Below are 144,179 nucleotides of genomic sequence, written 5' to 3'. Positions count from 1 at the left end.
CCTTATTTATCCATTTTTATTCAGATGAGGTAGAACACTCCTGTTCAGGGGATTCCTGATCAAATCCATCTGCTGGTCAATTACACCTAAAATCTCACACACAAAAAACAGGACAGTCCTAATACTTCTGACTTTAACAATGGAACAATGCTAAGCAAAACGTTATGTTTTATAGAAAATATCATGAAGAAAGGCCCAGAAGGTTTTGAATTGAAACCTGTTACTAAGGAACATTCACAACATCTCAATGCATGAAAATGACAATTCCTAAAAGGCACGGGAAGTGACCTTCAAAATCCCCCTGAGACACAGCAGAAAAAAGGTTGAACAGTTTCGTTTTTTTTACATAGAGCAAGTGACTTAGATGTTGAATTTTTTTTTTTTTTAATATTTAAAGTTTGTAACATGTGCGCGATTTAGCATATATAGCTAATGACTGTTTCTGAACCTGCATTAATGTGAATGTGTGGATTATCAGTGTAGTGTATGCTGTGATGGTTTGGGTGGCAGTGTAGTATAATGGGTAAGGAACTGGTCTTGTAACCTAAAGGTCACAGGTTTGATTCCCAGGTAGGACACTGCCGTTGTACCCTTGCGTACTTCAGTATATATCTAGCTGTAGAAATGGATGCAATGTAAACGCTATCGAAAAAGTTGTGCAAGTCACCTATGACTACCGGTTTTCACAGGGATTTGCAGCATATGAAAAAAGAAGAGGAACAAAAACAACATTGTTCCTCTTGTTCCAACGAAGCTGTAAAAAACTGGATGAGTAAACTCCATTTAACGCGTCCCTCAGCATCTAAAATACATAAATATGTCAGGTGAAGGAGGCTTAATAGACCCTTTTAGACTGGTAATAGCAGCGGCATTGTTTCCTCCTGATTAGGCCATAAATACCCTCAGGAGTGCTCATCCCTCCTCCGGTTCATCTGCATTAGCTTCCTTTTGCCTCCTGTTTAATCTGCTTTCCTTCCAGGTATTTTGAATAAATCAATAGAAATACATGATTGTTTAATGATTTTCGGTGGAGCACTCTTCGACCGGCCCAGCGTGATTTAGAATGACTAATTACACTTTTTGCCATTGATCCTGAGCCGGAGGAGTCATGCATCCCTGCCAAAGGATGCCCGTATGGAGTATCTGTGTGTGTGTGTGTGTGTGTGTGTGTGTGTGTGTGTGCGTGTGTGTGCGCGCGTGCATGCATGTGTGTGTGAATTGGTATATATGTTTGGGTGTGCGTGTGTGGGGGAAGGTTGTGAAAGGGAAAATCATATAGTATACAACAAAATGAAACTCATCGAATAGTGGCAGATATGTTGCTAATTATTATTATTATTATTATTATTATTATTGTTGCTGTAATAATAATCATCATCACAACAGTCATAATCATAGCAATGATACCCATATGAGGCGTGTAGGGCATCAGGACACACCAATGTTAGTGAGTTGTAATCATAAGTACGAATTTATATCCTTAAAATGTACATTGCCTCTCTTCAAGAAACTACCCATGCTTGAAGGAATTGTCCTTTGCGAATAGTACATTCTCAGTGCTTTTTGATGGACACTTTTCTAGGCCAGCTCTTTAAGAAAGACACTTAATCTCAGTGTGGTCATAGCATAACTGCTAAAACTCTGTTGTTTTAAAGGGCGCTACCTATTTCAGTTCTTTGACTTTTGACTACTTCCTGTCTGAGTTTTCCTTTGGCATTTGACTACTTCCTGTCTGAGTTCTCATTTAGCAAAATGGACTGGTCTTGGCAAGTGCATTACTGCTTAAAGGGAAATTAAAGTGGGGTTAAGTGACCATGGCTCAGCCTGTCTGGCTGGCAGCCTGTTTTGTCATCTGCGTCTGCAGATGCCCAGGAGGTAGAAATAGAAAGTGGCCACAAACAAAGATCTCAAAAGCAGACTCACACTCCCATGGCCTGTTATTTGGGCAGAAAAAGGGATAGTAAAATAGGGTTAAGACAGTGATGACACACTGGCTGAACACAGAGAGGAACTCCACCAATCGCACAGTTCTCAAGCACTTCCAGGATCACACCAAACCTCGCCAGGGTCAAAGGTGTTGCTAGTATTGGACAATCATTCCTCACACCTGTCAACTGAAGGGATCAACCTCTGCTGCAGCCATGCCATGGTCCTTTTATCTTTTCCTCTCCGCTGTTCACACAAACTGCCCTTTGACAGGAGTGTCTTCAGACCATTAAAAGAAATGGTCAATGAAGACACATCCGGGAATAACAGTGATCATCTATGATATGTCAGGCATCGTCAGGATAGCTCTCCCACTGGCAGCAATAGCAATCCCATCCAATCTCCAGGCGGGATTCACATGCTCAGAGATTTGGCCCTTCAATAAGAAAATATTCAGTGAATACCATCGTGCCGTCCATAGACACTGACAGTCCCATTTCAACAAGGAATCCTCCAATCATCCAAATTACTTCTTCAGCTGTGCCACCTCTCTCTCTGTTCCACCAACCCCAAAACCACCTCACTCTGTTCCACTTACCCAAACACCACCTCTCTCTGTTCCACTTACCCAAACACCACCTCTCTCTGTTTCACCAACCCCAAACACCACCTCTCTCTGTTCCACCTACCCCAAAACCACCTCACTCTGTTCCACCAACCCCAAAACCACCTCACTCTGTTCCACCAACCCCAAAACCACCTCTCTCTGTTTCACCAACCTCAACACCACCTCTCTCTGTTTCACCAACCCCAAAACCACCTCTCTCTGTTTCACCAACCCCAAAACCACCTCTCTCTGTTTCACCAACCTCAAAACCACCTCTCTCTGTTTCACCAACCCCAAAACCACCTCTCTCTGTTTCACCAACCCCAAACACCACCTCTCTCTGTTCCACCTACCCCAACGCCACCTCACTCTGTTCCACCTACCCCAGAACCACCTCTCTATGTTCCACCAACCCCAGCATTACCACTATGCAGCATTCACCTCTGTGATGAATTCTGATGATGGCTTCTCACTAGTGTCTATCCAGCCACACCCAAAAGCATGACCCAGAAAAGGGTGTGCAATGGGGAGGAAAGGGGGGTCAGTTATCCTCACAGACACTCCTGTGAAAGTGTCCCGTAAATGAAGAAAGACTAAATTCATTGAAGAAAACAGAAAAGGGCAAAGTGAACCAAAAAGACCAAGGATGAGTCTTATGATGAAGAAGGGTACTGCATCATCTGCCCAGAAAGCTATACTAGATCCAGGCAGATCTGGTGGCAGTGCAGGATGTGCAAGTCCTTGGCACATAAGAATTGCGCTGAAGTAAAGGACATTTATACGTGGCACAACTCAAACTCTTAAAAAGGGTTCAACAGTCTGCAGTCTCCCTTAATCAATGACATAATGATGTCATTTATGAACCATGCACTGGTGGGCTGTTATGCTCTAGGACAATTTTTAGTAACCTTGTGTAAGGAGGGTTGTGTCATAATTCTGATGTGATTTCAGCTGAATATTTGCCAGAGCAGGGTTTTCGCCATTCTTTTAAAAAACGAAAATGAGATTTGTGAAGCGAACGAGAAAGTGGACGAGGACGTGGAGGCTTTCTTTCAGCACAAATCTGGCAGAAACTTTCTGCATGCGGGAACCGGTTGTGCAACCCAGAGTAGTGCAGAGGGACTACTCCCTCCATGCCATCGTTCATCTACAAACTCTCATAAACTTTCACAAGAGAATTTCCAGCACGCAGTTTAATTCCAGCAATACTTCATCTCCAGCTGCTTTAATGATGATAATATCACCATGAGCCTAAAATCACTAACCTGTTTGTTTAAACGCCTTTTTTTTTTTTTTTTAAAGAAAAACTGATTTCTTCTATCAGAGAAAGTTTATATCCCGTATGCCATATTTTAATGAATCAATGTTTTCTGACCTGCATCCTGGTGCATGCTGGAATGTTTATTTGACTGAAAAACGCAACATTATCAGCCATTAGCATGTTCATGTGTTTCAGGTGGGCATTTGTGGTGTTTTTACTATTTCAGTTCGTGCCTTGTTCCTTTGTACATGCTCCCGTTGGCACTGAGGGTGTAATCACAGAAAGAGGTACCGTACAAACAACCTCTCATAAACAATTTTACATGTTTATGAGAGATGTTTTTAGAGATGACTCTGACACTTTGTTGAAGCAACTTGAATTTTTGCTGTATGTCTGGGTGGTTGTTATAAAATGCCTCTTTTTATTATTCAAAGGTCTAGAGTGCAGATGTGGCGGTCGGAGCAAAAGCTGATTGAGTTGCAACCTGACAGCAGAAGACTTGACGGGGCTGTAACTCTTGAACTGAGCAAAGATCTATTGTACCACTCCGGCAACAGAGGTGATTCTGTCCTATTTAAACAGCTGTGTGTCAACAGATCCTTGCCTGGCCAAATGAGCAGCATTATCAGTTCTGTTTGAGCAAACACCCCCCAAATCTACCCCCCCCCCCCCCCTCCCCACCTCCTGCACCCCCACTCCATGCCCCCTCTCTACTGTCTTCCTCTCTTTTCCTTTCCCTGACACATTTTAAGAGCGTTCTTTACCTGTGGCTGCTGTGTAACTTTCTCACAATCTCAATATGAAACATGAAACATCTGAGGGATAAACTGCACAAGCAGATATTGCTGTCTATACAGAAGGCACCGTTAAATTTACGGTCTGAATATGTAACATTGAGGTTAACATAACCAGTCATGTGACTATAAAAGCTGAAATGGCTATTGATGAATTACAGAAGCACTTGCTTGCGCTCACACATATAAAACGGGTCTGTTTCAAATCAGTGAAGTGCATTTAATCGGCACCTCAATATTACCAGGTATATAAAAATAAATATAATGACCTCAACATTGTCACAGCCACAGTGGCCAACACTTTGCCCTCGGGCATTTCTTTTAAAATGGAAAAAAATAAAAACAGGTGAATCAATCGCTGAAGACAGACGGCATGAGGAACTCAAACCAGGGTCCTCACCCATTAACGGCAAAGGCTTTGTCTGAGCCGTGAAGTGATAGTTAAAGACCTTCCGTGAGATAACAGCAAACCTCTCAGAAGTTTCACCAGGGGAATCAAGTTCATCATTCCGGCCCAGATACAGTTATCCATTTCGAGCCTGTCACTTTCCACTTTCCTGTCCCGTCCTGTGTCACCGACAGGTCCCCCACCAAGCGTTACCCCCCGCCCTGGGCACGGTGAATACCACGAAAACAATAAAAAGTCAATTCAGCTTTGATGAAATGAAATGAAATGAAATAAAAAGCTCGATTCGACCACCACGAGAGCAGGTAGAAAAACCGCGTTTGATATCGCGCAGCCTCGTGGAGAGATCGACTCGGGGGGGGTTGAGGGGTTGCTGGGTGGGCGCCAGCGGAGAGGCGGCGCGCGGATCGATACTTCTTGCGCGCGAACGCGCAGAATAAAAGCTCTTTGGTGGGGCCGCGCGCGGCTCCTTCACGAACTCCATCTGCATGGAAGGCAGGACCGGACGTTCCGTCCGCTTCACTGTTTGAGTAATCAATGGGAGCGGTGGATTGCAATGTAATGATTTACTGGATCAGAAAGGTTCCTCGAGCATCCATTCAGCGTGTGCTCCAACCACTAAAGACGGATGTGCAATCCATATTCCTCCGCAATCATTTCTGAAACTCGGAATATGACTCCCAATGGGTTTATGCAAACACATATTCTTTCGAGTGTCATCTCAATTATTTATTAACATCTTTCATGAGTCACATTGATTGCTGCATATTTTATGATGGATATCATATGGACAGTGATGAGATGATATTATTTCTCTTGATATACACCGAGCATCGGCTGGGGGGTTGCTCACAGGCGACTGAATTGCGACCGCAGTGAATCTGCCGTCAGTAATTAAGTGCTAATTTATCTCCGATGAAAATCGTCATTCTGAAAAGAAATCCACTACTGCTGCAGCTGAGATCAGTTTTACGAGAGGACTCCAGTCTGCACTATGCCAACATCACCACTGCATCAGGGATGGGCAGTTTTTCAGCTACATGTATGGGAAATATCGACTATACAGTATTTCATGTATGTGTTTCATGTGTAACACAGGTGGATCACCTCGAGTTTTGCATGATACACCTTTGTGTCACCTGCAAATTTTGACTGTAGTTTACAGATTGTTACATGGGAAGTATTTTCTACTTTTAAGCATTTTTGTATTTTGTGACAGAGATATATTTATATATTTTCTTTCCCTTCCTGGTGTACAAATCCAGACCTGGGGGGGCATTGTGTGCTGTGTTTTATAAGCCAGCTTTGTAAACCAGTGTTGGATCGCTCCTCCGTACCACAGTAAAACATTTTCCCCAATCATACATGGGTTGTAGCTCCTGACTTTATCAAACAAGCCAGATCAAATAATGGACAAAATGGCTGGGCCAATTTAATGGCGAGGAGAAGTCGCTGTGAAATGCCAGAATGGACCGGTCCTTGTTGTGCAACCCTTAGATAAGACCAAAAGGTCAATCATCCCGAGAGAGTCACTGCCCCGAGCGGGGCACACCAGACGCTCTGTCAACCTTGCGAACGCGCCCTGGATCAGCCAGGTACCCAGAATGCCCTTCATCAGGCATTAGAAAAGTAAAGTGATGGCCATCGGGAGCAGAGCCTCATAGGCGGGTGAAGAGAGAGGAAGTCTGTTGACCCTTCTCAGATTGAATTTACCTCGAGGCTGGATAGCAGCAGTTGTGAACATGATGGATTGTTGTAATGAGCACCTCAATGGCCCTTTTGTCATCTTTAAATGGCAATAAATTTTACCCCGGAAAAGGGATGGCTTAACAACTTAGAGCTGAAGAAGGGAAGCAAGTGTTTGAGGTGTAAATAAAGTGCATCTCATTAACAGTGGCATTAACATTTCATATTTAATTCAGTCTCTCGGCCATAATCAGGCTCATTTGCACAAAACAAAAAAGAAATATGAACTCATTTCATATCTTATTATTCCTTTGTTGGTTATTTTTGAACAATATTTATCAAATTTCACAATGATATGAAAATATGATGATGATGGTTGTGGTGGTGGATGTGATTATTATTATTATTATTATTATTATTATTATTATTATTATTACACCTGCTACTGTTCCCCCCTCCTTGTGTACTAAACACATCTCTCTGAGCACAAATTCCCAATAGACAGGTTATAATTCACCCAGTCCCACCTCTCAACATTCACCCCTTTCATCCTGTACCTGGACAATCCTGCTAATCATAGAGAAGGGGGAAATAGGAAGGATAGGATGCCACAGCAGACAGTGGTCAGAATCCAATCAACTCTTGTCCTCAACTACCCAAATTATGATCACTGAACTACCTGAAGTTCAGTGATCACAATATTAAATGTTTCAAACTGTCTGTGAAGGGGGGGAAAATTTACACTTTAAAAAAATAGTTAAAGACAGTAAACCAGTTGTGAGGTAAGTGAAATTGACTCATATTCCAATTTTAACTCACCAAACTGTTTCTGAAGAAACAAAAATGAACAATTCAATTCAAAACAGGACTTTACATTTTAAATACACATTGTCAATACACGTGTAGTATACGTGTGTGCGTGATTTATAACTTAGAACATGTTTATATAATGGATCTAAAAATAGAGACAAAGCTAAATGATGCCTGCATGTAACAGGTTTTCCGACTACCAATGGGGGCTGGGTGTCTCTAGCAAATACATTTGACTGCCAAATGTTTCTGTGGGGTCAAGTGGTTACACATTACAAATTATTAAGCAGCTCATAAGGAAATGAAAGGATAGGCTGTTCATGTAGAATAGAAGGCCTAATAGCTCTGTGACTTCATAGTTTAGCTTACATACTTACGGCCTGTAAACTTACACACTTTAAGTAAATATACAGAACCAAAATGTAAATCAAAAATCAAGACAAAATGTGAACTGGAATACACAGAAAATTTGAAGTTATTTCAATGATCATATTCAACTATTTGCAGTTCATCAAACACACAGGCCTATTGGTTATTCTGGTTTACAATTTGGATTCAGTAAATACTTTGATGAACTTTGATTAACAAATAGTTTCCAGTCTAAAACATTTTCTTCACAAGTGAACAGATCCGCAAGTTAATTTAGATGAGCATTGAACTCCATTTTGCTTGCTTAATTGAACTATGAAATAAACCTAAGGGCAAAAGTAGATTCAATGCAGGCCTAAGCTACTCAACTTCAGCTTCTGGGCAATATTTTACAGCACAAATCTTAGCGATATAGGCCACCGATAATAGAGCCATACTTTAATTTGGTCATTATCAAAGAACAACCGAGTAGCCTAAATGCCATTGGGGAATCACATGTAGCCTACGTTTTCCAGGGACGCGCTAGTTGTTTTCCCTCCCCTCTCGTTCAAGAAGTTGCGGGTCAATCCATATCTGCGCGCGGACGAGAGCCCACAGTCCCCTTATCTACTGCCCGGCTCCCGCTTCACCGCGAGTGATTGAGTGTCTGGCATTAGACCTCCGCAGGCTTATATCACAGTCGCATTTTCCAGGCTCGTGTGAATGATGCTTTGTTCCCACATAACTCACCTGGAACTGAAAAATCTCATTTGTACATGAAGAGTGAGCGAAGGAGAACATTTAAGTGATAAGACAACCGAAAATAGATCAATACCCGCTGACTTGAAAACAGGTTTTTGCGCGCTAAACTGAAATCTTAGATTCTAGCAGGCCAGGGCTTTCTAAATGTGACAGGACAGAATGTCAACGCCTAGCCTACGTTTAACATTGTTTCCCCGGAAAATAAAATAAAGGAAACCCCTAAATATGTGTGTTTTTATTTTCTATTGCTTAGTTGTGTTCCATCATTTATTTATTTATTTATTTATTTATTTATTTATCTTAATCCACCTTTAATACAAAAAACAACTGAGAACTGAAAAAACTGACACAACACTGAGGAAAATAGGCCCACCGCTGCGCTGAGCAGTTTGTCTGCCGAAATGGGAAGAATTGGCGAGAGTAAAAGCGAATGAACGAGACAGGTTCATCTATTTGGTGATAGACAGCGATCCCAAGCCGGGGCAAACAGTCTATAACAGCATGTAAATGAAGTAGTCTGTGCCAACAATCCACTACTTTCTCCGTATCATGAATAAATATTAGTAGTTCTCACCATCAACTTGGGCAGCTTGTTCGCTCACAAAAGCCGTGTGTGGCGTCGCATTCCGCTATTGCGGGTTGCTACACTGAGCTTCTCTATTGAAACGGTCGAAGACTTGGAACGGGAGAGAAATTCCCTTATCAGAGACGGGGATAGACGGTAAACACAAAGTCATTAACCCGCGACCCGGCTCCATTACAGCCCTGAAAACTATTGTCTCCTCATCTGAGTGTTTGGAAAGGAGATTCCCCGGAGGTTTGGGTGCTGTCAAGAAAAGATGGTTTCATCAAACAGGTCCTATCTGTACACCGATACCGACAGTTGAAAACCTGTATAAATCTCCATTAATGTTGCCGATATGCCCCGGGGAGACCGCGGGCTGTTTAAATAGGATATGAAACGTATCCAGATGGACAGACTTAGGATTTGAAGAAATAAAAGCAAAAAAAAAAATGTTTAATGATTCACGGTGACAGGATCACCAAGCTCGCGGGAAGACAAAATGGGGAAAATAATGGAAAATGTAGTAATTTAGTGCCGAAGGCGGCCAGGGGAAAAATGAAACGGTGTTTAATGTAACTTAGTGACAAACATTAATGAAAATGCTAAGCCGGACCCCCAGAAGGCGTGATGCCCGCGGATTTGATCTGAGACAGCGTCTCTGGTGACAGAGTGCTGTCTTCTTCGGGGTTCGGTATAAATGGTTTCAGCGTCAGGGAGAACGGGTGGAATAAACTTCACTCTCCAGTCCCCTGGCCCATTTAAAGAGCAGATGAAAAGCCAGACAGACAGGCAATACATGTTACTCCCATTTTATTCAGCGCTGGCCGGCTGATAAACAAAACAGCGAATATCCAGTACATTTTTGACAGTCACTTTTGAGCTGTCACTCCACATAAAGAGGGAGGTCCTGATTTTCATGAGCCCCTTTCTCTATCACTGTCACTTGCAGAAGAGCCTGCTAAAAGAGTTCTTTTTTTCTTCCCAGCGACACGACTGTCATTCCTCTCACCCCCCACCACACACACACCCCACATACACACTTTTTCTCCATCACTCTGTCTTTTTATCTCACTGCCTGATTCTCTCTCCATCCCTCTTTCTCTCCCTCTCTCTCTTTCTCCCACCATGATGGCACCGTGACAGAAAATTAATTCAAGTCAGCTGCTGAAAATAATTATTGCATTATGGGAACAGTAATCATTATTTAGAACATGATTAAATATGTCTGCGTCTATTGACTTGGGGCCCCTGTGATTTATGTATTTGTTTAGTCAATAGTCTAATGTAAATGATGTAATTAATTATAGATGGTGGTGTCAGGTCGTCGGTGAGAACAATCAGCCAGGAACAAGGCCCCCCTCTGACTCGCCTGACAGATGTAAGAGAGGGGATCAGGATGGCCAGGGAATTCCTCAGTCCTCTACCCCTCCTCCCTCCCTCTTTCCCTCTCTCTCTCTCTCTTTTTGTCGCTCTCTCTCTCTATCACTCACTATCACCCTCTTCCTTTCTCCCCCCCTCTCTCTCTCTCTCTCTCGGTCCTTATAGTAATCTGTATTTTTGTGTTCCCTGGTCCGCTGTTGCGTGTTCAGCAGCCTGATTGAAAGGAATGCTAAAGTGTGGGGAATGGTGCGGAAGGGCCCCTGCTACACTACACAGGACAGGGAGGGGGATGGGGGGGTCTCATTTACAGCTGTGTAAAATTAATGTTTTTGAAATGAACCTGGAAAGGCTCAGAAATCATAAGGGGAGACGTCTGCTGCCAGAAACCTTTTTCAGATTGGTGTCCTCAATTCTACCGCTCAGCATTCAAATCAAAAGGAGAATATTTTAGAACAAAGACACACCAGATAGATAGATAGGTAGATAGATAGAAAGATAGATAGATAGATATTTACAAAATATGAATTAAAAATTAAAATAGTTTAAATTGAATGAATAGAATGAAAGTTCTCAGTCATTTCCGATAGGCAGTAATCCCTGGCTGTTGGATGATAAACCTTTGTGATAACCCACAGCAACACTCAAGCCAGCAAAAGCTACACAATACATGATTAAACAGACAGGGGCTGCTGCTTACTGCTTGAGTCAATCAAGGCATGGGGAGGTTTTGAATCCGACAGCGTGGATTCTACGTGCGTGTCGCCGTTCATTCTGCGGAAAGAACCAGGCCAGATCTCACTCCGAATCTATCTCTACCCCACCCCCTCCCCAAATCCGCGGAGGACGCCCCTTCCCTTTCCTGCTCGACGTGGAACCGTCCCCTGACAAACCCTCCCTTTCTGATGGATCATTCGGTCAGCCGCCAGGAGGTCAGAGGTCGGCACCAGCTCCTTGTCGAGCTTCGGTAGGAGTAATTTCCATTTTAATGTCACACTTCTAATCTATCAAAGATGCGATGTACAAGACACATAGGGTTTAAGTGGTCGCCATATATCACTGAGTTCCCCCACCACATGCTTTCACCTGGGTAATCGGCAGAATTGTGCCCCATATCTCACAGTGTGTTGCCCTGGGTGCAATAACAGTGCTACTGGGCCGTAACTGACAGCCTGTACAGCGGCTGAGATTTGTTGGGTGCCTTACCGTGCGACCGACTCACAATTAAGCCTCTGCAATAGTGAAATAAGCTCTCTCTCTCTCTCTCTCTCTGTCACACACACACATATGCGTGCATGTACACATGCACACACACATACACAAGCACAAACGCACAGACATAAGCATGCATGCACGCACACAAACACACGTACACACACATGCGCGTGCACACACACATGCACGCATGTACACATGCACACACACACACACACACACTCGTATGCATACATGTGCACACACACATTTACATGCACAAACGCGCACACACACGTACATACACACACATACAGCAGTACCATGCCTTTTCTCAGCCTTTCCTTCACACACAATGTGACACTCAGGTTAGGATTTATCTCTACCAGTAATTTTATGTCCTGTCATCTCTCTGAGTCACAATACAGCTCTCTGCATGTAGCACTGAGAGGGGAGTCACGTCCCATACCTGCCCAGGCCATTCCACCAACAAGGAAATCACGACAATTATGTTCATTATCATACGATCAATAATAACAGTTATAATATGAATATGAACACTTGAATACATATGAATACTTATTTTATGACAAACAATAAACATAATAATAATAATCATCATCATCATCATCATCATAGTAAAAATAATAGAATAACACTAGGATGATCATTATCCTTATAACAGTCATACTAATTATAATGTTCATAATAATAATGTGAAAGATTGCTTACAATTAAGTGGCAATGCTAATTCTGCATTGATATTTTGGTCATTGGCCGTTTTATAAATAGCTTTCCTTTTAAAACCATTATAATATCAACACAATAATAAATTGAAGTTGAAAGCAGACACTGGTTCTGGAAAAAGTATTAAATGCAACAGATGCATTTTCGTCGGTATGTATATGCGCATTCTTGATGTCAGCGTTATTGTAACTAAATATTGTGTATTTTTGGCAACACTATTAATAATGTGTTCTTCACGATAGCAACGGTGTTTCCAGTGGACCTACACTTGATAACTGTGAAATTATGAAATACAAAAAAAAGAATAAGAAGAAAAAAAGAAGTAAGCCCTGGAACTTAAACACGGTTTAATTGTCAAGGAGCCCAGCGGATGTGTAGTGTATGATTTCTACACAAAGTGAGATTTGTTGCTTAGTATCGAGCCCATCTGGCCGGTGGTCAGGACGTGCTGCTGTACAAACTGCGTTCGGGTGACTGGTCGTCTGGCGGTTTGGTGCGCCATCAGTTTTCCTGTCAGAGCGCATGCAGACCGAGGAAAGGAGAGAGAGAGGGTAAAAAAAAGAAAAACTCTCGGAGGAACCTTAGCGTGGAATGTTTATATTTCACAAACAAAATGATGTTTTCGCCATTCTGAGAGATGGAAGGTTCCAGTAGCTGAGTTTCCCCAATGCCCGGCGCAGATTATTAATGCGCTCCACTAACTGTTAATTTCAGTTTGGGTGGATGATTTATGGGCAGACAGAGAAGGGAGGCAGATTCTAATTGAGCTCAGAATGGCTGTTTCTCGCACAGTCACACCAGCGCCATCCAGATGGGGCACAATGATTAATGCATAATGAGCAAATAATCCCTTAAATTAATAAAAACAATTCTTCGACATTCCGCCTTTCTTAATAGATGAATGCGGAAGCTGGACGTAGGTGTCTCTCTGTATATTATCATATTGTTATAAGTATTGCATTTTTATAGTTGTAATAATCTAAGAAGTAGGCTTGGTACGAGTAATTTTGTGATCTTAAGAAGCAGCGTTGCTCACACAATCCAACAACAGCAGTGCAATCGACCACTTAAAGCATAAAAGATAATATGCTGAATTTATAATCAAAATTCGCCGAAAGTGAAGAAATGCTCCAACAAAAACATCGGCTGGTGTTTGCCTGTAGGGTTAATTATCTGCGCGATACAGTAAATTATTAATTTTCCCAGCATAATTTTAAAGCCGACATATACACAATAAAATATCCAGTGTTAATTCAACTCTAACACAGTTTATATGAATCCAGTAGGGACCACATGCACACTCCAAGAGTTCATTTAACACTGAACCTTTTACTGTGTCGCACCGTTGCATTTGGTTAAGACCCACTGTTCCAGAAAGCCAGAGAAATGAACGAAAGCGGCCACCCAAGGCTGAAAGGGACAGAAGCCAGCTCTTAGGCTGCGAGGGTTGATATTTGTGTCCTTGACTGTTTTAGACAAGCTGTCAGAAGACAGGCTTGAGGTGGAGGGAGGGGGGGGGGTGTCTGGAGATCTTCACAGAAAGTGTTTTTTATGAGACGCGGCGATCGATACGCTTTGAAGGAGGAAAGAAGGCGATGGACCACATGACCTCTTCTCCCTCGCACTACTCTCTCCCTCTATTCGCAGATCTCACCTCCCAAAACCTCTGATCCAGTCTGAACGCACGGGACTTTCACTTACGGGGCGAGTAGGAACAAAAATGTTAAACGAGGTAATCGGCCCGTTCCTTTAAATTGCCAGATTTAATCAAAACGGAGGCTTTTAGTCGGCCGTTTACATTAGAGTATCATAAGAATCAGAAATTAGCCATTTAGGTATACTTAAAAAAGATGTATGCGGCAGAAAGAGGTATCACGACAAAAGAAGTTATAACATTCATTGATTCGCAGTAGCAGACGGGTGATGCTCATCTGTCAGATTAGTCTATAACGCTCGATGCAGCCACCTTTCTGTCTCTTATGTCCCACATTGATTTTCCCATGAAGGTTTCATTTATTTTTCCTGGCGTAAAATACACCGTACGACATCGCACTTTTTGCATAGATATTTCATATGAGAATCGTTAAAGGCAGTCATTGGGCTCTTTAATTGGCGGTCCATCGTTTAGATGGGATGTTAGCGTCGTGTTGGGGGTTAAACATGTCTCTCTCCCGCTTGACGCCGAGTAGGCTATAATACATTTGGGCTGAGTGAAAAGTTCCTTTACGACACGGTTTATTTGCTTTATCCCCCCTCTCACAGCACCAAATACGCACACACAAACCATGCATGGTTAACATTACATTTTTTACAGGTGTTATCGTTCGTCCATGAATTTTTCATTATCTCCCAAATGGCTAGTTTCACCAGCCATGCATCCACACTTCCACCAGTTAGGATCCTATTGATTCACCTCAGTCTTGAATTTGATCGGTTAAAGAAAACGGACCTCTTTTTATGTAATCATTTTCAATATTGCACAATATGAGTAGGAGGCCTTTATTCTGCATGACATGCATTGGTATTTCTGACATAAGGTGCCTTAAGAGGGTAGGTAATCCAGCAAAACGTGAAAGGTCTAATTGAGAAAAATTAACAGCTTGTTAAAATTCTGGGATTACATCAGTGGCAGGAACGAAACCCAGCTATACAGGGGGTAATCCAGAACTGAGTTTGAGAATCACTGCTTTAGACCACAAACCCCCAAATACCGTATACCTACCACTGTACCTGCCATTTTAAAGCCTGCGGGTCTTCAGAAACGTGTGCTTCATTACCCGTAAGAACTGTTCCGACCAATCGAAAACATGCACTAAAATTGAGATAATAATAATTTAAAAAACCCCAGAAAGTGAGCTATGTCTTTAACTAATTGCTATTCACGAATCACTTTTGTACATCAGTGGTTTGAGGCAACTTGAGCTTCCACAAACAGGTTTCACTATAGGTTCAGATTGTTCTTTCAGTTTATTCTACGGTAAATGTTCTCAAATACAATTTGAATCAGAATACTCCAGTGTGCGGCACTTTATCTCAGATAAGAGGAACAAATGTCGCAAATAAACAAAAATAAGGAAACTGACTAAACACCAAATAATGACTAAATAGAAATAAACTAGGATTTTACCCCCCCCCCCCCCCAAAAAAAACCCCCAGGATATTGATAAAGATAGCTGCTCTTTACTTTTCTGCACAAACCCAAAGCTCTTATTTTAAACTTTTGATGCAGTGGAGAATCATTTCTGATGCAGGCCAGATTTGGCTGTGTTCAATTTATTTAAAGTAAGCAGGTCTGCACTTTCCAGTTCATGAACAGCAAAGGGCTGAATTGGACACACTTTAACTCATTGGCTGTAAATGAGGAAGACTCTGGGGTCACTAGACTTTATAGACACATTATAATCTGCCTCTCGGTGACCTCTTGAAGAAACTGCGACGGCCACGTAGAGCCCAGCTCTGCAGACGGGCCGAAAGGACTGCTGGCTTTAAATGCCCCCTGTCATTGTCCGCGGCAGAGAAACTGAATTATTTAAAGTCATTATCACATTAATTATCACATTCTGGGTCAAATGTATCGAACCGACCGAAATACCTCCTCCTCCTCCCCCTCTGCTCCCCATGGTAAATTGATGGATTGATTTATCTAGCTGAGTGGCTTTACACGGGCTGGTGCCCTGAGCTGCACTGCCGCTCACTGACGGAGGCTCTCAACGTGTCTGTGGTTCTAACACCGACAAAATGCCTTCCGGTTCTGTGAGTCAGCAGCCTCACGCACGGTCGCGTGGGTGTATATGGGCCATTTTTGAACATGGCGTAGGTTAGGGTGCATAGTACTTTTCCTGCTGTTGATTGGTAACTTAACATGTGACATAAAGTAACGTTGGAATCGTCGTTTTTTCCATTAGAATATCTTGTAGATTTTACATTGGGTACTTTTTAAAGGGTGGACAGAATATTTTATACATATATATATATATGCCATTATTCACTATACTGTATGTGCGCGCGTGGGTGTTAATGTGTGGATTTTTATTTGTGTGTATGTGTGTGCACGAGCAGGTGCGCATATGTATGTACTTCTTTGGGTGTGTGCATGTGTGTGAGTGTGTGCATGCACGTGTGTGTGCATACATACGTATGTGCGTGCATGCGTGTGCGCGTGTGCGCATGTGTGTGTGTGCCTGCTTGTTCCCTGAGATGCATGGAAGATTGATTGATCCACTGGGGACTAATTCTATTATGGTTTGCTTTAAGAACGTCTGGACCGCCCCTGCGTATCCTCTCTTTATTATAATTTGTTTATCATATTATAAATTCCTCATCGGTCCAGAAGTTAGTATGGTAATCCAATTACAAACCCTAAAAATACAGTCCTTGCCCCATCTACCAGCATTTCGTTCTTCCATCCCTGTGACTTACCCCTCATTTCTTTCTGAGTTCTGGAATTAAGTAGAAAGCCATAAAGTAGACCGCCATAAAAAGAGAATGAATATAAAATGATTCAGCAATTTGAAAGACTTTGCCGGTGGTTGTAAATAATGCACATAAATATTCTAGGACCCTGATTCGATTCTGCAGGGATCCAGTGGTTTATTCAGCGGGCCCTAATCCAATGTTGCATTCAGTGCTCTCCTGAATTCATGATTACGTCCATTATGCTGACCCAATATTGTCAGATGCACCAGCCAGCGTACCTTGTTTTTTTTTTTTTTTTAGAATTTTTTCGTAGCTTTCACACCCGTTCAGAGCCACAGACACACAGAAGCCTCTGTCCAATGCAACCTTCAAAGCACCGTCCTTCGTTTTTGTCCTTTGATAACTCAAGCGGGCGTTAGTAGGTTCTGGTTTCTTGTACGACAGTATGAGTTTGTAAAAGTGAAACACACGGGTCTCACACAAAGCAACCAAACAAAAGAAGCACTGCTTGCATTGCTTCAGAACTCAGTGATAGGAGTCAGAGGATAGTGGCTCATCAGACGCCAGAGGCGTTTTTTCTGTTGACCACCCTGTGAGCCAGTGACTAAGGAAGGGGAACCTCCCCCCCCCCCTCCCTCACCCCATCTTTAACACCCAGGACTGCTGTGAGACAAATTGCTACAAATGGGTATTATTCCACTTGTAACAGGACAAAAGGTTCCCCGCTGAGCTTCACCAGTGCACACAGACAACAGGGCCTGGAAAAGGCAGGCTGAGCTGCTGGTCTAGCGGGGCCTGGAAGGGACAGACTGAGTCTAACAGAGCCTGGGAGGGACAGACTGAGTCTAACAGGGCCTGGGAGGGGCAGACTGAGTCTAACAGGGCCTGGAAGAGACAGACTGAGTCTAACAGGGCCTGGAAGGGACAGACTGAGTCTAACAGGGCCTGGAAGAGACAGACTGAGTCTAACAGGGCCTGGAAGAGACAGACTGAGTCTAACAGGGCCTGGAAGGGACAGACTGAGTCTAACAGGGCCTGGAAGACAGACTGAGTCTAACAGGGCCTGGAAGGGACAGACTGAGTCTAACAGAGCCTGGTAGGGACAGACTGAGTCTAACAGGGCCTGGAAGGGACAGACTGAGTCTAACAGAGCCTGGGAGGGACAGACTGAGTCTAACAGAGCCTGGAAGACAGACTGAGTCTAACAGAGCCTGGGAGGGACAGACTGAGTCTAACAGAGCCTGGAAGACAGACTGAGTCTAACAGAGCCTGGAAGACAGACTGAGTCTAAAGCCGCGTTTCCACCAAAATTACCCGGAACTTTCAGTCCCAGGAACTACTTTAACAGGAACTAAAAGGTTCCTTCAGCCAATGGTTGTCTGCGTTTCCACCGGGGTCTAAAGTACCGCGAAGATTAGGCAAATTAGCCCACTAACGTTGTCGTCGGTCCATCTGTCATATGATTTCTTCTGTAACCCCATACTACCACCGAAGTAGCCTACATTATTTTCTAATAACCGGGACAGCCCGGAGGGGTTTTTTCCGCTTATATACAACGGGTTACCAACAATGACTATATATGGTTACTTTTGTATTTATTGATTTTCATATATCCTCTCAAACACATTCATTAACAGCAGAAAACATGCACACGTTGTAAACAATTTGCTGTTTTATTACTTTCTCGTCGTCAATTCCATATAGGCTAATCGCAGAATGACAAGAATAGAACGAAAACTCGGACTTGCGTGAAAATGTAAATTAGTAGTGGTACAGCCACCGTTTGCTTTCCTTCGAAGTTACTGCTAGCCGAGCAGCGAAGTGTGCCCTCCAGATGCGAACCATGCACCATAAATGAGTCCATAGTCTTCCTGGTCTTTTCGTGGAATTGAAAAATGGCAGTAAAATTGAGTAAAATTACGGCAGTCTGAAAAAGCTAAAGGGAAGATTACTTGAATTAACCTGTTATTTTACCCGGATAAAAAGTGCGGAAGGTGATTTCCAGTTTTCTTGTACTGTATCACCAATGTTAATTATGCAGAACTACCGCATACATCACATAACTGTATCAAACGTTTTGAGTCAATTACAACGGGCTAACAAAGAAAATCCGGAAGAAAATATTCAGCAACCGAATTAATCCGTTTGAATGTTTTGGTAGCCTACGTAATATGCTGTCCCAGCACGAATGCTTAGCATTTTATAAAACGAATACTAAAGCAAGAAAAGAACAGAAGAGCACACGTTATAATTCCAAGACGTTGACAGGCTATAACCAAAAGTTAGGCTACTGCGCCGCATAACATACAAGTTTGATTTGAAGTTATTATGAAAATAAATTGGTTTGCCGCTGCATATTTTCAAACATGGCGGGTAATGGCGGAAAATAAATACAACACAAATGCTACGATTACTCGACCAATCAGAAATGTTCAGCGCTGCAAGCTCCACCCAAAAGGTTCCTGTACTTTCGGAAAGTACTACCCCTCGAGCAGGAACGTTTTAGGGGGTAAAACAAAGCCCCCAGAACTAAATTTAGACCCTAGTTCCTGCGGTGGAAACGCACTGAGTTCCTCAAAAGGTTCCTAGTTCCGGGGTATAGTTCCTGCGGTGGAAACGCGGCTTAACAGAGCCTGGAAGACAGACTGAGGGCAGACTGAGCTGCTGGTCTAACAGCAGTAATCCACCTGGGAATGAAACCCACAACCTTTGAGTTGCAGGCACCCTAATCAATGTCAGTGTGGACATATATTTCTAACCATTATGCTTCCTTTAAATAGTGCAGCGTGATTCTATATTATACATCAGGGTCTGCATCCATAATATGTCTCAGAGTAAGAGTGCTGATCTCAGCACATTTTTGCCTTTTAAGCACCCCTAATCTGAGATGCTTTGTTTACAGACCCTGATCCAGGATCATTTTAGCCTTTTCGCTCCCGATGGATTAGTTTCTCTTATGGCGCGGGGGAAAAAACTGAAGCCTGATGCGCTCTCCAACTTTGATCATTTTTATGAATACAAGCCCTGATCAATCAGTCGATGTAGCTCGTAATAGATGAGGCTTATGAGGATATGGACGGGGGAAAACTGACCCCAGATCAGCCTGGACGCTTTGCCCAGTTTTCTACAATGGCTCGCCTCCTGAAGTGCACAATGTGTAAGGGGTGAAGGGAAGGCGGCAGGGCTGGGGGGGTGGGGTGGTTGGGAGGAGGGGGGGGGGGGGGGGGGTGATTTATGACCCCACTGGCAGGAGGAATGTGCTTTTTATGTACCTAACGCTGCCTGGGAAAGTTGGTATACATGATAGAAAGTTGTCAGGTCCATGCAGATGCGCCGGCGAGAGGCCGCCTGGAACAGGGCTCAAATTGTGCCTTGTTTTCCCGGCAAATTCGCTGGCAGGCCATAATGCTATTTTCCCATGCTTGTCAAGGCCTCAGAGTATGCTTAGCGATGTCACAACTGACCGTTAATGCCTCTTTAGTTATGTCAACCCCCCCAGAACGGCTAGAGAGGCGCACAAGGCGCCTCTGACGGCCCCGAGCAGGCACTCCGGTGCCATTTCGTATTTGGAATTTGGACCGGTGCTGTTTGCAGGTCACTGTGGGATGACCCACACATCCCAGAATTCCTTGGCAGCACTGTGTCTGTCTGTTTAACACAGTTGATGGGAAATTTAGGCCCACATTCTGACCACAAAGGTATTTGTGTCTAAGTTTTGAGAAACAAATTCAAGCAAGTTTCTTTTTTTTTCCAAGTCTTACAAAACTTGTATAATTCACAGATTTGCGTCAGAACTGCACTGAAGTTTGACTGTTACTTTAGTGCCTGTATCATCATGATGTCACACATCATAACAACATAATACCATAATAACAGCATAATAAAAAAACATACTGGCCTTACCACACTGGCTTAGAGTTTCTTCTACAATTGTTTTTAAAATTTTACTTACCATTTAAGACAAGCGTTGGTCTAGCCCCAGAACACACAGCCAATCTCTTAAAAGCAGACCTCCTAACTCCCAATTTTAAAGAGATTTTAGCAGGGCCGCTGACTTACCGTTTCTTTTAAAAACATTTTAAAAACAGTCAAAAACTTGATTTCAAACTTATGTGACTATTTCAAAATGTGTTGTTTAATAACTTGCACCACTATTTTACCTGTATTATTGTTTTATTTCATTTTATTGTCATTATTCTGTTATTCACATTATTCTATTTCTTTATGTAAAGATCATTTCTTTATTTACATATATTGCAGGACTTATTGAAGATGTTTGTGCACCATGGAAGACCATAAACAATGATTTGTTTATTATTATATACACATACATTTTTCTATACCTGTTTCTCATGGTATGATAACTTCCATCTGTTTATACAGTGTACTTATATTACAGATATAAGTCATGAGGGCCTTTAATGAAAAAGTATATACATATTTTGAGTAATTTTACACATACAAACAGTTAATGTGGACAGAAGCTACTCATAACTCATAAAATGTATTTCTAAAATCACATTTATATGTGATATGTGGGACTCCCTAAAACATAACTCCAAGTGAAGATTGAAACAGGGTTTTACAGTAGACGGCTGTGCTCTGGCTACAGCGGCTACATGAATTATTTTTCATTATTGTCTTGTCATTTTACCACAAGGGCAAAGTTGTAATGCATCCATCAGTGCAAACCGATGCTAACACCTACGCACTGCATCAGGTACTGTACAATACCAGCACCTACCAAGCTATAATGAGTGCATTTGTTCTCTGTCTTAACAAAGAAAGAGATTATAAATGTAAGACAGACCCCGGCATATTGCCATTTAAAACCTGCCGATAAGTGAGAAAGAAAAAAAAAGTGCAAAAAGTGTATCAATATCCATTATAACTGATCGCTCGCTGTGTCTGCACCAGCACGTGTTCTGATCCACTTCACAGTTACATAAGTGGGCTGGAGCTGGAGTTCTGATATTGTCCTGCTTGCTTGGTTTATTGACTGACCACAGACAGTGGCAGCACCTCCTTTGAGTTAAATGGCTTCTCATTTTTTATTGGCAGGCAGATGACTGAGGTGTTTTATTGGAGCTCTTTAGAGTTTAACAGTGCAGGGCATCAGTGTGTGCGTTGCTGTTGCTTGTAAAATAAAACAAAATGAAATAAAATGAATGGAGTAGGGAGGGTAAAGCACACAGTGAGGCTGGGGGGGAAGATGGTGGTGGAGTGGGGGGGGGATGGGGGGGGGCAGATAATCGGAGCACTCTCTGAGCAGCTGAGCAGCCCCTGGCCTGGGGAGGGTCACCTTCCCTCACCCCAGGAAATGCTTTTTTAATGAAGTCAAAAATGAACACCGCCATTTCTTAATTTCTTTGCATGTTTTGTGTCGTCTTTCCCCTAGCCATTCATGTCTGTGCATCTCCACAATGTTCCAGAGTTGCAGGTGACCTGAGCAAGTTCCTTAGGTGCACTTACCGGAGCAAGGTTTACCTGGGTGGGGCTAACTGAGGGGGTTTCTTTTGAGGGCGTTACCTGGACAGGGCTCATTGGGTCCTGTGCAGGTAGGAGTGGCCTGAAACAGTGCAGGGGGCCGGTTGGGGTCCCTTCAGTCCCAGGTTTGCTGGGACCTCCTGTATTTCTGCCAAAAAGGGTTTTTCTCTTACATCAACTGTTCCATATTCCCCAGTGTCCTGCAGATCCTACCTGATATGAGTTACTATAATACACACAGTGAGAATCAAAGCAGGTGACTGAGAAACCAAACCAAGCCTTTTCAGATCTGGTTTAGTACATTGTTACTCTGTGTCAAAAATGTGCTGAAGTCCCCATTTTAGGTGTGTGCTGTGTCCTACCTGACCTGGGCCTTTCTCATGAGGAGCTGCAGGGTCACTGCAGGTCTTACAGTAAAGGCAGACTGGGCTGGCAAGCATCAGTCTCCATGGTGACAGGACAAAGGCTCCATTTCACCTTTTGCGTGCTGATCGCCAGGGCGATGATCTCGGCTGCACTGTCCGACCCGAGCCGCCAGGATCTGGTCAGTAAAGAGCCATAAATAACTTGGCGAAAAAGGGGGAAGGAGGGAGGGAAAGAGGGAGTGAGGGGTGGTTCATAAGCTGCTAAACTTGAGCTCCCTCCCGCATCGATTACAAACATCCTCCCCGTCTACACAGTACTGCGTTATGGGCCTTAAGCATTGATTAAATACAAACAAAAACAAGTCTGACAGTAAAACCAGAGCTTTATTTGATCGCCCCCCTCACCACCACCAATGCCAATGTTAAACAGGGTTTTTTTTTCTACATTTGTGGATTTTGTTGTCCGGAGATTAAATTAACCCTTGCCATTGTTAATGCTGAGTGAACTCAGGCAGGCCGGCTGACCTTTGACCTTTGACACAGTCGAGCGTCTGGGGCAGTGGTCACGCTGGGAAGAGGCATTGGGGGGTTGGGGGGGTGAGGGGGGTCAAAGCAATGCACTTAAGCCTTCCTTTCTCTGTCCCCCTCCCAGATTTTGCATGACGGGGTGCCCCGTGATTTGGCGTTCAGATCGATACATTTTCAAAGATTGACATCATAAGTGGACTGTAAGAGCTATGGGGGGTATTAGCGACTGGACAAAGCCAGGCTCTCTCTGGAGTTCAAGTGCTGGCCTTCGGATGAAGCTCTCGCCAAACTGGCAAACCAGAGGAGAAAAACAAACCTGGACCCTCCCCTAAGGCAAGATCAAAACATCACCAACACACGAGACAGTTTTAGGACGTTTTCAGGAGGAACTTCAGCGTTCACTGCGAACGAACAAGTTTTAGGTTGTCTGCTAACTGCTGATGCAGAGACTTCAAACCTTCCATCCTGAGTTAATGAAGACACTAATCCAACTTAAAACTAATTCTTAAAGGAACAACCTTTTCATTTGTAAATGAGTGTTCTGATGTGGATTAAAATGTTTCTAACACGTCTGAACTTGGGAGAGGAGTCCGGTGGCAGGAGATCACACCTAGCTGTAGGATGAGGTTATTGAACCCCCATAATGTTGAAGCATTGTTTTACCCACTATCATCTATAATGTTTAAAGGCTTGACTGAATTAGTATAAATTAAAAGGTCCAGGACAAAATGTAGCAAAATATTGCTTTATTTGTTCATTTAATATACTGGATCAAGTTACTATTAAATCTGATGAAAAATCCATTGGTATGTTTCAATATTACGTTACCTATGAATTATTATTTCCATATTTTTTTAACCTGCCATTTATTCTCTATGACAATAAGGAGGGGAGTCCCACAGACCATTCACAGTAAAACAAGACCAGGTCAAAACCTAGTATATGGCTGGACCTAACACACTTCATCCGGCCGACCAGTGGTGTAACTTCATAACTCGGCCGACCAATGGTGTAACTTCATCGCTCTGTCACCCCGCTGTTGCAGTCCAGCCAAAAAGAGTTCAAGAGCACTAGAACATAGCCTACCTTGTAAGAGCAAAATAAACTTTATTAGAGTTGATTTAACACCTACATTTTTACTGTGTTTGCATCACCTGTTTTAGAGACCAGTTGACTCATATGGGGTTTTTTTTTTACCTGCTCAGTAGCCTTACACAGGTGAACCCCTCTCCCCTGCAGCAGACATGGCGACACTGAGAGCCAGGCCCGGCGCTTCCCCAGTGAGGCTTTCCCTCCTCCCGAAACGAGGCATTACTCACAGTCATCCAGCCTGCGCTGCGATAGCAATATTTGCGCGAGGGGGAACGTTCGGGAAGCTCGTCATTCTTCATCTGCCGGACCGTATTATTGCGGTGGCTCCGAAGGCGGCGGCAGTCACATCACAGTGCCGCCGCCGCCGCCGCTCGTGCCACAGCAGCCCTATTGAGTGAGCCGCCTTTCTAATGGAGTGACAGGGCCAAGCAGGCACCGCCCCCAAACACACACACACACACACACACCCCCAATGCACATATGGGTAATACGCAAAGGCAGAGCCCCCACCCTCAGTTTGTCATGTGACAGGTTCGGCAGCCCCCCCCCCCCCCCCCCAGTTTGTCATGTGACAGGTTCGGCAGGCGGGATGTACATAATTCACGGGTTACATTTGTCAAAAAAAAAAAAGGCGCGAGATGCGTACGGGGACTAATGATCCGCGTTAAATTAATGGCGCCATAAAAAAGAAAAATCCCTCATTCGCGGAGGCATGACAGGATCTGTCGACTTTGATAAACCGTAAAACGACAGATAATCAGGGGAGGCAATCAGGCCTGGAGTGGCTCTCTCCCAAAAAAAAAAAAAAAAAAAAAAAATCTTCCTAAACCTTTCATTCGGAAATTAGAGAAATGCGCATAAAAAATCACTTATTCTTTTTCTAAGACACTAAACTAATGTGGTTGTTAACAAATCATTCCACCCATGCCAGGACCCTTGGCATTTAAATGGCTTAATAACAGCATCACGGTTCCTGATCCTCCCCTTCTCCTGTGCTCTTAAAACCAGCTAGTGGGATTAAGTCCTAATTAATAAAATAACATGCATAGTACATTCTGCCTTCTATAGGTGAAGCCACCAGTTTACCGTCACATGGAGGAAGAGATTTTGCAGATCTTGATTAATTTCTCACAGTTAATTCTATTCAACTTGCGTGGCCCTTTTCTTCAGTTTGGTAAGCTATAGTCATTGTGAACTTGCCAAACTGGGTTTGAGAAGAAAATGTAATAATACTTCTTGCTTGTATTTGCTAGTCAAACTTAAACACAAATGTTGAATCCCAGAAATTGGATCACTGCCAGTTTCACAGAATTCACAGAATTTTCTGCGTGGGTGGGAGATTTTGACAACATGGCTATTTTTTTTTTTTTTAAATAAGGATAAATTATGTTTTAACGGGATCCCAAAAAATATTCTGGCACATTTATTCCATCCTATGCCCAGTTAAATGTCTCGTGAATGTAACGCCTCAATGTAGCTGAGCGTTTTCCGGAAAAGGACACAAACTGAGGCTGCAGGCAGGGCTCAAACCTGCCTTTTCATCACACTGCCTGCACGTAGGACCAAACGTAGATACACCAGGCATCCGAGAATATCTCCAGTCCTCGCAAAGAACCGCACAGCCCACATCACTGAGGGAGCATTCACTAGTGATGGGAAACAGAGGTTTCATGAACCTCAAAATGGGCTGGGCTACCATATGTTATCAATGACACACTGGTATGATACAATTGCAAGATGTGTCACAACAAGAAGCTTTTTATGAAATTGTATAACATGGCTACTGATTTGAACAAATCATTTTGTTATCCATGTTTTCTCATTGGCTAAAAAATGCAGTGGCAGGTAACTCCACCCATTTTAGAGTTTATAAAGTATCACAGTCTCATCACTGATTTGCCACCTCACTGCACAACAGCACCCCCTCTGGTGAGGTGGGAACCTGCGGTCTGCCAGCACCAGCTTTGCTTAAAGCACCTTCCTCCGACACAGTGGCGACATTTTACCCCCTTCCCTTTCATTTACAGGTGTCAGATTCAAGTTCTGGAAGGTTGTATTGCCTTCTAGGTTTTGGTGTCTTTCAGCATCAGTGATTCCAGTGAGGTGGTTTATTGGCTAATAAATCCACATGCCTTGTTCTGAAGGTGGAATTGGCTGTTGATTGAAAGGAAACCAAAAATTCTGGCAGACACTGTGGCCCTCCTGGACTGGAGTTTGACACCCATCACTAAATCTGTGATCCTTCTCAAAGGGCTCTCTGTCACCCGACCTAATCACAAGCCTAATTTCTCACACAGGTCTGCTCTCGTGCTTTTTAGGGGACTAACTGTAGGTGCGATTGGGCGAGATGCATGTCACTCAGCGTGAGACAGGACCCAGGCAAAAGCATAACACGGCTTTGATTCCAGCGGCAGGCCAGGGACTCCTCCAGCGAGGCAGAGAGAGATCTATTACTTCATCACCATTTTCCTAAGTGTTTGCACCCCCGCCATGACCCTGCCACTTTATCTGTTGGTTTTTATTTTCAGAGTGCATGCTGTCCATATGTTACTCTAATAGTTGCTATAATTCTTGGGCAATAGGGCTCATGTTTTACTGGTCTCCGGCAGGGAAAAAAAGAAGGAGAGAAGAATGCATTTTAATAAAACCCCTTAGCAATACACTAATGGGCTGACACTGACGTATTTGCATAGAGATGAATTATACTGGCCCGGCTTGACGTGACTTTTAAAATATGATTGAGGAGGTTATTATTGCTGCACTGTGATACGTGTTAACAGGTTATTTTAGTGCGGCTAGTGCTAATAAAATTCACAACAAAAGACTCGGGCAGGCGAGGGCTATTTTTTTCCCCCAAAGCCAGAGTCTACTGAAGGTGCTCATTTTGTCATTACCTCCCCCCCACTCCTCCAGCCCCCCCAGTCCTCCCCTTTCCCCTCCTCTCCTGAAGGAGGAGAAATGACACAAAGTCTTTAACAAACCGACGACCGCTCTCGGGAAGCCTTTTGCACAAGGCCATAACAAACTTTAGCCTCCCCATCAATCACCCCGCTTTTGTGTCCTCTGTTTTTTTAATAAGGAGCAACATTGATAACACCAGATGGGGCGGATAAAATAAAATAAAATTCTCTTATCTCTGGTGCCTCAAATTGAATAGATGAAAAACAAACTAAAGAACAAAACAACAAAAAAAAAAGAAAAACAGCTTGAGGTGTGACCCAGCCCTCTCATATCCACTGTTATTTTCTGTGGGGTGAATATTAAACTGATCGAGGGGTACCGTGAACACTGGCCCTTTGGCCGTATTGGATGTGACTCACAAGATTCTGCTTGCTGTTTGAGAGCTTCCGGTGGGCCTTTTTGAAAAACAGACAATGGGGAACCGTCATAAGAGGAGATTATCTGCGCATCAGTTAGCGGGGGCCCTAACACGCCGAAGGAGGAGGGGGGGGGGGGCGAAGATAATGTGTTTACGGCAAAGCCTGCCGATCTTATCAGGCCCCACAGACGCACTTAAGACGTGGGCATGGCCTCCCGGCCGATGAACCGCGCTCCGCCGCGCACGCACGTCAGCATCTGGCGAGCGCGTCCGGCGGCGCCCGGCCCGCACCTTAAGCACCGCCGCGGAAGCCGCTCGACGTTATTAATCGCCATTAACCTTATTCGCAATTTACACACTCTCTCTCTCTCTTCTGTGTGAACGGGGCAGGGCCGCCCCCATCGATTTTACTCTACATTACCCACAGCCAATTGATCACCGGTCCCGCCGTCCTCAGCGCCTGCTCCTCCTCGCCGCCGCCAGCAGAAGCCCCCGTCAGAGCGGCCGCTTCACCTCCGCAAACATTGTTGAGGCCCGTAAAGCAAACAGGCGCTGAGCAGGAACATGTGTACAGAGGCCGGTCAGGCGGACCGAAGCGCAGAGAGAGGGGAGAAACGCGCCAGCCTGACGACGGCCCGACGACCGGCCCCGCTCCCCGACGACCCGCCCCGCTCCCCGACGACCCGCCGCGGGGCTCCGCTGGCGACATTCCCATTCCCGCTCCTAATAGGAAATCCCAAGCCGCTCCTTATCAGGGGCCCGGCAAATGGGTGGGAAAAAGATAAGAGCGCAAACACATGTAGGGCCGGCGCTCTCTCAACAGGATCACAGTACCCCCCCCCCCCCCCCCCCCCCCCCGTGACACATGGCCTTGTATGTAATCTCTTGTAGTACACGGGGAGGCTGAGAGCGTGTCAATGGGGCCCTTTCTAAAGACAACAGAGCGCCGACGTGCCCGCCGCGGCCCCCCCGGGCCCCACCGCAAAGTGATTTGTCAGAGATGTGCAATCGGGCCGGAAAGGTGCCGTGCTAATGGGAGACCGGCCGCCGACCGGTTATGAAAACCTGCGCGGTGAAGATCAACGCATCTCCTCCGTCTCCCTCCTTATTGGGTCTCTCTTCTCAGCGGCCCGCACAGGAAATGCGACTTATCGGCCCTCTAACGCTCCCGGAGACCGCTGAGAAATGACGCTGTAATTCACACGCTGCCGTTTGTTCAGGGCCGCAATAAAAGCGCTGTCTTCCTCTGACAAAAAAATAACGTGAGGCGAGGAGGGATGTGTCTCATATGAAGCAGAAGCGGTGGCACTGAGGTAACGTACTATGAAATGATGGAAGCAATCATTTCCAAATTTCAATAGATGGTATTTAAGGCTAATTTTGATGCAGTGCGACAGAGAGGATAATTCAGCCTTGTTGGGCAAAACCAAGTGGCAGTGTTAATACAGTGTTCTGTGGATACGTGGATTAATATTGTTCTTCACTACCAGGGTGAGTCCTTTTCGAACTGCCTGCATATCAGGGTTTCATTGAAAGTGAGCACAAAGCAAATGTCAGCTCTACAGAAATCATTTGTCCAGAACATTACACATTGGTCCTTGTTCAGTGCTTTGGAAAACAAGGCCTTGGTCTCTGCAGATTCTATATTGCCCTTAGTCTTTCTGTGTCTTTAGGTTATATGCACTTCCTGAAAGACATTTCCCATTAAGCCTATGATCTGCAGTTTGGGCAAGTTCTAGAAGCAATAACAAACATACACAGCCAGTCTCCGAGAATACTCAGAGGATAGGAAAATATACTTTTTCTTTATCTGAATTTAGCACTGGTGCAAAGTGGAATTGATCTCTCAGTTGACATACCTGCTTATAATGAATAATGAAATAAAATGAATTTACATACTACTTTTGATAAGTAATGACCTCCATCCACCAATAATGACGACTCTGGATAGAAATGATACTCAAGGTGTAGTATAAGAATAGCCTACATCACGTGTGAATCAGATGCGAGTACAGTTGGGTAGTGGGCCTTTATTTTCGACTAATTAACCCCGCCCTCCAATGATTTTCTGATGGGAGCGGACCTGTGGCCTGGTGGCATCTGGACGCGGGTTTGCCAGCGCAGGTAGGGCCCGTGTGCTGCTGGTGGCATAGTCGGCGCAGCAGATGCTGCCGACGCTCCCCGAGGCTTGTAACCGATGTTCGCGACACCTGGATGGCACTGACGGCTCATATTTCCACCCAGATCAGGACGCCTTCATGTGAAGGTGGGGGGGTGGGTGCCGACCATGTGTTCACCACAGACAGTCTCTCTGCTCACGATTGATCTCTTTGCTCGCAATGACCAATTTATATATTCTGAGGAGGTGCATTTGTTTTCCGTTTAATTGCGACTCGTGAAGGAAACAGCCTAGCGGTCATACTTGGGAACGCATTTGATCTCACATTTTCTCAGCCCTGCGGTTAGGTCGTTTAACCAATCCGAGCCAGAAGAAACGCATCCTTAGGAGGGCTCCAAATCAGCTTGGGCACTACACCAACGTCGCATTTCCATTGGCTGCACGAATGAACAGATTCATTTTGCAGTTTTTAATGTATTGCTTTTGTACTGATACTTATTTCCTTGAGCACAAAAGTCGTGGGATGTATGTGCCATCACCTGAAATACAATTTAATATAATTTTTTGAAGAATAGTCGGGTAATATACACACTTAGGACCTCTGGAGGCATAATGTTTGCTGTACGAGCTGCTTTATGGTTATTTGAAATGTATTTTTTGTTGCTTCAAAAACCAATCTAAGTAAATCAAATATCCTTCACACATAAAAACTTTTTAAAAAATCAAAATCTTACACTAAACCTGAAATAATATATTTAAAAAAACATTAAAAAGTGAACAATCCCTTTCAGTATTTTGTAAAAGGTCATTACTTCACTCAGCCTGTTATTTAGTCAAATAAAGAAATGAAACATTCATTCAGCTGTCTGTGGATAGGTCACTTGGAGGTGACACCTGTCCCAAGTTTAATGTGACCAGCTGTGGTTTAGCTGTTTGGGGTTGGGTTGGTATGTTTGATGATATTTATTCACCTCTTTTAAATGTGTATTTCGGGCTATTTATGACATTAATTATATTCAGGGAGCATGACAACTGTGCAGCAACCTGAATTTACTGACGAAAGCTGCTAAAATAAAGAACAAAATGTGTCCCATATGAGAGAACTCATTCTGGCTGAATGTCCTGAGAAATATCTGACAATTGGCAATCTTTATGTTAGCATAAGGGAGTTGCATCTGCAAGACCTTTTCATTTCACAGAGCATTCAGAAATACAAATACTAGGCTTTATAGCAGTCTATAGCGCAACTGATTCTACATTTTTACATATGGCAAAAACTTTTGTCGATCGGTTTCCTTGCCAGATTAGTAAAATGAAGAAAAGGAAGGAGACAGAAAGAGAGAGAGAGAAAGCAAGAGAGCAAGAGAGAGAAAGAAGGAGGAAACACTACTCCAGAGAATTTAAACAGGGCCCAGGTGTCCACAGGCAGTTTTTTCTGGTGAAACGAATGCAACAATGGTGAGAAAATAAATACCTTTTCAGTTTTTCAGTTGCTGAAACTACACATCCCAGGTCCAGGTTCCTGCCTGTGCCACTTAAGTATACTGGGTCACAGCTGCGCATGGGTGCAAACACAGTCAGTTACAGCAGTGCATATGCAAACACAGTCAGTTACAGCAGTGCATATGCAAACACAGTCAGTTACAGCAGTGCATAGGCAAACAGTTGATTTTGGGCAAGTTTCTGTCCACCCACATGTGCACCTTTACAGGGTCCCCAAGTTCTGCTGAAAGTTGCTCAACTGTTAAATGAAGCTTATATGCATACTTTTTGTTGCCAGATACTCCAACTCTTGGCTGTCTGGAAAAGGAAGTTACAGGTGCCATTTTTGTCTAGCAATCTGATTGGATCTAGCAGGTTTTAGCGAGAATTCTGTTTATGATAACTAACAATTGGTTCATTCCAAGCTCATAGTACCAAGAGGTTAACCTAGTCAGGCTCATAGTACCATAAGGGTAACCTCATCACATTCATAGCCCCATAAGTTTAACCTGGTCGTGCTCATACTTCTGTAAGGTTAACCTAGTCAGACTCATAGTCCTGGTCAGGTTCACAAGGCTAACCAGGTCCGGTTGCAAGGTTGTGATCTTGACAACTAAGAATAGACAAGTTCTTATACCCATAAATTAATTAGTTTAAATATATAAAAATGTATATCTCTTAATTTCTCTCCAGAATACAGGTTAAGCACATAGGGAAAAATGGCCTCAACCTATCTCTAAAAGTCAGAAGTATGAATAATTATGACATTATGATATTTAAAAAAAAACTTTTTCTTTGAGCAATTATATTAGTCAAAAAGAATATACTCTTCCCATTTGAATTGAGCATACAGGGTAGCTCATTATCTTTATTGTTTAGTTCCTACAGTCTTATTTACTCATCTTTATGAAGAATGTCAATAATTTAGGAGGGGAGGTGTATAATTCTACTGAGTGACCATTGCTGATGTTCACATTATGCTTGTCTTTGCCCTCGCAGCTGTCAGATTTGACCTTGGCAGTTGTGATGCTTGTTGGTTTAATGCATTTGATGACAAAACATTGGTAGGCAGGGGTTTTTTTTTACACAGAACATTTCAAATGAATTTATTTATTATTCAGACATAGCACCAAGCAGACGTCAAACAAATGGAGAACTGAGTGCAATGCAAGCAACATTTATCTTAGTGATCTTCTGGGCTCTGAGCAGTGCCGGTGTATATCAGCTGAATTATTCTTTTCAATAATCAAATCTTTCCAGGACTACATACTTGATCATGTTTGTATTGCAGTGATCAGTTCATCATCATTCAGACAGAGAAACTTGCTGGCAGCCATTTTCTTCATGGCTGTCAGGAATCCAGACCCTGTCATTTTCAAAGCATTAACTGTATGGTCTACTCCATGGATCAGCTGGTTCAATGCTGGTAAAGAATAAATTATCATGATATATATTGATATTATCTCATATTACACCCATCCTGGATTAATTTGGAATCAATGTAAAAAAATTACTTTCATTTTACTTTTAAGGCAAGTTACTATTATTATTATTATTATTATTATTATTATAGCAGTGCTCTTCCTCTATCTGTCCCTGGGGGAAGGTAAAAAATGTCCATATAGGCCACATTTTACAGAAACTATTTGTAAAGCAGGGTATGTATAAGATGTATTGTATGTATGTCAACGACATTCCCTTTTAAAAATTATACATTTGAGCTATTAGGCTGTTTATCATTCCATCAGTAGTGTGAGGTAAAGTTGTACAGGCACAGACCTGGGTGCACTGTGCAGACACAGACCTGGATGCACTGCACAGGCACAGACCTGGGTGCACTGTGCAGACACAGACCTGGATGCACTGCACAGGCACAGACCTGGGTGCACTGTGCAGACACAGACCTGGATGCACTGTGCAGACACAGACCTGGATGCACAGTGCAGACACAGACCTGGATGCACTCTGCAGATACAGACCTGTGTGCACTTAGCAGACACAGACCTGGATGCACTGTGCAGACACAGACTTGGATGCACTGTGCAGACACAGACCTGGATGCACTGTGCAGACACAGACCTGGGTGCACTGTGCAGACACAGACCTGGATGCACTCTGCAGATACAGACCTGTGTGCACTTAGCAGACACAGACCTGGTTGCACTGTGCAGACAGAAACCTGGACACACATCTGGAGATGCAGATCTGGACATACACAAATTACATACACTTAAATAATACTTTTTCTTTTCCTCTCAAAGATCAACCTGGGCCCCCAGTTGAAAAACCCTGCTGTGAGTTTTCATCCATCAATCCAGATAAACTGGCACATGGCAGGAGTGCAGCTGCCCTGTTCACACTCATTTGGTAACCAGGACATCTACACCAGTTAGAAAGGTAAGCACTTTGTAAGAAAGCTGGGTTGTATATGTATATGTATTTACCAGCAATCCAGCTTGGAATGCTTTACAAGGAAACATTGAACATTCTTCTTCCTTGCTGAAGCCACAAGTGTGCATAAAAATTCAATTAAAGGGCATGAGCAAAGATAACTAGAAAAGCATGGCCAAATATCTGTGCAATAAATGAAATATCCTTCCATATGCAGATACCCATAATAATAAATATAACCCCAAATAATAGTTTTATAACCTGACCATACCTCATTTGCAGTATTGTCAAACATGGTGTAGGCATCACTTGTACACAGCACCTCTCTCTGTTTTTGAACTAAATTACCATCAAAACCAGATCCATAGTGACTGAACAGCGACAGCATCTTCATGGGTTTTTTTTTAAACTTGCCTTTTACCGAAGTGATTCGGAATTTCCCCTTGTTATTTTCCACTCCTTTCTCGGGAGAGTCCGTTTTTAATTTCTCACTCAGAATCCATTTGGCGGGGCGGACAGGAGACGAAGCCGGCGCCCGCGTTTGGTGTTAGACGGCATTATAGCCGAGGCTTGGAAAAGCCACGGCTGGCGGAATTACAAGCGGCGCGCGGCCTTGACCCCGGCGGCAGCCTGATGCCAGTTCCATTGAGGAGATATCACTTCTGCGCCGCTAACATGACATCGCCTCATATCGCTCCCATCTGAAATACTTACATCCAGTGTGTCTACAGCCGCACTCAATTTGATAATAATGGAGTGGCGAGTCATCTTAACCGTTTTATTCACGACACTTGCCGGTCCCCAGTTTCTCAATGTGCACCACACCGCTGTATTACAGGCAGACGGGTTTCATTAACAAATTAATTTAATTAAATGCGAATTAATTGCATTTAGCATGCTGGCTAAATGTGTGTATCAAATCAGCCTGGCATGAAAAAAAAACAAAATTTAAATATAATCGTCATTTCCATTACAGGTTTTTACTGTATTTATTATTAACCAGCCTAATATTTATTTATTTATTTATTTATTAACCAGACAAGTTGCTGTAGACATACTAACCCACTGATAATGTAAAATGAGCCAATACATATCTGTAAATGTGATTTATATAATTGTATATAATATCAATTCTAAAAATAAGTAAATAAATGTCATTAGAAACGAATCTGTAAGTAAATGTATCAAATTAGCCTACCTAATTGAACATTAATCCTTCAACCATAAGCAGAATTCTTACAAAATACTGCCACTTAAAAAATAACACTTTTTTCACCTGTATTCAAATCAACTTTGACTCGTTTGATAGTACATATTGGTTAAGTGCAGAATTTTGATGAACATTCTCATGAATGTGAAACATTTTGTTATTTTACCAGCATCTAAAGAGTCAAGGTATTTCAAATACATATTTTGACCAAGGTCTGTCTGAAATGTAATAAGGTATTTTACAACTTTATTATTGTTCATTAATTGCTTTTTTAAGCGTTCAAATAATATAATTACTCATGAGTGACTAAACGATACACTGACACACATTTTAATACATTTTCATGTTGCATGACATGTCCATTATTGTGGATAAAATTGTTGAATCCATTGAGACAGAGTCCAGAATCCGTTGATGTATGTCAATTTCCAACCAGGTTGAAAGCATTGATAATATAAGTGACTGTGCTCAAAGACTTTTATGGAAACATTACTAATTGATAATTTGGCGTTATAATCATGCCGTGACATCCTCATAGGTTGCACAGGTATATATCTGTTATTGGAGTTATTAGAATATTACATTACATTACATTACAGGCATTTGGCAGACGCTCTTATCCAGAGCGACATACAACAAAGTGTATAACCATAACCAGGAACAAGTAAGACGAAAACCCTAGAGAGAAGTACCAGTCCAAGTGCAGGGAACAACCGCATAGTTCAACTTGGACCCTGAAGGTTAAACTGATTAGCACTAACAAGAATATGATTTGGGACAGATATTTTCAGATAACCCCATATTCACTAACCTTTACCCATTGCACCAGTTTTCTCTACAGGTAAAAATGTCCAAGTACCTTCTCTCCTCCTGGTCAGTTGCTTCCAGCATTCCTCCCCCAGACTGTTGATAACCTCAAGGCCAGGACCAGTCCCATTCCTGGACTCCAAGCCCAAGATCAAACATGTATAAAAACATTCCAAATGAAATGTCTTCATAAAAGCCTGTTCAAATGCTCACCTGTTGTGCAGAAATGAATTCAATAGAATGCTTACATAGAATATTTATTGTAGCTGTTTACATTAAGTATATGCAGTTTCCATTCCCTCTGTGACTGCTTCTCTTGCGGGTTGTTTCTTTAGACAGCAGCTACTTTTACAGTTCTCTTATTTTATTACTGTCTGGATAAAGGGTGAATGTGTACAACTGTCTTGCATTTGTTCATATTTGCTGATATTTTAGTTCATTTCACTACTACTGCTGCTACAATGCAAGTACTACTGCTATTACTGATATTATTATTAATAATAATAATAATAATAATAATAATAATAATAATAATGTTTCTGTTTTTTATAAGACAAGGTTTCCCATTGAAGAATAAACAAAGCATCTTATAAGAAAACGCAAAGTTGTCAACGTCAAAATTACATAAATAATATTTTATATCGTTTTTGTCATGCACAAACCTCTTATCTTCAAAACTATATATATTGTCAGTAACAGCAAAACTATTACTTAGATTTACCAATGAGCATTACGGTTTAATCATTTGGATTTCTGAACCAACTTCATTAGTTCTTGAGCTCTGAAATTATGCCAACACACAGAACTGGATGAGAACTTCTGATGTGCGCTACAACATGAAAAACGGAGAAAAGGTTTTGGCACGACGCTGCCGACATGTGACCTGCACACCCATTGAAGAGAGTACACCTGTTCTGTATTGGAGCATTGGCTGAGGCTATATGTGCCCAAAGATCCGAGGCACAACACAACACATCCAAAAATGTCTTACTTATTTATGCATGCAATGACCATACCCACTGTGAATAAGATAAACCAGTGTTGGTGTGTCAAAGGTGAGCAACAGGAGTGAATGTGTTTAGAGGTTATTTTTACATGTAAAACATGTTTGGCTGGAATATTGGTGCTTGCCTCACTTGTCAGACTCAGAACCACACAGTACTCAACTTATATGAGCCTAACCAGACTGCTCATAATCGTATGGTACTGTGAGCCTGATCAGGCTGCTCATAACCCCATGGTTATGAGCCTGAACTGGCTGCTCATAACCTCATAACATCATAAGAGTACATGATGTGAAATATGCTGCCCAACTTCTGGGGATGTGATTCGGCTTATAAACCAATGGCCATATACTTCTGATTAATTCAGATCTCTAGTAGGTGGTGTTCCAGCCTGAGGTAGTGATTCAAGCCAACGTAAACACGGACCTACAACATATGAGTGGCTAAATGTTCCTACAACCAAGCAGATTGCCAACCTACACTGATGGCAACCATAACCTACAGTAGGAAAACAAAACATTTAAGCATAATCATAAAAACTAAAAAAACAAATATAGTTATTATAGTAAAACCCTAATGGAGGTCATTTATACTACTGGTTTTCTTTTCCGCCTCAAAGTTTGGCTAATGTATAATAATTGCTTGATTAATGTCAGTGATTGGTCCGAGATCTCACTCACCTGGTGTCCCAGCCAGGTCTAAACCAGTCCCTGCTTAGAGGGGAGGAATGAAAACCAGTGGCACTGCTGGCCTCCATGGCCAGATTTCAGGGTCCCTGAGGGGAAATAATATAGGGGTATGTGTAGATGAACAGAAAGAAGATTTAAAAAATCAAAAGATTAGGACGCATAAAACAGAACTTTCGCTCAATCTGGCTTGGAGCTGTAATTACTGAATCAAAATATCATGTTTTCATTCATAAGTCTCAAAGAATACTGACTTTTTGAATCTATTTTCATTTTAGGTTTATTCTATATTCAAATCTATAATCCAGAATATATTCAAGCTATAATTGACAATAGCCTAACCTTAAACCTACTCATAAACACAGTAAGTAAATCTGTGTATACCAGGTATGGGGTAAATTTTATTTCAATTCTATCAGTTCAGAAAATGAACGAATTGATTGATTTTTAAACATTCATAAAACAATAGTGAAAAATTTTCAATTAATTAATTGAATTCCAGTCCAGTTCCTGAATTGATTGTTTTGAAATTGAATTTGCCTAAACTATGGTGTTGACTTGACACCATGCAAACAAGCATTTGATCAAACCGGTAAGTTCCTCTTCTTAAGGTGTCATTTGAATTTGAGCAGTCAAAATGTATAACGGATTGGTGCACAATGCAACTTGCACTGAAAAATTAAAATTAATAAAATGTTATTACTTGCTTAGGTTGGTGACGGTAGCAGGGCAGCTTTGAACCAATGGTTGTTGAGGGCCCAGAAGACACGCCCACACAGGAAATCCACTTAGCTGCGTGACTTTTGATTTCAGCATTCATGCAGCACTGACCTCAGTTAATCACCGGGGAAGAGTACATTTGCATCTGCGAAACTGAAGTTCCTTCAATTGCAATTACTTCTTAATGATGTTAATATGCATGCTCATCTAAGTATTACAACTTATAGCAATCAGAGCAATAATAATTGCATTTACCTGATAATTAACCTTTGCCTCAGGGGTAATTTGATGTATTAATTAATACACAAGCCAGGGCCATTATCCTAGTCAGAATATGATATACCTAGCAGCCTATATGAAGACATATTTATAAAGATGTGACATGGTACACAACTTTGGGATTTTAATATTCCTGTCTCTCTGATATCAGAGGAAGAAGAACTACTGATAATGGCAAATCTATGATTAATTTTCTGGACATTGGATATAATGAAAATATGTAAAATGTAATTTTTTTGGATACTTGCTTATAGTTTCAATGTGGGTTTGTAATATATGCAAAATGAGGTTATTTGAATGTTTATTATTTCTCCTCTTTATATGTGAAGCTATCACTGACTTTTCTGACGTTTTGCATTTTGTTATCCTGATAATTTCAATAATTTTTATTCATATTATTTTAATGCTTAAAAAAGTACCCATTGATTTAATATTTTCTGTGATATTATTATGATTGTATTTTTAACTCTTTCTTTTTAGCTGTATTCTGTGTATCTGATTAGAACATTTATGATAGGACATTAATTTACAATAATATTAACTATTTGTGTTGGAACAATGGTGTACAAGACCACAAGTTACATATCATGTATTATTTTTTATAGTGCGCTCCATGTTGTTGGTTTCAATGCCCGGATAAAAAAAAAAAAAAAAAATTTCAGACAGAATTTACTGTCACGTGAGGTCATAGTGACGGCATCCGCCAAAGTAATTTGGTAACAGTTAATTATCTTGTGTGCCTGAGACTTCGGTCCGTGCTTATGGTGAAGGTCCAGTTTTCTGTTTCAAAAAATACATGTATGCATGTGTTGCGCCCAGTCCGCCACGTCTATAATTTTACATAATTATATACAGGAGCTGAGAGCATACATAGGCCTATTCATTGTTATCTGTAACAAGAAAATCAACTTTGTTCGATAAAATTAATGAGACCCATTGATCGTTGAGAGATCAAGAGCACAATACAAATTTGAAGAGTGCATACATTTTAATGCAAGTCTGCCTGTTAATTTAAGGCTTTGGTATATCGACAGTAGTTTAATGTGGGAATGAATGCGATAGCCTATAGATTGCATCATACTTATCGATTTATTTTGAATAACCGTAGATTTACGATATGCTATACAAGTTTTCTAAGAACCATGGGTGAATTGACAAATGTAGCCTAGATGCAATCATACAAATAGGCTATCGTAAAACTGATAAATCAATATATCAATCTGTGTCCAGTCAACACGATTCTTTTACGGCTTCGTTCAGGCAATAATACACAGATGTGGGCACGCAAAACCATTTTGGTAGTTGAAATCCGTATTAACACAAGTGCCGGTAGCTCGCATGTTATTGTGCATAACTGATCGAGATTCACGCGATGCCTCACTCTGTTGTTGAGTTTGGAACAACTAATCATTTCCGCACGTGCGCCAGTTCATTATAGTGTATACACTAATCTTATTCTTTTGGAATCCTTTTTTAGATGTTACACAGATTGTTTAATACGTATTAGCTACTAGTGGTAACTTTAACAACTATTATTAGTGTTCATTGATTGTACTAAAGGTTTAATTAAAAATGTACTTCCATGACTGGGCTAAAGCCTATGAACGGTATTGATGATCAACAGGATACATATTATGTACCCAAAAACTGTAAAGAAAAAACAAAAAGTCTTATCTGTCTCCTCGTCACTAAGGGGAAAAAATATATAGCCTATTCATGCTTTCATTATGCAAAAAGTCATTACCAAAGACGTTACAATGAAAGGTTATTGTCCTTCGTTAAACGCATGCGTCTAAATGATGAATGCAGGCTTCAGACCCAATCAACAAACAGAAAATCCTTCCGATGAAATCTGGGCAGTAGGCTATTGCTTTCGTATCGGACATTGCACACTGCCAACATTTGGATTCTTCAGTCACTTACACAGGTGGAATAGGACGCAGCTAATGCAGACTGTATGCGTTATTGATCATAAGGACCTTTGGCCAATTGCACGGATCCCGTCAATAGTTCAGTTTATAATTATTGTAATTTGTTTTTTCACTGTTGCTATTATTATAGGCAATATTTTTACCATTACTAGCAAACTATTGAGGCTAGTATTTATCATCAGTGGGGACAGACTGTCAGTTTGCAAGGCCTAGTCTTGTTTGTTGCTATTGTTGTTGCTAATGGTAGGCTACTTTTGTTTTTTCTCTCATATTGGCTGTCCACCCACCGCTGAAACACTCTACTAGCTTCGCTAAATTAGCATGTAATGAACATTGTTATTGGACAAGGGACAAAACAATGCTGAATGTTTTTTCCCTAATTAATTAGAAACTGTCATCTTGTGCAGACAGAGCCACTATGTTGCATGAATCCCCAACCACTGTACAAAATAGCATCCTCTGCTGGCGTGTTCACTAGCCTGGCGTAACTTCTGTGCGATAGGACAATGCCAGGCTCGGTCAGAATCGTCACCTCTAGAGAGATAAGGCCGTGTGACGATTTCAAACATCTCGTGCTAGTTATTAGATACGCGGAGACAATCTCATTCTCTTCAGTAGTCCCGGCACCGGCAGGAGAAAGCCAAGAGGAAGAAGGAGGGTGGGGTGGGAGATTCGCGAGATTGAAGTCATAAAAGAACAAGAGGTTCAGCTCTTCAGAAGACAAAAGTGTCAAAAAACGAAAGGCATTTGTTTGGAGTTCAACTAATCGCTTAAAATTTTGGAATTGGACCCTTTTGTGAGGGCACTACGTAGACCGACCGATAGAAATAGAGCCATTTCACATCGATAGCCTATTACAGTAGATTTGTTTTGAAAGTATGGTGCATAGGCCAGTCAGCAGTCGTATCATTAAACCATTTATGTTGTTTGAATTAATAACCGCTTTCCCCATTTGTGTCGCAAGCATCGTTCAAAATGGGCACTTCATAGTCAGAAAATGTAAAACTATAAAATTCAAAATGTATAAATTGTTCGTTTATAAATGTTTCTTGTTGGTTGTCGATACCGTCTTAAGTAGCCTAGGCCATGCTATGTTTCAAACGAGAACTGCAGCAGACTGGAAATGTCCCAACTGAAATATGAGGACTAAAAATGTTAAATTTAGGATTATGAGCTAATGTTATCAACAGGGTGAGTCTGATGCGGACGGATAAATGTTTAACTGTGATGTTACCGCATGCTTTACCAGAACGAGAATAGGCTAGGCTCACTTGCAAAAATAATTCATTTTAATAACTGGTATGTAATTAATCAGTATGATGACATGATGGCGTAACAGGTGTTCTTTGTTAGAGTAAATGCCTTTATAACATCCAGGATTATAGCATAGCCTATATCGCAGGCTATGGATGCTATTGTTGCAATTTCGGGCCACAATTTTAAGAGCCACTGTCTGACAAATACATTTACATATCTGTTCAAATGGAAACGTTAGTCAAATGACATGATTTTAAAACGCTATGACAATTTAAAGCACAACTGAGAAGCACAATGCAATGCACAAACACGATGTGAAATATCAACTGTTAAATAATAACCTATAATAGCCTTTTATTAAATATATAAATTTGTTAGCGATAGAGAGATAACATTTTCAAATAATAGTTTTGAAATTCAACTAAGCCTGTATTCATTCTGTTCTCATTTTTAAATAAATGACCGGATTGTGAGAATAGTGGGTGCGCTATACTATCGGCCTACACTTTAAATGATTCTCAAATGAGATGATTTCTGACTGCTGATGCATTCCAAAAGTACTGGGCGACTATTGCATCTTTTAAATTCACATCTGATAAATTAAATATTTACTAGTTGAGTGCGGGACGGTTGAGTGATTTCCAATTTTGAAAGAACACGCTGATGTAATCATGCGAATCTGTAGACACTGTGAAGTGAATTTCTATGTTCCTCGCAGTATAAATTTATTATGAGCTTTTCAGAACATATTTTATCTACGACCTTTGAAACGTTCCCTAGCAGCCTGTTTCGTTACCAGAGCACGTGAGTGATTCTTTCGAACCTCGGAAACTATTCGGCATCTATTCATATTGCTATTGCTAAGAACATCCAATATTTGATTACAGTGGCAATGCAAGGGATTTGTGACAACTCCATGAGTATTTTGTGGAGAAACGTGAAGCACAATTGTAAGACATGATTCGAAATATATACATCTGATATGCACGCATTCGTGCACTGTTAAAATGAGGAATTGTTATTATTACTACCATTATTATTATTATTATTATTATTATTAGGCTATTATTATTATTATTGTTGTAGTTGAGGTTATTGCTCGTCTACTAGTTGGTTTATATGCATTCAAATTTAATAATAGGTTGTTACAATTGAGTTAATAATGGTAGCAGGCTGATTTTTAATGTGTCAAAATAACAAGAAACAAACAAAAACTGAAAATAGAGATCATGAAAAATAACATCCCACACATTTCAGTCGATTTCAACACATTTAACGTTACAAAACCGTTCACAAAAACGGTCTACTAATTTAACCGGAAATAGACGAACTAAACGTCACGATTGCCATTTATATTGCTGTCTGTTAAATGCTTGCTTACTAAATTTGCATAGCCTAGATTATACATTTTTGAATCTTATTAATTTAGGCTACTGGTCAAAATATTCACCTGTGAATTAATCATTAAATAGACAAGCGTACCTATGTGTAATTGATGAAAATTATTTATTTTGCATACACTGAATTGATGTGTTTCAACAACCAGAGTAGCAAGGATATTATCACTTTTTTATTAAATAAAAGTGCAATACATATGAACCTGCAATACACTCTGTTGCGAGATTCAAACACTGTTACAAACTTAAACATTATATAAATTAAGTAAATTGTGAAAAATGTCCAAAAAAAAGTTCAAACATCTTAACATTGGGGAGACAAACACTCTATGCATTATATTACAAATATACTTTAATCGAGAAAAAAACAGCTGTTTACCTATTATATACATGTGAAATAAATGGCTCGTTTAGCTTTATTGTGTTAATGTGTCAATTGAAATTCAGAAGTTTTTCAGTGAAAGCCGTCAGTTGTAGGCCTATTTTGCATTTTCATCGGTAAACGTTATAAATGCATTATTTGTCGGGGAAGCAGAGTTAGAAACAAAAAGCTCGGCAAGTTCTTATAACGGAAACGTAGAAGCAGCCGGAGTTAAAAGTTCACGACAGGCTACAACATAATTTGCAAGTTTGAAAATAAAGAGAAGGGACAAATAGACTGCAATAGCCTACCTGTTGTCATTGCAATTCAGAGCCGAAAACATGTTAACCGAGACTGAGACTCGGAGTGGTTGCTTTCTATACAAAAAGTATTTTACACATAAATATTCACAGTAATATAATTTCTATTTAGTAACTCACGCTTCTATTTACAAGTAAGTACCCTCGTAGTAATGTGGAAATGTTTATAAATTTCAGTGTCAGCTTTTGGGTCGCTGCTCCAAACCAGTAAAAATAGAGCCCGTCGTCCTGAACTGGCGCGCGTCCTTCCTTCTCGTGCAAGTCAAACTTAATTTAAAAACTGTCGACGAAAATAGGCCACTGCTATAAAGCAGTTCAGTGCTGGGTTTCACTTAAAAATTTCATTTCGGCATTTGTCTTCTTGTTTCTATGAACTTTCGTTTTCTGATGTGTGGATGTGGAGAGAAGAGTTTGGTTTATGTTTCTTTAACAACTGTGTTATTTTCTCGTCGTCCGAGTTTGGGTCCAACGGCTTGTTATAATCGTCGTCGTCGTCTTCATTTTCTGAAGCCCCCTTCAGCCGCTCAGTCTCCGAATCCTGCTTTTTCTTTGCTGAAGCCATCTCGGCCGCGTGCCTTTTCCGCCATTTCGTTCTTCTGTTTTGAAACCAAACCTGAAAGAGCGAAAAACGTGTGACCTTTTTAAAAGGTTAAAAAATAACTACAAAATGGTAAAGCCTACTTTAATTATTCACGTCACATGCCAAGTAACAATAACACAGCACGTCTAGCACAGTATAAAAAGCGAAGAGGCCTATATTCGAAATTGAAGAGAAATAAAAAAAAAACAGCAATATCATTTCATAAGAAAATGTTCTAGGTTGATGTTTAACCAAAAACACTGCAATATGCAATTCTGTATTTTTTAAAATGTTGGAACTAGGCCCATAATTAAATTAAATGAAAACTATTATTAATTAAATAAAAATGATAATATATGCACACACAATAAACAGTGGATAGGCCATCTATTAAGGTGTCATTTTGGAAAACTCAATTAAATATATGCATGTGCCATTGTTCGGTTCAAACGATGGTTGAGGTGGTGACAATTAAAGCATATGGCATGGCCTCGAATAATTTAGGCCTACAATCTCCATATTCAATCTATTATTGACAGATAAAAATAATATACAATTAGGCTATGGAAAATTCGGCAATTTTCAAGTTAAGATAAAACCACATAAAGGCGTGTCTTTCGTAAGGCTGTACACTGATAAACTATGTTACATTTGCTGCATTAGGCTTTAAATAATGTAAATGTTCCACAAAAGCACTTAAAATCCATTATGCACCGCTTGTATTAATCTGATAATATTACTGTGTCGTTATTGCATAATGATATATAGCATACCATATTCTTAGTTTTGTATTGTACAGTCAACATTTCAAATGAGTAAAAGGTTAATCACTAATTTAATAGGTAAATAGAGATAAGGACCGAAATGCGTGAATTAAATAGTTTAGCCCAAACAGCCTTGTAGTTCAAAGCGGAAGCACCAACGCAAAAAACCGAAAACAAACAAACAAAAAACAAATATACGATATAATGATATAACAAATAAAGAAGAATGGGCTAGACTATACCTCGTTATTCTTTGCAGAAACATTCCAAAATCTGCTCGATGTGGCAAGTGGGTTCCAAGCGGATTTTGTGTTTAATCTCAGTAATGTGTGATCTTTATTCTCTTATCTAATGTTTGACAAGATAATCTCACCTTCACTTGGCTTTCTGTCATCCCCAACGAGTAGGCCAGTCGCGCTCTCTCGGGTCCCGCTAAATATTTCGTCTGTTCAAACGTCTTTTCCAGGGCAAAAATCTGCTGTCCGGAAAACGTGGGTCTTGTATGTTTCCTCTTTCCATCTTTGTCGAGCAAAACCGAGTTCTGGTCTGTGAAGAAGGCAACTTTTTATTAACATTTTCAACCCAAAATTTAATGATCACAAGTTGTTTGCAATGTAAGATTAACATTTAATGTTATCCGCAGTTCAGGGGAACATGAGACAACCTGTCGAGAATGCATTACATTTTCAGGTTATTTTACATTGTATTACAAGTATTATTATTATTTTTTTTAGTTTATATAAGCTACATGTTATATTATTTGCACACAAGTTACCTAATGACGAGTGTTCTCCATAAATCACATTGCTAAGCAGAGCTCGTCCATTTATCCGTCAATAGCCTATCAGACTTTAACATTCAGGACATTTTCCCAAGTTTTCGTGCAAGTATAGAGGACTGGGCTAAATGCCTTGCATAGGGCCTAATGATGGAATATTACAATAGCATTGGCGCAATGAGCGATCTCAGTTGTCTATGAATACGGTTGATACGAGTTTATAAAAAAGTATTCTTTGCAAATGCTGGGTTTACGCGTCAACAAGCAAGTAGAAATATGCTCATGTAAATGGGGAAAAACTTACGGGGCGAGCAAGCGAATCTGGCGTCTCTCCAATGTGGGCTTTGCATGACTCCGGGCCAAAATATAGGGGTCCTGCCTGGGAGGTCCGTCAGTGGCTTGGGGTAGCGAGCCACTGCCACGGCCGCCGCGGCACTGGGGCTGAAATACAGGCCGGGAGGAGGCGGAGGGCTCAAGCTACTGAAGCGGGGCAGTCCTGTCAAGATTCCAGCAGAGGAGGACGCAGCCACGGCCGCCGCTGCCCCCGCGGCGACGACTGAAGGACGGTTTAGAATATCGTTTATTCCGTGAGGGGTGGCGATTGCGCACTGGTGGTGCGATGCGAGAGAAGATAGTCCGGCCGACGGTTTTATCCCCGGGGAAGATACGGGGATCCCACCAGGATTTGGGGAGGTCGCAGACGGGGAGGTAGACGAAGCGGGTCCGCCGGAGGACAAGGGATACGCTGGGTACAGTGGGGTCTTCATTTCGGTCATGCTGTGCAGAGCAGCTAAAGGCGGAGTACTGAGGAGGAATGCGCTCTGACGGGACCCGTCCATCTGCCCCACCGCTAACATAACCGGTAAAAATGAAGATCGAAACTGTCTTAAAAATAATCCGTAACGCTAACCACTCACTAATAATTCAATTGTTGACTAAATCTTTTTAATCGACTGTTATTTCCAGATGAAATTGTCAGGAAAATAACTTCTATATTAGAAATATCAAATTGAACGCATGTCCCTAAACGCTCCAGAGTTTGGTTTAAAAGAAAGAAAAGTCAAGAGTTAATTTCTCACAGCACCGTCATAATAAGATACTCGTATTTTCCTTCTCTACTAAGCTCCAAATGTATTAACAACCAAGGTTTATACCCATCTCTATAGGCAAATAATTCCAATCTCTTCCTTTCTTCAACCTTGTATATCTTGAGAAAGCATAGCGTACTAGTAAACTGGATTTCCGATGTCTTCAGTTGATATTACTGAATGGTTCAAAGCTGCGGACGGTATTGTTTAACGCTTAAATCTATAAATAAAAAAAGCACTCTTTCTTGACGAAGCACATGAAGCGCCGCGAGATAATAAAACATTTTCATCACTTTCTACTGTCTTTTGCTGCAGAAGTCAAAACTTTGAGAATGTCACTCAGAAAGTGGAGGAGGTGTTTCTGTTTCTATTGGGTAAACACCGTTATGACGTCAACAGCGTGCCAGCTGCAAGCGCCAACTGAATTTAGGAGTGTGTTCTTATTGGCTCTCCATCAGTGCTTTAATTTGCACATTAAAAGAGTTGCCTTTCGACCGGCTATTAAATACAAAAAAGTACAAAATCAATCGAGTCAATTTGAGATCTATTTTTTTAAGCAAAGGAACATCTGCAAGTGTTTCTCAAGTGAAAAAAAACCACATAGAATTTTCCCATTCATTTAGCTTCACTAGCAATTAATTCCAGGGCGCTATTCCGCGAAATCCGTAAACCCATAGTCAAGACAGGTCATGAACTTATTGTCCATTGAACGAGTGCAAATAATGACGTCTTCGATTATGATCCGGAGGAAGGGATACTCTCCGAAAAAAGTGGTTCTATAAAACAACTATTTGCTAACAATGAAGGAGCGGGTTATATGACAGTTGATAACCGAATATAGGCTAAAGCAATGCTTGTGTATTTTCATTGTATTTTTTCACATAAATGTCTTTAATATTAAGTCGACTATTTAAATTAAGCTATAACAATGGAATTCGCCGGTTTTGCTAAACACGTTTATAAAAAATTGCTTCAGCGTTATGTTACTCGTTCACTCTTTCATGTAATTTCCATCGGATGATTTTAAGAGCTGTTTGCCGTTAGTATCGTTTGCCTTATTAAAGTAGATTAATGCGTTTTCTCCTTTAGCCTACATTTAATTAATTTAAGTATTTTGCATTATTAAGCCCTATCATTTGAGGTTAAATGTTTCGTCAATAAAACGCCGTATTTGTTTTCTTCATATGATAATCTAATACGATTTTGGTTTGTCTTGCGCATGCTTTTACGTATATCATGTGGATTTTGGTCAATGTGTTTGTAACGTTGCGACCCATATTTTCTGGATATAAACTACTTCAGACGTAGCCTGGTTTTAACTATTTGTTCTGCATATATATGACAGCAACACATATTGTTTATTTATTTATATAGTATTTTAATACATAAATAAACTACGTGAGTAAAAACGACTACCCCTATTTTATTATATATTATAGATAAAATTATAGCTTTAATTCAGGAAAACTGGTATGTTGAACAAGGGTGCAGCTTCATAAATCTAAATAAATATCAGATATAAAATACAAATATCAGAGCGCTGCTATATTTTTGGAAGGATATGTTGAAATAACACTTAGTCTACATTACATTTACATTATCGGCAAAGATTATTTTGGCATGTAGGCTAATTGTACCACTGATATTATCCTGTTACGCTTTTTTTTATTTATGGGGCTGTTTGGTTTGTAAAATCAAGATTCCAATGATTTAACATTTATTTATAATTCATGCTTTCATGTTTGGGGGGCAGTTTTCAGGTCATTTCACTGGGTAATTCCTTTAATATTTCTGCTTTAATATTGAATCTTACAAAATAGTGTTGACAAGTTCCCTCTGGAAAATGAAATAATATTTCACTTCTGTTACCTCCAACATAGCTATTAGCCTATACTACAAAAGTACTATTGGTGCAGTACTACTACTTTAAAGAAGAAGATGAAAGATAGGTGGGAGTGGAGTGGGTACTGTGATCATTTAACTATGGTTAATGATTTGTATAGCTTCGTACGAAAGAATGGTGCTTTGTGGTTCTATATTGTCCACTGACACCACCTTGTGGGAATAACAGAAGTAGCAAGCAACTCTTCATTTGTTAAAAAGACTGGTTTGGGTGGGAACCCCCAGTTTACCGTTATTTACTGCCATAGACAACACCCTCAGTCCGTGTGCAGTCCACGGGGCTCTTGAGAGTTTTCAAGAGAGGCACTGAGGGCCGCTTGTTTTGCCTAACACAAGATTATAAAATGCGAATATATTGCTTTATAAACACCGAATATACGTGTGTTGTGGTACATAAGGACAGTGTTTATGAAAAATGGCTGTTGGATAGTTACAGCGGAACGGAAGGTCAGTTTTCTAACCGTATTAGCACTTCACAGGTTTCCATTCCAACGGATACCCAATGAGTTATGAGTTTCATGTAAATATACAGACATTTTTAATTCTCATCACACTTTGATTTTGATATTTGGATTAGTTTTCTCGGCCTATAAAGAAACGATGCACTGCATCTGCCAACCGTCTTGCTTTATCTGAGCCGTGAAAAATTAAAATTGTGAAGGTGGAAAGTTGGGTTCCAGCTGTCTAAAACAATACATTGGGACTGAAGCTGCCGTAGAAATGCTAATTCCACTCAATAACTTTGTGGCGCCCCACTAACATAATAGCAGAAACTTTTTACCACTATGGGTCAAAAATGGGGCAGCAAAGCAAACAAATGTCTGTTCAGATTTGATTATTTTTCTTTAATAAAAATGAGGATAATATTGTACAGATAATAGCTGAAATTTCTGAGACCCTGAAAGGTCATTTCCAAGGGATATTCCACTTTCCTTCACCTCAGAATAGCATTCCAGAATTATATGCTTAATAATGCTTGGTTTTGGACACTGTGGACATATTGTGTATGTTCTGTAGTAGAGACAGAAACTCGGGGGGTTTTCAAGACCAGCTTGGATACAGTGTTAGATAATAGTCTGTACGTAATCAGAGCACTAGGTACAATTTATTTAGGAAAATGGCCAGCATTGCTGGGCTAAATGGCCTGTTCTCCTCATTATATTATGTTCTGTGAAACACAAGAGAATTAGCTCATTGAGCAGCGTTTTTCATTATAATAACTTGGGCATTGGAGACGCCTAGTGGGAACATAGGGGTATAACACCTGAATATGGAGTGAACAATGACTGGACATGGAGCTCCCTGGGCTTCCTGTTAGACAAACTGTTGTAGTCCCAAGACAGACACACGCACACGCACACGCACACGCACACAAAAAATGGTTTAAAATAATTTCACCTACACGTATTTTCTCACTATTAACACAGGAGTATGCTCATCTCTGATGAGCTCACGATTAACAGATGAAGAGTTCAGTCCAAACCACTTCTTAACACTTAGGAGGATGATGTCACTAACACACCTCACATATTTCACTCTACTGTTATCGTTGTAACGTCATTGGCCCAGGGCTGCCCAACCTTGTTCCCAGAGATCTAATGTCATGTAGGTTTTCACTCCAACCCTAATAAAGCACACCCCATTCAACAGCTAGACATCTTGTTGAGCTACTGATTAATAGAATCAGATGTGCCAAATTAGGGTTGGAATGAAAAGAGTATGGACAGAAGCACAAAAAGTGAGCATCATTTGCATATTAAATGTAAAATGGTAGGGGGGCAGTGTGTCACAGTGCATCACAGTGCATAGGGCAGCTGGTATCCAGTCATTTACTGAACACCCCCCAAACTCATACCCACCCTTCTGGGATGGCAGCTCAATCACTTGCCATGGCAACTTCTGAGCAGTGATCCCTTGTCTACTTGTTGTCCTCTATGCTTTCTCTCTGCTTGAATAAAGCCAAAAATATGGATGAAGGGCAGACCGTCTGCGCTCTTCAAAAAATACAATACTAAAATACTTAGTAGTTTATAAAGCTGACCAGCACTGCTCATCCTCAAGACAGATTATTTTCCATTATATTAGTCCATGGATATATTCATTCATTCATTAGCCTTAAAAGCATTTTAAACAATCAACATGGTGCAAATTCAATTTGATGCACATCAAGAGCTTGGTGACCTTCCAAATGACCAAGTTGTCCCTTTCACCCTAATTATATACCTCTGCAAAGCCAATCGGCAAAACATCACTCCATTTCAAGTGACTGAAATAGAGAGTTCTAGAAGCATAATGAAAATATCCATTGAAAACACTACAGAAGCCTCCTGCAAGCCAAGTAATGGAGCTCCTGGTAATGACCTTGTGATCAGGGACGTCATTAAAAACCAGACAGGAGGCGTGTTCTGTCCTTGAGCAAGTTGCTGATACCTTGTCCTAGTTCCCTGTCAGTCAAGCTAACAGCGGAAAGCACTTGTAAATTCATCCCAGTCGACACATCACTGTTCAAACCTCAAGTTAAGCCAAAATCATTTTTTAAATAATAGTGTGTAAACCTGCATGAATATTTGAGGAGCTAAATTGTTAATGATTTGTAGTATTATTCAGGTAAGTCACATAGTAAAACTTGCACGCAGAAACAGGGTTGTGTGGTCTTTTACACATTTTTTTAAAAATCCAGTATTAGTCACTCAGCTACACGGTAACACACTGAGCCACTTGTGTTCACTTCCGGGATTCCTCCGCACTAATCATCACCATTTCTCCAGCAGCTCTGACGACATAGCAGCCGGAGACTATTTCACACACTATGACTGTAGACCACACCCTTCAATTTCACTGCTTCCTGTGTGGGTCATAGATGTGATTATTCCCTTATCAATCCGGGAATACCGATTTCTTACCTTGAATATCTCAACCAGTGGCAGAGGACCTGGATAAGTCTTAAGCATACACACACAAAGAGCTTTGGCACTAACAGCTAGTAACAGGAGAGAATGTTCAGCAGCAAAGCCAAATACTAGTACCCCACAGGGTACTGAAAATCAGTGTTTCCTGATTACTCAGGAAAAATCAGGAAAATTAACAGCCTAGGTAGGCACTGGTGTTAACACCATCTCACGAGCACACGCATACACTTGTTAGCACACGTGCTCACACAAACATTTCTTTAGTATCAATGTGAAAAGCTTCCTTTGGATCAGAGATGCAGAATTTGAATAAGTCCATTAAAAAGCCCAGTGATGAGACCCCTGAGAACCTTCCAATCAACTGTCACCTCACTGCCAGCTGAGAACCTTCCAATCAACAATAGCCTCACTGCCAGCAATGAGATCCTTCCAATCAAACATCAGCGCCAGCTATGAGATCCTTCCAATCAACCATCACCTCTCTGCCAATTGAGAACCTTCCAATTTACCCCCACCTCAGTGCCAGCTATGAACACACTCCAATCGACCTTCAACTCTCGGCCAGCTATGAGATCCTTCCAATCAGCATGTCACTGTCGGCTATGAGATCCAGCCAATCACTAGACACAAAATTACATAACACCATTTTCTCATTTACCACTCAGTGTGAACAGTGTTAATTAACCTCATGTTTTCTCCCTTCAAATTGGACTGTCAACAACACAAATATGTTCAAAAGAATAGACTGGGAACACTTAAGAGTGTGGTGGGGGGCACAGACTAGGTTGGATAGGTCACAATCCCTGTGGACGGGGCTTCAATCTCAGCCATGGCACCAAGGCTACCGTCCCATTCTGTCACTCCCGTCTTACCAGCCTTCTTAAAAAGTTTCAATACAGCAGGAAGAGGAAGAACAAGCACGGAACCGTCCAGACCCAGGGCGCAACTCACTTCCGCAGACACATTTTCGCTGGCACCACCTGCGCATGCGTCCGACTGAACGTCCGTGAGTGAGCGACCACAATTTGCCACGCATAGCCCATGGCAGCAGTCCTGCCTGCGCACCATGGGAAAAATACATCTTAACAAAATAAAAGTAAAGTACAAAGCAAGAATTTGGCGCTCAAAAATATTAGATGCTACAGCAGATAACTGCATTAACTAGAGCAATATTTTGCTTACTACACATGGGTGGAAGAGGAATGAGTGCTTTCAGCTCAACGTAAATCTGAGGTTTGACCAGATAAAATTATAGCACTCAAAACAGGTCATTGCTTACTTGATTAGCTCCTTTTTGCCAAACACTGTGCAAATACGTCTGATAAGCAGCAGCATTCAGGATCTGAGCTCATAATAGCCTACATACCCGTATACATGGCATCATCCACCTACCACATGCAGTTAGATGTTACAGAACATTCCAGAAACCATCAATTTCACATTTTAAATTTTCAATTAACTTAATTATTCTGAGACTGCTTAACTTACAGTAGTGGGTTACGGGGGAATGCAGCCAAAAATAGCACTCACCTTAGAGGCTGCTGTGTATTGTTTGCCTGGGAACTTATTGACTAATGAGTGGATCTCCAGGGTATAACATAAATGCTAAATGTGCTGTTCCTGTTCACTCTACTGCACTACTTGTGCCTCCTGAGCTTGACAGGCTAGTAAACTGTGGCTCTTCAACTAACTGAAGCCCAAGGCATGTAATGCCATACAACTAGAAATATTAAACATTTGCAATTCATTGAATTCAAACTGAAATGCAACCAAAATGTAGAGTACATTGTAAGGGTGAGAACGATAACCTAAAGTGTTAGATATGGAAATTTCATCTATGTAATAAACTTGCTACCCACGCAAGTTTACCTGCCAGAAGTGGCACCTGTTAAGTACTGGTTCTTTAAACTCTCGCCAACTAAGAAACGCAACACAGATTATTAATCCTCCTCTGCTTACCAATCAACATGCTCCAATCAATATCGGTCAGGTTTTCATAGCAGCGGACACCCAGTGTAATACTGGACGCGACCTAGTATAGACTCCTAGCAATATACACTTCCCACAGGCACCCTCAGAAAGTAATGTATACATCACTACACACAGTTCACTAGCATCCACCTTATTGAGTCACCTCTAATAATTCTGCCCAACAAATACAATGACAACTGATCATCCAGACTCCGCTTCCAGAAAGGAACTGACAGAAAAATGAAATGGCAATACTTTTGGTACATAACAGTAAGCATTCAGAGTATGAAATGTGTACTGCCATGCACAATGCTCCTGAGAATAGGATAAATGGCTCCTAACGTGCTGGGAACAGATTGCCGTTTAATAGAAACCATACACATACATCAGCATTTATATTCCGTTACAGAATTCCAAAAGCAATCGTCTGTGTGTGGGTTCTGGTCCTCAGTAAAACTCAATGTCAATACAATGTTTTCTAATATTGAGAAAGTGGCTTATGCAGCCATTTCCTTTTCCCTTACTTCAAGCTGCCATATTAAATAGTGATGTCTGAGACCTTTGTGAAATGCTTGATGAGAATTGTATTGCAATGCCAAATCAGAACACAGGTTTTGACAAGCATGTTAGAATTTATAAAAAGGTACACTTTATAACTTTAGGCTACTACCACAATAAAAGGTTACACATGGACAGAACCATTCAGGTGAATTCACTACCATGATCAGATCCTCAGACCGGCTCCAGTGGTCAGTTTGCCACAGGTGTAATTTGAAATCATGCAGCTGAGTCATTCTAGAGTAGAGTGGACTGGGTCTTTATTGTCTGTACATTTTACTCCCGAGCCATGAGCTTCTGTTTCTTCAGCTTCTTCTGAGAAACCTGCGGGTACAGAAGTCTCAGTTAGAACAATATTCACTGCACCCTGTACTGCCCAATTTACAGTTTAGATGCAAATCTTTCCAGAAAATTTGAAATACAAATGTAAATTTTAGACATTTCACATACTATTCCATAGCATCTCATATTGGAACAGTACATTTGAACATTAGAATGGTGTGAATGAACACAAACACCACAGCAGCTGACAAAGAAAAATACAGGAATAGTGCCGTGGACTACATGTTTCTCATAGTGATAGAGGTACACTAGGAAATACGGCACACTCCGCAGGAACCACAATAAGCCTGAGGAGTGCTGGTTGCTCAGATCGTGTTAAGTCTTTTCATGGGAAATCCAAAGGTGTCCTAAGTAGTCATCATTGCAACCAAAAGCTTGATGGAGTTAGACGCACCTTAGCACAAAAAGCAAACCCTCATTCATTTCAACTGAGTGACGGGCCAAAAGAAACTTAAAGCAAGAGTGAGATTTTCCTTAATACAAAAATACAGATTTTAAGAACATGCGTCTCCAGGGCCACTAGCATTTCTCTTTCCTGAATATTCTCTCGCGAGTCAGTCGCCAGGGTTCGAAAGCTTTTTGTGTGTGCCAACGACTCCGTCTCAGGTTGAAACCCATATTCCCCGAGTGAAACCGCACTCCCACACGTTAAATCAGAGGCGCTGTCCGGGACGCACCTTTTTCTTCTGCGCCACCTCCTCCTCGGGCTTGGGGACGATCTGCTCCTTCTCGGTGAGGATCATCTCGATGTGGCAGGGGGAGCTCATGTAGGGGTTGATGCGGCCGTGGGCGCGGTACGTGCGCCGGCGCATTTTGGGGGCCTTGTTCACCTGGATGTGCTCGATCACCAGGGAGTCCACGTCCAGGCCCTGTGAGCGGACGCCCCGGAGAGAAAGCAGACGCGCGCTTACTGAGACCTGCAGCTTCACTGGACAGCAGACTGCTGCCATGGGGAGGGATCTCAAATTTTACCCAGGGGGAGTGAGTTTAATTCTCAAGTGGAACAGACACAAGCTGTTTGAGAACAGTACTTGACCGGAATTGCTTCAGTAAGCACAGCTGTACAAATGACTGTTAAAACTAAGCTTGGAAAGGCACACTGGATAAGCGTGTGCTGTAGGCTAAATGTTTGCCAAGATAAGTTACTACAGCACACACGGTGCACATAATTAGAAAGCCAGTTTACACTTAGCCAAGCAGGGCGTAGACAAAATCTCAATGGTTGCTCAGATCGTGTTAAGTCTTTTCATGGGTTATCCAAAGGTGTCCTAAGTAGTCATCATTGCAACCACTGATCTACAACACGCACCACAGGCTGGATCATCCCCCAGGTTAACTGGCTCAAAACCCCCCTCTAACTCAGCCAATGCATGGCAATCATTTTAGCAGGCAATGGGCATCAGAAATTAAACACGCATGCGAACACATACACCCCGAATGTAAAAAGACCTCAGACAGATGAAAGGCGCTATATAGGCCGTTAAAATGCAATGGCGCACCTTGAGCTCGGCGTTGCTCTCTGCGTTCTTCAGCATGTGGAGCAGGAACTCTGCGCTCTTCTTGGGCCAGCGCCCCTGTGTCCAGTCCCACTGCTTGGCCTGAGGGGGAACCATGGCAACAATTACTGCGCTTTCCACATGAACCGGGACACCTAGACATCAAACTCCAACTTTAAGGAATAACCAGCCTGATTTTAAAAGGGCCTCAGACAGAAACCTTATTCAAAAAACACTTGCTTTCAACCCTCTTTATATTTTACCTGCAATACAATTCCATACATGTTTTTTTATTTTGGTTATTTTATTTTACACTCCTTAAGCACTACATGCACCATGCAAGACAATGACTTATGCAAATCACTATGAACACTCACTGGTTGGTTACAGTTGCTCAGATACATAACAGTTCTTTTCATGGTTTATTCCAAAGGTGTCCTAAGATTGTCATCACCGCAACTGACCAATCCAGTGCCATTTAAAGGATGGGTTCAGCAAAGAAAATGCAGCCTTGGCTATCCCCGTCTCGATAGGCGTGCATCACCACACACCTCGGAGGCTCCCACACTTAAACCAGCCGACTCACCTGGGCACACCTGCCGACTCCACCGTTGTACCGCCGGAAGGGGACACACTGGCGCTTCACCACCACGTCCTTCAGGTACTTTGTGGCCTTGCGGATGTGCATGCCTTTGATGGCCTGGGCGGTCTCACGGGTGTTCTACAGACACAGTTTAAAACGCTCCGCATCAGGGCTTCTCAAACGCTGTCCCGCTACCCTGCCTCGGCCCATGGGCATGCTGGTTCACATGCCAACCACGACTCAACTGTAAGAATCTGTTGTGAATTTGTTCCTAATTAAATCCTGTTGGAAGGATGAATTATCCTTACAGAGACGTACCAGAAATGGCTGCACATACCATTCAGTATAAATGTCTCATTCACACCACAGCACTTGATCAGTTCCAACGCTTTCCATTACTTTCTGTAACGCGCTGTGGCAAATCACTACTTCAGAAAGATGCATTTTCAATTGATTCAGTTCTACAGTGACAGGTGAAATCAGTGCAAATCTAACTAGTGAAAGCAAAGACACCTGGGTCACTGAAACAAATTCTGAAAAATTAGTTTCATAACTAAGCAAAAGCACATTGAGCCAAACGAGCAGTCTACAGTCAATGGAGAAATAATTCAAGAATTTTACTAAGTTTACAAACACAAACTGCTTAAGTCTTAACAAAAGGCAGCGTACATAGGGGGCCCTAAGACAATGTCTGAAAACTCCTGCTATACATTAGAGCAACAATCCTCCTCCCCCCCCCCAAAATAAGTACATGGTAGAAGATGCTCAGAACACAAGTTTGTTATTGTCATATTTCAATCCAAAGGTCTCCTAAGTTGGTCATCATTGCAAACCTTACCATGTAGTATCCAAGCTAAATATAGGCTGTTTTCAGGTATCAGGTAATTACAACTAGTAGTTTACTAAAGACCAACACGTGGTCTGTATCGGTTTAGCCTAAATAATTCAAAGATTATAGATTGGGATTCCGTGAAGCACCGATCATGTAGGTGACCTTCAGTAAGCGCTGGTGTTAAAAACGGACCTTAGTAGGTAGCCAATGTTACGTAGCTACCTAGCTAGCCAAATTTACGACCACCAATACATGTTATGCCATACAAGCCATTTTCTCCCCCAACATAAAGTGAAATCGGAATGACAAGCTGGAGAACTCGTTCCACTAAACGAGCTAGATCGTTACCTTGAAATGCACCCGGAGATTTGAGCCCCTGGACTTGCATGCTGTATGGGAGAGAGATCAGTCAAACCGGGCAGCTAAGTTAACTCAAATCCAACATCAGAATCGATAGCTACAACATCTATACGGGTAAAGCTTAGAATATTTACTCACACTTGGTCGGGTTCTCGGGGTCGAGCGAGTAGCGGACCATTTTGAGAAGTCTGCAATGAGACGAAGCAGATTAGTAAGCAAGTCTGCAAACAGCCATTCATTACCTATTCAGACAGTTATGATAAATGAGCAACCTTTTGAGTAAAAAAAAAAAAAACCGGCCACACTAACCGCAGCGAAAATAACTTATGTACTAACGTTGGCATCGAAAACTAGAGGTCCGCTGCCATTTTAGATGAGAACGCAAAGCATTGAAGTATGTATGCACGCGTCTTCCTTCACCAACTAAACATACAAATACCATTCTGGGTGATTCAACAAAAAAAATAATTTAAAATTCAGACTGTTACGACAGGTCATCTTCACTCACACCGCGAAAGTGGTCTGCCGGTTGCTATCGATCGCACATTTTGACTTAAATGGTCACGCCATCATACAGCCAAGTAGAAAAATAAACATTTCCATCTGACGTTAAATTTACACATACAAACATGAACATCTTCCTCAAAACGCTAACCATTACTTGGTATATCAAATTATAAGTTATGTACGACGATGTGTATGATATTTCGCAGATATTATGTTGCTTCTTCTCGCCATAATTTCTGCATCACTACTTACTTTCTCGGGCCGCAGAGGGGAAGAGGAAGTCTGGGGCATTCTGGGAGCAGAAATGGTGGAGCCGAGTATCGTGAGACTTCACATCGAAAACGAGATTTCATATTAGTAGTCGAGTGGGAGGACAAAATTGTACTGTGTTGTATTTTATGCATGATGTATCTACGTCTTATTTTATATATTATATTTTTCCTGATTTGTCCTGCATTGTAGTCATTTTCTAAATAAATAATATCCGCAGTCTCAAGTTGTCATGTTCTCTGTGTGACTTTACAATTGTAAATAGTACTTTCACATCAAATAATGTATACACTTTAATTGATTTTATTGCAGGTATATGCTGGATTAATAACATTTTATTTTACAGAGGTGGCAGCTGGTTTATGTTGTTCCCATCCTCTGTTTCTGAGCAAAGTGATTTGCGAACCATTTAAACAACATTGCACTTTTCCCAACTACAACAGTATAACATTCTTTACTGTTATACTGTTTTAGTGGTAAGGGCTGTGAATAATAGTAATTATCGTAATTTCCAGAGGACCAGTTCACCCTTTCCCGGTGTAATTACCTAGGTAGACCGCAGGAGGGCGGTGTTTCCTTTATGGCAGTTTATTTTTTATTCTATGAGGCACAAATAAGTAGTCGAAATGAACAGGCTACCCACGAAAAAGATGTCTTTTATTAAGAATATTTGATGCAGTAACATATACGTACACGTTTAATCCATTTTCTGAATTATTAGTGTAAACATGTGCCTGCTGAAAATTCCAGCTAAGACCAGCGGGAATTCTAAGCTGGTAGAAACTGTATTTTCAAAAGTTTTAGTTGGTCGTAGCTGGTCAGAGGTCAAAGGTGGTCAAATTGGTGGACAAGCTGATTGTAGACCAGCTAAACCAGCAACCAGCTTGACCAGTTTAGCCTGGTTTAAAATTGAATTTTCAGCAGTGATTAGACTGATGCAGAATATAAGAAGAAACTTATATATAGAAGAAACCATCAATTATTGATATGTTATTGAAATTAATAATGCAGCATGCTGGCAGTGTGAAAATAATCATGGATGTATAGCATTATGTCTTAGTAAGATGCAGTGACTTGTGGTCTCCTAGTATATGGCTTAACATCGACAGGCTTACTGTTCTTCTTGCATTTTGTTGTTAGGCCAGAACCATGAAGCCTTTAATTCAGTGGTCAGAACATGCTGGCTGTATATTACTTGTCTGTGAGCAATAGTATGTTGAGTTATTTTAGCCCCCAGGTCATCACTGACACAAAAGCATGGTTCCCTTGTTACACAGGCACATTTGATCCTTCCTATGTTTATCTTTGAATCACGACATTGCTTATGCCTTCTGCATAATGGCTCACAATGCTCAGTTACTAATAATCACATTTATTTCCCGTTTGATTCTGAACAAATTTATGATTAGCCTGTATTTTTTTCCAGGTAATCACTTTTGCAATTTCTGTACTGTACGCTTATTTGGTGAACATGATATTTTCAAGTGCCAGTATCAGGCAGTCTCACTTGAAGTGTAATCTCTGTTTTATTGTAAAGTATTTAATGGCAGTTTTTGCTTTCTTTTTATATCCTTAATTTTTGACGGGTAATTTTGATTTATTTTCTTTGCTGGAACTTGCTTAAATGGTTTATTCAGTTTGTGTTGTTTCAGTGTCTGTGAGTGATCGAATGGAAAGTGTGTATGAAATATCCCACTGCCTAGTTATGGACTGTATGCAGATTCAAATAAACACACAAAGTAAAATAGTCAGTTCTTAATTTTATTTTTAGTGAATGCATCCATCTTTCTCGCCAAGTCAGTACAGCAGCTTTGATGCAATGTTTTTTTTTTCTCTCTCTTGTGTAAATAACCTTTTGCATTGCAAAAACAAGCGTTTCCAAACCATTCTACCTCATGAAACAGAACCATAAGTGTGCCTTTATGTGTGTGTAAGTGAATGGGTCCTCATACCTATCAAGCATATTAATTTAAAAGGCAGTCAAAGTAAATTTCTTTTCATATTTACCATTGCCTGGTATCTGTTTAGGCACTGTTCCAGTTGATGGATATGCCCCATGGCCTTGTACAGCATTTGTTAAGGCACTGTTTCAGTTTATCGATGGACCCCCACGGTCCGGTATCCGTTCAGGCACTGTCCCATGTTATGGATGGACCCTAGGTCTGGTATCTGTTTAGGCACCGTTCCAGTTTATGGATATACCCCCTGGCCTTGTATCTGTTAAGGCACTCTTTCGGTTTATGGATGGACCCCCATGGCCTTGTATCTGTTTAGGCATTGTTCCAGTTTATGGATGGACTCCATGGTCTGGTATCTGTTTACGCACCGTTCCATTTTATGGATGGACTCTATGGTCTGGTATTCAATCAACACTGTGCCAGTGTTGTCCGCATCCAATAGGCCAGCAGGTCAACACACAGTTGGCTGTAGTACTTCACAGGGGGTGTGGGATGAAGCTGGTCAGGATGGCTGTGTCTCATTGGTTACCAGCAAGCTAGACTGGTCAAGCAGGTGTGTGCAGTCACTTGTTAAAATGGCACACAAAGAGGCTTTTGGCTCATGTCTGTATGAGCTCTACTTGTGCACTGTGGTGGAGAGCACATGCATGTTTGCCCTCTCCCAAATGAGTGCAGTTGGTCAGTACAAATGAATATTCCAAATTTAGAAGAAAATGGGGGGGGGGGGGGGGGAGATAAAATGAAAACATGCACTCCTCAATCCAAAATATAGAATGGCGTGAAGTCTCTGTACTCATGAAGAAAAGGACCGAATGTTCTTAATAGAAGACAGGAAAGTTTATCTATTCAGCTAGCCACTGGAAACACAGGCCAGTGACATAATGTTCAACAGACACAAAGTTTAATTCGCTTTTCACAAAGTATATTTACATTACTTCACCCAGGAGACATTGGCCCCTGCCCGGCTCTGAGCCTTTACAGGACATCTCTGGCCTCAGCCCATGCACCCTCTGATACACAAACACACATTCATGTGTACACAAAAACACAAAATTATCTCTGTGTGTTCAGACCAAATGTACCTCGCACACCTGCATGATTATAGTTAATAGACCAGCTTTTAGTTATCGGAGGACCAATCTTATCTGTAGCTCAGCATTTATTTTGTGAATTATTCTGCATTAACAGACCCCTTATTTAACCTTCTATTTTGACTAGCAGCTGCAGAGTCCTGCTGATCTGATCTGATTATTAGCAACGTTTCTATGCAAGCGTGCGCTATTGCTCAGCACTTTTAGCTGTGTGACCGTGGTTTCCGAGTTCTTGTATTGTATTGTTATTATTTTGCATTTACTGTTCCTCTGTATTGCTGTTACTGGGAAATTAATTTGAGAAGTAAAAATACTGCCATGAACACATTAATAAAAAGTACATTGTTGTTTGGATTTCTTCAATCTTTTATTTGTTTTAAAAGTCTTATAAAATTATGTCATTGTGCAAATAACTATTTACAACCATGTACAAAACATTCCCTGGGTCTTTATGTCCTTTTCCTATCAGGATAGAGGGTACAGAATTTTGAACTTCAGCTACCTCTGCAACAGCTGAACCTTTGTCCTGAAACCCATTTGTTACTTGGCACATGACCTTCTCAGTCTCTCTCTTGCACCTACAATGGCATTTGGCACATTACAGTGTTAAATCAACTCTAATAGAGTACATGCGATCTCTATTGGACTCATATGTACTATATTAAGAATTAACACCTAACACTGTACTCTGATTAAGGCTTATGTATTTTCCACTTCTAAGTTATGCTTTAATGGCTATTATTAGGTGTGACCCTAATGACTTGGCAACAGCTCTTTGTTGGCTAAACCTCTTTGTCTGCACTTATGCAAGTCATTCTGGATAAGAGCGGCTACTAAGTACCTAAGTGTAAAGGTAAATGTAAAATCAATTGGGTTATTTTTAAGTGTAATCACTTTGAGAATGCACTCTGATAACTGTTGTGCAGAAGATTTAACACACACACACAGGCACACACACACACACCTCTGAGACATTACTTCATACAATATATTCTCTCCTGGCTGCTACCTAGGAAACAGCACAGATGAGGTCACTGTATGAAGCAGTGGTCCAAATATATCTGAGCAGATTAGGGTTTAGGAGGGTCAGAAATAGTGGTTTAGCCATTCAAGTTGGCCCACCTAATGAGCACAATCGTGTCTGTCAGGAAGAAAGCCTGAATGATGTCTGAATGATGATCTACACTTCGTTTTGTTTTAAATTAGTCTATGAATAAAAACAATCATTTGCTCCCTCTCCACGCGCACCTATGTAGGATACATTTTAAAGCACACAGTGCTTCTCCCACCTGGCAAGGAAACCATATACACTCTTTACTGTACAGTACCGTCAGCGTGTACATCACACTGCAGGGCCATCTCACCACAACGATTCAGGATACATTCCTGGCGAACTGTACGGTGCCCCACTTGGAAATGCCACCCGCTCCTCCTCGGGGGAAATAAACACAGGACACGTACAGGAGAGTACTGAAAGTCATATACCGGTTTATTAGGATTTGGTGCTTTTCATGATCACGATGCGAGATGGTTTGAGCAGCTATACGTACATACAGCTCTGCACGTTCTCTCCCTGATTAGAGCCCATGCTGAACATTGCACTGTAAATAATGCTGAACGAGGCTGACGACTACTCGAGTCCTTTTACAAAAATAAAGATATTATATACAAAAAGTGTATCAACTGTGTTTTTCTTAAACATTTTACATATGTTTCGTGGTATCTATTTTTTAATTACATTAAGACGTCCACATCTCCGGACGATGAAAACGAAGGAGGTGGCAAAACGCACAAGTGACCGGTTGAAGAACGCCGTGGGGAGAAAAATGTCCGAAACAAAATGTCCAAAAAGTTGTTTTCTCCCTCTTTTCATGATTCTTCCCAGTCTTCTTTCTGTCCATTTTGCACCCCCGAGATACATTTTTGGATGACCTTTAAGACCAGCCATTGAGCTTTCCCCTTGGGATGAGAAACAGATCACACACTTCACACAGAATGCTTTCTAAAGTTTGGTCAGAGATTGGCTACACTACACAGCAAAAATTCACATTTCAAATGTGGCACGGTCACTTGGCTTATATGCCTCTTGCTCCATTTCAGAAAAGTATTAACTTTGCCCCTTTAGCCAGCCCCTCGGTTTCTTGACACGCAAAGCAAAAATGGCACATGCAAAGGAATCATGATATACTATATGCACAAATCCTTTCAACACTCTGTAGAATCCCAGTTTTTTTTTTGGGCTGATGTAGCACTAGATTGTAACCTGCAATTTGGGTTACCACATCCCATGTATTCAGTAAGTGACGGAAACATTAGCTTTAGCAGATCCAAGAAGACTTTTCCTTTTGTCCACAGTTGAGCTGCAGGGTGGTGCTGATGTCCATTATCACTCAGCACTCCATTGGCCCATTCAAGAAGTTGCCAACAGAGGTGAAATCACCTGACCTGGTTTCTTGGGCAATCGTCAACAATTCCGGGGGGTATAAGAAGAGTGGCAGCTCCTTACCTAGGTACAGCTCCGCCCCCCACCCCCCAGGCTGGATTTCAGAGGTGTGTGATTTACAGTGCCAACTCCCAGAAACTCCTGAGAAAAACTGCAAGTGCTTTGCGTGTCAAGAAGTGTGGGGAGCTGGGATCAGAGTCCCGCCAATGTGCCTGCTTCCATGTTTCAGAGCTTACTGGTACTGACTACAAGATTTGTGCAAGTTTTTAATTTTTGGGGGGCACACAAAATTTTACCCTCCACACAAGGTAAGTGCTTATTAAAACTCGTATTGGCTGGGTGGGTGGTCAGTCAAATAGGTTCTTCTTTTATTGTGCATGGTCATATAATCTCAAAACCAGTTGGCTCTGAAACACAGAAATCCGCATATCTGTGGAACTCTTCCACCCCTTAAATGAACCCATAAATCAGACCAAGGCCCGACGCCGGCATTAGATGCCCATGCAGATTCCTGATGGCGCTGACCTTTGGGCTCTACTATGGGTCAGGCCAGTGACCCCATGCACTTTGACCCCTGGAGCCCCACGTCCATGTTGCACTGCTGAGACAAGGCCCATGTTGCCTGGGTGACAGTTCCATTGCTGCTGCCTGATTAGTTTACACCCCATGTCATGCCCCCCCATCCCCCACCCCCCTCTTACTCCCTGCCCCTAGCCACTTGCTCTCATTCGGACAGGCCCAGTAGCCCAGCAGCATTGTGGGTAATAAAGAAGGCCCTCACCCCTAACATTCTCCCACACCTGAAAGGCCATGGAACTGGAAACCGGGGATGGGCAGCATTTCAAATGTATCTGAAGAGTGCTTAACATCCATTTGAAATATGCATTTTCATTTATGTATTTTGTATGTATTATATGTTTCCGTCTTTTTTATGTGGTATAACTTTTATTTTATTATTTTTCTTACTGATATGGACCTATGTGTCTGAAATAAAGTTAAATTGAATTGAATTGATCGCAATCCATAGATACATTTATATGGGAGGCGTTTTGCTTTTGAATTTTATTCAGTGCATTTTTGGCTCATCCTGGCTGGAAATACAGGCCTGGACCTGCTCATTCCTCCCCTCCCCTTCTCCACTTCTTCCTTCACCCCCGGAGGGTGGACGGATTGGATGGACGGACGGACGGACATTGCGCTGGAGGACGGAAGCAGACGGCGAGGGGGTGACTGCGGGGTAAAATATGTGAGTGTCTGTGAAAGTCCTGGCCAGCATCACACTGTGTTAACTGCTTCTGGACCCAACAGGTTTCCAAAGCTGCTGTTTCCTGCGACAGTTTAAACAAGCAGCCGAGCCAGGTGAACCTAGAGAGAGGAAAAGAATCAGAGACAAAAACAGGAAATGTGTGCTTTTTCTGCACCATCAGTTTGAGACACACAAAACTACAGTCTCATTAAAAAAACCATAACACAGCCATAATGCATTCCCAGTTTGGTAAACTAGCAGCTTTACAGGGAGCAACATAATGGACTACATATTAGTAATATTCAATAATTGTGTAACAATAGTTCAAATCCTCATGCGACTAAACCATAATTTCATGTTAGTAAGTCGAAAAAAGCAGCTTTTTTTGCATGACACTGACACTGTTGTGTTTGTTAACTGAAAGCTGATTGGTCAGGGCACTTACCCATCTGCTCAGGCTGTCTGACTCTGCCCTCATGAGGGAAGGCAAGCCAGCAGGGGGCGCTGTGCAGAGACTGGGTGATGAGGCAGAAGTGGACAGAGGTGGTGTGGGGGCGTGCTGAGTGGTGGGCAGGGCTGGGTGGGGCCAGGGCACTGTGGTGTGGGGCGTGGGGTCTCATTTTAGGCAGGGGCTGACCACAGTGGGGGTGGGAGGGTACACCAGGGCTACGTTGACCCGCTCCGAGCCGTTCTTTGGGCAGATGATCTCGGTCATTCCCTCTGGCCGGGGCTGGCTGAGGAGCTCACCTGCAACAGAACAAAGTCAGAGACACATTACCTTCCATTTCATACATCAAATTTCACAGAGAGAGAGGGGGGAGAGCGAGAGAGAGAGAGAGAGAGAGAAGAGAGAGGGGGGGTGAGAGTGAGAGAGAGACGGAGAGAGAGAGAGAGAGAGAGAGAGACGGAGAGAGAGAGAGAGAGAGAGAGAGAGAGAGCTCTAATGCAGTATATGTCAGAGACAGGCTGTTTGCTGATCTCTTCAGTGTGCCAGCACAATGGACCAAAGGCTCTTACAGGAAAGTGGCCGTGGTTCCTGCTGGTTTTACAATTGTATTTACTTAAGGAAAAATAAGACAGACTCACTTTGTTGAAGGCTTAACACTCTGCAGATATCTCAGTATAAAGGTTTCTTGATCAAATTTGAGCACCAAAGCATTACTTCTTGATCTGTTAATGTAAAACGTCACTTCATAATGATTTTTATTTTAAATGAATACTTCTAGCATGTCTTTGCATAGGTTATGTGCACTGGTGATGTGCACCTTGGCAGGAGCCATTCAACACCCTGTTTTTACGACTCTTCATTGGCCCATCAGCACATCCAACATGGCTGCCACCAAACTCACTTGCACCTCTACTGTTCTTCTCATTTGCAAGGGCCTATATTATTTCTAGGCTGGTCCGATTGCTGCAGGTTAGCACAGGCAAGCGGGTATCTCTGCTCATTTATCCTCTCTGCACAGCCAGACGGTGTAACAATCAACATGATTCTTAATGGTGGACAACCACAAAAACTGAGCTACCTGCCACGGTCTCTCAATAGTGTCAGCCTACAGCAACAAGGCTACACGTAGAGGGCCTATCCACTTCTACTCTTAGTGATTTGATCTGACATGTTTGGTGAAGTCACGTGCAACTGCAGCAGACTGCGTGCGCATCATTGGTGAGAATGTTCTGCAGTGGTCTGATACAACAGTGAACCAGCACTGGGGTGTACAGCTGGGAACAGGCCCGGAAAATAATTGGTGTCAAAAACAGCTAGCATAGGCACCGGCTCTCCAGAACCGTAGCGGTGCACCGCTGGTCCACAGCGATTCGCCTGCGGACTGACTCTGCTAATCAGTCATTTTAAACCGGCAGCCCCCCTGAGCCTCAGTAGCAGATGACAGCAGCGACTCCACTCCATTTTATAGCCCTCACTCCATCACTGTTCCTGTTCACACGAGTCCTCAGGCTATTTCTGCCATGCTCTCCGGTAGTGATTTTCCACCACTGACATGTTCTCCTGGTCTTGTTTATTTAGCCTGTGTTACAGCCTCAATGCTGAAAGACCGGTTGGTTGGTTATGGCTGAAAAGCAGTGCACAAATTTGAACAGTATAATTACACACAAACCCGCGCAACATGTGCAAACAGGATTTTCCCGACAACCTAAAATCTGAGGCCAGAAAAACAAATTCAACAGGCCAGACATGATGGGTAAACATTTAAAGCATTTAAATGTTCAAAGCTGAAACTTTAAAGAGGTACACCTTACAAATCTTTTAGACTGGCTGTGTAGAAAAGTGGTTAGGGAACTGGGCCTGTTACTCAAAAATGATAGGTTTAATTCCCAGGAGGGGCACTGCCATTGTAGCCCTGAGCAGGGTATTTAATCTGAATTGCATTAGTAAATAACCACATTGAACATTAAAAACTGTAAGAAGTAAGTTGCTCATTGGAACATTTATTTGGTTGCAGTGTTGACTGGGAGTGACTTGCACACAGTCCTTTGCTTTCTTTTCCCCCAATTACTTTGTTTGACCACTAGGGGGCATCTGCACTTCACTGCCACGGCAGACTGCCGCACTGTAAAATGACAACTGCTTTCCTTGGGACTTTATGAGGGGCTCAATAGGTCCTTTATTGTATCGCCCTGGAGACAGAGTAGGGATTAGGTGCATGGGGTTCGTGACTCAGCCCTCAGGCAGGTAGTGAGTGAGACATGTGCTAACGCTAATCAACACTATTGACTCAGGGCTGTTTCCTGAGTGAGGGCAGAGCGCTGGGCGTTGAACGCGATGCCCGGGTGGCGAGTCACATGCTCGGCTCTCCCAAGAGCTCAGCAGGATGGGAATAAAAAACAGAACTGCACGCTGCCCCAAACGACCAACAGACAAACGGACAGAACCAAAAGCAGAACTGCTCACTGCCCCACGCGACCAACAGCTAAATGGACAGAACCAACAGCCAAAGTCTTTTTCCTGCACACACACGATTCCTCCTGACAACCACCACCAAGAGCCACTTTAATTCAGTACAAACTAACAGTTATCACTTTAGACTGCATACTCAAATAGATAGACAGCGTAGCTTTTTTTTGGCCCACATGAGGAAATTCAATTGGTTATAAAACGGTACAACAAAAAACCAATTAATTAAAATAATTAATGGAAAATAATTAGGGTCAAGGGTGAACAGCTAATCAACAAATACAAGGAAACGCCGATACTGCCCACCAGGAGGCAGAGAGAGCCCGGCTGGGTGAGAGGCTCACTCCTTAATCATATGTGCTGACAAACCCATTAGACCTAGCGCTGTGATCGCAGCCATGGTGCAGTGTGTGATCTGACTGATGTGAATGTTAACATTGCATAACTGCATAAATATATGGGCCATCGCCCTTCCTAGTTCCTTTCTGACACATAATTTGGGATGCCCTGTTTGTTAAAACTAGTGTGGAGGCAGGGAAACTGCGGGGGCATGGGTGTAACTGGAGCCGGAATGGTCAGTGACCTTCACAGTTCTCCCCGGCGTATACCCCTCTGCAAACCCGCTCAGCCTACTAAGGTACGATGGAAGGTTCTGGTCTCTGGCACTCATCGCGAGTGCCAATCAAAAGCATACTACTCCAGTTTTTTTTTTTTTTTTTCAGAAAGACCATGCTGACGAAGCCAACAGCTGCATCTGACATTACGTCAAATCTGCACATCTAATAAAAGTGTAAACGTGTGTCTTTACGATTAAACTATAGACAAAACTACCAAACAAGCACAGGGGCCATATTAACTTGTGCTACAGACAACTGTACTAAACAAAATGCTACACATCACTGTAATGATTTCTTATTATGCTTGAGAGTGCACAGCGATAACCAAACACTGTATGGTCAGTCTCAGGTGTCATCCTTGGCACAGCAATGTGGGCTTCCCCATATAGCTTCTTATGTGATGCCTTTCAAATCCCTGAGAGCTACAGGGTCTGTGGCAATCGCTGAAATGCAAACTGTGCAACCAGAGGCCGGAGACAGATACAGCCAGTCTGCCCGTGCAGACTGAGCTTCAGCTGTTCCTACCAGTGGAAGGACCTGATGTCATGGCCGTGGTTATCAGCCGTGTGCAAGGCCATGATTTTACAGCAGCAGCAGCAGCAAGTCAGTCAGAGATAATGGTGTAGCGATCACAGGCTTCAAGCTCAACATCTATTTAGGCAAAGCTGAGGATGGAAATTTCCGTCCGAGAGTGAGAGGGCGAGGGCGAGGGAGGGAGGGAAAGAGAGCGCGAGAGAGAGAGTGAGAGATTCATGCAGCACATCACCTTCAGTGAAGCATGTAATTTGTCCTAACCACTCTTGTCACTGTTATGTTAAGGAAGCAGATCCGAAGCAGGAGTTCTGACCCAATCAGGCAGTCCTTGGGCAAGAACAGGGCATGCTGGGATTGTACAGGGGATCAGCCTAGCGGAAGTGACAGCAATGCATCACATCATCCCGCCTGTTCACGGACCTTAAAGCAGGGCTCCGGGCCCTTTAATACTTATATCATGTGGATGTGTTGGGTCTCATAGCCTGTCTGCTGCCAGCCCATCTAGATGGTGTCAAGGTCATAGAATTTTCACTGTTTCACATTTACGTCTGAAAGCACAGCAGTCTCTCTGTCTCTGTCTCTTTCCTGAATATTAGAGTGGGCCTGTCACAGACTCACAGACAGGGATGGGTAAAAATACACTATCATTTGAATTTTTCTGATTTGCCTTTTTAGGTCTCTGATTGTCCAGTCCATATTTTTATGTCAATCTGTACTTTTGTTTTAATCTGTATCTTTGTGTAAGGCACTTTGGGCTGCATATGTTGCATGAAAGGTGCTATTTAAATAAAGATATTATTATCATTAATAAAATAAAATGTACAAAATCTACTTGAATAAATTCATCTATAAACTACAATCTAAACAATGGAAGCACAGAAGTTTTCGGGTGTCACAGAGGTATCAACCATTATTGCATATGAAAACAACCAGTATTGCATATGAAACACATACTACACGCAAATACATATATACAAAAAAACTGCCCATTCCTGGTCCAGTGCCTCCCTGGAGACATGCAGGACCTTGGAAATGTTCTGTCTGAAGGCAAGAAAGCACCCAGAAGAACATCATGTAGGCTATGCATTTCACGATGCTGTATACAGGGAATATATGGCTCAATGACTCTCCTGTTTTTTGCCCCAAATGCTACATGTGCAGGGTGGGGATCCCCTTGCTGATTGCAGGGTGGCAGTCTATAGCTGTAAGGGAACTGAACTTGTAACTGAAAGGTTGCAGGTTTCAGTTCCAGCTGGGAATCCCCAGCGGCTAACACAAAACATTTTTATATCCAGCTCTATAAATGTTTATAAAAATGTAATGTGTTAGTGGCTCAGGAGAAGAGCGTCTGCTAAATGTTGAAATGACCTTGGCAAGCTCCACCCAGTAAAGTAAAGGCCTAGGGGCAAGCTTCGCCCACGTCTAAGTAAGAAGGCGTACAGTGGAAAGTTGTACGGTAAATTTAAACTTCTGATGGTTCCAGAAGCTGCCATGGGACATGAATTTGATACAGTGAGTTAGGTGTGTCACATTCTATTACTCAGGTACTTCAGGTTTTATTATTTTGTTTTTTCCTCTGCAATTTAATCCTGATATCTGATACCAATCTAAAATGGCAGCAACCCACTTGAAAAACATCCCGGTACATCACAGTTTTAGAGCTCACTGTAAATTTGCATTTTCCACACACGTTTAATATACATGTTTGCGTTGTGTGTGTAAAAGGGTCGGCTTGTTTGCCAAACCTCTTTCGTCTTTGACAGCTGCAAGTCCATACCAGATCTTGGTTTTGCCAGGGCAGGTGCAGATAGGCAAGGGCAAAATCCCAGCCTTTAAACCCCAAGCTGCTGCATTAGCCATGGGAGCCCTATGTGCTACCCAGTGTACTGCGATAAAGTCAATGTCCCAGTGATGTCCACTTAGCAATGGAAAACTGAACATACTTCCTTGTTAAAAGGTTTGCTTGCTCCATCCATATCCACATTTACCCATTATTTTTGACCCTCTTCCTGAATCAGACTGAAACTAACAAACAAGACGCGCACGACACCAGCTCATCCGTAGCCATGGATGAGCCAATCAGCAGCCCTCGTCAGCTCAGCCATCTATATAAAATACAGACTCTTCCCCAGACCACGGTCAATTTTCTGATACTGGTTTGAACAAGTCAGTGATTGACCGCTCTCTGTAGCTCCACTCAACATGGGGCTGAGGAAGAGTCAGTTTCCCACCACTGACACGAGTGGGCATTGGCTCGCTCAAACACAGGGTTGGGCAGAAGTGCACTAATACACAGATGGATACATAATTCAATATACCTCCCAAATAAATGTGTCTGTAAACTGCAATCAAACCAAACAGAAAAGAGGGGATGAAGTTAATAAAGTAGCCTACATGCGAATACATGTCATTTCAAATACTGTCCTTCCTGAGACATCGCAGGAAGAGGCAGGGCCTGTTGCCCCACAGCAGCAACTCGGCAGGACAGGGGGGGAGAGTCCTTTTTAAGCATAAGGAAACACAAGGTTGATCAGGGTTAGCGAGGAGCGCAGTTTTGGCAGTTGGACCACATGCACGTGCCGGCCTGACAGTAATGTAGGAATACCGATCGACAAACTTGCAGAACATCACCCATTGTGTCTGCCAACTGCTTTCCGGGCTATTAGAAATTCAATAGTGAGAGTGTCACTGACAATATTTACTTACAGATCGATATGAATACGAATTTGGGATATATCTGGATACTGTGGTGATGGGAGTACCTCTCTCTCTCTCTCTCGCTCTCTCTCTCAAAAAGCCTCTTTCTCTCACAAAATGCAGTATTCACGTGACCAGGTCGCCAGAGGAGTGCAGTTTGAATAAACTGCCTTTGCTCAGCGGGGTTACAGCCGAGGCTATATTACATAACCAGCACAAAACATTACCAAACACAGCACAGCACAAATGCTCTCTTCTCTCTGATGTGGGTCAGTCCAGCCCACTCAGCCAAACAGAAACGTCCCTCACTTGAACCTCAAAGACCCCCCATACCCCCCCCCACGCCAATCAGCGCTGGCATACAAAACATGGAGTGCTGGTGCTTGCTCGGTTGGGGGGGTGGCGAATTTGGCTCTGACTTCAAGGCCCTAGAATATGCTGTTGGTCCCCCCCCCCCCGCCCTCTCCGAAATAGCACTGCCAGGTGGAGAAACCATCCGCATTCCTCTCCTCACCAGCCACACTCACTCACTTCTGCTCCCTCCTTCGCCAGCCGCTAGATGATTTCCTTCTTTTTTTTTCTCTTCTTCTGCAATGAAAAGCTTGGAAAGTACCTTAAAAGGGAAAAAAAAAACAAAAAAACTCTGGACTCTTCTGGAAAAAAAATGTAGCTATTTTCCTGTCTCGAGGAAAAAAAAAGAAAAGAGAGAAAAGAGCAGAATTCCTGGCAGGACGCTGGAAGCCTAGCGTAGCGGTCAGGGCTCCGGCCAGCAGCCCCACAGTGGCGTTCCGAGGCCTCGGCGGCGCGCTTCCTTCCCCTTTGTGAGATTCCCGGCTTGGGACAAAGGAGCGTGGGCCGCCCCTTTGTGTACCATCCGGCCCCCCCTAACCCCCACCCCACAGGAACAGCCGGGGGAATGCGCTCCCGAGCGGCCGATGCGTGAAAGCATGTGAGCATTGTCCCCCCCCCCCCCCCCACCCCACCAGGTCTCCACCCTCACGCTCTCCCAACATTTTCTGCCTTTTAGCAAAAAGCCGCTGCTAGTCAAACGATTCAGAACGGGAGTCCCTCAAAAACTGGCCCAAAATACGCTTCCAAATGCGGCGACATCGCTTCCTGTTTTGCATGTGTGGGAGGAAAAGGGGGGGGGGGGGTGACTCTCGTGCACCTAGGCACATTAGTGCAGTGGCATTTCCTGTTTCAGCTGAATGAACCTCGTGTAGAAAAGTAAACACTCGAACCAAGAGGCAAACATATGCAAATGTTTATGTTAAAAATATGTAAGGCTTGTGTGAGTCAACACCGCCCCCGAGCCCAGCTTTTTAAGGCATCTCGGTTTGTTCTAACAACCGATGACTTGGCAATCCAGCTACGTTCCATCGGCTTGCCTCATGGGAATGGCTGCTGGAACACTGTTTTTTTATAGATTAAGGAAGAGAAAAGAACAAGGGTTTACATTCTTTTGGCTTTCACTGGGCACAGCCATTCAAACCCATAAATATTTCGCCGTCCAAATCCTTCTAAAAGAACAATGCTAATTTCTCTTTTTCTAGGCTCCCCGTGGCCGACTCCCCACAGGGAAGGCGAGGCTGTATCCTGCGCGTGTCACTGCAGCATCCGACTGGCTGAAGGAGAGGACACCGCCTGAGCCACTTCATCACTCGCACACCTCCTCACCCACTGCTTTAACTAGCGTCCTCTATTAAAGCCTGTTAAATCAGGCTGATTCATTACCCTCAAAGCCAAAACCAAAACCATAAATATATTATCTGAGTCCAATTAATAATCAAAATAAAACGTTGTCTCAATTACACAAGAATTTAATATTGATTTACAAAATGACACTTTAGAACCTCAAAGTCCTGTGTCATAACATTGTTTTTGTATTACCTCTTTGTACATTTTAATGTACCTTTCAAAACGTGATCTCTGATGTTTACTCTGTTCATAGCAAAAAGATATGATAAAGACCATTCCCATACTAACAGAGCCCTATAATTCTAACCTCTCAAAATCAGAATCAAATCAGGAAATCAGGCTTCTCAGACAATCGTCGTCACAGCAGAATCTAAAGATGCTCACTCACACACAATGAAGCTGAACTCACGGTAGTGGCAGTAGTGCGCTGAGCAGGGTGTACATGCTGTAGGACTACGCAGAGAAAATGCAGCAGACATCATCTGACGGGGCGGGGGGGGGGGGGGGGGGTACAGACACTGTGACAAAGCTGGCATCTCTCCCAGGTCGGGACAATGAGAAAGGCCTGTTTGCTGGCCGGTGTCCACCGGGCCTGACACTGTTACACGGCGAAGCGGTCACCACACACACACACACTCTCTCCTCTTTCACAGCTCTATTTACGGATGACATTCATAGATGAGCAGCGCTGAGATATTAATGGACACATAAAGCAGAGTTGAAGGATAACCCTGCAGCAGGTTCCTCTGGGCCTAGGGTCCAAGCAGGGCAGCTAGGAGGACTCCGTTGACTATGAAAGATAAACGCGGTCGCAATGAATAAAAACTGCTTATTCCTCTCGAAGGAATTTCAGAGAGACAAATCCCTGGTTAAACCAGGAAATCCCCACCCCGCCACCTCTCGCTGCTGGTTTCCCCCATCAGCTCCTGCGGTACCAAAGCCCTACCCCAGGGGTATCCACAAATTTCCCCGTTATTTCCCTGTTATTTCCCTGACAGAAATTAATAGCCGCCACAGAACATTTCGCGAGAAGAGGCCCCACCCTCATCACCCCCCCCCACCCAGGGCTGGCTGGGCTGTCACTAATTAATAATAGGAAGGAGCCTTTTCCTGCCTGTGTTAAATGTGTAACACAGGAATGAAGGACCCATTTGAGCAACGCACACAGAGCCAGAGTACGGGGCGCTGAGTTTGGCCTGGTCTCTGGATCCTTGCAGAAGTGCCTCCAGGGGGCAGGTGGGATAGGCAAACAGACAGACAGACCCGGGGCTTGTGGGTCAGCTGTTCACTGGGGATTAAAATGTATTTTTACTGCAGACCGTAATACACCCAGAGCACAATGCATGCGGTACCCAGATGAGCTGCTCCTGTGATTATGACAAATTACCCATGATGATTTTGGCAAAGAAGCGCTACCCCCAGTTCCTGTGTTAAACCAAGAGTATACAGCACACAAAGTCCCCGCGATTTGTCATATCTCAAGGGCGTCAGGACAGCCTTGGAGCAATTCGAACGGTTGAGTCTTCAGTCTCGCGTCGGACAATGGGCAAGATTTCTGCTGTCCACGTCTGTGATTCGCATGCCCCAAGCTCCCATAGTTCTTTGCACATTCTCAATGAAACGCTTCATCGGACTATATATTACAATGCCTAATCAAATCAGTTTTGCCGAGCGCAAAACAATTATAAAAACATTTCATTTAAAGCTTATGAAAAGGAATCAAGCTATGTTTGGCATAGATTACCACCACAATAAACACAAGAAGCTATACAAGTTGGAATATGGAGGGAACTTTTCCTCTAACAGCACGAGGCAGACACAGCCCACCAGAGTGAAGGGGTTTGAAAAATGTTTGCCTTTTTCCCCCCAGCTCAGACCAGAGAGGAACAGACTGTCGCTAAAACATCCTGTTCCCTGGAAGGGGACGGGCCACGTGACGTAAGTATGCATTCGGAGCAATGTGTTCTGTCGCCAGCCGGCCCCCCTCTCTCCCTCCACCTTTGAGTTTCACCCAAACCTACAGCATTCCATGGGATATCCTATCAAATTTACTGGATATGGAAATATTTATTTTAAAACCTAGATTAAAATTACATTGGAAACTCAACTTTGAGAACTCTCTGGATTACAAACACAGAATACACACATTATTATTAATAATAATAATAATAATAATAATAATAGTTATTGTGTTTCTTCTCTTTATTTCACATCAAAACTTTTATGAGTGTTCCAACAGACAGATGAATAATAATTCTATATCAACACCTCACACTCTAACCTTATTTTATCTACGGTCTCTGGAACTGTGGCCAGGGGAGGCTGAGTGAGACAATGTTAGGCAAGAGCAAAGGCAGCTATGAACCAGCAGAAACGGCCTGAGTCACAGCGAATGACTAAAGAATAAAGTCAGGAATGCGGTCATGAAGTCTGTCTCAGTCAGTGAGCTTCCCCGGTGGATCCTGCACATTGTGGGAGTCTGGTTTGCCTGCAGCGGGTGTTTCTGAACTCATCAACCGTATCGGTTACAGAGAGCCAGCTGCGCCATTCACCAGAGGCCAGGCGGCTGACCCCAGATCAGTTTGGGCTCAGAATTAAGCCCAGGCAGGGGAGAGAGCAGCAGGCCCCAGGCACGAGGCCACCAGCTGCTGCTGAATGAGCTCAGGGCATTAACACTACAGAGTGTTAAACACAGTCAGGCTGACCACAGCAGGGAGGGACCCAGGCACACACACAGGGGCACACACACACACACGCACAGACACACACACACACACACACAGACAGGGGTACACACACACACGCACGCACAGACACACACAGACATGCACACACACACACTCACACACACACATACAGACACACACGCACACACACACACACACACTAGGCTTAGCAGCCGTCTGTTAAGTAATTCCGTGTGTGAATTAGTGATTTGCCTTGATTAGATTTCCATGCAGCTGGCTGACCAGACTGCGCTGTTAAAAAGGCCAATGGGCGAGGCCGTAGCAGGAGCTCTTAAAGAAAACCAGAACTCACCGAGCGTTTTTCCCTTGGACAGGAAAACGACGAAACAGTACTTCATAATCAAAACTAGAGGAAACTACACAGTATGTCTGACTTATTTTTAGGTGACCGGTTCATTAATGATTCAGTTATTTTTTTTTTAAAGACAAAATCTGTTGAATAATTTCTATTTCAGTCTTTTCCAACAATACAACTGTGGGTAGTTGAAAGGAGCTAACAAACAGCCAAATCAAGCCATTGACTGGACATGTAGAACGGTTTCCTGCTTCCAGCAGCCCGGCTTTGACAGCCCAGGCTAAGCTGAAAGGCTGTTTGCCTGTCCAAACGCAGTCCCTCTGTGCCACACCCTAAAAGCGCACAACTGCTCCTCTCCTGAAGGTCAAAGATGACTTTTCTTAACAAAAATCATAATTTCAAGTTTTGCTACAGACACAACCAATATTATAGCTGCCTCAAACCAAAAATGGTTATGTTAGCTTAAACCCTGTTTTGTTAAATGTGCCATCTAATCTCCATGACAACCAGACATACTTTATAGGCAGACAGCCATTTTGACTCAGTCAGTTCCCGTTATCGCACTTGCACTCCAGGAATCAGAGGATGAACAATACGCTGAGCCAAGGGAACGTCCCCAAAAAATCAACTTATTTCACATTCAAATTGCAGAAAAAGAAGACACTGCATTCCTCTGCGCGGTGTCCATGACGACGCTTCGACTCGTCTGCGTGTTTGCTCTTCACACCACGGCCAGTGTGCGGAGCGACGCGATTGGTGTAGACTTCTGGATGGACCGTAGGTCGATACAAACCGGTAATGGAAGAGGGCTGTGGTCTGGCAGGGGAGGACAGTCGCACTTTCTGTGATCAAATAAAAAATACCAGCCCCGAGAAGAAAATGGATTTGTCTGGGGGGGGGGGGAGTGCCTAACATCGGCATCCCCTCTGTCTGCATTCACTACCTCCCCACCCCCCGGTTCACAACGGCCATCAGCCACCCCCCACCGCCCGGTCTGAAAATGTTCTCCTAAGAGCCCCCCCCCCCAATCTGTCCTAAGGTGGTAGAGAGGTCAGAGCCACGCCTGGGCCCAAAAACGACCAATTCTGACCATTCTTGCAGCGGTTGCCACGCAACCATCGCAATGGCTGGGACCTTTCAAAATAATTGCATAGAAATCTGGCAGCGCCACACACAGCCTGTTGGGGTCCTCGAACGTGGACAGGACAGGAGGACAGCTACACAGCAGCACCTGCGAGTTCCATATGCCTGTGGTTCAGTAGCTTAAGCCGGGGAGGCAGTGAGTGAATTTTAATTATACGGCCTCCCCTCCCCACAGCTGCAGCCGGAGGATCAGTCAATAAGACAGGCAAAATGCAAGTGATTAGGCCGGCTGTACTGTCACAGGGAAAACGGCTGGGCTCTTTAATGAGCTGCCTCGCGCAGGGATCAGCCTCCGTTTCCTATTCTCACCCTTAAAAGTGCTCAAGTGTGCAAGCAACTTATTAATTTATAACCAAAGACTCCTTAAGAATGTACAACCTGTTGTATTTCAAATGTAATGTAAAATACGGGTTCCTCTATTTTTTGTTTTTAAATAGATTGGAAACCATGCCCATTCAGCACAAATTCAACATGTGCTGGTTGGGTTTTTGAGCATTGGTTTTGTAGCGATGGCTAGCATAGTAGCAAGTAGCAGCCGTGTGGATGAAAGCCCTAAACCTAATTTAGGCCTTTTAGCCAGCATGTGCGCATACTGATTTCCCAGGCAAGCGCCACTATCGCGACAACTGTGCTCTGAGATAATGAACGCACAAATGTATCAAAATCTTCATTGCAGCCAGTCAGTCATTTACATAGCAGCTCATTTCTTTAGCCGACACAAGGCCATAATACCCTGAATGAATACACACGATAGGAGTGCTAAAGGGTGGTGACGAATGGGGAGCCAAGACGCAGCCAGAAGAGGCGGATCTTCAGTCCGCATCGGAATATGGCCGGCGATTCCGCTGTCCTCGCTACCCTCGGAAGTTTGTTCGTTCCGCCACAGTGGAGCCAGTAAAGACAGGCACTGCGGCCAGGCAGGGAGGGGATGGCCAGATGCCCCGAGGTTCGAGGAACGGAGAGATCTGGCCTGCGTGCAGCACAGTGAACAAGAGCCGATTCTCTTTAGAGAAAGAGACGCGCGCCCCTCCACTGCCAGCGCGTCCTCATCTCAGCCAAGCGCACAGATCGCTCCAGATGCACGACAGACGACCGTCTGCACGGAGGCTGGGCTGGTGAACGGCAGAGCCCCTGGCAGGCTGAAGCAAGGCTGGAGGAGCCAGGAGGGAACTCCATCACATGGGCAGAGAGAGGGAGGGAGGAAGGGAGGAAGGGAGAGAGAGAGGGGGAGAGGAGGGAGCGAGAGAGAGAGAGGGAAGAGAGGGAGAGGGATGGACAGAACTACATAGTCACTCTGGTGTAAATTATTCACTGGGTACACTCTGAGTCACAGGAGCAGATGTCATCCGTGTGTAAATACCGTACCACCGCCTGTTCTACAGCACCACACCGCAGAGGAGAGGACTGAGCCCTGCAGCGCAGTCACAGAAAATCACTGTCAGACCACTGGGAAAAAAAAAATCTGGCAGATTTTACATTTGTTCTGATATGGGCCAATCTTCCACAGAAACAAGTCATCAAACAAACAAATGAAACTCAGGTCTGCAGACAGTAAAGGGCTTTTGGGATAACATCTGCAAAACTGCGCTGTTCTCGTTTTAATGTCTAGTATCTCCACTCCCATCCATATCCATGACAACATGCCAAAAACAAAACTAACAAACCCAAAGAGGCCTCCCACTTCCTACTCATCGGCAGGCCAGGAAGGGAGCATGCCTCTTAAAATAGCCCTGTCCCGCGAGTGGTAGGAGAGGAAAGAGAGCGCACGCATCCCCGAACTGCATGGGTCCCGCCTACCCTCAGAGTAGGACCGCTGTCCCAGAAGGCCGTGCAGCCCATATGAGGCCCAGGTGCAGCCGTGACCCACTTCTGTGGCCGACAGCCAATGGCGAGGCTCGGAACCCGGTTACGCAACCTGACGCAGATGGGTCGCATTGTACAGGACAGGCCCTTACAGCTTAAAGCTGTTTACTGTAACTAAACAGCCATTATTTTCCAATTTCCCTAAAAAACACATGCATCTGCATGTTTGTTTCACAATGTCTAATTTGTAGAATATTCCATAGGACACGTCAGAATGGATTAGCCTCCATTTATGGAGTTAACCTCTTTAGTTAGGGTTGAGTAAACATCCTAAAAATAATAAAATCCTAAAAATTTAAAATAATAGTATTTATTAATATCATTATTATTGCAATGTTAATATAAAAAAATGAGTACAGTTATTAGCATTAGCACCGCATACAAAAGTAAAAGTGAATGGTGGCATACTGCCTTCTGCACCGAGAAGCGTTCCTTGATTCAGAGTGACCTCAGCATTTCTGATGCCACTCTCGGCCTCCCTGTGTTCAGTGCAGAGGAAAAGCATTAGTCACTTGTTCCTCAGGAACTAATCCGCCCCTTTCGTCTTTTATTCTGATGTCCCACAGTATTAAAACCGCGAGAGTAAACATGCCAAATGGTGTTCATATTTAGCTCAGTCACATACTCCGCAGACACAGAGAAGACTATAATAGCCAGCGTCTGCGTGTGTGTGTGAGGAAACCCGTCTGCTAACAACGCAAATCCACCGGGGATCAGCGTTGGCTAGTTAAACTGGTGCAGGATGAGATTAACCTGGGAGAGTGAGGGGTAATCACATTAACCCTGTGAGCATGGGAGGAGCGGGGGGGCGGGGCTCTGATTGGTCTGCAGTAGGTGCAGGGCGGGGTCAGATTTCGCTGCAATGGCAGGCCTATGTCATCGCAGTGGTGACATCACGGCTGACACCAACAAGCTTTAACAGTATAGTTGAGATCAGGGATGCACAACGGCTCCCAGATGCACTCAGAAAAAAAACCTTTTGTAATATCACACTGCCCAGCCCAAGTTGGACAGATTACACATCACAAATTACTCTGCCATTAAATCATGCTGGATATTTACTGAAGCAAGATAATCTCACCCAAGGGCACGGCAGCATTAAAACCTACACATTCAGATGACTTACATTTTTCAGTCAACTCCTGATAATTGCATTACTGCTACTGACTGTTGGAAGCACGCTGCTGTGGCCAGCTGCACACTTAATAAAATGGAATATGTAATTATCAGAAATGCAATTATAAGGACTCAGCGTTTCTATTTCAACAGTTTGACAGTGACAACATCGTTTCGACAGCCCTAGTGGAATTATTCAGGGAAAAAGGGATGTTTATGGGTGCAGGGTGATTGGTTTCTGGGTTGTTCTGGAAAGTCTACCCAGCTCTTTGGAAGTCCTGCCCGATAAGCAATATCTGTCTATCAGAAATTATTGCCCTAGAACAGGGCAGCTGCTAATCTTCTCTGTTTCTCGAGCCACACCCCAGGGGGCCTCAAGACCAATCAACTCCTTCTCTCGTCTCTGATGTAAATGACATCGATTTTGATTCACAAAAAAAGGAAAAGAAACAGGTGAGCTTCAAAAATCTCAGTTGTATACGCTAGTCCTGTACTTAAGAATATTTTTTCTCTCTCCTTTGTACTGTGTCACGTATAATACTTAAGCCCACAACAAAGAAAATACACAGAGACCCACCCCCCAAAAAATGATGGCATCTGGATATAACTCCTCCCCTTTTCCCCACTGAAGTGAATGTATTCAGAATATTTAGCAGAGGCTGCAGCTTAAATAAAAAAAAGCCTTTAAACCATTAAGTCTTGAAGCCTTTAGCTATGCCTTAAATATTGTGATTGTGACTTCAGAAATAAAGACACGAGATCGGTCACCATTAACACAGCATTCTCCTAAAACCCACTTAAAGACTTTAATGATAAGAGGAAGACTTTATATCTCAATGAAAGCATCACTCCAAATGGTCGTTTAATGAAAGATTTGGCTTTGACATGAAATCTGGGTCACACCCATCATTCTGAAGGTAAGACGGAACATACCACATTATGGTTTTAGGGGGGGCATTGGCGGGCCAGCAGGGGGAAATCTTCCCTCTGGTCAAATAAACCCCAATGCCCCAGTGCAGTGACGGGGACACTGTGCTGTAGGAGATGCCGTCTTTCGGATGAGATGTTAAACCGAGGTCCTGACTCACTGTGGTCATTAAAGATCCCATGACACTATTTGCAAAGAGTAGGGGGTTCCCAGGTGTCCTGGATAAAATCCCAGATCTGGCTCTCGCAAAATAAAAAAAACTTGCCACCTAATCATCCCCTGATTCAATTGGATAAAAAAATGTTCTCTCCCTCCAGTGGAGCTGCTCAGTGGCCAACAATAGAGGATTGTGGTTGTACTGGGCAGCTCCCAGGTGTGAATGTGTATGAGTGTGAAGCAGGGCATTGCTGCAAAAGAGCATCCGTGCTCAGCGAACCTACCCTGGGTAAATAAAGGTTAAATAAAATAAAAAAATTCCCATCTTAAAATCTGAACATTATTCAGAAAGATACATCCCTGGTCAAATCAAAAAACATGAGTCCACCCTCAGCCATTAGTCAGAAATTTGGCTACGCTTCTGCAAAACTCACATTCGGTAAAGCCCACTTAGCTCTCCGTATTGCGTACAATAATATTCCACACCATGTACGGAATATTCTACACAGCAGCAGTTAGGAGCGTGGGTCTGAATGTTGCCCGTGCTTGTTGGAAGCAGATTCGCACGACTGTGCCAATGTACAGCACACATCGCTGTACAGACTGTGCGCATACATATATATGAGTGCTGAGGCACTGTGTGTCGGCCTACTGCATGACAACCTGCCTCTCATAGTCAGATACCAAAATAAAAACCGTGGCTAAGCTAGAGAGGTTACCACGCACGCTGTGTAACATGTGAATCACTGTAGGACAGAAAGGGCTGTTTGTTTGGTGACCGGGATCTTTTTTTCATTGAATTAACCTGCATAGCACAGCTTTATCTCTTGGGCCCAATGAGTTCTGTCATTTCAAATCTGGGTGGGTGATATCAGACTATGGAGCAGAATGTGGAACAGATAAGGAGGGGCAGATGCACAATAGCTTCTCTATGCCAGGGTACTTAGCGTAGTGGGGCAATAAAACCAGGGCAGGGCTTTTCGCATATAGACTCGCACACAAAGAGGTTAACGCCCAGGGCTAAGCTCTGGCTAGTGACCCCTGCTCGCCTCCTGGACTTATCTGCTGGCAAAGAATCATCTTTAGGACTGTATTAACCCAAATATAACTGATCCCTCCAGTGTGGGGGCAAAAAAAAAAACCTTTTAAGGAGGAGACAATGGGTCTAGAGAGGCAGGAATTCTGATGTCACAGACCTGGAGAAATGAAGGTATTAAAACCACAGCAGAGATGTTCCTGTGCAACCCAGCGCTCAATAATACACAGCTTCAAAATTCCTGTACAACCCTGCACTCAGTATTACACAGCACACATGTTCCAGTACAACCCAGCGCTCAGTAATACACAGAAGTGTTTCTGTACAACCCTGCACTCAGTATTACACAGCACACATGTTCCAGTACAACCCAGCGCTCAGTAATACACAGAAGTAGCCTATTTCTGTACAACCCAGCACTCAGTAGTACACAGCAGAGATGTTTCTGTACAACCCAATGCTCAATAATACACAACATAGATGTTCCAGTATGACCCAGGGCTCTTTAATACAAAGCTCCAACACTCCTGTACTAGCCAGTACTCAGTAATATACCGCAAAGATGTTCCTGTACAACCCAGCACTCATTAATAATCAGCAGAGACGTTACGCATGTCAGGGTGTGCGCGAGAGACTGACAATAACAATTTGTGGGCTGAGGCGGCACGCGAATGGTACGCTAACGCTAGCGCGCACGCCTGCTAGCAGAGCGCTCGCTCACAAACCCACAGACGCCGAGGACTCGGGCCAGCCAGGCACACCATAAATCAGGGGAAGTGTTTCCGAGCCCTGGCCCACTCCATTTAAGGACAGATGAAGGAGAACAATGCTCAGGGAAGGAGGGAAAGTCTGCGCATTCAGCACAACAGAAATAAAAGCGAACGGTAAGATATTTAGGTCAAATCCCAGCGGGAATCAGTGAACGCTCTTGGATGAAGTGCATGTAGGTCTATGGCATCTGCAGGCAGATTTGTCAGAGGGCCATTAAGGGGTCTTAATAAAAGTATGCATAAATATAAGTCAGTGACGCCCCACCCTCGTAGTTCTCTGTGTTCTCGGCATGCAAAAAAATAAACAAAACCAAAAACAAATCACATCGGACATTTGCACACACTGATGTCTCTGGAAACAATGCGGTGAAATCTGTCAGCTCTGGGACTGTACTGGGATTGCCTCCAGAAGAATGTTCTGCTGAGATGCTGTGCTGCACAGTCCAGAGGAACTGCTGAATTAAGCAGTTCAGACAGAGACCCCAGTCCCCAGTCGAAACAGTTGGATGTTCCCGAAAGCAGTCCAGGTTAAATTAGATATCTCGCTCAAGAGTACAAACTGCAGTTCAATACATTAGAAAACAAACCTGCAGCTCTTTAACCACACCCAGAAGACCCCACTGGCTTAGTTCAGGCCTTAAGGTACAACACCCCCTATATCTCCCCTATATTACCTGCGCTAAGTTCTCTGCCAGGGGTTCCCAAACTCAGTCACGGGGACCCTGTATAGGTTTGCTTTCCTTCTAGTCACAATTGTAACTCCTGTGTTGTAATGAACTGTTCATTGCTCTTAATATGACCCTTTTATGTCTACTGCGATATCATTTTTGACAGGTCATGTTATGTCAGAGATAGATCTTCCTTGAAGACTAAGAGTTCCAAATTCACATCCCAGGACTGTTAATCAGTTTGATCACCCAGTGCTTTATTTTTTATGTTCAATACTATATGGAAAACGGTTACTTTAGAAAGGAGTTACATTTTTAAAATCGCTTCAATTATAAACTCCTATCTGCAGTAAATGTAGACATGTAGTTACTGATGCTAAACCATGAAAAATGAAGTGTTCAGAAATTAAGCAAATGACAAAGAGCCATACCACCCTTTGGGGTAAAATAAGCTAAAGGAAATACTTAAATGCGTGTCTTCAACAACCTTAACTGATCAAGTGATTGACTTAAACAAAAACCAGCACAGTGGTCCCCCAACAGAACCCTGGTCTTAGGAATTTCCCTCTATACCTCTGTACACATCACAGTGTTTCTGACCAGGCGCAGATATCACGGCTGACAACGAGGAGAAACCTGCACAACACTGACCGCTACGCTGCTTCAGGGTAGTCAACGTGCTGAAGGAGTAGTCTGTTGCAAGCTCAATCAAAGAAGTTCACCTTTAACGTACCCTTTATTCAGGAGTAACACACATCTATTCAGACAGAACAGAAAGTGCTTCTCCCCTCTGTATAACAGACGGTGTAATGGCCAAGTCCAATGTTCCCACAGCGCACAGCAGGATAGAGGTGGGATGCTTGCTTCTACAGGGGAAAAAGCACACAGCGCCACTCAGACAGACTCATTTATTGCGTCATGTTCACTCGCGGTATTGACAGCCAGTCAGGGCACGTGGCCAGTAGAGGCCATTATAAGTGAGCCACCCACTGTTTCCTTTCTGAGTTATTAATAATGGTTTCAGCCTCCCGCCTCAAGAGTCAGTTTCCAATTAAGAACATACAGGCCCACAGAGCTTCCAGTCAAAGCAGGCTCAAGCACGCTGGCTCCTTAAAATGAAGAAGTACAAAGTGGCCCTCATGTTTCTGCGGTTCTGTTCTGCTACTGAGAAAAAGTCAGACGCAGGGATGTAAAAAAACCACAGAAAAAATGCAGTACTTTCCCCAAACTTGTTTATTTTGCACTTCAGTTAATGATTTCTCCCTACAAGCCTCTGTAGTCTTCCCCCTGCTCAGAAAGCAGAAGCATCGCACCCATTTTTCATGGAAGGGGAGAACCACTTTTTCTAAATTTACAGCCATACTCTACGCTGCTAAACCAATGCTAAATTCTCAGACTTCCCTAGTTTTGCTTTTCATGCACTTGGCAAGTGTTCCAGAGAAAACAGTTCCCTGAGGTCCAGGGGGAGTGAGTAATAACTGAGTAAGGCCGAAAGGAGGTTCCTCTGAGGCGTGAAGTGGCCAACCAAAAAACCACTCCGCCGTCTGACCAAGGTCATCGATAACCCGGCTCCTCTACATCTGATCCCGGCATTCTCCCAGAGCGCAATGTTTTCACAGCAGAGAGCTGTGAATCATGGCCTTCCCTGGAAAAATCCCAGTCCTGTGACTGCAGCCAAATCACAGCACTGAGAGTATCTGAAGCAATTCTTTTAAAAATGTAGAGATACTTCAAGTCACTCAAAAGTCAATCATCCTCAAATCAGCCAAAACAAAGAAAAGATGAAGTGGCTATGTGAAAACGCGGTGAGATGTTTCAAATCAATCGAAATTCAATCAACTTCAAATAGCCTAAGTCAAATGTCCTTTTCAGTGTGTTTTTTTTCTTCAATTTTCCTTTTGAAAAGCATGCTGGCCTGACCTCATTGCTTTTCCCGACACCATATTTCTCATTTACTTAGTGTTTCACAACACCTTAATGTAAGTAGGACAGTGATCTTGGTCTGGTCTTGTCTTGGCTGGATTGTATCTTTTAACAAAATACATTCCACTTTGCAGGTCCGCACATGCAAACTGCCACTCCCAATTCTCAGCTCCAAAACCCCGCTACCGGGCCCAGAGGTAAAAACAGCAGCAATCCTCCACAGAGATGGCAAGTGTGTGACAGCTTGTATTTCCTTAATAATAAATCTCAGTAAACGTATGGTGTCATTCTGAACTGAGGCCTGATTCATCTCTGTATGTGTATTTGTAGAACGGACAGAAAGATGACAATACGTGGCATCATATGGTCTAAATCTTTAGACAGGCATTCACAGAGGCTGCCTAAAAATATGTCCATGTTATACACACTTATGTCTATGGGTGCTTTAATGGATGTCAATGGCTGTATAACCCCATAAAGCACAGTGAAGAACCATTTTTAACTTTATTTATTCAATATCATCAGCATGAAAAGACAATTACTTATAAAAATTATGATTATTAGTTATGCACAACTAATGGTCATTTGCCACCCAAATTGACACAAAATTACAGAAGAACCGAAACTATGCAACTCAAGAACAAGGGGTGAGGTCAAAGTTCAGAATTTATAGTTCGTCTCCGGTTGATAACTTGTCACTCAATAGAAAAGGAAAATTATTAAGAGTAATGTCCAATTTTAAACCTTTCGGTAGTTTTACACCATTGTTTAAACCAGTTGCATCGTTTGGTCTCAGGCTAGCTAGTGTACATGCTGGACACCTTGATGAATCAGAACAGAGTATATGGCAAAATCATAATTTAACACACCTGGAAGCTGTAACATGGGACAGAGACATACTGTAATTTTACACCTGGAGGTTGTGTCATACATCAAAGTACTGGCAGCTTTTAACTAAGCTCCCCAATCTACATATTAGCTCCATACTGTATATACTACACTGGAATAATCCGCTCTGCACCAAAACTGGGTGCATTTATGAGCTGTGCCACTGGGGTGCCCACCTTTTCAGCTGAATTCCATGATAAGCTAATGACAGACAGCTTAAGACTGTTCCTGTCAATCTCAATGAAACATTTTACTGTGGTCTATGGACAGACTAGGTATGCACAGCTAAATGGCTAACTGAGCCATGTTAATAGGTAAATCCGTTCATGCACACATGCTCTCCAGGAATGGAATTGCTCACCTTCCTCTCCCTCACACACACACACTAACACACACACACACACACACAACCTCCCATTATGACCTACATTCTCAGTCATATTGCAGGAATGCTCAACCTTACAGTGCAACAATAGCAGCACAGTGGCCAGCCAGAATGACGGATGGATTTTTGTGCAGCCATTGCACTTCCTCTTGCAGAACAACTATCATGTGCTTGTGGTCCTTGCATTTCCAAGTTTGTGTTATATTGTTATTTACTGTAGCAGTTTTCCTGGTTTTTAGCTTCCAGGCAACTTTGAGCTGTCTACAGAGAGGGCAGGGCCCACATTTTGGTCGAGAGTGGGTGGTTATTTGGAATTTCCACCGCCGCACTGTTACAGTAAATCAAACACCAGAAATTCCAGCAAAAAGCAGTTCTAGATCCCACAGACACAGAATATGACTAATATTTATGTCACAGTTGTTCGACGAGTTTGGGAAACTTGGTTAAGGGAAATAATTTTTCTCTATTAATCAGGAAATAGCCTATTGATTTCAGAGCCGAAATACCTCTGGTGCCACTAATATCTGGCTTCATTGCTGAACGTGCTCTCCAGCTACCAATGAGTGCAAAAGTTCTTGATGTGTGTGTCGTTATGACATATCCACAGCCCTCTGTCTCTGGCTGAGACAGCTGTTGGCGGGTGGTGGATACTACTGCCTGCTATTTCCTTACCCTAAGTCCCACGGGGAGCCTGGAAATATCTAAAATACCCACCAGCATTGTTCTTCTGGTTGCAACAAATGTGAAGCACCTCTTTGTTTTTCTACCAGTAAGGGGATGTCACGACCGTCCTCGATTTCTCTCTCTGATTCAGACCACGTTAGGTCCGCCAGTCTCCAACTGGGTCTGAGCAGACAGTCCACAACGCGGTTAATATCTGGTTCTGCTGTAATTGGGAACACTTGCAAAGAACCATGTAAACGCTGCCCAGGGCCTCGGCCTGGTCTTAATTGCTTGGTCACCTGGGAGACCCTGCACACAGATGCCCAAATCCCCAGGGATCAGCTAACGGGATTACGGAGCGCCCGGCCTCGCCAGAGCCAATCACACAGGCCGGCGCTCTTGAATGGGAGAGTGAAAGGGTACGGGACGCCACTCTTCCCACACTAGCCCGACAGGGAATGATGACCGGATTCAGATTGGGGATTCCTCCCCCTGCAGCAGAACCCTCTTCTTTCCCCAAACCGTCACCCTCACATACGCACAGCATGAATCTGCTCAAGAACTCACTGGTCTTTAACTCTTCATTCACTTTAACATTTTTTTTGTCTTTTTTCAATGAGTAATAATGATTTAATCCAATGTTTGTGATTAGGGGCGACATAGCTCAGGAGGTAAGACCAATTGTCTGGCAGTCGGAGGGTTGCCGGTTCAAACCCCGCCCTTGGCATGTCGAAGTGTCCTTGAGCAAGACACCTAACCCCTAACTGCTCTGGCGAATGAGAGGCATCAATTGTAAAGCGCTTTGGATAAAAGCGCTATATAAATGCAGTCCATTTACCATTTACCATTTAATCAATAAATGGCAAGTCTACGGTGTAATGCGTAAAGTCTTCAGAAAACAAACCAAAGGCAAATGGTGGATTCAATTCAAAATCACAGGGGGCTTACTCCTTACCGTGGGCTGAGCAGAACTAAACTTTATTGTCACCAGCTACTCCTATTATCCAAGTACAGTACTGCAATGTTTCCTGTGCTGCAGATTGGTTACCACACTTTTTACAATGTGCTTTATTCTGAGGCATAAACAGCCCTTAGACCAAAAGTTTTTTTAATGCGAAACTCCAAGTTTGACTGCAATTCAAGTCTATCTGGCATTAACAGACACGCTCGGCTCTCTAAGGTGTAGAACCAGTTGGGTGAAACTGATGACGAACAAACTGTAAATTGAGTCCACATCCATTCATAACTGAAAGGCACCATTTACAGACTGTACTCTCAAGAACCTAAATTATGATGACATCATCCTGTAAACTCTCCACTGAGAAAATCTTAAAAAATGCACAGAGAGCTGATGGTGCCTCCTGGGCAAATAGGTATGTCATCACTTCTGATGAACTCCACAGAAATGTATTAACTATAAACACATACAACCCCGTGAAAATGTACAATAGTGTTACATATGCTCCACTGGAGCGCATACACTTTTTTTCATGGCTATGGATCTTAACTGTATAATTCAGGCCACACAACCTACCTAAGAATGAAATTCATACTTCTGCCCTAAGACCTTTTTGGATGCACAGAACACCGACCACCTTCAGACATATTGGATGATATTTTACGCACAACATTTCTCCCCATGCTAAAAACTGCTTGGAGGCTCCTTTGGACTATAGGTATGGGGTACCTCTGTGGGGAATGGGTTCCTGGAGACCCCCAGCAAAATGAGAAAGAATCACATTTTTATTTTTATTATACTTAAATAATTTTGATATTCTGTTAACACACTTGTTTCACAGGCTCATGTCCATAATTTTCTGGTAATTGTTGTAAAGTAACCATTATATTACCAGAGTGTTGTCAGTTTTGGGGGGCTCTGAGATGAAAGGTTTGGGAACCCAGGTCCTAGACAAGAGGAATCCAGGAAGTGCTGCTCCCTGTCCGAGGCATTCCTTCATTTTGCGTTTCCAGGGTTTCCCCCACACAGGGCCCCGGACGGCTTCTTTACAGAGAGTGATTAACCGCAGCCAGGGGAAGAAGGCGGGGTCCCGCCGCTTCACGGGACAGAGTAAACGGAATCACTCGATGAAACGGATTAACCTGCGGGTCACGCTGCTACGAAAGGGTCCCCCATCCCGCGCGGCCGCGACTGAGTAAAGAATGCCCCCCCACGCACGGCGATGCGCGCACCTGCCTGCCAGCCTCTGACCCCACTGTTTGAGGAGCTTGAGGGAAAAACCATTAACACGCCATTAACACGAACCCACACCTCAACACACTCAGCCAGCCAGACCACCACCACCAGAAGAGAGCTGGATAGTTCACTTTACCTACAAAAGCACTTTGTTTTGGCATCCAACCTGGCATCCAACCTCAGACTGCACAACCGTACGCTTATTGAACCAATTGAGTTCACTCATTTCTGTAATCATTGAGGACAGGGCTACACCACAGCATTGCAGCTGTTTTATGGCCAGAAGACAGCAAAAAAGGCTAAAGCGCTCAGAATTCTGACCAATATCTGAGGTGGTATTTAATTTAATTTATTTTAATATATCAATATCAGACCATCTGGGCTCAGAGACTATGCTGTCACAGTGCTGTTTATTAATGCATTTATATGACTGCATCAGTGTGGTTACCTTAGCCTCTAGGTGTGCTCAGGTGTCAAAAAATACAATCAACAACCTTCAGCAGGAATTGTCTTCATGCTGAGAGAACACAAATGTGTTTAAAAGGTGCTGAAGTTCAAAGCACCGAGTTCTTTATTTGACATAAAAGCTGCTGACACACAACCTACTCCTCTATCCACAGGCTCTTTAAACAAACTGTAACCTGTCAACAAAACAAACATGGATGCCATTATCTCATGCACAAGCTGTGCACAGTTTTCTGAATGCCTTTTAATACTAATAATTAATCCTAGGCCAAATAATTATTGGAAATACTTCAACCCTTTAGATACCAGTAACTTAAAAAAAAAACACTTTCACAGATCCTTGCATGTTTTCAGTGAAACACGCTACACACCAACCAAAATAAATGATTGCATGAAGTTAGCTGGGTTTGCTGGGTGTTCAGGGGCAGGTCACATAAGGAGAGGTCGGGTACCAGGGCAACCGGACTCCGTTTCGTCGCCGTCTCCCACTCGACAGGCAAGACGTGGCTGCTGTAGTAGCAGTATTGGCAGCCATCGTGTGTGGGTCAGCCAGAGGCGTTTGATCCATACCGCCTTTCCTAATAAAACACACAGGGTTTAGAAACTCCACATTCCTTCCTCCGCCTTTCCATGACCTCACATCGGCGTGGATTTCCGTTCAATCGGACAGCGATACAAAGATCCCTCTGGATGAGAATCGATATTAATGGACAAGGGTATGAGGGTATTTGAGGCAAACTTTAGGTTACCCTAATTCCATAACAACCAGTCACTGCTATATGTTGGAGCAGGGGCTTTTTCTGTCTGTAATTGATACATTGCAAAATAAAGCAGAATGGTTGAGCAGTCAATAAACAAAAATACTACCTGGTTTTAATACGTCACCAAAAATATAAATAGCCCTTCAGTAACTGGGTGTACACCAGATATGTATACATTGATCCTGACCTTCATTTGATGAGGGTTCATGTATAGAATACACTGCCTCTGGCTCCTACATGGCTATGAATATCTCTCCTATAACATATGGGTTTCTATGACAGTGTCCTCGTTGTCGCACAAATGTGCATGTGCTTCCTTATCTTAAAACAGTCCAGCATTAGCAAACAGTGATTAATTCTTCCTGGCATGGCTAAAGCTTGAGATATGCAAACACACTTCACTCCCATAAACTCTTATTCGGAGGGTTCTGAATCCCCGCTAAATAGCAAACTAAATAGAAGAATGCGACAACACACCAATATAAAGTACCATTCAGGTTTAATGTGCGTTTTCAATACACAAATGTCTTCCTCGACATGGTTAACAAATACAAAGACAGAATTTGCTTAAATAAACTTAGACACACCCATGGTGAGAGGTCAGTTCACCATAGCATGAGCACACCATCAACACATCATTAGAGGGTCACAAACTGAATGTGGAATTCATTCCTCTGCACTTCACTTCACAATTCACTCCATCTCTGTGATGGACTGCTGTTGCAGGGATGGAATGAAATGGCCACCTGCCTTCCACAGGACAAGACATACAATAAGCCCTGAGCTGAGCTCATCTGAGCAGACATCCCATTCTGTAGCAGGTGTTCAAATTTTAGCCCTCATCTCTGAATCCATTTGTCCGTTTGAACGCATCTGTGCCCCCCGTACAGAGACAGACAGAGCAGGCGCAGAAACATCAGCAAGGCAGGAATGGCTGGGGCAGACTGTGAGACAGAACAGGGAAGGAAAGCCTTGGAAGACCGTGCCTCCAGATCCATGAACCCTACTGAGTTTAGTCCAGCGTTTCCCAACCTTTTTCCTTCTGCAGCACACTTTCCAAATTTACAGAATCTCACGGCACACCACCTTCAAAAGCATAAAAAATAAACACCCTGCAGCCCCCCTCCACACACGCACGCACGTAGGCCTAAACGTTCTTCTGGGGTTTTAATTAAGCAATGTACATTATAATGACATTTATTTTGGCTTTCTGTGAATGGGATTTGTTCATTTAAGTTTTTTGAATTCATTTGAACATTAAAACATTTTTTAAAGGATTTTTTCACAAGGCACACCTGACCTCGCCTGACAGCACACGAGAGTGACGCGCGGCACACCGGTTGGGAAACGCTGGTTCAGTCTACGAGAGAAAGCTCTAAATTATCAATGAGAGCCGCTGAAGATATCATGCCCAAATATGGAACCGACAGCAGTGCAGTTCACCTGCAGCCAGGAACTCAGCGGAAGAACACTAGTGAACTCTGAATTTGATTAGAGAGAAAACTATAAGCCATGCAGAGGTTCTATAAGCATTAGTCTTACAAAGTAAAATAGTTGAATGCTCACATCAACCTTCTTTATATTTAAATTAGACATCACAGACCATGTTGAAATTCTAATAAAAATATGCAGAGAACCAAGCTTATTATTTTTTATGGAGTTAGTCCTAGCTTTTGGTCGATTCAAGCCTATAACGACATAATTGGACTGATTTTAATGAATCGGGTTTAATTAACTCAAGTGTACGTGCTTCAGGCACTCAGCATTTCAAATAAAGATTATTCAGGGTCAGACTTTTAATCCTCCACCAAACTGAAATTTCCCTGAGACTCCAGGACCAGGGTTGCCTATCCCTGTCCTTATTATTCAGTGTATTGTGAAAAAATATGTCCAACAGAGGACAAAAAAATCTGGTTAGCTATAGCAATGTCGGATAGTACTACTTAGTGCTGCATTTTTACCTATAAACTTGTTTAATTTGAATTAACACTGAAGATATTACTGTGTTTGTGAGTATAGTATAGTTCAAGGTTTTAAAATAGTATGTGTGTGCGTGTGTGTGGGTGAACAGAAACTTGCTTCAGATATGACAATGATTAAGAACTGTGCATGTAAAGTCTAAAAGAGACGTTTCCCAAACGTTTAGCATAAAGGCAAAATGGCAGCCTCATTTTCAAAAAGCAAACAATGAGCAGCCTGTGTTTCCGTGGCAACGGCACAGGTGAAGCTGATAAACTCTCCCACCTGACAGCGAGGCTCGGTGCTCGGCACATCGGCCAACCTTACAATCACAGCCTGCTTCTCTTTAACCTGCATTTGGCACGCGAGGGAGGGGGAGGAGCCTGCGAGCTCGCTTTCAAGTCAGGAAACGAGAGCTGCCAAACAGACGTATCATCTTAAAAATTGAACGCCAGAGACCTGCAAAAGCCCCTCATTAGATTTCATCGAGATGGCAAAATTGGCGATCTCAGTGTGCAAAATCTGACTTGGATTCAAAGAACGGAATTCCCCTGCAGCCAGGACACGGGTTTAATTTAGAGAGGAAGACTGCAGACTCAACACTTAAACAGGAAACTAAATGGATATATTTTCAATACTATTTCAATGTTTGTTTGTTTTTAACATACACAAACTACTGTCATCCAGGAAAAGATTCATTTCATTCATTGTTTTCAATTTATGCTGCTAATTTTATTTGAAAAACACATTTGCATGCTTCACCACGTCAGCTGCAATAGATTTTAGATTTTCTTGATACATTAGATAAGAAAATGCATGAATGAATGCATACAGATTCAGACTTTTCATGCATACAGATGCACCCATTTATTTAGAGACCTGCAAAAATACACTATACACCTCCTACACAAATGCATCTATCAGAATTGTGGACGTTTAGGCAGTTTGGCAGGTGGCACAGAATTTATATAAAAAAGAGACAAGCAAACCGTTTTACATATGAAATACGTACATGCAAATACATATCTCCCATACATGAACATGAAATACTGCACATCTCTGTTTAGGGGTTAGTGGAGCACCCTTTTTTTAGTCCTCCATCTGGTATCACTTGTTAGTAACAGCGTGTCATTGAGTTCAAAGGCAGCCTGTTCCCTAGGTATCCACAGCGGATTGGATTCGACGGGGCTAAAATAAGAGGGCTGCAGCTGGTGAGGGGACACCCTGGAGCATTGCTGAGAGTTGGGTTCCATTCTTCACATTCCCACAGCCACCTAACCTACCGCAACTCCCCCCTCCTGCCCCCACCCCCACCCCCTCATGCACCATCGCCCTACACCCCGCCTTCCTGTGCTCACCACCTCAAACGCAGCACCCCCTATACAACCCCCCACCCCCCCATCACCACATTCTGCATCATGAAATCAAAGTATATCACAGGGGACAAGCAAAAATACAATAAAATGTATCCTCTTACAAAACACCTCCCAGATAAATGAATCTATAAACTATAGTCAGCGTGGTGGAGGAGTAGGTTGCTTTGAAAGAGGCCCAGAACTATAAACCATACAAGAACAGGACAGCAACTTGTATTAATAATGAAAAACATACATGCAGATACATATTTCATACGTATGTGTTTTCATTGTTAATACAGGTTGCTGCCCTCTTCTTGGATGGTTTATAGTAACCATATCCAGTTTCTTTAAAATATTTTTGGGATTTGAAAGCCCATAATTCATAGAAGAGAATAAAAAGAGATCTTTCTCTCCGAAAGACTCAGATGAGCAGACTTTGTTCAGTCATAGTGACTGCAGTGAAAGCTTTGGGGATGGATCCACACAATTAATTCCAAGTCATATCAATCAACTTCAAGCTCCACCCTTCACCCAAGAAGTGCATCACAAAAACATAACAGCCAAAACAAAGTCCTTGCCCCCAACCGAAATCGAATGAAGTTAAAAGCGGGGTCATTTTCTTTGGTCCGGTAGCTAAAGAAAGCTGTTTTCTTTCAGCTTGCGCCAATCCCTTGGCATATGATGGCTCATCAGGTCCTGCCTCATTACCCAGGCAGAAAGGCTGGCTTGTGTCCTGGGTCAGTCTCTCGCTGTTATCTGGCCAAACTGAGAGTGATGCACGGCCCCAAGTATGCCGTATTTACATAAGCAGAATCGGAGTCTAAGTCGTAAGCAGATCATCCTCCATCTTGTACCGTGCTGTTTTTCAGTTCTGACGCTGCCATTTAAGGTTAAACTAGAACAAGAAATTCATGTTCCCCCGCTACATTAACCCCTCTCACTTGTTTGTTTTGCAGAAAAGTGTCACGTAAAAGTAACAAGTATAACCAGTAACAGTGAACAACTGCTGATTGGTGCACGCTAGTCACAAGATGAAGGAAAATACCCTTAAGTGGACAGTGTCTGTATTGATCCCGCAGGAAGAGATGCTTAAGGGGTATTGCCCTGATATGCTGTGCAGATATGCAGTGTGTCCCTCATTATAAATGCAGGGCCACAGAAAAGCATTAAACAAGGAATACACCAGGACAGACAGTGCAGTTGTATGAAAATAACTCAGGTTAGGGTGGTGCGGCGCACCAAGAGGTTAACCACCCTGAAGTGGTTTTTGCATCGAAAATCTATATAGAAAAAGCTGTGAAATACAATTCAACTAAACGGTTATAGCATGGTGTAGTTACTTTCACTTGTATTCTGAATCAGCTGGAAACAGAATGTCCAATTGAAACAGAATATTTTAACGGCTATGAGGCTGCTTTTGCTGGAGCTACGTGAAAGGCATGTGTCATACTGTCTCTCTTATAGGATAATCTCTCAACCAACAAGTATTTCACCATGCCTGATATATTTTCCTGTGTGAGAATAATTTCTCGTCACAAATTTGACAGCATGATTCAGACCCGCTTGTCAAACCAAGGTGAAGCGCGTGGGTAATTTACATACAGCCCGTCTTTCCTTGCACCTGGGTGAAAATAGGCAGAACCAAGATGCCCAGAAACATTTTATAATCAGTGACACGCCAACTGAACACCTGCAGGAACAATAGTGCTGTCCCCCAGGTTATTCCAATCACAAATGCAGTTTAATTCCAATTAAAGTAGAGAAACAAGTGGAAACACTGACTGTAAAAACCTTTTACTGAATACTAAGTAGCCAAAATGTGTTTATATCAATACATAATATGTGGTTGTTAGCTAGTTACATGCCTCCTACTTCTATTTCTCTTTTAAACCCCAACTGACTTTCCCAGAATGCCCTGCAGGCCTACTCCATTGCGGGCACCAGTTGTTGACAGGCATGCCAAGCTGGCTGAAAGAAGCCAGCCTTGCATGACCGCTATGTGCTAGGCTAACCAGTCAGATGTGAACCTAAACCTGACCCCACCCTTCTGTCTTTTCTTAGCGCTCAGTGAACCATCATCAGGGCACCAACCAACCAGATCCACATCCTGCAAGCCTCCTGTTTCCAGGTCACTGAGAGGGCAAGTAGAGGACCCATCTCAGTCAAGGAAAGTCAATACACTGACATAATAATACAATATGTCAGGCCTCCCCAGGCCTAGCTTTGGAGAGCCACAGGGGCTGCTGGGGACCCCAACCCTGGTCCTGGGGAGCCACAGGGTTTACCAGGGTGCTTAACCTTGTTCCTGAAGAGCTGCAAAAGCTGTAGATTTTACAAGATGCATTACAAGAAATGATAAACAAAAGTGCATATAATAACAGCCAACAGTTTTTATTTGATTGAGTTGTTTCCTCAATCTTGACACTAATAACCATACCCGCTGACATTTTCAATAACACCTGCGAGCGTGTTGAAAAGAAGGAGAACAAAGTGGTTTTGTGTACTGCTGTATCCGAAGGGCCCTGCCCGCGTACACTTTGAGGGTTTTAGTATCTGAGGAAGGCAGTGAGTCTGAGCGGTGGCGCCCATGTGCTGCTAAAGAATCTCGATGAGGACACGGCACGCATGAGCATCTGACACACAGACGCGCCAGAGACACGGCTGCAGCTGGCTCAGCAAAGCAGCTCATTCACGCAGGACAAATGACCAGCAATGCGTTTGGCAGTGGGACAGCATTCCTTTCAGGAAGGCAGACTGAAGAGTCTGTCAGTTGCACTGGAGTAAAGCTGGTCCATTATTGTCATCTACGAACCTTGAACAAGCTATTAAAGGCAAATAAATGAAGTTTTGTATTTTTCGTACAGTTCTTGAAAAATGATCTAAAAGTAACGCGAGTGTTTTCTGTCTGCTCACAGACTCTGCTTGTCTCGCTGTACTGTATGTCACAGCTTGATATGGATATCTCTCGACCGGCCGGCTCCTTGCAGCCGCATCCACATTCTGCAGCCCCAGCTCACTTTCCCCAGCTCCCCAGACTCTCGACCCCCTCCCGGGGAGAGTTTGCTTTCGCAAGCAGCAGAACCCCAGCAGTGTGTGGGGCCGCTCCGGAACAGAGCCCAGGCCTGCCCCCTGTCCCGCACCGACCGCCACGAAGCGGGACGAGACAGAGAGGAGGAGAGGACTGAGAGACGAGGAAAGAGAGGATGGAGAGCGGAAGTGAGAGAGGAATGAGAGAGGAGAAGACTGAGGAGGCAGAAAAGATAGAGATTAGGATGGAAAGAGGAGGAGAGAGGACTGAGAGAGGAGGAGAGAGAGGAATGACAGCAGGAGAGAGGACTGAGAGAGGAGAAGACTGAGGAGGCAGAAAAGATAGAGATCAGGATGGAAAGAGGAGGAGAGAGGACTGAGAGAGGACTGAGAGAGAGGAATGGCAGCAGGAGAGAGGACTGAGAGAGGAGAAGAGAGGAATGAGATTGGAGGCGGATACTGAGAAAGAGGAAGAGGGGGGAGAGTGAGGAGTGTGGAGGGGAAATACCGCTACATCATGAATTTGGTGACAACCCAGCCGAATAACCTCTGCCAAGAATCCCCCTTCCAACCCCCCACCCCCACCCCGACTCCCACCCGCTCTGACTGCTGCTCTGCCTGCTTCCAGACCTCAAGCAGAAGCTCAGAGAATGCTAAAAAATCCCAAATAATGATTTTGGTGCTCACACACCCACACCACACACACCCTTTACATTCATGTCCACCTCTGAAGTGACACAAAAAATTACATTTCATTACTATTAGCCTAGATTTAGTCTACTTAGAGAACTGACAGAAAATATGACCCCTTCTTTAGCTAAAATAGCTTCCAGTGTATTAAATAACCATCTCAGAGTGCTGATCTAGGATCAGTTTGTCTATTTAACCCATAATGGATGAGGATGGGATATTGACGGGAAAACTGATCCAGGATCAGCACGCATACTCAGAGACGTTTTATGAATATGGGTCCTGTTCCTCTGCGGAAAAGCATGATATATTTGCGTATAACACTTAAACCACATACCCGGCAGGTATTACAAGCATGACTGTCATCCCCCACTGGTAAAAATAGAAAGAACACCAGCATCAAAACAGCATTGAATTAAGCATGTACGCAGATATCTCACCCATTCGAAACCAACAGCAAGGATTACTCCTTAAACAGAGCAGGACAAACATTCCTTAACCTGTCCTTCTACGGTACATGGGCCTATAATATATTTAATGAGATGCAGGCTCAAGCCTAGATCTGTGTTTCTACGGTGCATGTACCTAAATGATCTCTAATGGGATCCAGGCTAAAGATGTTGGACTGAGGAACATGAGCTGTGCATGTAGGCTAAATGGTTTAGTTTCTTTTCTTCATATTGAAGCTCACACTAGAGTTGCAATGCAATAGCCCAGCTAATGCAGGAAATCAATGTAGGAGAGAAGCTGAAACCAGTGGGTCAATATCACTGGTTTAAAGCAATCCTTTGCTGGTTTTTTATTTTTATTTTTTTGTATGCCTGTGTATCTGGTAACTCGTTCGTTGTTTTTTTTATTGTGTAGCACTGCTGGTGCCAAATCAATTTCCTCCTTTGGGAATCAATAAAGGACTGACTCACTCAATCACTAATTCAGCATTACATTTTTTTACAGAGATGGATAGACTTCATAGAATGGACTGCATTCATATAGCGCTTTTATCCAAAGCGCTTTACAATTGATGCCTCTCATTCACCAGAGCAATTAGGGGTTAGGTGTCTTGCTCAGGGACACTTCGACACGCCCAGGGCGGGGGATCGAACCGGCAACCCTCCGACTGCCAGACAACCGCTCTTACCTCCTGAGCTATGTCGCCCCCACATAGAAACGCAGCTTCCTTGGGTAAGCATCTCACAAATACGTACATACAGTAGCTATATGTCATGTTGCATACATATTCCCAGAATTCAGAATCAGTGTGTAAGCTGATAAGTGTTCATGAGCATTCATAAGCATGCATGCAGGGAAAAGCTACCCCCTATTAGGAAGAGAAAATGTAAGGAACCGTGGTGCTGGCAGTGAACCCTGCTGCGTGACAGGCACCAGCCCGCAGTAGACCCTTGCCGTACATGTCTTATCCCCCGCCTCGGATTTTAAAATGCGTTTTGTATCCATGGCGATGATCTCTGCTGCCAACCCGGAACTAGCCAGCACTCACGGCTGGAAGGCAGACTGTTTTGAGCCCAGTTCGTGTCTCTAGGTGGGGCTGGCAGTCCACTGGGACCCCGGCGCCACCGCCCTGCCTTTGTCTTGCTGCCACCCCCCACCCCCCGATCCCCATCCCCATCCCCCACCTCCCCCCCCCAGCCTTGACCTTATTCTGAATCACCATTTCTCAAATCACGCGCATGACACCGTGTGCTGCTCGCACAAACACAGAAGCGCTGTGGCCGAACGTTTTAGCATCCAGCAGACTCTCACTGCAGTCTCTGGGGCTCTCAGAAGGGAATCAGATTATAATGGGAAAACTATGAACAGGCTGTTTGTTATTCGCACTGAGCTATATTCCCATTAACAAAGGAGACAGAGCAGTGCATATCTCAGGCTCCATATTGCATGTCACAGCTGTACACTGCGTATGAGCACAACCGTATCAGCATAAAACCCACACACAAAGGCGCACACGCAAACATAGCACAGCTCACCCATTCTGGTTACTAAAAAAGGGCGTGTGTACAAAACAAGGGACACCAAAAGAAATGTGAGCCCGGATATGTATGCCATACCGAACCTGAAAAGCACAAGATTTGGCTGCAGCCCTTCGGCTTGCAGGCATCGGATGCAGCTTCTTCCGGTGTGTTTACATAGCATAGCTACAGAGAGCAGGGACTGGCAGTCTGCAGTGTGACCCAGCAGTGCTCTACAGGAAGGCGAAACACTGGCTGTCCCCCATGTCTCCATCACACAGAGCCACTCCAACATAACAAGGCCTCGCTACGCCACCCTTCTACACACACAAGGGCCACTCGTATCTGCGACATATATACATCCAACACAACAGAGGGTAGCACACAGATCCTCAACCGTAATGAGCACACGCACAAGTCCATCACTCAGACCAAGCACTCTATTCACAGAGCGCAGCAAATTACCCCCCGGGTATCCAAAACAAACTGCAGTGTTTACTTCCCAGACTGAGGTACGCATAATATACTAACAATTGCAATTTTATAGAAGGATAGGGTTTTTTTCAAGACCAATGCAAAAAAAAATCATAAAAATTGTCTCCCGTAAATGTCTCACCGTGAGGCAGAGGAACAGGGGCATTTAGATAAGCACAACGATCATGACTGGAAGAGGTATTTTTGGATTGAACATGATTTGAGTTGGGGTCAGAAGGTCAGGCAGGTAGAAGCAACAGGACGTGACTCACCTGGAAAGGTGTGGGGGTTGGGCGACCCTCTCTTCAGGCACTTGGAGCACAGGACGTGTACAGAATAATGGAGCCCTGGCCACTCCTGCAGGAGCACGTTCAGCTCCTCCACCAGGGGCGTTATGGCTTGCCAAGCAGTCCAGATATTTGGCAAAGAGGCGTGGCTAGCGATGGACAGGGTCTCGGCCTGCAGCCTGCTCCGGGACGGCCGGTAGCTGACCACCACCGGCACCTTGCCCCGGTAGGCGAAGATCTGGTGCTTCCCGTCGGCGCGCTGCACCACGTGGCTGTTGATCTGCACGCTGTAGCGGGCGAACAGGCCGGGGGGGAACAGGAAAGGGAAGCAGTACTCGATCTGCAGCTGCTCCACGGAGAACAGCTGCCCCGTCAGCGCCGAGCCGCCGTTCACCCAGGCCTCGGCGTGCGGCTCTTCGTTGCTGACGTAGCTGGGGAACTTGTACCAGAGGGTGGCGCCGTTGAGGGGCTTCCCCCGCGGCCTGTTGACGCAGTAGCAGACGCCCATCTTCTCCAGCAGCTCCAGGATGAGGTGCAGGTCCTGCTGAGTCTGGATGAGGGGGCTGAGGAGGAGGCGGATGACGTGGGAGGGGAGCAGGCCGTGGAGCAGGAAGCCCTCCACGTGGTGCTGGAGCTGGCTGGCCCTGGCCTTGTCCCCCCCACCACCGCCACCGCCACCAGCGCCGGCGCCGGCCCCCTGCAGCTTCTCCAGCAGCGCCGCCGAGTCCCTCTGGAAGAAGACGTTGAGGATGGCGATGAAGCGCGGCAGGTTGTGGAAGACGTACTCCTTGAGGGTGGGGCTGTCCTCGAAGTAGAGCAGCTTGCCGCTCTCGTGCAGGTAGGACAGGGCGCTCTGGAGCCGGTCCTCCGTCAGGCCCGCCTGCAGCCCCAGCCGGGCCGAGTCCCACCAGGAGAGCCACAGCTCCCGGGGCTTAAAGTGCAGCTCCTCCAGCGCCTGCCAGGACCGGGGCAGCACGCGGTGCAGGTTGGGGAATATCTCCCGGTGGTCGGCCACCGACGTCAGCTTCTCCCTCAGCCGCCGGACGTTCCGGCAGGCCCCCACGCAGCTGACGCAGAGCACCGGCGACAGGATCTGCAGCCGGTGGTTGAGCAGGTACTGCAGCTGTGACTTCCTGCGCCGCAGGTTCTTGTCGGAGACGCCGTAGAAGAGGACGTGCGGGCTGGCGGCGCGGACGTCGTAGCCCTGTTCCAGCGCCTGGTCCACCTGGCCGGCCACGGCCTGCAGGGCCTCCCTGTCCCTCCGCTCCTGCAGAGCGATCTGCCGGTGGATGTCCAGGCTCTTCTCCTCCACCTCCGCCTCCTCGCACAGGTCGGCGTGCGTGCCCACGAGGCACACCACCGCGTGGGGCACCTTGGCGCCCAGGAGGTGGAGGAAATACCCGACGTGGGCGTAAAATGTTTTTGGCGTGTACGTCTTTAAGTTCACCACCAGGATGTACAGGGCCCCGGGGGACAGGAAGAAGGGCTTTATTAGGTCAAAGTTCGGCCTCCCAGAGAGATCGTAGACAGTAAACGTCAGACTCCGGTCGGCGTCTGCTACCCAGTTAGTCACATCGATCCCCTGATTCCCAAGGGGGACCTGGGTGTCCTGCGGTTTTCCGACGACGCACCGCCTCAGCCCGGTTTTCCCGGCATTCTTCTGTCCCATCAGCACCAGTTTTAGCCGGGGCTTCACAGCCGGCTGCGAATGCGCCAGCTCTTTCTGATAGGCAGCTATGTACGGGATGCCTTTCATGCAAACCTCATACGGAGGCTGTATGAGGGGGTTGTCCTTTACTTTCCAGATGTTAACTCTGGCCAGCTTTCCAAAGTTGTCAGGAAGTATCGCAATTTGGTTACCCTGTAAAACAAGCTCCTCCAGCTTCTCCAATTCTACAATCGAGTCAGGCAGATATGTAATTCTGTTATTGTCCAGCCATAAATTAGCAAGCTTACACAGCTGGCCGATCTGCTCCGGGACCAGCGTAAGTTTATTCCTGCTCAGATACAGCTCTTCCAGGCCCGCAATCTGGAAGATGACGAGGGGGAATTCCGCAAAGGCGTTGGAGGAGAGGTTGAGCATCTTCAGCCTCTGCATCTTGCCGAAGGACGGTGGCAGGGCTGTCAGGTTGTTACTATCCAGCATCAGGCTCTCCAGGTTGCTGAGGTCACAGAAGGAGTCGGGCAGCGAGGAGATCAGCGTGCCGCTCAACCACAGGATCTTAATGGACCGCAGCTTCCGGATGTCGCTCGGCAGAACCTCGAATCTGTTTCCGGAACAGTCTAGCTCCTCAAGGTCGCCAAGCGCCAGCATCTCCAGGGGGAAGTAGTCCAGCTTGTTGTGGTCCACGTCCAGCGTGCGCAGCCTGCTGAGCTGGGAGAAGGACCTGGGGAAGTCCCGCAGCTCGTTGAAGCTGATGTCCAGCTCCTCCAGGCCCTGCAGCGTGCCAATCTGCGACGGCAGGTACTGGATCTTGTTGTGGCTGAGACACAGCTTCTTCAGCCCCCTCAGGAGGCCTATGTCCTCGGAGAAGTAGCCCAGGCAGTTGTGGCTGAGGTCGAGCTCCGTCAGCTGGCCCAGCTCGAACACGGCTGAGGGCACGGCGGGGAACTTGTTCCGGCGGAGGACGAGGATGCGCAGGTTGGTGAGGGCGGCGCCCAGCCCCTCTGGCAGCTCTTGGAGGGAATTGTTGCCCAGGTTGAGGACCTCGATCTCCCTGATGTTCTCGGGGAGAGTGATCTTCTGGCAGTTTTTGGCGCTCAGGGTGAGCTGCCGCAGGTTACTGCGCAGCTTCCTGGAGCGTACGGCCGCGTCCCTCCACAACCTGGCTGTTTTCAGATTGCTGTCCCTTCCAGCCATGGTTTCGCAGAGAGACCCCACCTCCTCCTTTTCATTGAGGGAAAGCATCTATTATCCTGGCAGCATGGTGCTCTGCTTCCTTGGCTCGCCAATTCGCGCGATCCGCACCATAGCCGTCACAAAGTCAACACTGGCAAAACAAATGCTATCAAAACCAAATCTTGGCGAAAAATCGTAGGTATTTTCCATTGTGTCCGGAAGGCGAATATAAAGCAGCGCAGGCATTTCATGCATACACTTATTCCGCGGCGCTGAATGCAGAACAACAGAAACCAACCTTACCGCAATTAATGGGTCGATTTTATAAGTCCAAACGGTCCGGTCTGAAAGCAAAGCGGGTTGCCTGGCACCGCCAGCGGGTCCTCCGGTACCACGACATCAACACTATCTAATTTAGATCTGATTGATTCGAGTCAAACAACACACATTCCGCGCACCACCCCGCCTCAGTGCGTGCCTCCGCCTGTGTTCGCAGACTGCAGTTGTAGGTCTCCTCTCTGAGTGTGAGGCTGCAGCGACGCCTCGAAAACACTGCGTCAGAATCCTGATCCCACCTTCCCGAAGCAGAAACAATGAGAGCAGAGGGGGGGAAAGGAGTTGTCATCGTGAAACAAGAATCCTGAAAACCAACTATCCATCCCGTAGTCTTAACAAAATATTACAACAAGAGGCGCATTCGTTTTATTTGTTATTATTTTATTTTAAAGGGAGCATCATTCCTTAATATCCGGATGCTTGGTATAGGAATCGCACAACTCGTCTACTTGAGATAGTCCGCGTCCCAGCGAGCTGTGCATTTTGCTTCTGGAATACATGTCCAGGTCACTACATAAAATGCGAAAAGGACATGTCCTTTAATGATGCCTTACATTTTCAGTGCTAAATACACGACCTCAAAGTGACATATAAATCAGTCACCTAAAGGTTTTTCATAACGACCGTTAGCCTATAGGCTACAGGGGCATATTAATGCTGTGTGCCTGCGTAGTGTCTTGTGTTGTCTTTGAATGGACGAATAAGGCAATTTCCTGAAATCCGTGTTTGTAATATAGCCTATTACTCGGTAAAGAATGATACCGAAACACAAAATGTCTATGCCAATGCCAGCTTTTGTGAGGGAGACGATTGTCCTTTGTGTTAGAAAATACAGTGAGTTTGTCTCCACCCAGCGGAACATCTGTGTTTATGGGGCAAAATGAAACACATTAAACTCAGAAACATCCCGATAGCCTTATCTGTGTCAAAAAAACGTTTAGCTGCATTTTAGATGCGTATGTTCCCGGATCTATCCTACTATACTTTATCTGAATACCGAACTCTAGGTTCATTTTTGTAGCTAAGCAAACAGGGCTCATATTTATCCTACCAAATCTGTTTGCCAGAGGAACATGCAATGGAACATAGCATATTTTCTACACAACACTGCAGGTGGACTCGGAGCGCCGGATAGTGGACAATCAAGAGCAGTACAAGCCAGAGCAAACAAAAAATATGACTGACAAAACGCAACAGGAGTTCATTCAGACAGGTTAGTATTTTTTATTTATTTTGTATTATCTGTTAAATGGGTGTATTCAGATAATGAACAATAACAAACACGTATACTTACATGTAAATGTAACATTTCATATGTGTCATCTTTTTAGACTTAAGGTAAATGGTCTGCAGGGTTTGGGCCAGTTCAAATAAAACCAAAATTGATGGGACAATTCCAATTTAGATCTAATGGCTTTGCGTCGTGCCTAACAACACCCCAGTGACCGTTAAATTATTCACGATACAAAACGGCCTCTTGGGTTGTGTTTAATCATGAACTGGAATTGGAATTTAATCGTTAAACTGGAGCTGAATATGAAACCACCAGTTCCTTATAGGCCTACTTAAGGACTGGAATTGAGATTTCTCAGTTCTAAAAGGGTTTCAATTGGACAATGCAAAGTCTTGTTTTATATCTATTCTATACATTATTTTGCTATTGATTTATTCTACATCCCCATTTGTCCAGGCAAAGAATATTACTATTTAAACTCCTTTCCCTGACTTGGAGGTAATCATGTGTTGTGTATATAATTCTCCCATTTCTAGAATATTGCCAGTGACATCACCTTGTCTCTACCTCACATTTTATAGATAGTAGTGTCTAATGCTTTAAGGTACTGGTCCAGTGACCATTAGATTTCTGGTCGAGTCCCAAGTGTTGCTGAAATTCACCAGAGAAAGGAGAGTGCATACCAAGCTAAATATCAAGCTGTGTATCTGAATAGCATGTATAGCTACAAGCTGTTATCTGCAAAACAAACAGTTCACATCTGTAATCTATTTTAGTGCAGTCAAATATTAATCCCTGGTGCTGAAGACAGTGCCAGTTCTGAAAAAGTTTTTATCTTTTATTCTTGCGGCAGAGCCAATCACCAAATGACAAACAGAATTAAACAATTAAGTCAGCTTAATGCAATGCAATAGAATCAAATTAGTGAAGGTGAAGTTTGAAAAACAAACAAAAAACCAAGAGCACTGAAAGGGTAGTTGGCTCTAACAGTAAAATACTGTATTAACAGTATTAAACAATGTATGAATGCAGACGTTTGTAATTATCATTTAAAACCCTTTCAGTCCTATCATACCGGTCGGCCATAAGCAAACTTGATAAGATCAGTGGAGCAAAGTTGAGAACAGGTCTTAAGCTATAAATCCAATGCTGAAAAAGTTTTGCATCTCTTGCCTTGTTTGCTTTTTTAAAATAATACGTGGTGTAGGAGTTCAGTGGCCACTTTGACACGATTCTCCCATGTGAATGTTCCTTACATATTGTGGTTTACATGCTGTTCCATTTTCATCCAAAAAATTCAGTTTTCACCAGTACATTTCCTGTGTTCCTTTTTGATGAAAAAAAATGATGAAAATATATGAAAATATGCAAACTTTCATCTACACTAATACTTAACCCAATACTGCCTGGTGTGTCACAGCAAGAAAAAGTGTTTGCTCTTGTGGTGACAGGTAGTTTGCCTACTGCCTACTGCCTACAGTTGAATTTACACTATCCTAAATCAAGGCAACAGAGGAAGCATTGGCTAATGTAAAGTTTTTTTAGAGGTTTATTGGCATAAAAAAAGAACAAATCAGACCAAAAAACAGCTCATAATTCCCATTTGTTCATTTGCACAAATTAATATACAAACCCCTACAAGAACACTTGAATCAACTGCATCATTTAGACAACCATAAAATTTAACAATTTATTCCCGGTCAACAACTCAAATTTTTCAAAATAAATATTGAAACAGCATCTGAAGAGATGGAAATAATTCTAATAGATATTGATACTGGACTAATATTTATGAGTGCATATGAAAAAGGGGGGGGGGGGGGCAACCTTGTAGGGTCATGGGTCATATTCACAACCTCAAAGGTATGTGGTTCTTTTCCAGATAGCCAAACAATCTGCCCAATTGTGTACTGAAGGAAATAACCCCACACACACCTTATCCTAAATCCAAAACAGCAGGTCTGGACTACAAAGAGGGAAGCCAGCGGCCTCTCACAGCTCAAAGGTCTTCCTGAGGCAGACCGAGAGCAGGTGGGGGGTGAGGGTTAGGGTACGGATGGGGGTGGGGGTGGGGTGGTAGTGGGGGGGTGGGGTTTGTGGTCTGTTCAGAGGTAAACGAGACAGTGAAAGATCAACTTTTTAGTAAAACGAGGAGAAATGTGCAATTAAAAAGTTAAATTTGCAGCACAGAGATATGGCACATTATCCATGGTGGCCAAAAGTAAAGAACATGAACGGACGCGGTCCATGAAACGAGACTGTGGTACTTCAGCGTGTCAGTCAGCTAGTGAAGCTGTCACTCATAGTCACAGTGCTGTGGTATATGTGTGTGTGTTAATTTCCACTGCGGTCAGTGTTTCCAAATTTCACACTTCCTGCGCAGGCCCACTCCAGTACAGATAGCTCAGTACAAACACAGACACAATACTGAACCAGAAATACAAAGAGCAAAGATCACTGCCATACCAAATGTGGAGGGGGGGTGCAATGTTAAGTTCAAGCTATGCAGAGAGGATAATTTCAAGGGGGTGAAATGAGAGACAATCAAAGACCATCCCCCTTTCTTGGTTTAAGGCCTTGTGGCAGATGTCCCTGATTGTGACATGTAGGTGTGCTTGGGGGTGGGGCTTAGGCAGCGGAAGGGGCTAGTTCCTGCAGCGTGGGTTGTGTGGGGGCGGGGCTCCCTCCACGGGGGCGGAGCTGGGCACGCTCAGCAGCTGGCCGGCGTGCATGCGCTCGTTGGCGCGCAGCTGGCAGCCGTCCTGCAGCATGCGCAGGGCGATGCGGGCGATGTTCCGCGAGTCGTCCAGGCCGCAGTGGGGCCGGCCCTCGTACTGCAGGCCCAGCTTCTCCAGCATGCTGCTCAGCTTAGTGTGGGTCCGGGGAACCTGGCAGGGGAACCATCCACAGCGTCACAATATAAGAAATATTTTTTTAAAATACAGCACTGTCCACATGCTCATTACGAGCCGCGACGCCGGCGGCTCGAGTCCGACCGCGCGACCTTTGTTGCATGTCTCTCCCACTCTTCCCCGTTCTTCCTGTCTCTCTACACCAGGGGTGTCAAACTCCAGTCCTGGAGGGCTGCAGTGTCTGCTGGTTTTTGGTGTGTTTCAGCGCAAGTCAGTAATTCAAGTCATTGATTGGTTGAAAAGTTCACGCACCTTGTACTCAAAGGCTTAATTGCCTGCGGATTAAAAGGAAACCACAAATACCTGCAGACACTGTGGCCCTCCAGGACTGGAGTTTGACACCCCTGCTCTACACTATCCTGTCCAATAAAGCTGAAAAGCCCATAAAAATATATTTTTAAAAAAATACATTATAAAAAGTACAGAGGAAGAAGACTATTTGGCCCACAGAGGCTCGTCAGTTACCTACAGGCTACAGCGGGCCCTTTCAAACCATCCCCGTTGGCAGAGATTATTCACAAGCGTTTTTTTTCACAGTGCTGTTCCACAGCGTGTTGCCATGGTATTCCCATCACCCAGACTCGAGCCTCACGCTCGCAGTAGCTCTTGGTGGCACTCTTGGTTTCCGTGCATTTACCTTACAGTTCCAAACAAACGTTCACGTTAACCCAATGTGTATGGCTACACTGGCAGGAAGCATTCTTGAGGCAAGCTTTACTGCTGTGAAATGACAGTTTAAAATTTAGTTTTAAAATCAGCTAACTACAAAGCTATATTTAGTAATGTTGATAAACAACTTTTTACATTAAGAAGATCAGTTCTTCTTCAGGGATCCTTTTACCTACTGATAAGCATTAGTTAGCTACCTATTCACTGACCTGGGGAAATTTTTGTTGTACCTGTGCAAATGCTGAAATTCGCCCTGGTTTATTAAAAGTGGTTTTGTAAATAAATAATAATGAACATGCACTGTTTAATTGATTGTTCTGACAGCATGTGCCTTTAGAATGTTATCAATGTTCAATCCTGCATTAAACTAATCTTAAAAAAAAAAAAAGCGAAATTCTCACTACATGCACCTGTGATTAAATTAATACACTCTACATAAATACAGTACACACATACACACACACACCTCAATCTCATGACTAATGGAGTGAATTAATTTCTTTAGCTGTAGCCCCATCTGTTTTCGCAGTGCTGGACACTAGGGGTGTGCATTTGTATATATTTTGTGTATCTGCATTTGTATCTTTATTTACACTTGTGATTGGGTAAAAATCATTAGTGGGCATGGTTTTAACTTCAAGGTCCATAAACAACCAAAAAAGCCTGTTATAAACTTTAGTTAAAATCAATGATCTGACCACTTACCTGTATCTGTGATATTTCTTTTTAGGGTATATAATTTTGGTTTAAATAAACAATGTGAGCACTTGTACCAGCCATATTTTTGTTTTAGGGCATACATTTTTTTGATGATTCTAACGTTCAACTAATGTTGAATAAATCTATCTACAGTTTTAAACATCTCTAATCTGAGCATTACAGAGAAATAGCTCAATACCTGGCCAATAGAAACAGGGGGCATAAATCACCTTGTAGAAGTTCCCGTAGGACTTCCTGATGTTGATCCACTTTTTGGCAAACTGGGGATAGCGAATCCCGCTCACCCGGCACTGGATATTCAGGAACTTGCTCATGTCCCAGGCCCTAGGAGACAAACACTGAGACTGAGACCGAGACCGAAAAACCTCACCTGTACTTCTCTACAGCAGACAGAGAAAAACGTCATGCAGCCGAAACCAGAGCAGCAGTCCCCCAGGGGCTGCAGGACTGCAGTAGAGAAGAGCTAAGAGAGGTTCTTTCATTGATTTTTCCTTATTTTAAGACTTTTGGGATGCTGATTTTACGTTTCTTTTTTTAAAAGAGTCCCTGTTTCTGTGCTGAATATTTATGCACCCTTCTACAGCGTGAGTAGTACTACAGCATGCCATAGAATTTACAGTAGTTTTAGTACAGTAAAGTAGTGTAGTAGTTTAGTAGTAGCACCAGTTACAGCACAGTAGCAGCAGGAGCAGTAGTAATAGCAGCTGTAGTAGCTTTAGCATCAGTAATAGTACTAGTATTAGTAGTAGTAGTAGCAGCAGGAGAAGCATTATTATTAGTCGTAGCAGTATTAGCATTGGTAGTAGCAGAAGCAATACTAACAGCAATATGAGCATAAGTAGCAGTAGCATTAGTAGCAGTAATAACAGTAGCTTTAGTATTAATCACAGTATGATTAAAAAATGGACTGCATTTTATATAGCGCTTTTATGCCTCTCATTCACCCATTCACACACACACTCACACACCAACGGTGAAAGGCTGCCATGCAAGGTACCAATCAGCTCATTGGGAGCAATTAGGGGTTAGGTGTCTTGCTCACGGATACTTCGACACACCCAGGGTGGGGGATCCCGACTGCCAGACAACTGCTCTTACCTCCTGAGCTATTTTGCCCCTATAGTTGTAGTAGTATTAGCACTACTAGTACTAACAGCAGTAGTAAAAGCAGTAGCAGTCATCACAACAGTATTCGTGTTAGCAGCAGAAGCAGGAGCAGTAGCAGTAGTAACAGCAGTAGCTCATAGACGGGTGAGCAGTCGTACCCATCTGTCAGAACAGCGTATTTGTACTTGGTCCCCAGTTCCTTCTCCTGCAGCCAGGCCACGGCCCTTTGCAGAACACTGGAGAAACTGTCTGCTTTATCCACCGTTTCCTACAACGAAAAAGAAAGAACAGCATTCTTTCAGCTTCACGCCAGCCCGTCATCAGTGCATTTAACTGTGTGTTTCACACAAGCTTCTCCTTATCAGTGTATTTAACTCTGCCTGTTTCACACAAGCTTCTCCTTATCAGTGTATTTAACTCTGCCTGTTTCACACAAGCTTCTCCTCATCAGTGCATTTAACTCCGCGTGTTTCACACAAGCTTCTCCTTATCAGTGCATTTAACTGTGTGTTTCACACAAGCTTCTCCTGATGAGTGTATTTAACTCTGCGTGTTTCACACAAGCTTCTCCTTAAGAGTACATTTAACTGTGTGTTTCACACAAGCTTCTCCTGATGAGTGCATTTAACTGTGTGTTTCATACAAGCTTCTCCTGATGAGTGCATTTAACTCTGCGTGTTTCACACAAGCTTCTCCTGATGAGTGCATTTAACTCTGCGTCTTTCACACAAGCTTCTCCTCATGAGTGCATTTAACTCTGCGTCTTTCACACAAGCTTCTCCTTAAGAGTACATTTAACTGTGTGTTTCATACAAGCTTCTCCTGATGAGTGCATTTAACTCTGTTTCACACAAGCTTCTCCTGATGAGTGCATTTAACTCTGCGTCTTTCACACAAGCTTCTCCTCATCAGTGCATTTAACTCTGTGTGTTTCACACAAGCTTCTCCTCATCAGTGCATTTAACTCCGCGTGTTTCACACAAGCTTCTCCTTATCAGTGTATTTAACTCCGCGTGTTTCACACAAGCTTCTCCTTATCAGTGCATTTAACTCTGCCTGTTTCACACAAGCTTCTCCTGATGAGTGCATTTAACTGTGTGTTTCACACAAGCTTCTCCTGATGAGTGCATTTAACTCTGCGTGTTTCACACAAGCTTCTCCTTAAGAGTACATTTAACTGTGTGTTTCATACAAGCTTCTCCTGATGAGTGTATTTAACTCTGCGTCTTTCACACAAGCTTCTCCTCATCAGTGCATTTAACTCTGTATGTTTCACACAAGCTTCTCCTCATCAGTGCATTTATCACTGCGTGTTTTAAACACAAGCCGCACAGAGATAAACTGGTATTGATCTTATCGTCTAACTATGGGTGAGATAGCCAAAAAGTGAATTTCCCAAAAAGTTGGACAACCCCTTTAAGTTAATAATTAATAACGAAACCAACAGTTGGTGGAATCTTACTAGACAATTCAGTAATATTAAGCCGTACTTCACGTTCGTAATCAATGCAAAGTGTGACCCGTTTAATGCCTGCCTCTATGCAGGAAAATCAGGAGCCTAATACAACATAAATGGTCATGCTACTTCCGGGATCATACAGTGTTTAGGAGAGCAGGTGCTCCGAGTCTCTGAGTTTGTATCTCAGAGACTTCCCAGCCATGAAAAGCATCATGTCCAAACAGAAGATCTGGCTGTGGGGGCAGAAAGAGGCGGAGGCCAACCTGTGTGATTCCCGTCAGCTGCACACAGAAATCTGAAAGCTGAGAGTTCGTTTCGGGTTTAACGTACTCCTGAAACGAGTCTTCCTGAAAGAGTAAAAAAAACAGAATGAGAAAAAAAAACATTCATTCCCCCATACGATTACAAAATCTACAAGCTGCCTCACCTCCAATCATCTGATGAACAAGTCCCGCCCTCTTTCCAGACTTTGTTTCCCCAAACATCCCTTCCTGAGTTGCATCAGATGGATTTCACAACAAACCTGGCGGGCAGTCTTGTGTACACACTTACTATCTATAGTATAAATATCTGAGACCCAGGTCAGGAAAACTACAGGCAGGCGAGACGTGCAGCACAGCCCGTAGGATAGCCGACTATCGGCCATTTTGAATTCCCCCCCGCGGGTGGGGGTTCAATTCCCGCCATGGCGCTGGACACTAAAAGCTGTAGCAAGCACTGTGACCCATATGTGGTAGGCGATTTACTATGTAGCAATACGGCTTTTGACACACTCAGCCTGCCTAGCACTTAGGCTAAACCCAAGCCACACGCAGCCTACACACTTATTTCTGCACTTTAGAATGAGTATCTTCCAATGTTTTATTACACGTATTTGCTCGTGGGCCATTAAGGTGCCGAGTAAAAGCTTTGCTTTCTTTTGAAAATTATTTAAATTAATGGGCTGTTGCATATCCTTGTGAAATAGGCCTTTGGCTCTTGATTGACGCTAAACCCATGGAGATTACATATATAGTGAAATTACTGAAATAGCCGTGGGCAAAGCATGCAAAACGAAATGAGCATTTTGCAATTTGAAATCAGTGTCAATCCACCACACAGAAACTCAGCTCGGACACATTTCTGTAAAGAAAAAAGCCCTTAGTTTGTGAAACCCATAAACATTTTACTGCATAAGGAAATATAGTGGAATTCTGTGGTACTTTGGAACAACACTCTCAACAGTAGACATTTGGAACATGACATGCCTTTAAAAAATCATAGTCCCAGGACAGGACAGTATCATTTCACTACTTTTTCTGTTGCATTTTTAAACAAGTATAAACTGACATTCTAACTTCTTACTCATCCATTTCAGCCCTTGTTAAACAACACCAATATATTGGCCAAGTAATGCATGAACAGGCCAGAAAGTGCGTCTTCGCTGACACGAGGACATCTGAAACCCAATTTAAAGATCATGCTTAAATAGAGTTCCCTTTCTAAACTTCATGGTATTTCAGTTTTAGTGCTTGTTTTCAATTGGCCCAGAGGTTTTCTGTGTACGATAAAGGATATTTGAAATACCCGTCGGTTTTGCAATTGCTAATATAGGAGGCATCGACAGGTTTATGGTTTTCAGTATCTTCAGTAATAAGAAAGACACAGCGAAAGCAACAAAGCTTTAAAAAACCTGATTAGAGAGGAGGAATAATTACCAGAATACTTACTACTGGCCCTGAGGGACAGATTAGAGTATCCCTGGTGTAAACTATCCAAGTCACAAAGTAGTTGGATGCAACAGGTCAAAATATCTGCCTCATAATGACTAACTGCAAATGAAGCAGTGGCTGGTCAGAAAGCAAATCGTTTTTTACCTCCATCAAAACCCAAAAGACACATCCAGAAATGGCCGCGATGGATTTTATGACAAAATGCAAGGAAAGAGCAATGAGCACAGAGCAATTTAAACCTCGTGGGTCAATGTGCAGTAATGAGCCCAATGTCTGTCTATCATTGTAGAACTTAACTGTGATGCTTGTTAGTGTCATATGCTGGACAATGACTCATCTGTTTCCCTTAAAAAATTTTAACTACAAACACACTGCACTCCACACAGTAAGTTATGTGTGCGATTGAACCCCCACAGTAAGTTTCACCACACAGTTGAGTCACTGCCTGCACTCTGCAACGAGCATGCATCTGTATGAAAGCTCTGGCTGTCTCTTAATCTGTAGCACTCAGTGAGCTCCACACATGCTAATATAGCATGACCACCCAGCTACCACCTCTGTGTAAGTCCTTTATATATGCTAATGACAGAATGATGCATACAGAAAAAAATAGCAATGTGCATTCCACTGATAGTAATACCACAGATTCTCCACACTGACATTATTTAGGGTACTGTGCCGGCAACTCAAAGCTTTCAGTTTTGACTCCCATGTGAAGGCAGTGCCAAGGTACTTAACCTTATCGTTTAAGTAAACATTCAGCCGGATTAAAAAACGGGTTGTGTGAAGTCCACATCTGGTCCACACAGCCTGAATTAGCCTCTTCAACAAGCGCCTCAAACTCAACAATGAAAAGAAGGCATAGATGGCAATCAGCTGAAGGTAAATTCTGCACTGCTAGGAAGTACTGTTTTACAGATGTCCGGGGGGAACAGCTCATGTAATGTCAGTCACCATGAAGTGTTTAACACAAAGTTTGACACAGTACTGGATAGTGGATATCCTAGTCCATGGATAATCAAATCTGGACCTCAAAACCAAATCCGGTCCTGGTTTTCTTTTCGCCCCCCGTAATTAACAGAACAATGACTGCTACTGATTGGCCAGCCTGTATTCACACCCAATTCTCATGTAAAGGGAAGGTGGAAAACCAGCAGTTCTTGCACCTTGAGGCCCATGATTTGAATAACAGGGCACTGGTCTATAGGTTAATGATGAGCCTACATGGGCAGAATGGCATGTTCACCTCATTATGTATTCTCATGTTCTAGATGTGACTATTAGCCTGTTGTCATCATTATGTATTTTTATGCTCTTATGTTCGCTGAATGGCCTGTCCTTCATATTATGTATTCTTGAAAGAAAATTCAAAGCATGCAAACATTCACGGCCACGCCCTCTGCCCACTCACAATCTCCAGCGTGTGCGTGTTGACCAGGACCATGGGGAACTCGATGATCTCGTGCAGGAAGTCGGGCGGGTTGTTCTCCTCGCAAGTGGCCTCGAAGTCCACCACGCAGATGTAGTCGTAGTACGTGTCCGTGGGTCCGCCCTCCAGGAGCGCCTGCGTCAGCTTCTGCTTCTTATAGTGGCTCTTCAGCCGCTTCTTCAGCACGTCCTTCACCCCCCTAACGGAGTGACACGGCAACAAATTCTGAACAAAACTCAGCCAACAGACCAGTTTTTCACATTTTTTAGGAGAATGTGGACCATGCCTGTATAAATGGACAGGTCAATGAACAGATTCACAGACACTGCATATGCATACCTTAGAAACAAGCCATAGAGACCGTATTTAAATTGTGAAACAAATCGTTATTCTTGCAGTAAATGCAACAGGTGTGGTGTACAGTGTCACACATCTCCTGAGACACCGTTGGGAAATCTATCGTGGTTTTTTTTTTTTTTTGCCTTTTCCTTAAATTTGTTTCTTCTTGCAGCGTCTTACCTAGTATCAAGCTTCAACTCGGCCAGTTTTGCACGTAGTTCATCTTTATTCATGCGGTTGATGTGGCCGTTGGCGACAGCAATCTCCTTATACACGGGGTCACTGAACTCGCCTTTGCTGGAGGACGGAGGAGCCTCTACGGGTTCCTTCTGGCCACATCTCCTGTTGCAAGATTTGGCCTGGGGATGGGGGATATTTATACATTTGTTTTGCATTTAGCATACAATTTCGCAGTCTAACAATAAAACAGTCTTTGCTCACGGCCAGTTGCATTTGACACTGGCAGTTTCTCGCCACTGTCAAACAACCGTATGCCATGGGCAGCCTACATTCTGGAAGACTAGTATGACGGGTTTCAACTTTCGTGTCAAGAACTCGGATCAATCGATACATCTATCACGGAGCAGAAATTCCGGCGGTCACAGCACTGTTCCATAATATTCCATAATAACAAAAATCAGTGCAGCACAGCTAGTCAGCTTGCTATATTCATAATCATGCGCAACGTATAATCTACATAAATATAATATGAACTAACCAGGGGCAAACGCGTTTATCAAATAGCATGGGACTGCTTTGGTGGTCAGTCACAGCAAGCCCAGAAAACACAGGCCAGATACTTTAATTGCAGCTTTCTGATGTGTTGGATCAGAAAAATGACGTGATCAGCAATAGTGAACGCCAAACCAGCGGCAGTCTTTCCAGTCTAGCTGGCTAAATGTATTATTAGATGACTAACGTTAGTCAAGACGAGTAACAAAGGCAACATTTGAACAATAGAACATCTACAATAAGTTTCGCTAGACTATCTACTTACAAGAGAATTACTGTCGTCCTCTGGGCTATGAGACGCTTTAACATTTCCATCCTTGTCAAATATATTTTCCTTTTGGTCTTCCATAATAATGTCCACGTAAACGCAATAATAACTAGCTATGTATTAATCTCAGATTTAGCTGACGAGCCAAATAAAATCCTATTTTTTGGGCACACAGGTCCACTTGTTCTTCCCGCCAAGCTAGCGCTTATTTAATAAGCCTCCTAATCCGCGCCTCTTAATCGCTAAATTCTGCCATTTACATGTATTACTCGCCTCTCCAATTTAACATGCTGAAAATACAGATGAAAATATTATATATAGCTAAAATATTCGTCCTTGTCGTTTTCACAGCTAGTTAACGTGTAGTAACATCGTTTAAAATGTAAACAGTGCTAGTTTCCGGTTCCGGTTGATGCACATTGAAATGCGCTTCCAGGTGAGACAACCATCGATGGAAAATGGATCCTAGCCCCTACAGTATCTGTCCTAGCCACAGTAAATGAGCCCAGCACAAAACAGCTGTTTCTGCAAAATGCGAAGAACATACATACATGTAAATACCATAAAATAAAAGCTGATTGTCTGTACTTGTTCTATATTCATCATATTCATTCAAAAATAACATTACATTAATTACAGCATTTTAAAAACATAAATACATTTTTTATATTTTATTAATAGCTAATTTTATGAATCTGTGAATAGATCAATTTGGCTTAGTGTATTCCTTTAATTTTACACGCATTTTAGTAGCAGCTCAGTGTGCATTGTCCAAGTGTGGGTATGGATTGTATCTATTTTCCTTTTGTCTGCAGTTGATAATTAGTACAAAAGAACTAAAATAAAATAAAAACTGAACTGTATTTGAATATCTGCATGAGTAAATGTTTGAATGAATTCTTTGAAAATGACACATGAGCTATACATTACATGGTTCGCTGGTAATAAGGTGGAGCCTGTGGAATTTTTAAGAGTTCAATTTATTCCGCCGTACTTTTGTAAGTAGAAAAATAAATGCAGGCACGTCTTCGTTTCAAAACAGGTAGTTTAATGTAGCAAAGGAACTAGTGGGTCTGTTACCCATGTACAGATAAACAAAGAACCAACAAATGACGGAGACAGTGAATACTTATACCCTGTTCCTTCAAGGAAACAAAGGGCCAAACGGTTACACATCACAGGGAAGGGGGGGGGGGGGGGGGGGGGTGGGGTGGGCATTGGGGGCGAAGAAACAAGGTGTGGGGGAGTTGGACTGAAGTAGGGGGTAGAGGATATCACGCAATGGTACTGCATATCAAAGGGAGACAATTTGACTGGGCAAGGGGGTAAAAGGTCAATTTAACTGGGTGTGGTGGTAAACAATCAATGTTATCTGCAACTGGCCCACTACAATGTGAGACACCTCAGAGGGGTAAACTGTGGCTCCCATGTTTTCCAACAGAGCGGCCTAATTTCTGATAATGTAACATATCAGCCCCTTCCACCTCTTTCCTTACAGTAGCCTGTGGATTTCCAAAGTAGTGAATTCACTCTTAATCATTTGAGAAAAGCTGTGGTGCCATTGTGTCATGTCTGATTATCATTAACCGGAGTCAGCCTTGACATGAGGCATCTCAGACTACAAACCCTGCCAAATTCCCATGGAAAAAATGAGGTGTGACCCTTCTCAAATTCTTGATGTATTGTGTAACTCAAATCAGACTGCTCCAACAAGCTGGGTTTCCTTTCAGTGACATGTGGGTGAGAAACTCTGCCCCATCAATGAGGGTTTTGGGTAATGATGACAAATTAGGAGAGCAAGAGACTCAGTGTTAACAGGGTTCAGCTCTTTTTGAATCAAACCTTTAGAACATGTAGGAGAATTTTGAGACTCCCCATGAGGGTGATGACGTCACATGATAAAGTTAAGGTATTCCCATCAATGTTGATCAGACTGTTTCCTCCAAACTCTCAAGGCGGCATGATAAAAATATATCACATGTATAACTATACACTCATATAATCAATATGTAATCCAATAAACCTATATCAGTAGTTGCAGCAAAGCTTATGGTAACGCAAGAAACCACAGTATCCACTGTAGAAAAAAGGCAAATGCAGAAGGCTTAAAAAAAACCATACTTACTCAGCAGAAAATTAGTGCCAAATAGACATGCTAGAAAACTAATACTTTACAGTGACCCCTGTGTAACCTGAATACAGTAGAAAAGTACAGGAGGCTATAACTCTGTGAACTTGTATGTGTAATGAAAAAACTACAGACAGCAATGACATGGTGTATGCGTAGTGGGAAAATACAGAGTAAGGGAAAATTGGGGTACCTGTCCACTATGATAAGATTAATTAAGAACATCATAGAGCCGAAAATCATTTTTTGGGGCACCTGTCCACTATGATAAGATTAATTATTGATACGTTAAGAACATCATAAGGACCGAAAATCATTTTGGTGCCAAGAAAGTCAAGTTGACCCACGAACAGGAAACTGAAACTCCTTACTGTGCCAAAAAGAGCAGATGGCTGGTATTTTTAGAAATGTGTTAAAGGGGGGTTATGGGCACAATTTGTGTATAAAATGTATGCAAAACTGACAATCGAGGTTCAATTCCCCTGAATTGATCCGGCTTTGTGCACCTGTGCAATAAAGTCTAAACTTTCTGAAGAGCTTGCTGCTGTTGTGTCTTTTCCCTCGTGAAATTGTTTTCTACAGATTGCCGATTGGCGTGGAAGTCTGTTGGTTCCTAGACACGACAAACATCAGAGGGAATCGCTTGATTCAAGTGGATGCATTAGAATCAGACGTTACTCAGCTCTGCGTGTGTGGACTCAGTAAGTGATTTGGAGGTTTCATGCATACTGAACAAAGCCATGATCCTGAATGTAGGTTAGCGTTGGGACCTTGACATTGTTGGCCATGGCCATGTCTCTCCGATAAAGAACATCCAGGAAATGAGTAAATAACAAGGGCAGTCAGGATTCACAGTTCTGTGCCAAGAAGCAGATAGTAACCCAAGATAGAACTTGTTCAAGCTCAATTTTGTATTGCACTATATGAAACACTTGACAGTTGACAAGCGACTTCTTCAGTGGATAAAAGTAAATTAACGTGAAGTATTTAATACTATATAAGTATTAAGTATATAAGTAATAAGTATTAAGGACGGAGTGTAGCACAGTGGTTAAGGAACTAGACTTGTAACCGAAAGGTCTCAGGTTCGATTCCCGGGTAAGGACACTGCCGTTGTACCCTTGGCAAGTACTTAACCTGCATTGCTTCAGTATATATCCAGCTGTATAAATGGATACAATGTAAAGTACTATGTAAAACTTGTGTAAGTCGCTCTGGATAAGAGCGTCTGCTAAATGCCTGTAATGTAATGTAATGTAATACATTAATTTTCCAAAGGAGCAAACACTGCCTCAAATTCATGAAAGGGATTGACACTGGATAACTACAAGGCATTCTTCTGCCAGTAGAACGAGGGCCATAGATGGAAATAAGCAGAAGGTAAATTCCACACAGACATCAGGAAGTATTTCTTCACACAGAGAGTAGTCGCTGCGTGGAATAGCTTGCCAGGTCATGTCGTAGAAGCAGAAACTCTGAGGGTTTCCAAGACCAAGCTTGATACGGCAGTGCCAGATACCATCTAGTTTGTAGGTAAACAGTGAGCACTGGGTACTCTTTAGTGGTAGAAAAATGGTGAGCATTGTTGGACTGAATGGCCTGTTCTCATTAAATTCTCATTTGCTGTCACTGGATTTAAACTTAAGTACCTGAAGTCTCCAAACCAAGGGTGTCCAATTATCAGAAAATTGATGATATGGTTGCAAGCTTTTGTTCTAGCCTAGCTCATCACGAACAAGCTGCTGTATCTACACTGACAATTTTCAGACAAGACAAGACACCCTTTTGACAACAGAATGATTAATTCAGGCGATATGGCCATGCACGGTTGATTGCTTAAGAAATCAAGAACAGAACTTCAAGCTAAAACTTGTTGCCTTATAATACAAGAAATTTCTTCTGATAATATTTGCATTTGTTATCTGGAGGTAAATACTGAAGTGACAAATTGAAATAGTTTAAAATACTAAATTCCCTCATTTGGCAAATATACCAATCACAAGGGAAAATATGAAACTAATCTTCAAATCACTTCAATATTTATAGCCAACTCTACCATTTTTACTTCTCCTGAAAGCAAACATCTCTTATTTCACAGCACTTCAGTTAAAATCTCAATTGAAACAAGATACACAGTATTTTCAAAATCAGTGACTTTATTTACAAAAAGAAGCAAAAAGTAGTGATAACCAGCATGAACACAAACAATGAGGCAATGGAAACAGTTCTGAATAAGCAGTGAAAGGGTTAAAACAAAAAGTTTACGTTTTGAAGATTAAACCACCACTGAACGAACACCAGTCACCACTGAACATACAATTATTGCATTCAGGCCTCAACTACAAAATGACCCTAATCTTTCTGAATATCGTACATTCTTTTTTTCTCTTATTTTCCATAAATTAGTGTTTGGGTTCCTATAAAGTGCAAGGCAAATTTCGACTTAAATTAACACATTACTACACGAAACAAGCAATTCCCTCCATACCTAAAACATACACAAGCATTAAAATCATAGTGAGTTGTATTATTCTGTAATATTTTTGTGATGGGGGGGGGGGGGGGATGCACGACATTACCTTAACCATCACCGTAAAACTAAAGACACCATACAAACTCTTAAAAGCATAACTTTTTTTTTTAGACAAACTGTGAACTTCACATTTCATAATTGCCCGTAACGCCAAATACAATTACATCTCACAATACCTTTGTTCAATAATAATAATTAAAAATGCTTTTCAAGTAATAATTCTTTTAAAAATAGTTAAGCATTTTTTTTGATGCAATCATTTTTCATCCATTCTGAATCCGACAGGATAAAAGAACACTCCCAATATTAAAGTGTTCTTGGACCAGTGGAACACAATAAACAGCTTATTAACAGTGACATGACTTTCATTTTCTTCAGTTCCTAACATCATTACACAACTCAGGATAATCGGCCCATTGTTTTTCCAAGTGGGTCTCATGTTGAAAGCACTACACTCAATAAAAGTGAAACGCGTTCAGAACCTTGAGCCACATCCTTAAAAGGCACACTGCAAGTTACTGGTGTCATAGAAATCAATTACCAACATTTAATTAAGGCAAATATGCATTAATGGCATATTTGTGTTGTGTCAAAGGTAATCTTACCTCAAAACTGACCCTTTGCATTTTGTACAGAAAGACCCTGCAAGCAGGAACCTGTAAGAAAAAAGCTATACCACCAGAAATGAAGCGTAGCATATTCAGGGATCATCAAATGAGGCTATCTAGAAAACATTTTACTGTAGACAACTCTGATTATGGTAGCATATACAGAGTGATACCCAACAAGCACACGCTGGTGACCTGCTCTGGTGTGATAATCTAAAAGCATCCAGTCACCACAGGTGTGAACCTCAAAGTCCACTTTACACCAAAAAGGAACCTAAAAGTACCAGAATGAGAGTCACACCTGAATGCATTTACATTGTGAAACCGTTCAGGACCTCAAGGCACAATTATTTAAAATCCTGCAGCTCAAAACATTGGATTATCTCCTCAATTTCTGTAGTAGGGCTGGATGGCAGTTAAAGCTGACGGTACATAGCAGGTCCACAGTTACGTCACCACTTATCCAGTTGAGGAATTGCTGTATTGGCAGGCTCTCTCTCCTTACAGAAATTATATATACTGCAATATTATGAATGTTTTGAAAATAAGGCAAATTAATTTCACAGCAGCCTATTTTAAAACATATATACTGCACTATTTGAGTGTGGCAATAATTTGTATATTTACACGTATGCTGTGAAGTGTCACAACATGCTGCCAATCTATTTCCAGTGTGCTGCATGTCTCTAAGGATGAAGTAGCTGGTGCGGAGGGCTAAGCTACAATGCATTAGCCTTTGGTTCCACTTTCAGAATGACACCCCACAGAGATCGCTGCGAAACATGGTTACCTGTCACGTATACAAGCTGCACATCTACAGACCTAGCACCCATTGCATAAGACAAAAGAAGCTTGATACAGTTCTAACTCATTATTAATGAAGGCTCTCAACTTTCCTGTCACCCACTGTGGATATCCGGAAACATCATTCTTTAACCGAATGTCACAGTTGTGCCACACAGCCCAATTGTTGGCACATTTAACTAGTAGTGGGTGGGTTCTGGATTCTTCACCACAGCCTGTAACACCACTACACACAACACATAAGACATCTTTGGGACTTGCATAAACACTATTTTCACCTCAAGCAACTGCTGCCCAGGCTAAATGCATCCATCGTCAATAGCAGCAGACATAATAGTCAAGTGAAACATTCTTCCGCGCTGTGCTAACTCTCTCTTTCTCACATGCATACATACACACACACACAACACCCAGCACCCCTGGCTCAGTCTTGCTCCAAGAAAGTCGTGGGTTCAGGTATAGGGCAAACTCTACGTTGGAAGGGAGGTATACGAGTAAAAGCTGGAGAGATGCAGTGTGACACACGACACACACTTTTGCCCACCGTCATTCCCACAGAAACAGCAGGAAGCTGCCGAGCCTCCGGAGGTCCTTAAATACTGGCTTTGCTTTTGCGTGTTCCCTCATATTTACAACACAGGATTTTAAGGTATTGCACTGGGCAGAGTGCTCTTCTGCCACGTCCTCTCTGGTTCCCTATGGTCCTTTTGGCTCCTGACCACCCGGCTCCGATACCGATTGGCCACAGGCTTTCGACCATGATGACCACGTCTGGTCGAGTTGACCGTTCAGCATGGCTCCTGATACTGCACTTCTGTCCTGTCCCTTTCCTGTTAGATAGATCAGCATGTTGATGACCTTGCACAACAGCAGGTGGTTTAAGATTTGCTCTAATGGAGGACACATGTAAACTTCTGTCCACCACTAGAGCACAGAACTGCATGCCCAGTCATTTTACAAAGGGCTAAAAAGCCACCTCAGAGATGCAGATTTAGCAACAGTCACCGCTGATAGCTGCAGTTTAGTAGCGAATATTGCAGTTGTCTTCCTGGAGGCACTTTCTCAGTAGTATGGTCCAGTGTCCTGGAACGTGGCGTAGCTGGGCCAGTCCGGGAAGATGCCGTGGGAGCAGCGGGGGCTGCCGTACGGGTCGATGTGAACGCCCAGCTCCCCGAGGCTCTGCCGCCGCTGGTCACCGGTCGGCCCGTCGCCGGACCCCTTCTTCAGCGCCGCCCGGACGATCCCATAGTTCTGGTCCTGGTTGCTGTCCCAGTGGGCCTGACCGTCAACCTCGTAGCAGATGGCGAACTCCACCCGCTCATGGGGGCGGAGCTTCTCGGGCAGGCCCACCTGGAAGGAGAAGGTGTTGCGGTCGGAGGCGCCTGCGTAGGTGTCCTTGACGTAGCTGCACTCCACGTCCGTGTGGCTCTTCCAGGTGTTGAAGGTGATGCGAACCTTGACCGCCTTCTCGTACGCCAGGTTCTTGACCGCGATGGTGCCGGTCAGCGACCGTTCCTGCAGCGTGCAGTGCTCCAGGCACACGTTCTGCTGCTCCAGGCGCTGGCGGAAGAGCAGGTAGTCCGAGGAGGGTTGGGCAAAGTCAAGGACCAGCTCGTTCCCGCCCCCGGCATTGGCACCGCCCCACACCCCGCCTAGCGACAGACCCGTCATGGAGCCCAGGAGGTCTCGTACACTGAGCGGGATGTCGATGGAGTCCTCAAACTCAGAGAACACCTTGACCGCGGTCAGGGACAGGCCTTTGTGGTCAGCAAAGGACACCTGCTTCTTTGCTCTGGCACGGTTGCTGGGGGCGACGCCAGGCTCCTCGGGCTTGGGCGGGATGGGGCGGGGAAGGCAGGGGCGCAGGGGCTGCACCCTCTTCAGGCCCATTCGATGGCGGTAGTCGTCCCGCGACAGGTACAGCGGCATGGCCAGCTCGATCGGCATGGTGGACTTGGGGTGGAAGAGGCTGATGACACTGGGGACACAAAAACCATAGAAACACATTTCATAATCTTCCTCTACAATGGTGTAAATCCTCATTTTTTCTGACTAAAGAGGAAAGCCACATTTGGTAATTCAATCACAAGCAGAAGGATATGGACATGTCGTAAGCACACGCAACAACAGCTTTTTCACTGTGACAGCTGGTAGCAGCAGAGAACGTTCAGCAGTAAAGCCAAATATTAGTGGCCCCACAGATATTTAGAGTCTGCAATAAGTATTGATTACACTATAATGAAAATATCGTCATCAGTCAGGTGACCACCATACAAAAGTGACCACCAAGGCACGTGCCGCCATATTTGTGCACGGCCGACACCCATTTCCTCAGCAAATTTCCCAGTGCTTTTTCCAGCATTGACTTTCCTAATTACTTCAATTTTTTGTCGAGTGTCAGTGTAACTGGCTTATGAACTGCCTTTTGGCTGCTGAATGTCTTTTTAAAGCCTGAACAATAGAGGTTGAGGCTGCTGTGTAGAAACATTAGTAAAAAAGGAACCTTCTGCAGCGTAATTCAAACAACTCTTGACATACTGAACTGTTGGCAAGGCCACATGGTGACTATATTTACAATCTGATGTGTAAACATGATAAGTGGATGAAGTCTATCTGGAGAGATTTACATCTGAACACTATCCTGTCACATAAGACCTGAATCTAAGTAAGTACTGAGTGATAACTGCCATTTTAAACAATTTCCTTCAGGTTTTCTGATACAAGAAACACACACATGCTTTTTTACACCACTGACTGTCGGCTCAATGCCAGTCCCTTATGTGCTTTTTTTAATGCCCATTCTCAAATTTAGTGTTTTACATGCTTAAATAAACACTGAACTGAACGGTGTGACATGACATGCTTTGTCACTTGATAGTGCACAAGCGCTTGGCCTGGAGAAGCAGCTGACACAATGCGAGCTCAGACCAGCAATATGCTGCCGAAAACACTGATGGACAAACAATATACTCACATAGTTCATGGTTTCTTGTATTTTACACATTGTCAATATTTTCTGTGAGGTTTGACAATTTTTATAATGAATTCATTTATTTAAGTTCAGCTTTTGTCAAGAGGCCTGATCATACTATTAGAAACAGTTCCTGTTCATGTTTATTTATGAAAATGTGACATTTTTGTGCGCAGTTGCATCAGCTGGAATACTGAGCGACTCCAGGAAATCAAATATCTGATGCCAGAGCACCCTCTGCTGTTTGTGTCGCGCAGCTGAAAGAAAAAGTGCCAAATAACCAATGCCCCCCCCCACACACACACACACACTTCCCAAAACGTTTAGGGAAGATAGCAGTGCACTAATCTGTAGGTTCATGCATATGCATATTGTGGGCGGTGCCTTGTGCGATTACATTTTAGAAAGTGCTCCACTCCTTTCTCATCCTGATGTACCTATTGAATATCCTTTTGGTTATTCACCCATTGACCCTCATTTGATTCAGGAGATGCAATCATACACTTTCAGTGTGGTTTCCCTAACATTAATTATTAAAAAGCAGTTAGCCACGGTGAAGTGCTGCTGGAGTGGCATCACACTACTATTGGATTACTGCAGCAGACCTGCCACCAGCAAGGAGTAAAAGTACATTGAAATATATTTTAGTATAGACTGCTTCCCAGAAGAGTATATAAACTAGTCAAAATGGTGCATGTGTACATTGCATTCCATGTTACGCAAATGTTCAAACCATGCATAAAAAAGCCAGTCAACCCGTATCACATTACATATCTCAAATGCATGCATTAGAAACACTGCCCATTCCCGCTTGCCATTGAGATAAGACACATAAGTTTATCATAGCTGTGCCAATTGTCTGGATCATTGGTTACCAGGGCAACACGAGCACCAGCCACAACCATGCAGGAAAGGGACAGTTTTCACCTTCTGAAAGTACCGTTTCTACCGATTGTAATAACAATCCAGCTAGAAATATGTTATCAGTTTCCCATTCCCCCAAAGTAGCAACTGTTCAGATAAACAGCATTACAGCCGAGAGTTATCACCTCTGTAGGAGTAGCTTGTCATAGATAAGCCTTAGTTAAAACACTGCCCTGTTGTACTGCCGAGCTAGGTGAATGCACACACTACTGACATCTCACCATTTTAACATATGAAAACAACCAGATTAGGAGCTTGACATTTTTTCCCCAAATTAAATAGTAATGGTCCTTTAGTCATAGTCAACCACAAACCCCGTAATCTGGACCAGAATGTCATTACTCCAGCCGTCTTTAAGAAATTGGCCTTTTGGCTTCTGTTACTCACATATGGAAGTGGAATGGATAGGAAGTGGGCAGAGAGTGATTTCCGCATGTTATATTAAGTGTAGGTCATTCTTCGGCACATAATTACACAAAATAAATTCTACGTGGATGTACCTCTTATCCTGGTAGAGCACTGAGTTTAATTCAAATTCAAATGATCCTTGTAAATTCATTTTAGAGTATTTGGGCAGTTTACTGTGCGAAAATTACGAGTGCATTTATTGGGTTAAGAGTCAATATAAATTTTGTGAAAAACACGAAATAGCTCAAAGCTCTGACAATGAATCCATCAGTCAGCTGCACTGTATATTACAAACAATTCTTTGATAGAAAAATCCCCTTCAGTATTTGACATGGGCCACCAAGTTATCTGGCCCATTCCAACGACACTGCTTTGACACTTAATGCCAGTTTGTGCAGCAAGGACCAAGGGGGGCAAAAACTGTGCCCCTGCAGAAGGTTCGCAGGCTATATGCGGACACCTGATCTGGACCTGTACTACGTTACACTGAGGGTAATAAACATTACATTACACTTTCACCGTTTGTTTGGAAACGGGTAACGCAGAAACTTTTCATCATTTCCTCAAGGACGCACGAGACAAGACAAAATAAAACACTAATAAAACACAGACAACTTCGACAATTTTGTAGAGATTATATTGCGTCACCCTCTCTCTGATATCTCTTGATGTTTCGAATGGCCCAGTTCACCAATATATTTCCCATTTAACAACACAAAACTTCAAAGAAATTAATTTGAATGATTTTCTTTCATTTTTTCAAAAATGCACAACTAGCTTACCTGTAGATTATCTTCTGATTTAAGACAGTAAGGCGCAGTTGTAACGGTAGTTCCTTGCTGGTGTCCTGCTTCCTGGTTTTAACAGCGTAGCCAAAAAAAATGTTCCGTAAAATATTTTGAGCTCGTTTTTCCGGGTAAAGTCCCAGCTACTCATGAAAATATTTTACAAGTTAATTCTAAGCAAAAACTAACACTGGTTAAACGTGCGTCTCTCTTAACGCAAAACCGTATTATTCTTATTTTAAAAGCTATTTAGAGTTTACGGTGCATTTGTTAGGATTATTCAATAGCCTCTCTTCCTGCTTTCGCCAACCGGCGGCAGGACGTTGCATGTAGTTTTTCATTACAGTGGCTAATTGGAAGAGTCAGGGACCGGCTCTTCTTGCAGTTATAGTCGACATGCCTAGCTTACAAACACCTCAAATGAGAACACGCGAAAAAGTACACGCGTTTGTTAAAGAGTCAAATGCTAACAAACATATAGCCTAATCAACTGTAGTGCATGCAAAACATTCTACCTGATAAATGCAGTGCATTCAACATAATGTTTTTCATTGTAAGTGTAGCCTGATATCGTTTTTTAAAGGTTTTGGCCCCAACCACCGTCTATACCCAATTAAATGTTTTACAGATGTAAAGACTGTCAAGACTTTCACACGGTTTGTTCCTTATTTGAACTCGTTGAGATCGCTCAGGCAAATCTAGTTAGCAAAGGCATGAGTCTTTATGTTCACATTCTGATATAAATAAAATCGACCAAAAGCTAGGCTTTGCAGGTGAACATGAAGCGCTTTTTGAAATGATGTCCAACTCATCAACTCGTTTAGGTAAGACGCTGCGTGTAACGATATGAAGAAAAACTTTTGTTACTGTAACGCAAACTTTGTTATGTTTTAGACGAAACTTACCTGGTGCGATGTGATGATAAAGGTCAATTGAGGTGAGAGAAGTTAATGCTTCGCAGCGCTACTGGTCCACAATACATTTTAGCCAATTGGAAAGTCCTGTAATGTATATTTTATAGCTACGCTACGACACACATTAGCTTCTTATACAGACCTGTTCTTTAGAAACATTTTCACAAGCAATGCTGCGGTGCCCCGGACCGGCCTTCTAGATCTTATTGCGCTCACGTGTACTTTTCCTGAGAGCCAATCACCAACTGGAAGAGAGGCATAGTACCAATGGGATATCGCAGTGGGAGAGTGATCAGACGTTGTCACGTGACATACTGGACAGGGTCAAAAAACTTTCTCAATTTACTATTTAAATGACCTTTCAGAAACTCGGACATACCTTCCAAAGTCACAGTTCAAATAGGCGGGCCTTCTATTTTTGCGGCAGCTGTGTGTGTGTGACAACAAGGGCATAAATTATAGGCTATTACATGGATATTAAATTGATTGCAGTTTCCCTAATATGCACAATTCCAACGTTACCCTAGTCAACCTTTGTGTAGTTAGTAACATCCATGTGAGACTTCCTTCATATGCATCGTTTCCGTGAAAACATTGGACTGAAAATTAAGACAACGAAGTTACACCATTCTGTGGGCTGCTGTGTTTATAATGTAAACCAACACCGCCCTTAGACTGTTCTGTAGGCTACTTTGCGGATGAGATTTACCCAAGTGTGATATCATTTCCACAAAGCCAGCTATTTGAACAGCTACACCACCTCAAACTAGACAGATAAACCAAACTACATTTCCTACTGTAGGCAACGCCTACTTCATATAGCCTAGTCTACATTAATTTGTAGGCCTAGGCCTACTTCTAAATGAGAATAATTCTTTACTTTCAGAAAGATAAACTTTTTTCAGACCAGCATATTTTGGCTAAATGTGTAACCTTTAAATGTACTTTTAATGCCATTTAAAATAAATAAATCGGCTTTGGCGTCAATCGTTCCGGTAGCTATCCGAGAATGCTTTTAGCATGCAGATAAACATTATGTGGACGCACATATTTTGGCATTCAGAGAAAAACTTCCCGAGACCGTCACGAACCTAGGAATGTAATAGGCCTGCGTAAGTTTTTTCATTTTTAATATGTATACTATTTGATAAAATATAAAATACCAGAATATAATCTGACTGGCCTATTTAATAAAATGTCCCGAAATAAAATGCACGTTCGTGATGCAATTCTACCATTACTTGTAGGCTACCATAGCTAGGCTACTTTGTAACAATGCACGCCTTTATTTCAAACGGAAATAGCAACTGAAATCGTCAGCAATCTAAAACCGTAATTTTGTTTGAATCACAACTTAAGAATTATGCTATTAGGCCTTCAGTCAGAGTTTCCTTGGAAAAGAGATATACGCAAAATTAGACGATGCTCACATCAGGGAGTGTATTTATCAGTTATATGGAGAGAAAAGTCGTTACAGTAAGTAATAACATAACGAAGAATATTGAGATACACGTGACTCTGCTGCTCTCTGGACACATTTCTGTAATTAGGCATTTGCTTCGACAAATTACAGGGATTCACTCGGTATCTGTCTGCTGGTGTGTCTCAACCAGAACCTGAAAGAAAAATTGCTTTGATGTGGCAACTATGTGATTTCGTTTAGGGTCATTGACATCAAATGATCAAATTTATTATGCAACTTTTCGGACCATAGTGACCATGATGCAGCAGAAATTCGGAGGTTGTTCGCAATAACGCTACATAATGTTAGCAATTTGGCTTTCAGGCACCTGTGTTCTTCTCGGTTTAAATCGTGCTAGGCCAATTCGTCTCTGACGGTTCTAATTCTAATTTAAGTAAATACGGGACACAAAATGTTTGGATGAAATCCCGGAACGGGACGTCCTGGCAAGTGCAGCGCTGTTGGAACGCGGAGTCAGTTTCCTTTCTGGGATGAGCGCAAGCTAGTAGGCCAAGTTGTGAATGATTTTTGTTGCATTTGATGAACTTAGTAATGTGTATTTAAAACGATATGCATATTCACCGCACAGTGTTACCTTTTATTTTAGAATATATCATAAAGCTCTGAATAGATGCTGTTCTACCATCTCATACATTTTGGGCTGCATTTTGCTCACTGGTGGAGCCTAATTCCATTTCTAATATTTCAAATCTGAAAATGAAGACTTTCCTAGATAACTATGGTTATAAGTGCACAGACAGGGACATATCAACTGTTGATAGACAGATATGTGTTGACAGCTTTATTTTAATTCTGAAAATAGTAATTCACACACACATACACACAACAAGACTTCCACGAAAGTGGACAGTAAATCTTTTTTTTTTTTTTAATGCTGTCAAGCAGGAATATGAATCTGACTGATCTTGTCGTCTTGTGTGGTGTGGAATTAGGGTGTCAATCGCCTGTTGATAAACAATTGAAAATCAACAGTTTCCATAAAACATCTTTTGAAAAAATCTGCCTCCCACATCATCCCATAACCTACATATGTTTTCACTGATTGCAATGAGAGGACTACTTTCTAAATCAATTGCCACAATTCAAAGGACTTGTGATAATAACATATTCTGGTCTAAGAATACATTAAAAACATATAGGTCTAATAAAAATAACATCAATCTACTAAGATAGCGCGAACGAAAAATGACTGCAGGCACCACAACATGACTGTCTCAATGTCATTTTGTTTCTTGCTTTATTCCCAAATGTTGCATTTAAAAAGTGTTGGTGAGCCATAGCATGTAGGCTAGCTTTTGTCTAACGCTTAAATATTATCTGTATAATTATTTGATAAACACACAGTTCATACACTACTGTATAATGACGTTTCTGTCAGAAATAATTATGCAAGGTAGAGCCTGCCCTTCTGAAATGCTTTCAATCCAGTTGCAGTGTTTGGTTCTTTGTAACTTAGTGTACAAGCATGGGACTATCTCCTCATACCCCAATTGTGTCCTAAAAAGATCCCTTGCTACGAAGATAAACCGGTTGCATTTTAGTATCCTCTAGGGGGCAGCAAGAAAATTAATGGTGGTTTAAAATAGAATAAAAAGACACTAAGTAACCAGGGGTTAACATGGGTTTTTCCCTTGACAACAAACAGTTCAGTGTTGGTTCCAACTGGGATCAAGGCTCAAAAATGTAAATAGAGACACAGTGGCTGATGATCTTGTACTAAACCACAGTAATCATGAGGTGGAAGGTTGGTAGCAATTGTCGCATGGTGTGCAGATACTGTACCAAGCAACCATTTGAAGTATAGCATAGCATTGGCAATAAGACTTTCCAGCTCTGTTGCTCCTGCAATGTGTGGAAGTGTAACTGAGAGGGAAGTGTCTGAAACTCAAAGTGCAGGTGTATCCACCATGTGAAAATATTTTACAGTTCTCAAGCAGGGCATTCTGAGTGCAGATATTTCCAAAACATGCTTGTTTCACCTCCCAAGAATGCTGTTTACAGTGTTATCAGTACGAACAGACTGTCATATTGACTTTCCCATAACAACTGCAACAGTTTAAATACTTCCAATGAAAAGTATTAAAAGACTCAGTGTGGTGTGGTTCACATCAAAGATGTTTTCTTAACAACTATAGTTCATGCTCATCTTTCAATAAAAATATTCAGTGCATTTGCCCCTGCTGGAGGTTATTATGAAACACCATGGCTAGGTGCAACGCAAGCATGCAGATGGAATATCTACATTTATGAGTCTGTGTTATCATGATATCAGTGGTACGAACATGAATGTCAATTGTCTTGGTTCATCCAAATTTCTTTTATTATTATTTTTTAGAATGCATGCCCATTTGGAGAAAAGCTCTGTTTCACTTGTACCACTTGTAACATGGCTGACAATCTATTTCAGCCCCAGAAATGCCTAGTATAGGGCAACATTGCAATGTTGCATTTCCTGTACAGGGGTCAAATCCACTTCGTGAAATCCCCTATATGAATTAAAAAGCTGCATTCAAAGAGATTAACAAAATGAAGTACAAGAGTTTTCTTCAGGTTGAGTTCAGTTAGTACAACGAGGGTACATGAATGGATATTAGCCAACGGTAAATTCCACACAGACATTGGTAAGCATTGTTTCACACAGAGAGTAGTCAGTGTGTGGAATGGCCTGCCAGGCCCTGTAATAAAGGTAGAAACTCTGGGGGTTTTCAAGACCAGGCTTGATACGGTGTTAGATGCTATCTAGTATGTAGGTAATCAGAGCACTAGGTACAATCTTCTTGATTTATGCCGGAGGGCAGGGGTGCCACCAGGGGTTTTGAGTACCTTGAAAAGATCTTGCATTGGGCCACACCAAGGCCACCCCATCCCATCACAGTTACTTTAAACACACCATATTTTTGAGAGCAGGCAATGAAACGTGAAAATATTTTATAACCAATTTTACTTGCTCACATTGTAGGCTGTGCAAATGGCATTTAGACTAGCAACGAAAACCCGAAAGTTGACATTCTTCTGTTAAGCATTTTCTATGCAGAAAGTTGAGCCCCGTGGTGTTTCTTAGGAAAGAGACAGAGCAAGGTTCAGATTTGTCCCTTCCAACAATCTTTGATGATGCAGACAGATGCGTCTGTTCCCATGGACGTGACACTGTGCATCACCGAAGAATGACAAAGGAGGCTGTTGAAAAAGTTTGTGCAGGTGTACATAATTGCACTCATATGTGTATCCCTAATTTCCATTACTTAGAAAGACAATAAAACATTACTGCTCAACACTTCAGCAATGTCTGCCATATGTCTGTGGTTCAGTGCACTGAAAATATCAGGGGACAGTGTGGGAACCTCACTGTCAATCATCTGCGCTTAATTAATGGTAATTGATGTAGAATAGGAGGGGCAATGTGAAAATTGACTGACAAAAAGGCTCTGTCTGTGAGATTGCAGGTGAGAAAACTTGCCCTAGATAAATTGGTGTTTCCAATGATTATTCTTACAATTATGAGGGACAGTGACTGTGTCATGTGATTTTTTTTAAAGGCTACATTGATCCAGTGGAATATGTGATTATAAGTATGGATTAATTTTGATGCTTATCATAGGAGACAGAGGATCCTCGAATCTCTTCCCCCCCTGAGACCCCCTCCATTGGAGCAACACCATCTCAACTCTGTCTCATTCCCAAGCAGAAGACAAGCAAGACCGTTTACCACCTGGTGCGTCCTTTCAAATGGCGCTGTTCACAAACTGCAGCTCTAATGGCAATGCATGCTTCACCGCAGTGAATCATTTGACTGAATTTGTTTTCTCAAATCATCATCACTCAATCATTATTTTTTCAATGAATCATATAACCATGGAAATGAACAATTATTTAGACTTACAAAATTGTGCTGAAGTGTATCTTTTGGTCCACTTTTTGTGACCCTAAAAATATGTTTCAGTGTTGTAGCAATGACGCTATGTTGTTATTTAACCCTTTGAATAGTAGATGTTGTTTAATTATTATTATTATTATTATTATTATTATTTTTCAAAATTCCAAGTCAGTGTTCTAGAACTCTTTTGCTTTCCATTACCTGTAGGGATTGTTACATCAGTATTAGAATGCTCAGTTAAGAACGTTCTGATCATATATTTGTGATCTTACACCTTAAAGGGTTAAATGTACTGTACAGCGCCAGCACCGGAACAAACCGTCCACTCTGTCTTGCAGTGCAAGTGCATAATGAGACCGGTGCAAATGGAGTTGCTGCTCCTGGGAAAGAGCGACCTTTCTAGGCGGCGCGAAGAACTGCGGAATTTCCGTCACTGCATCAGAAGGTTGGGGCGTCACATCCAATCCAGCGCGAGGAAATTCTGCAAGCTGTCGGACAGGGAGGTCTGGGAGGCGTAAGTTTTTCAGCAGCCAGAACTGCAAGTTTTCTGGTTATTTAAGGCCAAGGAATCCAAAACAAGTCAAATGACAACCAATATGCTTATTCACTCGCACACACAAGCACTCTGAAAAAGGATGTGTTAATGTCCAACACATTTTTTATGTTACTACATGTGAGTTACTTTCAGCACATTTTGTCAAAGTAGTATCTTTGTTGTTACAGATATACTGTTTATGTTACAAAGGGAGACTTTTTAATTTAGGCTGCATTGAAAGTAACAAAAAATGTGTTATCCTTAACAAGACATGGAGGCGTGTTCCAGAGGAGAGCATAATGTGCCTATGCATTTTAAACTTTAGATTTTTCTGTTTTATTTGTTATAATTGAGTGGTTCTAACATTCGCCAATGGTGGACAAAGTACACAACCCCATTACTTGAGTCAAAGTATAGATACCCCTGGTCAAATATTACTCCACTACAAGTGGAAGTTGTTCAGTCATTTCAATTCTGTCAATTTTTACTTGAGTTAAAGTACTGGAGGACTTGCTTTTAAAAATACTTAAGTATTCAAAAGTACATTTTCTTTTTAATGCCAACGCACTGTTGTATTGTTTCTATGATCCATTTACAGAAGCTCATTTACAAATGCATTTTTACTGTTATTAGATAGCAACACACGATAGATAGCATTGCCTGAAATGTGAAACAGTTGGATGACCCTTCGCTCAAATTCCATAAAATTTCATCTGACCAAAGCTCAGACAACTTCATAATTAGCAAACGGGCTACCGTTAGCTAACATTTACATACCTCGACATCAGGGGTTAAATTGGGATTTGGGTGGACCCTGAGATCCGCTGGGAGGTGGGTGAAAAAAGGTACAAACCAATGAATGTCTCAGCTCAAAATAGTTGTATCTTTAATGTATTCTGCACATAATTGCAATTAAGGAAAACAATGTTTTAAAAAGAATGTATACTATTGATGCAAGCTTTTACATAAAATATTTCAAGTTTACTGAGTGTCATTAATGCTGAGAATTTTTTTACCCACGAAAATAATCGGTCATCCTCCTCTTTTGTCCTCCCTTTCTTCCTCCTTTACCCATCTTTCTTAAACTGTCGAATTGAAACAAAATAAAACCAGCGGTGACTGGGGAGCTGATAAACGGTGATACGCAAAACTTTCCTTTAAACTAATCATTGATCTCAAACTGTTTTAATTAATTTTCAGTGATTAACAAGCATACAAACGATCTGAAGCAATTGGAAAGGGACACACAGCTTCTTCGCATTTGTTAGGGAGATTAAATGATTAATGCGATTTAGAAAAATCTGTTTTAATCACTAAGCAGTGGCGGAATCTTCCCCTGATTTTCCTTGAGTATCAATGCAATTAATGCACAAAATAGGCTACTCAATAGCAATACTATCATATAGCCAGCTCTCCCCAAATAGGCAGTTTTAGCCTAGGCCTTATAGCCTACATTTATTTGCATTTTCAGTATGAAATTGTGCACATTTTTAATCAACATTATTTGTGGATATGTGCACTTCTTTCTCCGCACTCAAATTCATGGCAAATATCTGCAATGCGTAGATTGTAAACACAATTTAAGTGTAGGTTTTGTTTTTGCTGGTTATTCTGAAAGCTAACACGGTAGATAACAGACTGGTGTATCTTGCTTGTTAAGTGTAGACTACTTGGTGATTAAAACTGATTTTTAACAGATAAATTTAACGGATGAATTTATGATTTAATCCCCCTAACACGGTATGAAGACACTTGCCATTTGATTAGTCCAATCGTTGGCACGCTTGATAATAAAGGAAAAATTGCTAATGATTAGTTTAAAGGAAAGTTTTGTGCCCCACCAATTTTCAGCTCACCTGTCGCCGCTGTAAACGTTATGTATGTGGGAAATATTCAATCCTAGCTTAGCTGCTGACCAGCAACCTGCTGATTTTGCTCAAGCAGTCTAAGTTGCCGTTAATAATAGCCGGCGTTCGTGGGGGCTGTTTTATTCATTCAAGACAATCAACAATATTTTGCTTTCTGTGCCTGTCTATATAAACGACTGTTCCTCCTGAGTTTTTTTTTCTTCAGATTTTTGATTGGTTGAGCGAGTAACTGGCTGGAGGGAACACATGGACTAGAGCATACGGAAAATGGACTGGATTGTCATAGTTATTTGTAAAACTGCCAGTCAAAAAAAATAAATTTATTTACCAAAGGTGGGTGGACGCCGTCACCCGCGTCCTCCCCCAATTTAACCCCTGCTCGACATGCTTTTTCAGGTTGGACGGCGAGTTTTTGAATGCAGCGATGTAGTTCGAGCGCGGTAAGCAGAGCAAACATTTAAAACAATATTAATCTTTTTGAATTTCACAAATCTCAAACATGGACTTGAGATATGGCCAAGGTGGCGAAGAATCGTCCTTATCTTCTGCCGTCGCCATCATTACTGTTCAATCACTGGTGCATCAAGCAAGCGCTCTGAACTTGACCGACAGCGTAGTAGGAGTAGGCTACTGTGATTGGTTTTTCTCCTGTGAGGAACACAGCGTGTGGCCAATCGCATTTTAGAAAAGAAAAAAAGCGATTCAACTGCTGACTTCAAAGCTCAAAGTATGCTTCAGAGTAACGACAACCTTCATAGAAATGTAGTGGAGTCAAAAGTACAATATTTATCTTTCAAATGTAGTGGAGTAAAAGTCATAAGTTTCCAAAAAAATAAATACTCAAGTAAAGTATAGATACTCGAAAAATGTACTTCAGTACAGTACTCAAGTAAATGTACTTTACTGTCCACCCCTGACATTCACCAGCATTAAATTAATAAATGTAATAAGTTAACTTATGCACACACAAATACTAGTACAAAATATAACACAAATAAACTGCAGAATAATGCATAAGATAAATCATAGTAATCCTCAATGTCCTTGATGTACTCCCACAGATAGACTCTGTTGTCGTAGTCCAACCAAATCTTTGTCTGGTTAAGATTGCCGTTATAGCTTCTGGTGACCTTCAAATGCATCTATAGGAGATGTGTAGATACATCTAGCCAGATAAAATGACCATCTATAATCATAAGCTAGTAGCAAATTAAATTAAACAAATTTGTCTTGCATATTCCTTTTTTCAGATATTTAATATTTAAATGTAAATGTTGAATTTAAATGGGTCAGACATTGTGATGAAGAGCTATATTGACCAATGTCCTCCCATCTGTGAGCACGTAAGAGATTCTGTTACTTATTTACTTTTCTGAATATCTATTGTCAATGTATAATATAAGGATACACACACATTATATTCTACTGTACTGGGGTACTGTAAATGATGGAGAAGTAACAGTGTCTAATTTTCAGAGCAGCTCCTGAAATGAACTCTAGTGGTGGCATAATGAGGCTTCATGGGGCCAAAAATGGGTGGAGCTACCGTACGCTGTCAGCAACTCACTGTTTTGAACCAATCATAGCGTTCTCCTGTGGAGAGTCAAGCCATTTGATTTGTTCAGAGAAGTCAGCGGTTGACAACTGATTGTAGCTCCACCCATTACTATGGAGAGGGAGATTTGATCGCTGTAAAAAGTGGGGTGTCCTTTGTGTAGCAACCTGTGGGAGTACGCCTGCCTCTACACCGTGTTTGACAGGCTGCAGCTCCGGATCCTGTACAGAAACAGCCGCAGGAATTTCAACAGCTTCAAGGTAAAACTTCTGTTCTTCAAGTAGTCCAGGCGAGTACGTGCAACATTTTATAGGAACCCTGCCTTTATCCACGGAAGTATTAAATTTGGCAGATTTGTTGACTTTGGGGTAGTCATGGAAGCCATTTTCTGTGACTTGATTACTCAGAATTTTGTGGATAAGATTAAGGATGGACTTTGAAAGATTCATTTTGCTTTGATGTGTGTCTCACCATATAAAGAAACAGATTTGATTGACAGACAATTGAAAGTGTTATGCAATTCCTGAAGGAGGACCGGCTGAAACTTAAGCTATGTCATTGTGAAGCTCTTCATCTCTAGCTTGTGAAAGGTTATTTGTCATCTCGCAATCAGGACAATGCAACTTCTCAGGGATAGGACAGTCATGACATTCTCTTATTGGCAGAAAAGAGAGGAGTTTCATCCGTCATATCACTTACAACAATAGGACCAATGACAATGGTGATTGGTGGATACTTTCCGTCTATCGTGGTCATTAGCTGCAGATTCTATAGACGCACCAGAAGCGTAGCTAAGTATTCCTGACATTGAAGTGTTTGTATTTGCTGCCCAGACAACCTACGAGAAGCTTCGCTTCAATTTCCTGGCAACTCAGCTGCTGATTGGCTCCTGTGACCTCCAGCAGCTCTATGGGGCCTGGCACCTGTGCGGAGCCTGCATCTGCCCTGACTGCAGGCTGACATCATTGAACTGCACACCTCAGAACGGGCAGGTGCAGAGGGAAATGAGTGGGGATGATGCCAGGCCAGATAGTGGACAAGGCCCATCAAAAACTGCAGTGAGCAGAGCAATGCACCATGGGTGCTGTAGTCCAGACACACAAGGACACAGTCTATGGAATACAAGCAGGCCAAACACAGAGGGAGCCAGCATGGACTCTCTGAAACAAAGGTAAGAAGTGACAGTGTTGGACAAGTACTCCCTGGAACAAGGTATGTGATTTGCTAATAAATCAATGGTCAGTTGCTTCTTCTGACAAATCATGATCTTATCTAAATTGACTTTCAACTGGAGGTGACGATTCAAGCCAGTTCAAGGCAGCCCCTTGATCTGTAACAGTAGGCTGCCTAAATCCTGATAAAATCAAATGATAACTTCTCTGTCTGGATACTCTAGAGAGATCTTTTGGGTTAGAGACTATATGTGGAGTAACTCAGTCAGCAAACCAGCAACAATTTTCAGATGTGGATATGCTTTCTATTACCCGGACATTGCTAGCCCATTGATTTGGTAACAATTGGTGAAGCACTTCATTTTGAGTTGAGCTTAAGTATTTGTGTGTGCATGTGAAGACTCAGTGGTTGTGTATGTGACTCGCTGCACATAATGCAATTTTCAGATGCACCGAGTAAGGAGGAGCCAACCCAGCGAGGGACGGGTATACTGGCCTTTGGAACAGACATACCGGGAGGAAGCAGGGGTTAGATCAGGATTCAAAAATACCACCCCCCCTCATGCACAGACAGATAAGAGGCAACCCTGATATCACTGCGAAGCCGTTTGCGGAAAAAGAGTTCATATGTGTCAAAGTACGACATGACAGCTGTTCTGGATGTACTTGCAGTGGCAGCCATTATACCAATGCACCCATGTTAGGCTTGAGCTTTTTAATCCTGAGGAATTATGATATAACAAATAAAAGCCTGATTGTGCTAAGAAGAAGCTAGGCTACCGTGAAGAAGGAGTCATGGATTGGTTTGCAACATGTCGGCAACAATAAAACAGGGATGAAACACATTGTTATCTCAGCTTGCTCAAAGAAACTAGAGAGGAACTCCACCAAACACAGAAGAGTTTGTTAACAGTTGTTTCCAATGTGCTCCGTGATTGGTGGAGCTTTTCTCTGTTTTCGTAAAAAGTGATGTCACGACTGTCTTACTGCTGTTTTATTATCCCTGAAACATGCTCTCCTGAAATGCATTTGTGCTTGACACCGGCCCATGACTAAGTTTATGTTTCTGTGCACAATGTTGGTAGCAATGTTGGTAGCTTGCCTCTTGTTGCAGTCCTGTACGGGGAATGCATTTTGTTTAACTTTTTTTTTATGTGACCACTGTTGTGAAAGATGGTCTTGTTGGTGAAAAGTAAATATTTGAGATTAATATAATCTCCAGAGTTAAATATGGTTTGCCTGTGTATACTCCCTGTGGATATGGTGATATGCCTCCATAAATACAGGAAAACATGACAGAAAGTATATATGCAGTATATATATATATATATATATATACACATATGTATATAAAGTTTTAACTTTTTTTTTATTTTACCACTTTTAGTAGAAAGAGTTGCTCTTCCTACCTAACAATAGCTTTCTGTACTTTACTCATGGCCTATATGCAAAAATGAATAGAATGCAGGATAATTTATAGAGTTAGTTTCACTGTTGCTCCCATAAATCTCATGTGCTGCAAAGAGCAATGGAAACTCTTGGCTGTTTCTGAATAAATAAAGTGAATTCTATCGTACCAGCATGTTGAGACGAATTACATTTAAATAAAAGATAATAAACGAAAAACATTGCCGTGTGTTGGTTTATGGTTTTCAGAGCCAATAGGGGGCTCTTTCCCCTCTGGACCAAGTGAAGTGCCCAGGTGCAGTGATGGTGCAGGGTAATACTTGGCTCATCTGTCCAAAATACAGTGTTTGTAGTGTACTTTTAGCAAGCGCTAACCTGGCTGTCCTTTTCTTGAGGCTTACCACTGTTCGTGCAGTGAACCCTCTGTGGTCATGCTGGTGCAGTCTTCCCTTTATGTTAGTCTTTGACATATCTATGCCTACGTCCCGGAGAGTGTTCTTGATCGGTTTGAAAGTTGAAAAGAGGGTTTTCTTCGCAACTGAAAGTATTCTTCTGGCATCCATCACAACGGTCTTCCGTGGTCTACCCGATTGTTTGCTATTGCTAAGCTCACCGGTGCATTCCTGCTTCTTAACAATGCATCAAACAGTTTGATTTTGACACACAAATGTTTTGGAAATGTCTCCAAGAGATTTATTCTGTTTTTTCAGCCTCATGATGGTCTGCTTTACTGACAATGACACTTATTTGGTCCTCACATTTAGCGATAACAGTAATAGACTGCAAATTCCACACATAGAATCAACTTTAGACCTTTCATACGCTGACCTTTCTAGCTTTTCTTGCTCATGAACTAGTGATGCAAAGACACACAGCTGGCCAAGAAATAACTGAGCAGCCAATGGTCCAATTACTTTTGCTCCCATAAAATGGGTTGTAATTCCTACACAGATCACACAATATGGATGTAAATACCCTCCAATTAAAGCTGACAGGCTTTAACCTAGTATTGATTGTTTTATTTCAAAACCAATGTGCTGGAGTGCAAAGCCAAAACAACAAAAATCGTGTCACTGTCCAAATACTTGCGCACGGCACTGTAGAAGGTAATACAAGTTGAAATCGTTTTGGGTCATGCGCCCAAAACAAACTGTCATCCCTGCTCGTAAAACATAAGGTTGGGATAAACCTGATCCTAGATTAGAGCTCCATATCTGAGATACTCTATGAATATGAGTCCCAGTGTCTCATCTGTAATGCAGGCATAAATCTGCCACACACCTGTCCCCACACCCTCTCAGTGCTCCTGCCATTTCCCCCCGTTTGCTAGCCTGGGTTTGGGGCTCCTGCTGAATATTTCAGTGGTCGATTGTAGTGTGTGTTATGCAAGAAAGCATTTTAAAGCAACAGAATCTTAAAGCTTAAATGCAGCAAAAGGAGGATTCCCTCTATTCAACAACCTTTGCAAGCGAGCATCTGAACTGTCAGTAGAGCTATCTGAAACCAGTGAGACCCTTTGGCCTTTGTGTTTGAGTATAAGGCACAATAACTCATTCATTGGTATGAAGGTGAAATCCTTCCCTAAAATATGACACTAGGCAAACTTCTATTTTGAGGACCCATAACTGGCAGTCAGTGGTGCCGTGCCTTAATTCTGCCTGTTGAAGACTTTTCAGGTAAAAGACTGCTGAATCAGGGTGAGATCAAAGCAGCCTAAGTGGCTCTTTGTCATTCTGTGAAATCAGATTGCTGTTCTTTGTTGTACTATATATGCTAGCTTTTGATCTTGAAGCTGATAAAATGGTGCTGCTAAAAAAAACGAAGATAATTAATTTAATAAAACTTTATAAAGGTAAAGCATGATGGCGTTTTCATTTTTTATTTAAAAAAAAAATAAATTAAATTTGGCACATGGTTGGTCCAATTACCACCATAATTTGGAATGTCCAATTAAATCTTTGTGGCCATGTTTATGTGCAATCCCTCAATGCCGATTTTGGAGACATCTCATTTTGGAGGTTCCCTTCGAAACATATAGCGTCACCAGCCTGCTTTACACTCTGCAGCCCACAGCCAAACACAGATAGAGTTGAGTTGGAGGAAGACATCCCTCCGCGAACGATCGACCAGCGAGGGTCACTAGAAAGCGATGAAACACGCACCCATAACCGATCGAACCCTCCCATGCCCTGGGTGACACAGTTGGCAATTATGCTTCACCCTGTGGGGCTTCCGGTCACTGTTGGCACACGCCCCACTGTGTGGTGCCTTAACTGAATTAACCACCCAGCAGATGAGGGCATTTTCACAGTTTCATGTTATTCTTACTGTTCCCCAGATCTTAAAATAGATTAGAGCAATAGCATCTCAGCCACTAGAAAGAAGAGTGTGTATGTGTAGCAAGTGAAATGATCACCAGTTGAGAAAACTAAATTATTTAATATGATCTTCTCTCTCCTTTTTACTTTCTCAAGTTGATTTCCACAGAGACCAGCTACGGTTAAATGAGATTTTAAGTCTTTATCACTTTTTTTTGTTATTTTGCTTTTTAGTCATTACTCTTGCATTAAGCAGAGCCATATCTAGAGTAGCATGCATGCTATATCTTATTTTTGGCACGCTATCAGATTGTATAGCTACATATTTATCAGCTCTTAGCCAGGTTAAGTACCCTTCTGAAGGGCACACAGACAGTGTCTGACCTGGGACTTGCACCATGGACCTTTTCCAAGGCCCCAGTAATAAATGTTCCTCTCACTGTGTCTGCTGACCAAAACAAATTTGAAAACAAAAAAAAAAGTCTTTTAAAGACTTAAGAAGTAATATTTACTATATGCATTAGTGGCTTGTAACAGTATAACAATTATTGAAAGCAAAGTTTGTGATTTAACTGCAGGCA

At 42.8% G+C, this 144,179-nt stretch overlaps 6 protein-coding genes and 4 non-coding genes across 11 annotated transcripts; 1 reads left to right on the top strand and 9 right to left on the bottom strand.

The window, feature by feature from the left end:
- Positions 1–43,133: 43,133 nt before the first annotated feature.
- On the bottom strand, positions 43,134–47,294 carry nkx6.1 (NK6 homeobox 1). The gene is made up of 3 exons (XM_064308316.1): positions 46,081–47,294; positions 45,372–45,544; positions 43,134–44,267 (listed from the first exon to the last, which is right to left on the bottom strand). Exons 1-3 carry the CDS (start codon positions 46,631–46,633, stop codon positions 44,022–44,024), a joined length of 972 nt encoding a protein of 323 aa, XP_064164386.1. The 5' UTR covers positions 46,634–47,294; the 3' UTR covers positions 43,134–44,021.
- A 7,145-nt stretch (positions 47,295–54,439) lies between these two features.
- Positions 54,440–58,658, bottom strand: rpl17 (ribosomal protein L17). Its single transcript, XM_064308317.1, has 7 exons — positions 58,577–58,658; positions 57,956–58,005; positions 57,806–57,846; positions 56,629–56,763; positions 56,046–56,144; positions 55,224–55,415; positions 54,440–54,528 (listed from the first exon to the last, which is right to left on the bottom strand). Exons 2-7 carry the CDS (start codon positions 57,993–57,995, stop codon positions 54,481–54,483), a joined length of 555 nt encoding a protein of 184 aa, XP_064164387.1. The 5' UTR covers positions 57,996–58,005; positions 58,577–58,658; the 3' UTR covers positions 54,440–54,480.
- Positions 54,847–54,913, bottom strand: LOC135240237 (small nucleolar RNA SNORD58). Its single transcript, XR_010325625.1, has one exon. It is a non-coding gene; the product is annotated as a small nucleolar RNA SNORD58 (small nucleolar RNA).
- LOC135240238 (small nucleolar RNA SNORD58) lies at positions 55,768–55,834 on the bottom strand. The gene has a single exon (XR_010325626.1). It is a non-coding gene; the product is annotated as a small nucleolar RNA SNORD58 (small nucleolar RNA).
- Positions 56,432–56,501, bottom strand: LOC135240236 (small nucleolar RNA SNORD58). The gene has a single exon (XR_010325624.1). It is a non-coding gene; the product is annotated as a small nucleolar RNA SNORD58 (small nucleolar RNA).
- LOC135240239 (small nucleolar RNA SNORD58) lies at positions 57,386–57,456 on the bottom strand. The gene has a single exon (XR_010325627.1). It is a non-coding gene; the product is annotated as a small nucleolar RNA SNORD58 (small nucleolar RNA).
- Positions 58,659–63,106: 4,448 nt separating the features above from the next.
- On the bottom strand, positions 63,107–104,976 carry mfhas1 (multifunctional ROCO family signaling regulator 1). Its single transcript, XM_064308314.1, has 4 exons — positions 104,698–104,976; positions 101,541–104,545; positions 65,778–66,079; positions 63,107–65,451 (listed from the first exon to the last, which is right to left on the bottom strand). Exons 2-3 carry the CDS (start codon positions 104,461–104,463, stop codon positions 65,949–65,951), a joined length of 3,054 nt encoding a protein of 1,017 aa, XP_064164384.1. The 5' UTR covers positions 104,464–104,545; positions 104,698–104,976; the 3' UTR covers positions 63,107–65,451; positions 65,778–65,948.
- Positions 104,977–107,490: 2,514 nt separating this feature from the next.
- Positions 107,491–117,761, bottom strand: eri1 (exoribonuclease 1). Its single transcript, XM_064308315.1, has 7 exons — positions 117,309–117,761; positions 116,492–116,670; positions 115,955–116,171; positions 113,095–113,178; positions 111,531–111,640; positions 110,475–110,589; positions 107,491–108,852 (listed from the first exon to the last, which is right to left on the bottom strand). Exons 1-7 carry the CDS (start codon positions 117,390–117,392, stop codon positions 108,610–108,612), a joined length of 1,032 nt encoding a protein of 343 aa, XP_064164385.1. The 5' UTR covers positions 117,393–117,761; the 3' UTR covers positions 107,491–108,609.
- A 3,816-nt stretch (positions 117,762–121,577) lies between these two features.
- On the bottom strand, positions 121,578–129,616 carry ppp1r3b (protein phosphatase 1, regulatory subunit 3B). 2 transcript variants are annotated; one of them, XM_064307554.1, is made up of 3 exons: positions 129,378–129,616; positions 128,470–128,541; positions 121,578–125,362 (listed from the first exon to the last, which is right to left on the bottom strand). In XM_064307554.1, the coding sequence occupies exon 3, from the start codon at positions 125,329–125,331 to the stop codon at positions 124,447–124,449; it is 885 nt and encodes a 294-aa protein (XP_064163624.1). In that variant the 5' UTR covers positions 125,332–125,362; positions 128,470–128,541; positions 129,378–129,616; the 3' UTR covers positions 121,578–124,446. The 2 variants fall into 2 exon arrangements, with proteins under 2 accessions (XP_064163624.1, XP_064163623.1); XM_064307553.1 differs by lacking the exon at positions 128,470–128,541 and having other exon boundaries at positions 129,378–129,611.
- A 739-nt stretch (positions 129,617–130,355) lies between these two features.
- LOC135239948 (uncharacterized) lies at positions 130,356–140,991 on the top strand. Its single transcript, XM_064308958.1, has 6 exons — positions 130,356–130,498; positions 134,468–134,581; positions 135,082–135,257; positions 138,865–138,961; positions 139,535–139,872; positions 140,321–140,991. Exons 3-6 carry the CDS (start codon positions 135,094–135,096, stop codon positions 140,331–140,333), a joined length of 612 nt encoding a protein of 203 aa, XP_064165028.1. The 5' UTR covers positions 130,356–130,498; positions 134,468–134,581; positions 135,082–135,093; the 3' UTR covers positions 140,334–140,991.
- The last annotated feature ends 3,188 nt before the right edge of the window (positions 140,992–144,179 follow it).

Source organism: Anguilla rostrata, chromosome 14 (genome assembly GCF_018555375.3).
Source record: "Anguilla rostrata isolate EN2019 chromosome 14, ASM1855537v3, whole genome shotgun sequence".
NCBI lineage: Eukaryota > Metazoa > Chordata > Actinopteri > Anguilliformes > Anguillidae > Anguilla > Anguilla rostrata.
The sequence above is the reverse complement of the archived record's forward strand: the minus strand, read 5'-3'. Positions and strand labels throughout refer to the sequence as shown.

Bases quoted from the DNA above. Each gene is read 5' to 3' on its own strand.
- nkx6.1 (XM_064308316.1), bottom strand. From the start codon at position 46,633: ATGTTAGCGGTGGGGCAGATGGACGGGTCCCGTCAGAGCGCATTCCTC. The intron at 45,545-46,080 runs GTAAGTTTTTCC...CCTTCTTCACAG, and splicing joins CAGATTCGCTTGCTCGCCCC to ACCAGAACTCGGTTTTGCTC. The intron at 44,268-45,371 runs GTGAGATTATCT...TCGCTCTTTCAG, and splicing joins TGACAGAAAGCCAAGTGAAG to GTTTGGTTTCAAAACAGAAG.
- rpl17 (XM_064308317.1), bottom strand. From the start codon at position 57,995: ATGGTCCGCTACTCGCTCGACCCCGAGAACCCGACCAAGT. The intron at 57,847-57,955 runs GTGAGTAAATAT...TCTCCCATACAG, and splicing joins CCCCGAGAACCCGACCAAGT to CATGCAAGTCCAGGGGCTCA. The intron at 56,764-57,805 runs GTAACGATCTAG...CTGTGTCTGTAG, and splicing joins ATCTCCGGGTGCATTTCAAG to AACACCCGTGAGACCGCCCA.
- mfhas1 (XM_064308314.1), bottom strand. From the start codon at position 104,463: ATGCTTTCCCTCAATGAAAAGGAGGAGGTGGGGTCTCTCTGCGAAACC. The intron at 66,080-101,540 runs GTGAGTCACGTC...GTTCTGTTGCAG, and splicing joins CAACCCCCACACCTTTCCAG to GTGAGCTCCTCAGCCAGCCC.
- eri1 (XM_064308315.1), bottom strand. From the start codon at position 117,392: ATGGAAGACCAAAAGGAAAATATATTTGACAAGGATGGAAATGTTAAA. The intron at 116,671-117,308 runs GTAAGTAGATAG...CCCCATCCCCAG, and splicing joins AGGACGACAGTAATTCTCTT to GCCAAATCTTGCAACAGGAG. The intron at 116,172-116,491 runs GTAAGACGCTGC...TCACTCCGTTAG, and splicing joins GAGTTGAAGCTTGATACTAG to GGGGGTGAAGGACGTGCTGA.
- ppp1r3b (XM_064307554.1), bottom strand. From the start codon at position 125,331: ATGCCGATCGAGCTGGCCATGCCGCTGTACCTGTCGCGGGACGACTAC.
- LOC135239948 (XM_064308958.1), top strand. From the start codon at position 135,094: ATGAGACCGGTGCAAATGGAGTTGCTGCTCCTGGGAAAGAGCGACCTT. The intron at 135,258-138,864 runs GTAAGTTTTTCA...TCCTTTGTGTAG, and splicing joins GACAGGGAGGTCTGGGAGGC to CAACCTGTGGGAGTACGCCT. The intron at 138,962-139,534 runs GTAAAACTTCTG...TTTGCTGCCCAG, and splicing joins GGAATTTCAACAGCTTCAAG to ACAACCTACGAGAAGCTTCG.